Raw genomic sequence first — 122,921 nt, 5'->3', positions numbered from 1 at the left:
ACTATGTTTCTAAAGGGAACATTAGTATCATAGAAATGCCAATTCTCACCTAATTTCTAAAGTGATTTCAAATGGAATCCCTTTTGGATTTTCTTGGAACACAAAAAATGGTTCTAAAGTGTATATGGAATAATACATGTGTGAAAAGAGCCAATGAAAAGTATCCAAAAGAAAAATAATGAGATGAGGACTCTTAACCAGATATAGACAATGAATTATTCAGTAAACAGTTTGAGACAGTGGGCTCTGCATTTAGGAATAAAATGCTTATCCTTACCTCAAACTCAATAATAAATTCCAGATGGATTAAAGACATAAGTGCAAACAAATTAATCCAACACTGTGAAAGAGACTACAGAAAAAGTAGCTTTAGAATTTTGGAATATGAAAGGCTTTTCTAAACATGGCATAAATCCTAGATGCCATAAAATAAAGGTTGAAATATTTAAAACTACATAAAGTTAAAGACAAATGGTGAACTAGGGAAAACGGTCTGCAACATGTAAGACGAAGTATTAAAAATCTTAATGTAAAGAGCTCCAAGAAATCAGTAAGGAAAAGACAGAGTCCAATAGAAAAATGAATCAAGAGCATGAAAAGGTATTTCACAATGGCAGAGATAAAAGTAGACAGTAAATATGCATTTACCTTCACTAATAATGCATGGAGTAGAAATTCAGGCATTGGGAATGATTTTTTCACATGTGCAAATATTTATAGCACCTTCTTACCAAGGTTAAAGGGAAATAGACACTCTCATAATTGCTTGGAGATGTTGAATGTGAGTACAATCTCTTTATATGGCAACCTGGAAAAGAAAAAATCTATTTAAATGCATTGGTCTGGATCCAGCAAGTCCCCTTCCAGGACTTACCCCACAGAAATAAATGGATGGTGTACAAATATGCATTACAAGACCTTCATTGTAACATTGTTATAAGAGAAAAACATATCAATAGGGGAATGTCTAAATAAACTATGAAACATTATGTGACTGTTAAACAGAAGATGGATGGATGGATAGATGGAGGGATAGAAAAGATTCCTGAAATATATTCTAAGTAATAAAAGCAACTTCCTGGAAAACTTTTAGGTTTATATGTATTGAGAATTCTGGGCAAAACAATTTACATGGATCATCTCATTTAATCCTCAGAACACTGATTGTCTAGTACATCAAAACATTTATTACAAATATGTCTTCTTTTTTTTTTTTTTATGAGGAAGATCAGCCCTGAGCTAACATCCGTGCTAATCCTCCTCTTTTTTTTTTGCTGAGGAAGACCGGCTCTGAGTTAACATCTATTGCCAGTCCTCCTCCTTTTATTCCCCAAAGCCCCAGTAGATAGTTGTATGTCATAGTTGCACATCCTTCTAGTTGCTGTATGTGGGACATGACCTCAGCATGGCTGGAGAAGCGGTGCGTTGGTGCCTGCCGAGGATCCGAACCCGGGCCGCCAGTAGTGGAGCATACACACTTAACTGCTAAGCCACGGGCCCGGCCCACAAATATGTCTTCTTAATAAGAGCCTACCTTAAATGTACAATAAAGTATCAGCCAAGGCTTTTGTGGAATCATTTCCTGACTTTTATGCTTCAGTGACATTTCGATCCTTAATGAGTTGATATTCTTTTTAATTTTTGACTTTTACGGAATTTTTTAAACATATCAAAAGTATAGAAAAAAGTGAAATTAATCTTCATATGCCAGCAACTTAACCTCAGTAAGTATCAGCTCATTGCCAATCTTGTTTCAGCTATACCCCCTACTCCTGCCCTACTGGAGTGCTCTGAATCAGGTCCTAGATGTCACATCATTTCATCTACAAACATCTCGTGAATATCTCTGAAAGACAAGCCAGATTCCCCCTCATTATGTGACCTTGACCTCGAGATAATAATTCTATCAATTTTTTTTCTGTTTTTTCAAACCTATTCTGAGCATATAACTGCTGCTTAGTGGTCTATGTACATAGCACAGATTTTTTTATAAGCATTTCCCTATTAATATGTGTTTCAGTTGTCAGTTTTTCACTGTAACAACAGTGCTGCAATGAATATCTTTGTACAATACTTTTTCATCTTTTCTCTGCGTATGTTTGAAAATCTCTTTCAGATAGATGCCCAAAAATGAACTGGCTGGACATTTAGCAGATACCAAAAATTAAAAATTTTTGCATATGATACTTTTATGCTCTTCTATGCTTCATATGCTCTAAATCTGCCAGTGACTTTTCATCTTATGCAGACTAAAAGTTCAAGTCTTTATATTAACTTATAAGGACCAACGTGGTCTGGCCCCTCATGTCCCACCCTCACCACCATCATTGTCTCTTTAATCTTGTCTCCTCTGACTCAACTCCTCGCTCTCTCTGCTGCAGCAAAACCAGTCTCTTTTTCTCCAACACGTGAGGAACACTCCCACCCTATGCCCTGGCGCATTCCATCCCTTTGGCCTTGAATACTCTCCCTAAAATAGTTCCATGACTTCCTCCCTTGCTTCTTTCAATCTAATTCTCAGTACAAATTCTAATAGAAAAATTTGAAAGTAGAAAGTTGATTCTAAAGTGTATATGGAAAAATAAATAAGAATAACTAGGAAAATTTGAACAGGAGAATACTCTGTGCAAGTGAGTGCCCTACAAGATAATAAAATGATATAAACAAAAATAATTAAAACATAACGTTACTAGTGAATCAATATATAGACTCATCAATGGAACAGAATAGAGAGTCTAGTATAGGACTCAAATACGTGCAGGAATCTAGTGTTGGAAAAGGTGAGAAAAGGTTCAGATCAATTGGGAAAAGGTAGATTATTCAACAAATGATGTTGCCACAAGCAGAAATATTTCAAGAAAAAATCTGTTTGTGTCCCTACTCCATACTTTATACCAAAATAAATCTCAATGCTCACATGTTTATACTTGAAAGCTGATATCATAAAAATACTAAAGGAAAACAGAAAAATTTTGTTTATAAGATGGGACTGTATAAGACTCCATAGTATGACATTAAACTCAAAAACCACAAAAAATACAGATTGATTTGGCTTAAAAAAAATTGAAACTTTCTTCATGATTAAAAATTTAAAAGGAAAGACAAATGGCAAATTAGAAAACAAATATATACCTCACATCACAGACAAAAGAGGAATTTACTTAATTTATAAAAAGTTCTTCAAATGAATGGGAAAAAAATCAAAAAATATTCCAAGAATATAATAGTTTATAGAAAAAGGAACGTAAATAGTTTTTTAAACTTATAAAAAGATGTTCATAATAAGGAAAATGCAAGCTAAATCTATCTTGAGATACCATTTCATACTTACGACTGGCAAAAATCCAAAATTTTGACAACCTACAACAGCACAGCTGTGGGGACACGGGCACTCTCCTATCACTGTCTGTGGTACTGTGAAGTTCTCTATACCCAACCACACTGGACTTTGTTATATCCTCCCTCGAGAACTTCCGCCCAAAGTTTCCTCTGTGTAATACCCAGCGACTTCTATTTCATTCATCAGAGCAAAATTTAACATCACCTCCTGAAGGAAGGCTTCTCTGACCTTACCTCCCACCCCTAATTGTTCGCCTGCCAGAAGTGCTCATAATATCCTTTCGTAGCACCTCTCGTAATAATATTTACTCATCTAATATTTGTTTTCCCCACTTAAATTCAAAATTTACAGGGTCAGGGCCAGCCCAGGTAGCCTAGTGGTTAAGTTCAGCATGTTCTGCTTCAGCAGCCTGGGTTTGGTTCCCATGCACGGACCTATACCACTTGTCTGTCAGTGGCCGTGCTGTGGTGGGTGGCTCACATACAAAAAAAAGAGGAAGATTGGCAGCAGATATTAGCACAGGGTGAATTTTCCTTAGCAAAAAAAAAAAATAATAATTTACAAGGTCAGTAACCTTAGCTATCACTTCCTCCAATACTTGACACCTAGTAGGTACAATTGTGTACTAATTAAAGAATAAACTTTTAGTTGTGTATGCCATTTAATTAACCTTTCTTAGCCTGTTTCCTCAAGAAAATGCACATCTCTTTGGGATATCATGCATATTATGTGAATACAATAAAGTACATAACATAATGTTTGATACAGAGTAAACCCTGAAAAAAAGGAAGCTATTCTAGTGTTTAATTATAATTATCAGTACCAATGCAGCATTTTCCTGCTTGGCATGTGATAAATCAGCATTTGCCAAACTTTAGTCATCCTTATTTCCGCTTCACTACTGTTTCAATAGCTACGTTCTGTCTACACTCTTATTTGCTTAATATTTTTCTTTACAATGACTGACTTCTTAAAATTATATGTCTCCTGTAACCTCATACAAAATTAATATCCACAAAATTGTTAGTTTTTGTAATATATTTTCTGCAATAAATCATTATCTAATGAACAATGTTTCTGGTGATGAACTAAAATTATCATGAGAAGGTACTACTTGACTCAATCTTTGGAAAACACTGAGATAATCAGTTGATGTTTGTCATTTCCCTTCTTTGCATGTCTCAATTGCACCTATTAAAGTTATTTATCTCTGTGTTTATCTTCATCATTAACCAAGATCTCTAAGGGCAAAAACTGTGACTGTAAATTCTATTGCCAGTGATTACCAAGATACTTTCCCAGAACAGCAGCTCAATAAATGTTTGCTAAGTGAATTAAACAGCTTTTGAGTACCTCCCCTGATTAAGGAATGTGCTAAGCATGTTGGCAGAATTCAAAGAATAATCAGACAGAAATTCCCAATCAAGAAGATGATAAGCTATGGAAGAAATACTTTTATTTTTCTCTAAAAATATATATGCTGTACATTTTCTATGTATCCTATGCATATATAGTTAATTTTCATGAGTGTTAATAATAGTAAAGATAAATAACTTTCAGCTCAAAGTTACATTGAAGCTATAACTTAAATGACAAGGCTGTAAATTATTAATGTGTGTATTAATGTATGCGTTTGCTTGTATACAGGTTACATATAAGTTTTGTACAAAATTCAGAGTACTGAAGGTGTTGCAATGACAAGAGAGTAATCTCTGTTTCCATTTATCCAATTCTTCTACTCAGAAATGATCCCTGTTACCAGTTTCTCCACTCCACCACCACCTAGAGATATTCAGTGCACATGGAATTAAGATTCCAATTTAAGATTTAAGCAAATGCCGGAAAAAGGCATTTCAGGAAGAGAGAATTGCAAATGCAAAGCCAGTGAGGTGGGAAAATGTAATGATTGAAATTACAATAGAGTAGAAAATAGTGAAAATAAGTTGATAATATAGAGAGTTCCTGACAGTTCATAGAAATGAAAATACAAATTTCTTGAAAATGTGAGAATAATAAAATATGTTTTATTTCATTTATATTTAAAGAAAAGAACATGAAAGTTACAATGTGATATCATTTTTCAACTTTAAGTTGTAATGATCTCAAAATCTGATAACATTGTGTTGGCCACTGTGAAAGAAAATGGTGCTCTTATACATTGTTGATGGAAGTATAAATTGATATATCTATGGAAGGAAATTTGCCAATAGCCATTAAAACTTTAAACGCATTTACTCTTTTTTTGTGTGTGTGAGGAAGATCAGCCCTGAGCTAACATCCGGTGCCAATCCTCCTCTTTTTGCTGAGGAAGACTGGCCCTGGGCTAACATCTGTGCCCATCTTCCTCCACTTTATATGGGATGCCACCACAGCATGGCTTCACAAGTAGTACATCAGTGCACGCCCGGGATCCAAACCTGCCAACCCCGGGGTGCTACAGCAGAGCTTGTGCACTTAACCGCTATGCCACCAGGCCGGCCCCTGCATTTACTCTTTGATCCAGCAATTTCACTTCTAGGATGTTATCCTCCAGATACTCCTACATATGAGCAATAATATCCATACAAGGACATTTATTACAACATTGTTTAAAATCACAAAATCCTGGAGGCCTAAATACCTCCAAGAACAGACCAGTCAAATAAACTGAGGACATATTCAGGCCGGCCCCGTGGCTTGGTGGTTAAGTGAGCGCGCTCCGATGCTGGCGGCCCGGGTTCGGATCCCGGGCGCGCACCAAGGCACCACTTCTCTGTCCATCCTGAGGCCGAGTCCCACATACAGCAACTAGAAGGATGTGCAGCTATGGCATACAACTATCTACTGGAGCTTTGGGGGGAAAAAATAAATAAATAAAATCTAAAAAAAAAAAAAAAAAAAAACTGAGGACATATTCAGACAAGCAATACTATGCCATCTTTATAAAGATGAGTTTTCCAAAAGTTAGTATGAGATAACCCCTAAAATATAGTAGATGCAAAAGATAAGGTACAAGGAATGTGTATAGATTGTTCCTATTTGAGGGAAGAAAAAAGGATGGCTATGGTGTGTACATACACACACACGCACACACACATGAATCTGCCTATCTACATAAATGCACAAATGTTTAGGTGGGCTTATGATATTTGTGGAAATATATAAAAGAAACTGATAAAGTGATGATTGCCTCTGGGGGTAGAAATTGGGTATCTAGAGAAATGGAAGGGAAAAGCACTTTACATTTTATACACTTTTGTAGCTACTGAATTTTATAATCATTGAATCAGCAAATATTTATTTAGTACCTGCTAAGTGCTCGGCTCCTTCGTAGATGATGGAGACAAAGCACCTACCCTCATGGAATCTCCTTTGTACGTGTGCATGTCATAAAAATATTTAAAGCTCATAGGACAAATGTGATTAATATAATGTAGCAAAAATAAATATCATTTATTTTTTTATTTCATGTTTCTGTACATAAATACTAAAATAATTGTTTTAACTCTTGCTCTCTTTCGAATCTAAAACTGTTTTAGTTTTTACAGTAAAACACAAGCATTAAAAATTTATTGTTCTGGGCCTGGCCCCATGGCCGAGTGGTTAAAGTTCCATGCACTCCACTTCAGTGGCCTGGGTTCATGGGTTCAGATCCCAGCCACGGACCCACTCCACTCACCAGCCATACTATGGTGGTGTCCCACATATAAAGTAGAGGAAGATTGGCACAGAAGTTAGCTCAGGGCTAATCTTCCTCAGCAAAAAAATAAAAAAATAAAAAAAATTATTGTTCTTTTCACATCAATTTTAAGTGAAAGTAAAGCTATGTATTTAAAATTATTTTTACTGTAATTTTTTTTAAATTAGAAAGCCAAACCTTAACATTATATTAAAAAGTTAGGGATCAGATAAAGGATTCTAAAGTTTGAATACTAGATTTAGAAGTGGAGGAATGAAAGTCTCAGAGTTGGTGGATTAATTCAAAGATTATTGCAGTGGTTCTTTCAATAAGTTTTATGAACCAGAATGAACAAAGGTGACAGTATAGCTGAAGCAAGAGGAACAAAGACAGATAGCCCAGATAGAATGATCCAGACTTTGGGCTTAGAGATTTTAAGGGCAAGTTCTCAATCATGACTCTAAAGATTTGAGTGTTCTTGACTGGGAGGTAGAATGTGCCAGAAGGGGAGAGAGAATAAAATGTGCAGCTCAGTTTGGGATCTGTTCAGTCCCAGATGGTTTCAAGACTTGTAATTAGAAACAGCTGAGAATGAGGATCAAGGACCAGAGGGAACCAGACAGGTGAGGGGGTTGAAATTTAGTTTTTAGGTTTACGAACACAAAAGATACCCACGTGATGACCAAGATCAGGCCCACAGAAAGAAGATGCACCTTTTAGGATGAAACCTACAGAGGGGCCATGAAGATAGAAGGGGCAATAAATGGATTAAAGGGAAAACAAGGACTTGAGAGACAAAGCAATCAGGGAGATGAGTTTTATGAGGATGACGTAGTTCATGTGGTCGTTGTGCAGAGTAAAGAGGGAATAGATAAAGGAAAATCAGCCACTGGTTGTGACATACGAGGTATTTGCTTTAGAAAGGGAAGTTTTAGAAGTGTTCCGAGGCTAGAAGGCATTATGTTAGAAGTTAAATGATAAGCTACAAGGGAAGACAGAAAGAAAGTCGAGTAGAAACATAGGTTGTTATGAGGTCAAAATAGAAATGATCTAGAGATGTTTGTTTCATGTATTTCTTGCAGATCAGTTACCCAAGGCTGGTAACGTATCTTAACTTGAATGTGCTCTGTGGTGTGTCAAGAGACGTGCATTGCTGGGATAATATTCCATACACGATACACTAGTACTGTACTTAATGCGACTGTTCTCCCTGTTCAGTTGATTGAATTAAATTCCTTTTTATTTTATTGAGCTGTCTAATTGCTCCATTATAATTTCTATGTATTCCCCTAAAGACTAGTTTCCTTATGATAGAATACAATGAAATAGCCCACAGAGACAGGTAGAGTATAGGCATATTATCATCCTTTAGCTGAAGTAGAAATGTATTTGTTTTTGTGTTAAAATTAGATTGGATAGTGAGGTGAATTCTATTAAATTAAACCACAGAGAAGTCACAAGAATATGGATGGAGGGAATGTTTGTTAGATGACTTTCCAATTGTACACTGAAATCTGAGTAGGAGAGATGCATAGCAAAACTTCTTTGGAGAAGTACCATGAGGTGGCCTTACAGTGTCCTTGAACATTACAGTCCTTGGAAAGCTTGGGGCATTGGGTACCCACACAGTTGAGTTAATATAACGTAAAAAGAAGATACAATTTCATCTACTGCTAATTCAAGAATCATGTCTACGACAAGGAAGATGGCTGTGCTAGTCGTATCTGAAGATGACCTGAGATTGCTAAATTGTTCAGTTTTTTTTAACTTATAAACAAATCAGCAATCTTTACACGCAGGTGCAGGTTTTGCCAAATATCTTAAGACTATCCATAAAAAAAAGAAACTTACTCCCATGTTGCTGACTTGAATGTTAACTTTCTGTTTGAGAGACAGAGACTTAAGTTAATTTGGAGAAGATGACCAAAATCAAAAGCAAAAAACAAATCTCACTTTCCTTAATTAAAAGTGAAGTGAATCCAATGTCAAAACCAAAAACCATCAAGAGCAGCAGAAACTCCTCCGTCAGCAGGACCAGAGCCCTTGTGTGTTCTCTTTTCATTTCCAGGAGTGCGTGGTTCATTAAGAGCTTCCCAGAGAGAAGGGGACATTGCTGAGACCATTGCTGAGAGACGTAAGGAGCCAGCAGTTTCTGCAGGCTAATACAATGTGTCATTGACAAGAATACGCAGACCAGAAAGAGTCTTCTCCCGAAATTGAACACTCGTCAGTCAGTGTAGACATCTCATCTTAAATTAGGGGATCTCCAACAAAGCCAGCCAAAAAAAGAGAAAAAATGTTTACAAGCATGCTCTCTGTAGACAATGGCTTTTTGAGAAATTAGAACCTTTAGTCAGGGATGTGTTATTAATTTGATTAATTTTATTGTTGTTAATGACGGTGGTTATTCAATATAAACTATTCCTCTAAGGAAGTCTAGTCTTTCGGTTGTGGTGGTTGGCTTGTTAATGCTCCTTCTATTTATCATGAGATTGTTCCCAGTATTGGTTTGGGTTGTTATTGTTGTGATTTTTATCTTTGTGGTGTCCAAGTGTTCTGATTTCTGATCAAGTATCTTTGGTCAGTCTTCAATTTTGAAGTCATATTCGTGGTTCCATGGATTAACCAGACAATGCATTAAGTTTGGCCCGCTCAGAGGTAAACTTAGGACACTTGTTTTCTTTCCTTATAGTGAATAAATAATACTGAACTCCACAAAAGACAGTCCCTTATTCTTAAAATTTTGAGGAGTGTTAGACATAGGGACTCCATGCAACAAATACTTGAAAAGCAATCCACATAAATCTAAAGATTCAGAAATGGTCCTCACCTGAATAAATCTTTATTCAAAAAGGATACTTTTAAAAAAGAAATCCTTGTCTAACTTTGTCAAAGTACATTGTCTTGAAAAGTTTCTTGTGTATATTTCCAAATATTCTCTAGTCATTTAACCAGTTATTTCATTTCTAAACATAAATGGAATTGCACTATGTATAGGGTTCTGAAACTTAACCTTGCTCACTAAATAAATCTTGCCCAGCATTCTGTATGTATCCACAGAGATCTACTTAATTGCCTTTAATGGCTGCATAGTACTTATATTATGATATATATTATGACACATTCCACATTAAATTTAGCAAGTTCCCTCCTGATGAACCCTTGGTTGTTTCTGTGTTTTTGTAACTGTAAATATTCTTGTCTTGAATATCCCTCCATATTCCATTTATGAACTTTACAAGTGTTTGTAGAATATTTCTAGATGTGGAATTAGTGAGGCAAAAGGAAAATGCCAAAGTTTTAGAATTTAATTTAAAAAATGTGTTGATATGTCATTCTTGCAAATTTTCTGATATTTAAGAGTGTATTCTCAAGGAGCTATTAAATATACTTATTGAAATCAGTAAAATCTCATTTACAATCATTAGGTAATAATATCTCATTTGAATAAAAATTAAACATGAGTTTTGTGAATGTGATAAAAACATTTTATTGTATATACAGATGATGAAATTACATCTCAATTTAATAGCAGGGTAACTATTAAATTTGATAGTAGGGCAACTAAATATTATATGCCTCCTGATGTGATATAATACATAGTACAACTTATAAAATGTACTTGCCAAAAATTCTTACCCTGTAGCAAATGAAATCTTTCCATCTCACTTTCACAGTACAGAAAATACAGGTGATAAAGTTAAATGATATCATGATGAAATAACTGGACAAATCTAGAAGATAGAACTTTACAGCAACTCCACCAGTCTCTTCAATATGTCAATGTGATTTTAAAACAAAGGGGGGCTACTCTTCTAGATTAAAATATACCTAAGAGACATAACAACAAAATGGCAAAGCTTGTCATTTATTGTATTTTGGTTTAAGCAAACATGTTGTGCCAGAAAACAAAGACGTGCTCAAAAACCAACAGTGACATGTCGCAGAGACAAACGTCAACTTGAAAATACTCCTTCTTGTGAACTTTGGGATAATTTGAGCATCCAAATGAATAATGACAGAAATATATTAGAAAAAGTGAATCAAATAAATTCACTAGTCCAACTGGCAGAAAAAAAAATTGAAAGAGGAATAAGTAAGGGAAAGTTCTTTTTTGAAGAAAAATTCCAACTAATATATATTTTTTTAAATCACCATGTTATAACCACCACCATAATAATTGATTCTGACAAGGATCGTTAATGACCTAAAACCGTTGAGTGAAAGATGATTGGGGAACATGATATTCACATAGTATCAAACCATCATCCAAAAGATATCTTATTAATTACAAAGATAAAAGAGTACTTTTCAATGGTAAATCTGAAAGACACCATTTTAACCAATTAGTCAAATTTAACCACCTCAAGAATGGAACAAACTGACAGTAAGTTTCCTGATGTGACACACTGAGAAGGACACATCCCCTTTGTGGTATTCCTGCCAGAAATGTTTTGCCTAAATCTAATTACGAAGAAAGCATCAGACAAATTCAAACTGAGAGACATTCTGCAAAACAACTTCTGTTTAAAAAGATTAATGTCATAAAAGACCTAAAAAAAGGTAACTATTCTTGATTAAAGAGACTTGGCAACTAAATGTAATGTGTATGCCTTGATTAAATTTTGGGTTGGAGAAAACAACAATAAAATACTTAGCTATATTAGGACAAATGAGAATATTTAAATATGACAGTATATTTGATAAATGTATTGTGTCACTGTTCATATTTCCTGAATGTGAAATTTATAGTATATTTATATGAGAAAATGTGCTGGTCTTTGGGAAGAGCCCATTGAAGTATTTAGGAGAGTCAAGATGCCTGCAACTAACACTCATGTGGTTCACGCCTCCCCCTTGCCCCTGCCATGTGGTGTTATATATGTGTGAGTATGTACTTTATATGTCAGTATATGCGTTTTTGTGTGTGTGTGTGTGGAAAGAAAGCGAGCATGCATATGTAGCAAAATGTTAACAATTAGTGAATCTATGTGAAAGGTAGAGATGTATTAGTTTGCTAGGGCTTCCATAACAAAATGCTACAGACTGGGCGGCTTAAACAACAGAGATTTATTTTCTCACAGTTCTGGAGGCTGGAAGTCCAAGATCAAGGTGTCAGCAGGGTTGGTTTCTGGTGAGACCTCTCTCCTTGTCTTGCAGATGTCTGCTTTCTTGCTGTCTCTTCACACGGTCATCCATGTGCCCCTGGTGTCTCTTTGTCTAAATCTCTTCTTCTCATAAAGACACCAGTCAGATTGGATTAGGGCCCACTCTAACGGCCTCCTTTAACATAATTGCTAATTTAACGCCCTATCTCCAAATACAGTCATATTCTGAGGTACAGAGCAAGGGAGGGGTGGTGGTGTTAAGGTTTCAACATATGAATTTTGTGGGGACACAATTCAGCCTGTAGAAATGGCTATTCATTGGACTGTTCTTGCAACTTTTCTGTGGGTTTGAACATTTTCGAAATAAAAAGTTTGGAGAAAAAATTAACGACCTGGCTGTTTCTTACAACTTCTCTAAAATCAAATTATTTTGAGAATCAGAAATAGTACGATATGTGCTTGTGGCTAAATTACTTAGACAAGCTTTGTAAGATACTATAGGAAGGATTTTTTTTTTTTTTTTAAGAAAAAGAATCAACAGAAGTTGGACTGTGTTAGTCAATTTCTATCTGTCAGCCTAGTCTCAGAAAGGAAAATAACTCATACCAAAAATCCCCCTACACCCCTGGCCCCTAAATAAAAATATCCTGGAAAGTAAAACATAGATTTTCAAAATGAAAAACTCTCCCATTACATTTTCCAAAAATTCATTTTTTTATTAATTTATTATATTTAATGTCTCACTGTCAAAGAATAGTCTTAATGTGACACAGGTCAACATGGTACTGCTAATGGCTACAATCACAGTCTTCAGATTTTTAAAATATTTCTGATTTTTTCCTATTATAATTTAGCTATATAGTAAATGAATATAATTGCATTCCCCTTTCATTTCTAATTCCTCTTGATATTTTTCAGTCCTAAAAGCTTTTTCCATCTCAAGCTGTGATTTGTCAGATTTTATAACCTCTGAGTATTGTCAATGGTGCCTGTGTGTGGATGGAACCATCTAGGGAAAATGCAGGTTGTGTAGAGAAAGGAATTGGTGATGCAGGAAGTGCTGTTCAGTCCTCCGAGTGAGTCTTGAACCAGTGCCCCAGCACAAGAGGGCTATCTTTTTGAAAATGACATAAAACAGAGGTCTTAATTTTAGTATGAGACTCTTTCATAAAAAACATGCAGAAACTACCTCAGTTTCAGATTTCATGAGCAGTCTTAAAAATTTTTTTAACATATTTACAAAAGTTTTAATACTTCAGAAGAGGACAGGAGTTTTACTGAGTTGCAAAGATATCTTTATGACCTGATTGCTTTTTGAAAAGGAGAGTAATTTTTTCTGAGTGTAAGTTTAGACGTTACTAATTTTCATTTAAAAATTTTCAGAAATAAAAGTATAAATAAAGTGAAAATCACACATAGTTTCACCATCCGGTTGCCAGAATTGTTATTATGTAGTCAATGTATTATTCTAAAGTCTAGTAAGTAAAGAAAAAGAATAAAACATTTATCCTGCCTTTTTTTCTTGGTATTAATCATAATTCAGGATAACTAAAAAATTAATTCTTGACATATTTGTTGTTAGCTTTTCTTATTCCTTGATTAATATATTTATTTATTTATTTTAATTTTTTTTAATTAATTTATTTTCCCCCAAAGCCCCAGTAGATAGTTGTATGTCATAGCTGCACATCCTTCTAGTTGCTGTATGTGGGATGTGCCTCAGCGTGGCCGGACAAGCGGTGCCTAGGTGCGCAGCCGGGATCCGAACCCCCGACCGCCAGCAGGGGAGCGCACGCATTTAACCGCTAAGCCACGGGGCGGGCCCTGATTAATATATTTAAAGTTATTTATTTCCCCCAGACACTGCTTTAGCTGTGTTCCACAAATATTAACATGGGGTGTTTTTATTGTTGCTTAATTCTGAATGCTTCAAAATTATTCTCACTTTTGCTCCGGAGTTTTTTAATAGCATGTTGCTAATTTTTCAGACATAATATTTTAAATCAATATCAATCCTGTTAATGATTTTAAATGTATTGCATTATCAGCAGAGCATAATCTGTCTGATATTGATCTTCAGAATGAGTCAAGGTTTTCTTTGTGTCTTAGCTCACGGACAAATTTTGTTTCAATATTCCACGTATGCTTGAAAAATCAATGTGCTTTTTTTATGTATGATGAGTATAAAATTCTTTCTATGTCTAATATTTCAAGCATTATGTTCAAGGGTTCCTTTTCAAATTTAGGTTCACCTTGAAAATCATATCTATTTATCCCCAAAACCTAACAAGTATTTTGGGTTATATATTTTAATAAAAGCAGATTCAGACAAATTTAGAAAAAAGCAGCCCACCTTTAGTACATATCTATTGATATAGTCACCATCCAGGATAGAATCAACACCCATAACTAGTTTAATCTATACTTCCTGATTCCCACCTTCTCTATTCTAGCTCATTGGTTTCTGGAGCTGGTTAGATTCCCAATTTATCACTTTCCCTAATCTCTAAAGAAACGTAATGAATTCTAATCAATTTTAGCTGAAGTAAGGGGAGGCGGGAAGCCTCTCCCTTTTAGTTCAAATAATTTTATTTTAGCTAATAAACACACAAAATGTAGACACACAACAGAATGGAAATAATTGAATAACTAGATTTCTGAAGTAAAGTGAAGTTTTAAATCCTATCATCCTATTCATCCATTTAGTCTTACTTATGAACTAATAATTCAATAATGTTTACTTGTGATTATCTGTTGGGTGATTTTGTATTTGTGATGGTGGGGACAGAGATGGGAGAGAAGGTGCATAAGTAATTATCCTGTGAGGTAGAACTATTTCCTCTAAGGTTTGTTCAAGCAGCACCTGTAACATGACACGGAACATACTCTGGGTAACTGTGTACTAATGAATAGTGTAGTTGACAGGAAGACTATAATCCCTGACAATTATCTTCCAGGCTTACCAGAGTGCAGATAATTATGATGTCCTTCCTTCTGGGGAGAATAAAAAGCCTACCTCTTTCCTCTGCCACTGATCTTTATAGGACTGACTTTCTCATTGCATCTTGAAAGCACTTCGCACTATGAGGTCTGCCTGCCATAATAAGAGAGTTTTCTCATGGTGTTCCCCATGAAGAACCCAACAACATTCTAAGCAATGGCAGCCACACTGGAATAAGCATAAGGCCCATACTAGGGAGGCTTTTAAGCCTCATTTGATATATGGGTTCCCATCTAGTCTGTTTATAGATTTGTCATCATGCCATGCCACTACTGCCATTTTTAATGGGACCCGTACCCTGCACCCTCAATTTAACTCTAGAGGATGCAGTGTTGGCCCTCTGTTTGTGTCCCCAGTGGGGGGACCCAGTGATGTTTACTGAGTCATTGAATGATATATTTACTTCTTGGATCCGTGTTATTCTTAGGGCTAGGAATCACCCACCTGCACCCTTTCTTTTCATTGGAATGATCTTTGTTTTGCAGGACAAGTCAGCTTTACTGTTCAGAGAAAAATCACGGCATTTTCTTGCTCCAATCACAATGACCAACTATGATGCTTTCAAGGTCAGAATCACTTGTCCTCTAGATTGGGGTCAGCAAAAACATATTTCATCTTTGGGGAAAAACAACCAAATCAATTTTTCCACTGAAAAGGGGTTTTAGAGTGTGAAAGCACTCTCCACCCAGATCATGCACGTACACAATTGTTCAATAATAGGAAAATAGGTGACATGGGGTAATCATCGGACTGTGAAAATCACTAGTCAGAGTTCTGTAGGAGACCAGATGGCCAGAGAAGAGGCATTTGGGGACAGGCTAGTGGCTGCTTGGGAATACTGTTCTCATTTTAAATTTAAACAGACACCACAGTCTAACCTCTCTCTTAAAGAAAAGCATGTTGTTGAAGTGTGGAGTTGTATCTCTGCGTGAATTACGGACAGTCAACAATATGTACTTAAAGTTGCATTATTACAAAATGAGTGTGTCATTCAGGAACTCATACAGTATCTTTTTGTACTGCTGGTCCTGTACCAGAAACATTTTCTTTTATTGTCACTTGCTTTTTAAACTTTGGCCGTGTAAAGAAAATCTGCTTCTAAGTTGTACATATTTGTTTTCCAATTAAAAAAATTACAATTAAAAATGAGAAAAACACAGCATTATCTCTAAAATTTGGAACATGTACTCTGTTTGTCAGCATTCTAGAGGGTATATATGACTGTATCAGTTAGCTATTGATGTGTAATAAACCATTTTGAAACTTTATGGCCTAACCCAGCAATCATTTATTTAGCTCATGATTCTTTGGATCATCAGTTTCGGCTGGACTGATCAGGACACTTTTTCTACCATTCTTGTGGGGCTCACTCGTGTTTGTGGTCAGTTGCTGATTCTGTGGTCAGTCAGTGACTAGATTATGGAAAGGAGATGAAAGAAGCAGTCATTGTACAGGGAGGAAACCAGGGAAACACTTCTCAGGCAGGTGGTCGAGGTTAACATCATCAGCAATGTCAAGTTGATAACATGTACCCCAGACATGGTATGATCAGAATAGTACTTCATCTTTGTGACATTCCTCCCCAAACCTATAACCCCAGTCTAATCATGAGAAAAACACCAAACCAAGACTGAGGGACTTTCTACAAAATACCTAGCCAGTACTCCTCAAAACCATCAAGGTCATCAAAAACAAGGAAAGTCTGAGAAATTGTCACAGACCAGAGGAGGCCAAGGCGACATGACAGCTAAGTGTAACGTGGTATCCTGATAAGATCCTGGAAGAAAAAAAGGACATTAGGAAAAAACTAGTTGTCTTAGTTGGTTTGGGCTGCTTTAACAAATTACCACACACAGGGTGTATTACCGTACCAGGGTGGCTTAAACAACGGTTATTTCTCACAGTTCGGAGGCTGGGAGTCTGAGACCAGGGTACCAGCATGGTTGGGTTCTTGGTGAAAGCGCTCTGCTTGGTTTACAGATAGCACCTTCTTTCTATGTTTTCACATGGTGGAGAGAGAGATTATCTCTTTTGTGTCTGTTATAAGGGCACTAATCCCATTCATGGGGACTTTATCTTCACAACCAAATTACCTCCCAAAGGCCTCACCTCCAAAAACCATCACACTGGGGATTAGTGCTTCAACATGTGAATATGAGGGTGAGGGGAGCACAAAGATTCAGTCCATAGCACTAGTGAAATACAGTAAACTGTGGAGTTTAGTTAATAGTATCAATGTTGGTATTTAATTGTGACAAATGTACCATCATAATGAGATATTAGCAAAATCGAAACTGAGTGCAGGGTATGGGAGGTCTCTCTGTACTATCTTTCCAACTTTTCTGTAAATCTAAAACTATTCTAAAATAAAAGTTTATTTAAATTTAAAAAATGATCTCAGTTTACAAGTAAAAAAAGAATATATGCACTTCAAGTTCTGATACAGTTCATTTTCTGAAGATGTGAAAAGATGTGATTATCAAAGGAAAATACAGCGCCTTGAGCTTTACTTATAAGCCTATCTTAAACTAATAAAAGTGAGATATAAGTGAAATCTAAGCCTATCTTAAACTAATAAAAGTCATAGAAACATTAGAGAATATGACCTATTTAGGAAAACAGATCTGAGTTGAAAATCCTGCTACATATTCCAGTAATTATGACTTTTCCAAGAGGTTACAAAACAATAAAGAGTTATAAATCGATCTCTATCTATCAAAATTATGTGACTTGGTGGGATCCTGGGTGGCAGAGGGATTAGGACGAGAGGGAGTTATTTTTCATTGTAAATCATTTTGTGTATTTCAAATTTTGTATCGTAGGCACACATGTATTACCTTTTCTTAAAAAATTAATTAACAGTTGGCTCTGTTTGAAAATAACAAATATAGCTAAAACCCTGCATGGAGGTGAAAATCTGCCTCTCTCAGCCAAAGATGACAAGATTGAGGCTGATAAGCTATACTGTCGGTGGCCAGGTAAATTAAGCCAGAGAGAGGAATGCCTTTTTATGCCTGGCAAAATTTCTAAATTGACACTACCTCAAAATTGGACTCATGCCAACTAATACAGCCAGAGTTTAAAAAAATAAAAAACAAGCAGAAAATTCTACAGTCTGGAAACTATACCATGAAAATTAAAGATTAGCAGAATAAAAAATAATTTAATGGCATTAGCACGGTCCTTTAGCAATTAAGTACAACTTTTAAAATGTAGTTTTATATTTGCAAGACAGAACTTATCCAAAAATATCACCCCAATGATGGTGGTCTTTCAACAGAAGATTAATGTACATTCAGGCTTCGTGTGCTTTATAATCATAGAGTTTGGCAGTTTTCATTAGCTTTTAAGGTAACAAGGAAAGTTATGAATTGGAAGATTTTCCGAATTACTCTAGGTATGATCTTATTTACGTAAAGATTTTCCAAGGCCTTGCAGAAAATCTCCTAAAGCATAAAGCTTCAGTTCTATTCTTGAGCACTTGCTAACCACATGGCTACTTTATCTCCATAGTTTGTCAAGTTCTTATGATGATGGTAATAAGGAAAATTCTAATCTCTCGTGACTGTTAGCCCACGAGAAAACTAGGAGAATCTTGTAGAAAACTGACCCCAAAAAGCTAAAAAGTTTCTAAAGGCTCATAGGATTTTAGAACAGAAATAGATTTTAGGGATCAATTTAGTCAAATCCTTTATTTCACAGATGAAAAATCTAAGGATCATAGAAGTTAGATGACCAGTTCATGGTCACCCAGCAAATACTTGGTGAACAGAACTAAAATTCAAGTTTCTTCCCAGGTTGCATTGCAAGGAATGCATATATACCTATTGTTAAATACACGTATTTCATTCACTGATATTCCTAGTACAGACCTTGATATAAAAATGCTGGGATAGAGAAGAGGTATGCAGGAAGCAAATCGATTAGATACACATGAAGTTAAAGGAGAAATATTGAGTCCTAAGAGAAAGGAACAGGAATTAAGCAAAAGAGAGAGAAGATATCTATCTAACATCTCATAAAACAAGCCTCCACTCCTTGATTCCATGAAAATTCTCTCCCACTAGTACATTCTAAATATGGGTCTTCATTTCCAATGAAGTATCCCTATCTGAACATTCACCATGGACTACATCGTATTTGAGATGTTTCCTGATTGAAGATAGTTTTATCCATGCCTCCCAGTTGCAACAACACTGGACAGGGAAGTCAATGTGGAAATCAGGGAAAGAGGTGTGAAGCTAGAGCTGAGAGCATCAATAACCAATTCTAGGGATGATGGCAATAAGGAAATCTCTAACAAATAAAAACCTAGGCAATTCCAAACAAGGTACTCAGCATTTTAATAATTGCTAAAAGGCTGGTTTAAGAACATCGGTTGACCAACTCCCACTTTTCCTGGTGCACTGCCCTACCTGGAATCACATTTTTATTTATTAACTTTAGCTTAAATAGCTATCTGTAACTGTTAATAATATTTGTAAACCACTTGTCTCCAGTGCAGTCTAGCCACAATCATCCTTAATTATATGGCTTCTATTTTCATCCATTATGCAGAGTTATCTTTGAACTTTGTATTCAAAAATGCAAATCATGCATTCTACTAATTCTACTAATTAGAATACACATATGAATGCTGGTTTCTGAATAGAAGATGCTTACAAAGGACCTCTGTCATATTTATTTGAGGTTTTTTTTCTTAAGGAAAAAGATCTCTCCAGATATTCTTGTGGCTCTCTTTTGTTGCTTCAACAAGCGTAAGAGAAATGCAACCAACAATCTCTCAGTAATTCCCTACTCTAGCATCCTGCAGTGGATACTTGACATTTTGAGATAGGGGTTTTGATGTTACAATTTTTATACTTCCATTTTGACTCAGACTGAAAAACAAGCATTAAATGTTTCTCTCAGGTGAAAAAGCTTTATTTTTTTCCTGCTTATAATAACAAAACAGAAATCTTACAGTTAGAAATGGAGACTTGATTTTATCTTTTGTGTTTTATATGTGTCCTGAAATGCTACTGAAAACACAGTTATGAAGAAAGAAGATGAGAGATTTCGAAGAGTTTTTGGAAAGAGGGTAACAATGGTTGAGAGCTTGAGTCTAGTGCCGTGTAAAATAAGGCGTTATAAATAACCCTGTCTTCAATGAGTTTACCAGATAGTTGGAAAAAAAATCCACACACATAAGATATTAAAAGACAGGGGCCGGCCTGGTGGTGCAAGCAGTTAAGTACGTGCACTCCGCTGCAGCGGCCCGGGGTTCGCCGGTTCGGATCCCGGGTGCACACACACGCACCACTTGTCAGGCCATGCTGTGGCAATGTCCCATATAAAGTGGAGGAAGATGGGCACGGATGTTAGCCCAGGGCCAGTCTTCCTCAGCAAAAAGAGGAGGATTGGCAGATGTTAGCTCAGGGCCGACCTTCCTCACCAAAAAAAAAAAAAAAAAAAAGATATTAAAAGACAATTCATAATTGAGAGCTAAGTTGTGTTGCAGGGGCCAAAAATGCTACCAGTTCAAAGCATTGAGGTTGGAGCAGAAAAGAATGCTTCCTGGTGGAGCATCGTTCACACCTTCCTCTTTCTACTTTCCTATTTCATAAGTATATATGTCCAGGAAAATTACTCATTTGTTCTCTCGCCAAGAACACATGAGAGTACTGCAAATAAAAAAATTCTCTAAGGGTAAAAATGTATAAGAAATTTCATTTGGAATGAATTATTATAATTTTGTTAGATCTGATGAGGGTATTATTATAGTGTTTTAAATTTTTCCTTATCTGTTAAGATACATATAAAAATATTTATCAGATGATATGATATGTCTGAAATTTGTTTTAAAATACTCAAAAACAGATTTTTGGTGCAATGAATGAAATAAAAGAGCAGAATGTTGACCATGAATGAAACTAGATAATAAGTAATAGAAAGATTACTATTCTCTCTACTTTTCTGTATGTTTTAATTTAATAAAAACATAACCTAGAGTAAATATTATACTGAACTGCAAGATTAAAGTTAGCAACAAAAATAGAATGTTCTGTCATTCTTATTTCTTTGGCATCTCTAGAGTTTAGGTGTGGAAGGAAACCAGTGGCCTGTGACAATTCTCTATTTTTCTACATATTGTTTATGTATATGTATGTATATAGCAACAATGTAAAATATAAAAACATGAGAGGAATTGTGGAGATTGCTAGTTGATGACCAAAATCCATTTTCTTTTTTTTCTATTGTCATAGAGACACTGCCTTGCTGTTAGGTATGGTCATGTAACTAATTACTTATCAATGGAATGAGGGAGAAACTAATTTGGCCCTTGTGGGACTGAGTTTTCAAGCTCATTTCCCATGCCCACTGGCTACCACAGAGAAGCGATTGCAACCCCGCCTTAGCCATGTAGATAATAACAGAGGAGATGGCAGAACAACAGAATGGAATAATCTTGTCTCCCTGAATGACCACATGGAGCAGAGCTGACACGGTAATCTGGACAGCTCACAGTGAGACTATAGAAAAGAGAAATAAAGTTTCATATTTTATTTAAGCCAGTGTGGGTGGGGGGATATTCTTTTTTATTGTCACTGTTTTCTATATCTATCCCTATATAAAAATGTGTACTTAAACACATTTCTACAAAAAAAATCACTGCAATCCATAATGTACTAGAAGCTAAAATTATTTTTATGTATACATACCTGCATATGTGAGTACTCGTACAGAGAAATTAAAAATATTTAAATTCCATAAATTACATAGGTATATGTATGCATCCATTTTCACACCCACTTCCAAAGACATTTTAATGTTTAGCAATTTAAAAATTTTTCTTTGTGATAATATTTTGGTGGCATCATTTTGATGTTCATTGAATGTAATCAACTTTCCGTCTTTCAGACATGTAACTGAGCTTAGGAACTGAGTTACACATACTTTGTTTTAATAAATCTCATTTGAATTTCTGAAGAAAGATATAAGCTTTTTTGAGTAAAAACTTTTTAATTTTGTGAAACCTAGAGAAATATATACAAAGTTTATTCTTAGTACATAATCAAACTTAACTGACAAATGTTTGACATGTTTTTTGCTACAGTGAGTAGTCACGTAAAAAGAATGATTTTAGAAGGAGGAAAAAAACCTTCAATTAAAACACATAATTTCAATTACAGATTCTAACAAGCCTTTCAACAATTATTTTGAAAATCCTTTTAAATTTCCACATATAGAAAGATTTTTTGGGGGGGGCGCCGGCCTCGTGGCTTAACAGTTAAGTGCGCATGCTCTGCTACTGGCGCCCGGGTTCGGATCCCGGGCGGGCACCGACGCACTGCTTCTCCGGCCATGCTGAGGCCGCGTCCCACATACAGCAACTAGAAGGATGTGCAACTATGACATACAACTATCTACTGGGGCTTTGGGGAAAAAAAAGGAGGATGATTGGCAATAGATGTTAGCTCAGAGCTGGTCTTCCTCAGCAAAAAAAAAAAAAGAGGAGGATTAGCATGGATGTTAGCTCAGGGCTGATCTTCCTCACAAAAAAAAAAAAAAGATTTTTTAATTTGGTTCTATTTTGATCTTAGCATGAAAAAGTTAATTGTACCACATTGGATTTAAGTGATAAATCTATCTTGAATGGATGATACAATTTTAAGTTGAGAAGACAGTTTTACTGAACAAAACTGTATATTTAGCTAAAATTTTGAATGCTTGAATCTCTTTTCCTTGTGATTTTGGAATAAAATAATGTGAGAAGGCAGAAGTAAATATTTTGTGGTTATTAGAAGAATAATGTCCAACCACAAATGTCCATTGGTAGGGCTCTGTTAAGAAATTATGATATGTCCATAAAAATATAGAAGAGGCAGCTGCACAATGAATGAGGATGCTCTCAAGGGACTAATAGGGAGGAACTTCAAGACATATCATTAAGTGAAAAAAGCACGTTACAGAACAGAGAGTATATAATATGCTATATTTGCATTAAAAAAGAATGGGAAGGATAATGTTTCTGGTTTTTGAACTATGTGAATAAATTATTGTATAGTTTTGTAAACAAATTAAAAAATAAGAAATTGTGCTAAAATATATCTATAGGAAGAAACATTTAAAAAATAGGACACATTTTAGAAATAGTTACTCAGTTCAGTTTATTTTATCAACAGGTAATCTTTTGAATAAAAAATGAATAATATTGAACCTTTAAAGGAATAAAAGATGGAGGGAGACAAGAAGAAACCTAATTTCATAGTATGCTCGTAAACTTTTTTAAAAGAATACTTCAGAAACTGCCTATTTTTGAGAGTACTCACTTTCACTGTTACATCAATGTCACATCTATCCACTTACAGGTTTTTGCATTATTGTTTATCACAGATGAATTTGCCTTCCAGCCATTTATTAACCTTGTCACAATTTCTGTTTCTCTATTTGCTTATAATCTAGCAGGGTTTGAAAGGGAACAAGTTTCAGATTTCTCTATGACACAATGGCTTACCATTTAATATCCTAAAAATATTAGGATATTTTTCAAGTCAAAGCAATTTTCCTTCCTGTCCTTCCTGGAGGAGACCAAACAAGAGCCTTAAAACTATACCACCTTTCTGTTGTTTTGTCACATCTTTCTAGAGAGAATTGTTCATTCATTTGGAGTATCCTTCTGAATTCTCAGATTATTAGACATGACCATATTCAACCTAGAATCCAAGACACTTGAGAAAAGAGTCTCTTTTTATCTTTACAAAAATATCCTATCCATTTTCATTCAGCCTAACTCAGGCAAGGAAATAGCAGTGCTGTTATAGCACATATTTTGAGGCTATTTTAACACTTTCTGTGACCACAGATTTTCTGCCATGAAGTTTTTGTAATTTTTTTTCTCACAAACAAATTTGATTACCTAGATGACACTCACTTGATATTTGTCAAGTATGTTACTTTGGCTTTGTTCCTAGATATTAACATGTTTCTAATTTGCCTAAATAAAAATAATTACTTACTTCTAACCAGTCCAAGTAAATTAGAAAAGTCAAATTTTTTTCAACAATATACACTTGACTCAGTTAAGCTGATTGATTTATATTGAAGATTTTTAAACTAGTTGAGTAATACATCTTCAAAAAATTTTTTCAGCAAACCTCAAGAGTGAGGATTATTCTATCCAGCCCAGTCTTCAGCATCAAAACTAAAATTTAAAAAGTTTTACAGTTTTTAATTAATCACTAACTGTATTGATTTTTACCTAAATGTCTCCCATTTGAACTATTATAAGAACTTTGCAACTGGTTTTTATGCGTCCATCCTTTCTCTTTTCAATTCATTCTTATCAAATTCATCTTCCTGAAATTCCACTTCCATCATGTCATTATCTGATTCTCAACTTTTCAATTAACCTTCATAGTAATTTTAATGACAGTTACTTTAAAAGATTGGGCTGGTAAAACGTCAATGTATCAGCAAGCAGGGATTTGTTAAATAAAGTGAAGAATTAATGGCTCTTTTGGAACTAATGCCTAGCTTCTATTCTTTTCCTCAACAGCCAACTGAGTTGAGTTTGTTGGTCAATTTCCTCGCAATGATTTTAAAACATGTCTTCAAATTCTTTGACACTCCTTCCTTCAAAAGGTGGAGCCTGGGGCCGGCCTGGGGGCATAGCGGTTAAGTTCCCGCACTCCACTTCCGTAACACGTTCAGATCCTGGGCACAGATGGACGCGCTGTTTGTCAAGCCAGGCTTTGGCAGCGTCCATATCAAGTAGAGGAAGATAGGCATGAGTGTTAGCCCAGGGCCAATCTTCCTCAAGCAAAAGAAAAGAAGAGAGAGAGAGGAAAATTGGCAACGGATGTTAGTTCAGGGCTAATCTTCCTCACACACACACACAAAAAAACCTTCCCTCATGTTTATTTCATATTTGCACAAGAATCATGGTTATATGCTCTTTTAAATTTTATCTTTTGATGCCTATATTTCTTGGAATGAGCATGCATAGTTTTATAAAAATAATAACACTATTTTAAAAAAGAAAGTATTGCATAAAAATTTGAAATGTTTGAAATATTCTTATTATAGTTTCTTTTTTCTAAAAATAAGTTATCACTGTAAAACCTAGGTGTAAGTCCGTGCCGGGATCCAAACCTGCAAACCCAGGCTACCAAAGCAGAGTGTGCTGAACTTAACCACTATGCCATGGGGCTGGCCCTGGGAGATATTTTTTAACCTATTAATTTATGAAGGAGCCAATAAGATATTACAACCAATTCAAATGAGAATTCAAAGTACCACACATATATGTCAAATAAGGAATGTTGTAATGAATTTACAAATAAATGCGATCACTAGCAGTATTGGTCAATTTCCGCACAGTAGTAATCAACTGCATTTCACCAGACACAGTTTGTATTTCTATGGACAAGATTAATTTACATTACTATCATTCTTTTTTTTATGGCATTGCCCTTTTTAAGAGAAATGAGGCGCTTCCTTGTAGGATATCCCCAAATCTGCATTTGTTTAATTGTTTCCTCGGGATTAGATTCTCAATAAACACTTTGATAAGATTATTTCCTAGGTGGTGTTGAGACTAACGTCATTTTGTTGGGCAAGTACTCAGTATCGAATTTGGCACTATTACAGGCAATGTTCAGTGACTAAACTTTCACACTTGTGTAATCATGTCTTTGTGATACTACTTCTAAACTTGAAGGTGCATAAATATCAACTGGGCAGCTTATAGAAACTGCAGATTATCATAAATTGCAAATAATTGTAAACATTTTAATTTAATAAGTCCTAGATAGAGCCTAAGACTCTACATTTTTTATTATCACCAAGAGTTTTCAGTTAGTGCTAGCCAGAAGAGCACATTTGGGAAATCACTAATTTAGAGATAACTGCCTCAGCTAGGCTTATGCAGCAGAGCCTACATGCATTTTACGTTTTATCACCTGTTTCCAACCTATTGACCATAACACTCCCATTTCCCTAAACCACAACCAACAATGTGTTTTGTTAATTTTTGCATTTTTTTCTAATTTACTACTTATTATTACCTTTGAAGTAATACTTTCAAATGTTAATTGATTTTTTCTGATTAAAAATTAATGCATGTACACAGATTTATAAAATATTTTATTTTTACTTTTAAAAAAAGAAGATGAGTTGGAATGATCTCACTAGAACATTAAAATACGATTTTATTCTTTCATAGCTTTCCTCTCAAAAGAAAGATTTTAAAACTTCTGATGGGATCCATTACTTAGAAAGGACTTATCAAACACTTACAGAGTGCTTACTGGGTACTAGGTACCACGCTAAGTGTTTTACAAATATTGACTCATTTGATCACCCTAACCTTATAAGGCAGATACTGTCATCACCCTCATATTCTAGACAGTGAAACTGAGGTACAGAGTAGTTAAATAACTCTTGAAGACTTGCAAATTATAAGCAGTGGAGTCAGGATTCAAATTTATTGGGGGGCAGGGAGGCAGAATGTCCTTTTGCCGTGTATTAAAATGTTTCACACTTGTCTATGTGCGTCTTATGATATGAATGAGTTGGTGCTACCCCTCACCCACACTATTTCCCTGAGTTTATTAGAATGGGTGTTCCCACTCCCTCTTAAGGTGCATGGAGGTGTTTTAAACTCTCTAGAAAGGTGAGAATGGAACAGATTAGAGACTCCCAGGGAAGGGATACATTCTCCGATTTCTGTAAGAAACCAGTGTGGTTCGAACACTGAGGATTGAAGGGAGCCAAGAACAGCTTTGGCATCACAAGCGTTTTACGCCATTATGAGGCTCTGACACTGAAACTCTTACTCTCAAGTTTGTGTGACCCATGCGCAGCAAGCCAAACACTGACACATCAGTGCTTGGAGATGGAGAAAGGCCCCATTTGAGTTGGCCAAGATGAGAAGGTGGGAGGATGGGTTTGCTTAAATCCACCTTAACCAGAGCAAAATGCAGGGGGGTTGTATAGAGCTAAGAGGCTTGGCAGGAGGAGCTTTGGAGAAACAAAGGGGTCACTCCTGATAGGCACCTGGGCAATCTGCAACATCTGGTGATCCCAACCTCCCCAAGGCATTCTCTTTCTTCTGCAAAACAAACTCACAAATCCTTGAGACCTGAGTCACCCCTTAAGTTAAACAAGAAAACAGAGAATTGACAAGATTCATCTATGTCTATGCTGGGAACAAGGTCAAAAGGCAATCATGTTCCTATGGACTATCCACAGTAACCCTTGGGTACCTGGCTTCAGCTCCAGCCTGGGTAGAAAAGCATTCTCTCGGAGGTGCAGCAACTGGGGAAATGGAGGATGCCCAGAAGAGGCGGGGAGAGAGATCGACAATGCCCAGAGAACATGGATTTGTGAGTTATACTTGAGCCCAAAGGAAACACTCCATGGGAATTTTCTGTTCAGTTAAAAAGATTAGGCATATAGATCTTTTTCTCCCTAAATTAAGTAATCCTCATTAGGTTCTGATGAGACATCACATTCATTGTTCAACCTATTGTATTGATACACAGAGTGTTAGCAATAGTATTTCATATCATGTCTTTAAAAATTTTAGTATTCAGATGTGTCTGATTTAAAAAAAAATTTTTAAACCATCTAGTTACATGATGGAGAACTTGCAAAAACACTTGGAGAACAATCTGCACAGGCTTAGGTTGCAGTGAGCAGGTTGAGAAGGCTGAGTAAGATGAGCTGATAAAATGTGGCTATAAATGCTAATGGCCCTCATTTTACCCAAAGGCTGGTGGGCTCTAGAGTCACGGTGGCTGTGTGTTTTTCACCACACAGTGAGTCCCAGAGATGTTGAAATGGTGCTATCCAAACATTTGTCTAACAAATGGAGTTGGGGCAAAGGCGATTGATGAAAATTCTAAAGATAGTGTAGGAACAAGTAGCAAAGCTGGTCTAGGAGCAGATAATTTTATCAGCAGTTCTCAAATTCAGCATAACAGTACGTGGATTAGTCTTGATCAACTGTGAGAGAGATACTTTGCTACTAACAATACAGTACTAAAATTGTAAATTATGTTATACATAAATTAGAGCAGTTATCCTTGTAGTACCTTGCTGTCTTGAATTTCTTAAGTGGGAAATAAAAGAGTTTCAGCTAGTACACATGCATGCGAAAAGGATAATCTTCTGGTTTGCATACTGTGATTTTAAGGATTTGGGGCCTTTCAATCTTCAATCTCACATGCTCCCTAACACACTCCTACCTCTCTAAAACCTCCTATATATTGATATTTTATTTTGTCTTTGGCTTAAGATTATACACTTAAAAGTCTCAAATGTACTGAATCAGGGAGGAGCTATAAAATTTCCACAAAATGAGTTGAAGTTTAACGGGTTATGAGCTAACAGAAAATTTAATTAAGGAGCAAAATATCGCCAGGAGAAGGTAAGCCTTGGCAAGGTATGACACTGGGTAATTAGAGAGCAGCAGGATTGCTCTTGGGACTTGGGGAGTGACAGGAGTTGGAAGAATACTGATGAATGAAGGATATCAAAACAGCCTACTTGACATCCAGACTCATGGAGAGGAACACAACACTAGAATGAATTCTCATCGTGGCTTTGAAATATGGCTCTGGAAAGCTTCATAACTTTCAGTTTTCTGTTTCTTGGTTGACAAAATAAGGTTTTTAAAGAAAAAATACATAATATTAAATGTTTTTAAGACAGACATCTCCTTCACTGCTGGCCAATATATGGATTCATAAAATTAATATCATGCTATGATGCTAATTTTCCAGGAGGATATACCATTTTTTACCGTTGCTACTCATTATTAAGGGTTCAATCTCCACAAAGTTTTATGTTAATTTATATGTTTGTTTCTGGTAGAGATGCAAACGATTTTTGTCTAGTAAGATAGCCTAAAGATTATGGTTTATTGCTCTGTGAGACATTTTACAAAAATCTAGCCTACCAATCTTATTCTAATATTTCTTTTTTTCTAAATGCCTAAAAGTGCCGTTTCCCAAATGGTTTTGGAACTAACTTAGTGATCTTACTGATTCCCTCATTAATGAGTTAAATACATTTTTGACAAATGTCCAATTTATATTTTTATGAAAGCCATCTTTTTAACTTTTAACAATAGGTTTATTGATATTTTAATATTAGGTTTATTGTAGTGTTTAATAAATAAATATCAAAAAGAAAAGAATACTAACCTAAAGCAGCATCATCTCTTCTAAACAAAGAAAAAAACCAAACTAGCATACTGCTGTCTCTTTTGAAAATATTTTCACACTCATGAATTTTGCATGTTTTTCTATCCTTGAGTTGAAGATATCCACATGTCCATAGGGCCCAAAGCAGTGAATAATCTAAACTTGCGTGAATTACTAGTTTTGTTTCACCTCAATCTTTTTTTTTTTTTTTAATTTATTTTTCCCCCCAAAGCCCCAGTAGATAGTTGTATGTCATAGCTGCACATCCTTCTAGTTGCTGTATGTAGGACGCGGCTTCAGCATGGCCGGAGAAGTGGTGCGTCAGTGCGCGCCCAGGATCCGAACCCGGGCCGCCAGCAGCGGAGCGCGCGCACTTAACCGCTAAGCCACAGGGCCGGCCCTCACCTCAATCTTTTTGAAGATTTATCCATCAGTTTTCCTCAATCTTGAAGAAATATTTTTCATAAGACATCATTATTCTTTTATAAGACTTGTTTTCGTAGCATATAAGGTAAAAATAACATCCCTTTATATCCTTGGGTATAAAAATTGCAGTGTGAACTGTTCTATCAAGAAGTTGCAAATATTTTCTCCACCAAAGTCTGTCTTATAAAATACCAATATAAGTTCTTGAATCCTTTAAAAATAAAATATCATTCAAAGAATTTTGTGCACCTCTGTATACTTTATGTTTGCTCTAAGAGCTATATATGAATGTACAGAGAATAAAAAAATATAGACCTCAAATTGTATTCATCTGTTTGGGCTGCCATAACAAATACCACACAGTTTTGGAGACAAGGTCCAAGATCAAGGTACTGGCAAAATCAGTTTGTGGTGAGAGCACTCTGGCCTGTAGACAGTTGTTTCCTCGGCATGTTCTCACATGGCCTTCATTCAATACATGCACAAAAGAGAGAGCTCTCTGACGTCTCTTCTTGTAGGCACACTAATTCTGTCAGATCAAGGCCTCACTCTTATGACCTCATTTATTCTTAATTACCTCCTTAGAGGCCCCATCTCCAAATACAGCCACAATGGGATGGGGTTTGGGGCTTCAACATATGAATTTTGAGGGATACAAAACTTCAATCCATAACACAAATAGTTAAATAGGTTTCCAAATACCTGAAGTTCATTTTGGGGGTTTATTGGTAATGGAAAAGAAAACCCTAAAAACTCATTTTGAAACATCAGTAAGGTTTTATTAATTATAGGAAGTACTAGGCTAAGGCAAGAGTATATATATTTACATCATTTGCTCTTCCTCAACATCAAAATTAATGCTATCACATTTATATCAATGTTTAGCAAATGATGGTGCATTTTTCTGCATATGTAAGTTTTAAAGTGAACAGAATATCATACTTCATAAATACAGGGAGACTGATCTGGAATTTCCAGACTACTTTATTAGGAGGTAAAAAGAAATAGCTCAAGCATATTGTGTTTTCTCAACACATTGAATATTTTTCTTAAAACTGCATTTCCTCTGATCACTCCCTTGGTACAAATACGCACCTGTCTTTCTTTACCCAACAAAACAGGTATTTTCTTTCCCTTGGCTTTATGGTGGAGCAAAGCTTTGTTAAACAAAATCAAACCTAGGTAGTATTTATACTTGCAGTGAAACAGCATTGAAACTAGAACAATAAACACAAAGCAATGTGTATGACATTTTGTTTCCTCTTTATGATGAAACAAATCTTTTTCTGTTCCTTCTTTCAGTGTTGGTATAAACAAATGTACATAATGTACATATGTGACTTGAAAATACAAATATATAATATAAAAATCTAAATGATGGGACCGGCCCAGTGGCACAGTGGTTAGGTGTACGTGTTCCACTTCTGTGACCCGGGGTTTGCAGGTTTGGATCCCGGGTGCGCACTGATGCACCACTTGTCAAGCCATGCTGTGACGGCGTCCCATATAAAGTAGAGGAGGATGGGCACAGATGTTAGCCCAGGGCCAATCTTCCTCAGCAAAAAAAGAGGAAGATTGGCATCGGATGTTAGCTCAGGACAAATCTTCCTCACCAAAAACAAACAAACAAACAAACAAAAAAATCTAAATGATCCACCTATTTCCTCCTATTTTTAAAAGTTCAATACATGAACAAAAACAAAACAAATGAGCAATCAAAAAAAGATTGACTACCTGGAAAAGATAATTTATGTTATAAAAGAATTATTTTACTTTTCAAAAGTATTACCTGCTTTAACAAAAAGATTAACCAATGTTTTTCTTTACATTACAATCCACTTAAAATTAAAACAAAGCATTGAAATAATAAAGATTTTAAAGTAAATATACTAAAAAATCAACCTAACACATATTTAAATGAAATAAAATCAGCTGTGGGAGTTAACAGTAAGCACCTGTTATTAGGTAGACTTGAACTTTAGAGCATAGATAATTCAGTGCATAAATGAGATATGAAAGATAAAGACAAAAATATCTTTGAGACCCAGAAAACTAATTTACCTGAATGGATCTCAAAATCAGGAGCTCAGCAGAATCCCTGCATTAAAAAATATGTTCCCTTCATACAAATCACATATATGTATCATAAAAAGGGCTACATTTTTTGTGTGTGTGTGTGAGGAAGACCAGCTCTGAGCTAACATCCAATGCCAATCCTCCTCTTTTTTGCTGAAGGAGACTGGCCCTGGGCTGACATCCGTGCGCATCTCCCTCTACTTTATATGGGATGCCACCACAGCATGGCCTCCCAAGCGGTGCGTCAGTGTGCGCCCAGGATCCAAACCAGGGAACCCCAGGCCGCCGCAGCGGAGCGCGTGCACTTAATCGCTTGCGCCACCAGGCCGGCCCCAAAAAGGGCTAAAATTTTTAGTCTTCACTTTAGCTTTTTTTTTAAATTAAGATTTTATTTTTTACAGCAGTTTTAGGTTGACAGCAAAACTGAGGGGAAGGTAAGAGATTTCTCATATACTCCTTGTCCCCACACATACCTAGCTTCCCCTATTATCAACATCCGCCACCAGTGTGGTACATTTGTTACAACTGATGAACCTACATTGATACATCATTATTACCCAAAGTCTATAGTTTACATTATGGTTCACTCTTGGTGTTATATATTCTATGGGTTTGGATAAATGTTTAATGACATATGTCCATCATTATGGTATCATACAGAGTATTTTCGCTGCTTTAAAATTCTTCTGTTCTCTGCCTATTCATCTCCCTCCTCCAATTTTTTACTGTGATCTTTTTATTGTCTCTACAGTTTTGCCTTTTCCAAATTGTCATATAGTCAGAATCACACAGTATGTAGCCTTTTCAGATTGGCTTTTTTCACTTAGTAATATGCATTTAAGGTTCCTCCACGTCTTTTCATGACTTAATAGCTCATTTCTTTTTTGCACTGAATAATATTCCCTTGTTTGGATGTACCACAGTTTAAAGTGAAAGTATCCATTCACTTTAAAGCACATCTTGTTGCTTCCAAGTTTTGGCAATTATGACCAAAGCTGCTAGAAACATTCATGTGCAGATTTTTGTGTGGATATATGTTTTCAACTCCTTTGGGTAAATACCAAGTAGCACAATTGCTGGATCATAGGGTAAGAGTATATTTAGTTTTGTAAGAAACCACCAAATGGTCTTCAAAATGACTGTACGACTTTACATTGCACCCACAAGGAATGAGAGTTCATGTTGCTCCACATCTTCAACATTTGGTGTTGCCGGTGTTCCAGATTTTGGCCAATCTAATAGGTGTATTACGGTATCTCATTTTTGTTTTAATTTTCATTTCCCTGATGACAGATGATGTGGAGCATCTTTTTCATGTGCTTATTTGCCATCTGTATATCTTCTTTAGTGATGTGTCTGTTAAGGTCTTTGGCCTATTTTTTAATCTGGTTGTTTATTTTCTCACTGTTGAATTTTAAGCATTTTTTTGTATATTTTGGATAACAGTCCTTTATCGATGTGTCTTTTGCAAATATTTTCTCCCATTCTGGGGCTTGTCTTCTCGTTCTCTTGACACTGTCTTTCTCAGAGCAGTTTTTGATTATAATAAAATCCAGCATATCAATGATTTCTGTCATGGGTTATACTATAGGGGAACAGAATTTGCCACCCCAAAATGTGTCTCTTTGGCTTGATTATTTTTAAGAACAAAAGACTCAGGAAGAATCTTTGATCTTTCCCCTAAGTGCCTAAAAGAATTTAAGATAGAAGACCTGTTCCAGGAAGCAGCTATTACCATAGATAACTGCAGTATAATATGAACCAGGTATGGTAGACAAGGAGGAACCTAACAAGGCCTTGATCAAAGCCGTCTCCACGTCCCATTGTCTTTGCAAGGCATGGCAAACATTTGTTTATCGAACATTTGCTTTTCCATCTCTGTGTGAATTGTCTTCCTTCCCTTTGAAGTCCCAAACCACTACCCTCAACATACTCTTTTGTCTTCAGCTGCAGATGATATTTAAATTGGTGGCTTTGGCCATTTTGGTGAGTTACTCAGTTTTCCTGGTTTTCTCCCATATATACATATTATTAAACTTGTTTGATTTTTCTCCTGTTATTCGGTCTCAGGTCAATTTAATTCTTAAACCAACCAGAAGGACCCCGAAAGATAGAGGAAAGTTTCTTCCTCCTTTACAGTGCCTTTGGTATGTATTTAAAAAGTCATTGCCATACCCAAGGTTATCTAAGTTTTCTCCAATGTTATCTTCTACAATTTTTCTAGTTTTGAGTTTTAGATTTAGGTCTGTAATCCATTTTGAGTTACTTTTTGTGAAGAGTGTAGGGTCTGTGTCTAGATTCATTTTCTTACATGTGGATGTCTAGTTGTTCCAACAATGTTGGTTGAAAAGTCAGCCTTTGCTCCATTGTGTTGCCTTTGCTCCTTTGTCAAATATCAATTGTCTATATTTATGAGGGTCTATTTCTGGGCTCTCTATTCTGTTCCATTGATCTATTTGTCTACCTTTTCACAAATACCACACTGTCTTTATTATAGATTTATAATAAGTATTGAAGTTGGATAGTGTCAGTCCTCCAACTTTGTTCTTCTCCTTCAATGTTGTGTGGAGTCTTCTAGGACTTTCAGCTGTCCATATAAACTTTAGAATCAGTTTGTCAATACATACAAAATAACTTGCTGGGATTTTGTTTGGGATTGCATTAAATCTACAGATCAAGTTGGGAAGAACTGACATCTTCACAATAATGATTCTTCCTATCCATGAACATGGAATATCTGTCCATTTATTTAGTTTTTCTTTGATTTTGTGAATCAGAGTTTCATAGTTTTCCTCATATAGACCTTGTACATATTTTGTTAGATTTATACCTAAGTATTTCATTTTTGGGGGTGCTAATGTAAATGGTACTGTGTTTTTAATTTCAAATTCCACTTGTTCATTCCTGGCATATAGGAAAGCAGTTGACTTTTATATATTAACTTTGTATCCTGCAAACTTGCTATAACCACACATTTACCTGCATATATTTAATAGCAAACTTGTATATGTATATGAAAATGTGATATATTAGACATAGCAGAACCAAAGGCTTGAATTTTTAGTGAATTCTAGGTTAGGACTTATTTATATTGTGGAATGTATTTTATTATTGAAAATAGAGGGTGTTATTAGCTCGTTTGTATCATGACAAAAAGCTGATCAAATAAAAAATGTCTTTTGTTCTTTATTAGTATTATTTAACTAATTTGTTTCTGATTGGATTTTCAACCAAACAGTAGAATTTCAGAATAGCTATGGTGTATAAGTGAGAGGAAAGTGTGGGGAATATCATATTTGAAACAGTGTCAGGAGATTTGGGTTATAGTCCCATGTTGGCAACTATCTGTGTGCCCATGGACAAATCCCTTTATCCTTCTGTGTTTGGTGGAGTGAGGATGTACAAAAATAGACAAAGTGCTTTGTTGTAGGTGCCATATGACACTGTGCTAATGATTATAATAAAGCTCACCATCACCAGAATTACAAATACTCCGTCTATATCTGAACATAGAAAGGCAGAATTTACTTGTGCACAGGAGAATAAAGGAATCTTTGTGAAGGGGTCAGAATTTGAACTTAATCTTTAAAAATGTGAATTTTGAAAACTCATTTGCAATTTTAAGTATTCAATAGGATAGTATGTCGTGATTGTTTGAGAACAAGACTTTTTGTGTCAGTTGAGGTGAAAATGTAGAATTGTGTAGCTAGTTGTCTAACTAAATTTTTCATCACAGAAAAATCTTTCCAATTTCGTGGTCCAGACTTTTCTATAATTAATAAACAAAGGTAATTGGAGTCACTTGCTGTCCTTTGGTAATCCAATTAATTCTTTTTCTATCAAATATCCATTTTCTATCTGGTACTTAGCCTAAGAGGCTTAAGGATATAGATATTGGTGTGTTTATTTCAAATTTGACATTTTGATTAAATCCAAATAATTTTTAGTTGTTACATAAAGTAGAGGCAAGCTATTTGACTGCAAACGTTTCTCCAGTATTTTTTTAAAGGTTTCTTCACTTTTATTTATTTATTTATTTATTTATTTATTTATTTATTTATTTTGGTGAGGAAGATTAGCCCTGAGCTAACCTCCTCTGCCAATCCTCCTCTTTTTCCTGAGGAAGACTGGCCCTGAGCTAACATCTGTGCCCATCTTCCTCTATTTTATATGTGGGACCCCGCCACAGCATGGCTTGATAACCAGTGCGTAGGTCTGTCCCCAGGATCCGAGCCAAAGCGGAGTGCGTGAACTTAACGACTATGCCACCGGGCCGGCCCCCTCCAGTATTTTTTTTTTGTGATTTAAAGATTAATCTCATTGGTTTCTATAGATTCTTAGTTCTCTAAAAATAATAATGATAAACACATGTAGCCCTGTTTTAAAAAATTTTATACATGTTGACTTTACTCCTAAATAACCTGTGATGTAGGTACTCTTATCATCTTCATTTTAGGGATAAGAAGACTGAATAGTTGAGACACTTGCCCCAGATCAGCCAGCCAGTAAGTGGCAGAGCCAGGATTTAAAACCATAGTCTGGGAACAAAGCCTTTACAGTTTTACAGCTTCTCTAATGAAATGGCTATTGGGCCTCCATTTGAAAAGGCCAATGTTAAATTTTTAGAAATGCCGTATCATTTACAAATTTTTTAATTCAAAAGTAATTATTCTAAGCACCTGAAACGTAATTTAACATGAATACTCCTAGAATCTATGGAAACTATTTTAGGTTTTAAGTGTGTATATTTTCCATATTGCATACCTTGATCTGTTTCATTATATACTGGCCTTGTCTCTTTTACCTAGACATGGGCATGCAATAATTATGATATGAAAAATTAAAGGCTGAATTCTTTGCTCCCATAAGTATGTTTGTAAATAAATTGTCTGTTTTAGAAAAAAACTTCACATCCGTGTAGCAAGTTTAATTCTCAGATCCTCACACAATATCCATTGTATCCTAAACCCAAACAAAATAAAATAAGACAGGTGTTACTGTTTGTAGTTTACAGATGAGAAAGTTGAAGCACAAAAATTGAGTGTATTGCCCAAGGTCACACAGCTAGTTAGAGGGAAAGGCTGGTCAGGAGCTCAGTTTGCTGAATCCCAGCTTCAGACTCTTCATTATTCTCCTCTGAAGAAACTCTTGTGCTTGTTGAACGTGTTCTGTTGTTTCTTTTCTTTTTTTTTTAGGCACATTTTTATAAGAATCCTTGACAATAGCCTTGATTTGGCTATTTTTAGGAGTTGTGGGACTAATTTAAACTATGTTCTTACTAGTTTATACACTTATTTGTATGTATTTGGGACATTCTTTAGTGGGGAGGAGTAAGAGACACAGAGCTGTGTGCTACATTTGAATTTCCTCCTGGGGGGTGAATAATAATTACGTGGTTGCCAAATTAGTTCAACTAGTTTGAATGTTAAGCAGGCAGACAAGGGCAGAGAGGTGTTCCCCCAACTCTGACAGGAAACTAATGACAAATACCTTTAACCAAGGGAAAAATAGCTCTGGAGCCTGTAAAGAGGTCTTTAGTTCAGAATAATTATCATTAGTAAGTGATTAGAGTAGAGCTTTTTAAAGCAGGCTGATGGACTATTTGCATCTGAATCACCTAGGGGCATTTGTTAAACTCCCGGGCTCCACCTCCAATCTATTGAATCAGAGTCTCTGGGCTGGGACTATGAATTTATAACATCATCTGCCTTCAAGAGGAACCAATGAAATAAAAATAAGTAAGACAGTAGAACATTTAGTAGTTTTCAAATGCCTAAAATTTTCAGTTTTAAAAATACCATGGATGGAGAGGGAGCAACAATTCCCGTTTCTTCAGTATGGGCCGCACATGGTGACTTTCTCAAGAAAGTAGAGTAGGGAAAAAGGTAGCTTTACAGTGAAGTGAAGAAACCCGACAAACACCGCCTCAGCCATCAAGGTCAATGTAAACTGTGCTGTGTCATGGTACGTTACCCACTCCTGAGATGAAGTGATGAGGATGGCACTTTACCTCAGTGATCTTCCTTCCCAAAACATATGACCCCAGCCCAACTTTGAGAAATACAGCAGACAAATTCCGATAGAGGAGGATCCTACAAAATACAAGACCAGTACTCCAAAAAATGATCCCAATGCAAAGTCATCAAAAACAAGGAAAGTCTGAGGAACTTGTCACAACCAAGGGGGACCTAAGGAGAACCTAAGGATTGAATAGAATATGGTATACTGGCTCGGTTCCTGGAACAGAGAAAGGACATTAGGTAAAAACTAAGGAATTCTAAGTAAATTATGTCAATATTGGTTCATTAATTGTAACAAATGCACCCATACTAATGTAAGATGTTAATAATAAGGGTAATTGTGTGTGGAGGATATGGGAGCTCTCTACTATTTCTCAATTTTTGTAAATCTAAAACTGTTCTAAAAATTAGTCTATTTTAAAAATATGCTCTGGTCTGCTCATGGTAATTGGGGACAATTACAGCAAATGATAGAGCAAGAACAAGAGTTATCCGGCACGAGTTTGTGCCATGGCTGGGCAGTTGTTGAAGGTAGGCTCTACCTGAATCAGGAGCAATCAGAGCTTGCAGACTGATGTTCAAGATAGAAAGATCCCGTAGTCGGTCAAACACAGAGAGCTCTGTTTCCCCAAGACAAAGAGCTTTAGGCAAACTAAATGTTACTTTAGGAGAAAAAAAAATTTTGAGAACTCCTTTAAGTCAGTGTTTCTTGAACAGATTTTGAGAAAGAACCGTGGATGTTCATTGAGGGCTTACTGTGTACCACCCCCTATTCTAAACATTTCACATGTGTTAACTCATTTCATACTCTCAATAGCCCCATGAGGTAGACATTGGATTAACCTCATTTTACAAATGAGAAAAAGGAGGCTGGGAGAGGTTAAGTGATTTACAGGGCTCTGCAGAAGCCAGAGCAATATCTGACTCCAACTCTAGCCTCTTGACTCCTGTACTGTAGTGCTACCAAGTAGGTTTGCCCAGTGACAGTACAGTCTCCAACTTGGGCTGAGAAAGAGTGTCTTATGTCATTGGAGGTTCATTTCCTCTTTTTAACTCCTCTCTTGTCTCATATTTCACATCCAAGCTACTAGGAAATCTTGTGATTCTACCTTCAAAGTATATAATCTGACCCCTTCTCACCACCAACTTCCTCCACCACCACACTGGTCCAGCCTCCATCAAAGCTGCCTGATTATCGTAATTCAATGAGTTTTGATAAATGTAGACAGTCTTGTAACAAGAATTACCCCTCAAACTTTCCTCATGCCCCTTTTCAGTTAATCCTCCTATCACTATCACCAGTCTCTAGCAACCTCTGATCTGCTTTCTATCACCATAGATTTGCTTTCTCTAGAATCCATTTTATTTAAATGGAATCATGGAAATACATACAGTATGTACTCTTTTGTGTAAGGCTTCTTTCACTTAGTAAATGCTTTTGAGATTCATTCGTGTTGTTATATGTATTAGTAACTTAAATTCTTTTTGATTGCTCAGAAATATTCCATTCCATTGCATAAATATACCACATTCATTCACCAGTTGATGGACATTTGGGTTGTTTCTAGTTGTAGGGAATTTTGAATAAAGCTGCTCTGAACATTCCATTGCAAGTTTTTGTGTGAACATATGTCTTCATTTCAGTTGGTTAAATACCTAGGAGTGAGTTTGCTGAGTCTTATACGAGTGCATGGTAAACATTTTAAGAAACTGCCTAGTTTTCAAAGTGGTTTGCATCATTTTGCATTCTCATTGGCAAATTTGTTGACTTCCAGTTGCTTCACACCCTTCACAATGCTTGGTATTGTCAGTCCTTTTAAATTTAGTCATTGTAGTGGATGTGTAGTGGTAATCTCATTATGATTTTAATGTGCGTTTTCCCAATAACTAACAATGTTGCATATGTTTTTATGTATTTATTTTCCATTCATATGTATTCATTGGTGAATTGTCTATTCAGATCTTTTGCCCAGTTTTTAATTAGGGTGATTGTTATTTTATCATCGAGTTGTAAAAGTTTTTCTGTATTCTGGATACAAATCTTTTATCAGATATATGTTTAGCATATATTTTCTCCTAGTCTATGGCTTGTCTTTTTGGATTTTATGCCTTTTGAATTTTGGTGAAATGCAACTTTCAGTCTTTTTAATGGTTTGTACTTCTGGCATCTCATCGAAGAAATTTTTGTTAAGAGGTAAATCCTCCCCAAATTGATCCATAGATTCACTAAAATCTGTATCAACATCCCAATAGGCTCCTTTGTAGAAGTCTAGAAGCTGTTCCTAAAATATACATGCAAATGCAAAGGACGCAGAATAGCCAAAGCAATTTTGAGTAAGAACAAAATTGAAGGCCTTAGATTACCAGAAGTCAAGATTTACTATAAAACTAGAGTAATCAAGACAGCGTCGAATTTGTGTAAGAATAACATAAAAATCAATGGAATAGAATAGACTCCAGAAATGGACAACCACATACACACACACATAAATGTACTCATACATTCAATAGATTTTTGACAGAAGTACCCAGTTAAAGGGAAAAAATCTTTTCAATGAATGGTGCTGAGCAATTAGATATCCATAGACTAAAAGGATAGAAACTCAATTCTAGCTAATAACACACAGGGAAATGACCTTAAAATGAATCTTAGACCCAAATGTAAAAATAAAACTATAAAACTTGTAGAAGAAAACATAGGGAAAAAAAAAAACTTTGCGTTCATAAGTTAGACCAAAGCAGGAGTTGACAAACTATGGCCAGTAAGCAAAATGTGGCCCTCTGCCTTTTTCCATAAATAAAGTTTGTTGAAACACAATCACGTTCGTTTATTTACACATAGCTTATAGCTTTCATACTACAGGGACTTAGTTGAATAGTTACAACAGAAATGGTTTGGACCATAAAGTTTAAAATATTTAGAATCTGGCCCTTTACAGAAAAATTTACTGACCCCTGGGGCCAAAATATTTTAAATGGAAGCACAAAGGTCGTTAACACTCAAAGAGACCACCTGAGTACCTATAATATCTAACATGGTCCTCGGTGTCCATCCACCACTCATCCCTCTGTCCCCGTTCTACTCCTCCCCCCACCCCAGCCCTTCCCATCGCTGGGCTCCAGGCATGCCTAGGGATTGATCCACCCCAGCAGGCAGCTCTTGCTTTAGGGCCCTTGATCTGGATGTTCCTAGCCTGACATACTCTTTCTGTGGATACCCACTCAGCCCTTACCTACCTCAAGTCTGAGGTCAAATGTCCCTTTGTAATGAGGCCTATATTTACCACCCTTTACCTTGTAACTCATGCTTGCCCACTCCCCCATGATCTATTTTAAGCCAGTTCTACTTTTTTCTTTTTTCCCTGCATAGCACATATCATCTTTCAACATTCATTTCAATTACTTGTTTAAAAGTCATTTCCCAACTCCCACCCTTCTGGAAGGTAAGCTCCGCAATTGCAGGGATTGTTATCTGAGAAAGCACTAAAGGGAACTTTTCTTGTCAAGTCTGCTTCTTATATATTATAACATATTTAGCCTTTATTATCTAGTCCACATTGTCTGCTCTGATAGAAAAGTATTATCTCTATGTATAATTATTTGGCTTAATAGTAACTACCACCGACTACATGCTTACTAAGGGGTCAGGTGCAAAGACCCACATTATCTTATTATTCAAGCCTCACACTAACCCAGAGTCATAAATTATTATTACAATATTACAGAAAATAGAATTAGGGCTTGGATGCTTGGTAATTTGCTCAGGGTCACATAATTCATTCAATTGCAGACAAAAGATTCAAACTGGAGCCCCAGCCATGTCCTTGACAATGACAAGTTCAGTTCAGTGTTTCACATTCCAGGTGCACGAATGTCTAGACCACAATCCATAGCCACTGCTGGCAGCAGAGGACAGCCACCTGGATTTCAGGCAGAGTCTGATAAGAGCAACATAATTCTTTCTAAAACACGCACTAATTGACTCTTATTTGAGATTCTCTAATTTCTTAACATCGATACCTAATAATATTATTAATTTAATGGATATACTAAAATAATTATTAATACATTATTTAGCAGTTGGTGTATTAATTTTAATGAGCACACTAAGTTAATTATTAATATGTTAACATTTTAATTATTAATTGGTATATTAATTGTATAAGTCCAAAAATCTCTTTTCCAAAACCCTTGAGGCCTGTTGTGGTTCAGCATATAGACTGGTTTTTAAGAACATAAGACAGCAAATACACCATATATCAGTTCTTCTAAGGGAGATTGGGGGCAGTATTTTATAACTATAAACATTTCTGTAGGGAAATGTATAAATGTCCACATTTACCGGGATAAATAAAGAGATTGTAGGAAGCTTCACCTAAGTTTTGCCACCAAATGAATTCAGAGAAGTTATAGTCTCAGCTTCTTGGCCTGCCAGCTTCCTCAGGCAAATTATTAAACCATTCTGTGCTTCAATTTCTCTATCTATACAAGTGGATGGTAATATGGTACCCATATCCTAGCATGGTGAAGATATTTGACTTATTATGTGTATAGACGTAAAAAATTTAGAATTTAGCCACTATGCATAGTAAGTGCTCAAAAAAGTGTTATGTGGTAGGAAACAGGAATAATCTGGCTTTTTTTAAGTAAAAAGTCATAGTATTCAGTTCTCTGTCAGAGTTACAAAATAATTTAACTCTTCGCAACCTAGAGCTCTTGTCTTACTTATCTTAATTTATAATTTATGGCCTATTAAGAACACCTAAAAGAGTGATTTTGGGATCAGTTTTTCTTTTAAAGCAATTTCCTTTCTTCATTTTGACTCACAAATAAACCACTCAATATGCTGTAGAACTAAGAAGGCTGTTTCTCATTATGTAATCCCTGTCTGTATTAACATAATCTATTATTTATTCTCAGACCAAATTATGATCGTATTTGATGTTTCAGCTACGTTAGAGACTTCTGGCCAGGACCAGAATAAACTGATAAAAAGTGGTTTCAGCATTTTAATGATTCATACCATCCTGGATGCAGCATAAACTTTCCCATCCTGAAATGAACAAACTAAAATCAATGTAAATTATGTCAAAACCTTCTGGAAGTGATAGGAGAGGTCTTGAAGCAATGTTAGTCAAGCTGAGGGTACAAGGAGTGCAGCCTTCCGTGCACTCTGGCCTTGCTTAACCTGTTTACCTCTGCTAGCCGCATCGCTGGCCATCTCCCCTGGCTCTCAACGTTCCAATTTTAATGAAAATGTCTGCATAACCCAGGACCTTTGAAAATGTTCTCTCTGCCTGGAATAGTTGGGTCTTCCATTCACCGTCGCCATCGCCCCACCTCCACACCTACCTCCTACACTTCTTTTCTCAGCCCAATCATAAGTTCCATCAGCAAAGTCTCCCCTAACACCTCAAGTCTGGTTTGTACGCCTCCCTTAGCACACTGCACAGACCTCGGTCATACCGTTTATTAAACATTGGGCATGACATGTTATAATGGGCTGTTTACTTGTCTATTTTGCCTAGACTGTAAGAGAAACCATATCTATCTTGTTCCATATTTTATTCCCAGTGCTTAATACAGTACTTGGTACATGGTAGTAATTATCTGTTAAGTAAATAAACCTCTTAATTGTTCTTTTATGTGAGAAAAGGTATAATGCAACTACCTTATAGAATTATGATAATAAAATAAGATTCTGAGTATGAATATTTTTATGTATCACAATGCTTAGCAGGTAATAGACATTCAATAAATGTTAGTTGAATATGAAATCTGCTTCTTCTCCAAGTCACAATGTAGCAGCTTTTTAATTTTGTTGTAGATTCAGTTCGAGCTATGTTTATTACGTATGCTAACATTCCTTTAGCTCTTTACATGGTCAGTCCCTTTTTTTTTTTGGTTGTTAAATGGATTGGAAAATATGCTGAAAAATTAAATGCTCTTTTTAGTAGGGTTAGCTAACTCTGACCGATCTTTTAATTTTTGACTATCTCAAACTGTTTTTTGCAAATACAATCTGTTTAGTAAAACCTCAAAACTCATTTTGTGAGGCACATTTTCCACTGTATTCTAAGTAAACATATTTTACAGAAAATTGAAGCCATACATTTCTGATTTGTTTACAGTTAGAATACAATTAATATTCTGCTTCAAGAAGTGTCTTAATTGTTAATTATTATTATTATGCGTAGGTACAAAATGTCCCTTCTCTTATGAATGTATGCTAAAACTACTGAAAAGGTGAAAGTTTGATGAAGAAAAGGATATATACATAGTCTCCATGTATTTCCCCACAGATTACTTATGAATGACAAAGGAAAAACCAGCTTTCCAGTCTAGAAACATAGCAGACACCATCTTAACCAACCGCTCAAAGATAGTCTTGCCTTGGAACAAGTCAACACCATGTGCTTTTTGATATAATGCATGGTAAAGGCCACAGAATCACTATGGCTATATTTCCACTAAAAATGCACAACTTGAATCTAATCATACGGAAACAATACACAAACACAATCTGAAAGACATTCTACAAAATAACTGGCCTGTACTCTTCAAAAATGTCAAGGTCAAGAAACACGAAGAAAGGCTAAGAAACTTTTCTATATTAAAAGAGACTTAAAGGTCATGACAATTGTCATGTAATATAATGCAAGATCTTGGACTGGATTCTCAACCTAGGGGAGAGAGAAGGTAGTAGCCTTGAAGTATATTACTGGGGAACAGACAAAATTTGAAATAGGGACTATGGATCCGATAACAGTTTTATCAAAGTTAAATTTGATAATCGAATTGTGTTAATGTAAGTAAATATCCTTGTTCTTAGAAATACCCATTGAAATATTCAGGGATAAAAGGATATGATATTTCTAACTTATTTTCAAATGGTAAGGGAAAAATGACAGAGAAGGAAAGCGAGCGAGAGAGACCGACACACAAAGAGACAGAGAGAGAAGGATAGAGCAAAGATGACAAGATATAAAGGTATACGGGACTTCCTTGTTCTAGTCTTGCAACTTTTCTGTGAGTTTAGAACTATATCAAAGTAAAACATTACCCAAAAAATGTCCTCCTCTGAAATAAACTTCATGTGGTTTGGTGTTAGACACCAAATATAAAAACGGTTGAGTGGTCAATTATTCATTGGTTACTTTGAAAAAGTTAAAGCCTCTATCAGTTGCTGAGTAATTGAAACATCCCAATTTAGTGGCCTAAAACAACAACAATTTATGATTTTTTTATGATCCTGAGAATGAACTGAGTTGGACCAGGCAGTTTTTCTGCTCCACGATGCATAGACTGAAGGCATTCATTCTGCTGAATTCAGCTGGAAGCTCAACTGTGGCTGGACTCGCATGATGGACTCTCATCCCTCAGGGCTTCTCTTCAATTAGTAGTTCAGCCTGAGCTCTATAATTCTTTATAATTAGAAACTGGCTCTAAGAGGGAAAACAAAAGCTGCCAGTTCCCTCAAAGCCTGGGCTCAGAAGTCCTAGAGTGTCTCTTCCGTGGTATTCTATTGTTAGAAGAAAGTCACTGTACAGCCCACATTCAAGCGGAGAGAAAATAGAATCCACTCTTTTTTTTTATTTTTAGTTATTTCTTTTATTTTTATTTTTTTGTATGTGTGAGGGAGATCAGCCCTGAGCTAACATCCGTGCGAATCCTCCTCTTTCTGCTGAGGAAGACCCGCTCTGAGCTAACATCTATTGCCAATCCTCCTCCTCCTTTTCTTTCCCCCAAAGCCCCAGTAGATAGTTGTATGTCATAGTTGCACATCCTTCTAGTTGCTGTATGTGGGACGCGGCCTCAGCATGGCCGGAGAAGAGGTGCATTGGTACGTGCCCAGGATCCGAACCAGGGCTGCCAGTAGCGGAGCGCGCGCACTTAACCACTAAGCCACGGGGCCGGCCCAGAATCTACTCTTGATGTGAGGCGTGGTTTTTCCTTAAAGGAGCGGGGAGAATTGCTAGTAGCCGTATTGGAAGGCTATCTACCGTAGAGCCAAAATAAACTCATTTAGATAACTTTGAATGTACTTGTCTATAAGTATAATTTAGAAATATTAGCATATGAAATAAATGTCAAAAGAATTTTAACTTGAATGGAAGTTAACCTAATTTGTTGTGTACATTAATTCAGAACCATCGTTTATAACTGTGGATTAGAAGCAGTCTGTTATAAATTATTTTTTTCATTATAAAAGTGTCAAATAGAGAGTTTTAGCTTGAGCCTCTCTTAGGATTTAAACTAATTTGATTCTTATTAGCCACTAGGAAACCATTTGTACAATGGACTTTTGAATAAAGGAGAAAAAGGAGTGTTTCTATGGGCTAGGGGTGGGAGGGTAGGGGAGGATGGTTTGGATCATATGGTCTCAGTCTCAGATATTGCCCCATTGCCCTGACCCCATAGATTTGTCTCAAAGAATTCATTCAATTTTCATTCATTTATTCAATTTTCCCTCAGAATCAACCTATTAGAATTATCCATATATAGTCATGCGTCACTTAACGATGGGGATATGTTCTGAGAAATGCATCATTAGGTGATTTCGTTGTTGTGCAAACATCACAGAGTGTACTTACACAAACCTAGATGGTATAGCCTACTACACATCTAGGCTCTATGGTACTAATCTTATGGGACCAGCATCGTACATGTGGTCCATAGTTCCCTAAAATGTTATGTGGCACATGACTGTAATGTGTGCCTCTCATTTCTCTCATCCTAGTCACTGCTACAACTGATGAACAATGTCTCGCTAAATCTTAATCATCCTGTTGCAAGACCTGTTGAAACCTGTAATTTTTATAACATTCTGCTTTCTCAACTCAGAATCATTGTATGCAAGCTGTCTGAGAGCACATGTCAAAGATCTCTGAGTTCCATGCAAAAAGAGTACTGCAATTTTGTGTCATTTAAATTTTCTATCAATGACAAATATTGCAGAATGCTCATTAATGCCAAAGATGTGAATGACATTTCTTTTTTCATCCTAGGAGTCCTAATTTCTTTCTTGTTTTAATATCTCTTTATTATTGAAAACTTAAAACACACACAGAAAAAGGAAAAAATAGTATAGCATTTCCTATGTACCTATCACCCAGCATCAACGATCATCAAGATATGACAAATCAAATTTTATCTCTACCCCTTCACTCCACTTTTACCTAGACACCTGTTGGATTTTTTAAAACAGCAAATTTCAGACATCATAATTTTATCTATAAAAACATCAATATGTATTATGAAGAGATAAAGACTTCTAAAACATCATAACTACAATATTATTTTTGTACTTGGAACAATTAATAATATTTTCCTAATATCATCTGATATCTAGTCGGTGCTCAAGTTTCTCTGAACGTTTCAGAAATATCTCTATGGAGTTGGTTTGTATCAGTTCTCTCTCCTGCCCCCTCCCGCGCCAATGATTTGGCTGACTATTCCTTGTAGTGTCTTTTAAGATGTCCCTCTGGACTTGAGGTTTTTTTCAGAGAAGAATTTGGGAGCAATTAATTAGACTGAAAATGTTGGGAATTACTGCATGTAGTAGGAACTGTGTAGTGGTGACAAGGGTACCAGAAGAAGAAAATGCAAAACAACGTACAGCTGTTTCTTGTGACAATCAATAAGAATGATAGGGGCCGGCCTGGTGGCGCAAGCGGGTGAGTGCACGCGCTCCACTGCCGCGGCCAGGGTTCGCTGGTTCGGATCCCAGGCGCGGACCGACCTACGCACTGCTTGGCAAGCCATGCTGTGGCGGTGTCCCATATAAGGTGGAGGAAGGTGGGCACAGACGTTAGCCCAGGCAAGTCTTCCTCAGCAAAAAAAGAGGAGGATTGGCAGATGTTAGCACGGGGCTGGTCTCCTCACTAAATAAATAAATAAATAAATAAATAAATAAGAATGATAATCTAGAATTAATCAGTCATTGAAAAAGCCTTCTATTAACCTCTACCACATTATCATGGTGGTCTTCAACCTCAAAAAGTTTAATGGTTAAAGTGAGATCTTGCAATTTTTCTTGTGATTTTTTTTTTTTTTTGCTTGAGGAAGATTAGCCCTGAGCTAACATCTGTGCCAACTTTCCTCTATTTTGTATGTGGGATGCCACCACAATATGGCTGACTAGTGCTGTATGTCCACACCCAGGATCCAAACCTGTGAACCCCGGGGCCGCTGAAGTGGAGCACACTGAACTTAAGCACTATGCCATGGACCTGGCCCCTATATTTTTATTATTGATTCTATAATTTTCATATTTCCACTATCTCCACATAGCCATCTGCTCTATCCTACTTTCAACTACAATCCTTCAGCTGTAACTTGATGCCTAGCAAACAACAACTCGAAAGATTTGTGGCGAATCACTCAGGAAATTATATTAGGTCACTTATAATTGGCTAGACTTTTAAAATTTTTATATATTTCTTTATACCACATTTGAATCAGATGTTCTGTTTCTGATTAATCAAAGTAAGAATTTTTATTTTTAAAATATATCAGGGGCCGGCCCCATGGCGTAGCAGTTAAGTGCGTGCACTCTGCTGCTGGGGGCCTGGGTTCAGATCCCAGGCGCACACTGATGCACCGCTTGTCAGGCCATGCTGTGGCGGCGTCCCACATAAAGTAGAGGAAGATGGGCACAGATGTTAGCCCAGGGCCAGTCTTCTTCAGCAAAAAAGAGGAGGATTGACATGGATGTTAGCTCAGGGCTGATCTTCCTCTCACCACACACACAGACACACAAAATAAAATAAAATATATTAGACACATTTCAAATGTACATTTTTACCTTGGAGATTCTGGAGTGTTTATTGGATGTGTCTTCTCTTTTGAAAATGGAAGTGTCCCTTAATATGATTTATAGAAGATAGCAAATTCTCATATCTACTACATTCCATCTGTTTTGATATCTTTATTTGAGTGAAGTATATGAGGAAAATCCAGCCCCACACAGATATGTAGTTGAAAAAAAGAGGAGAATTTTAATAGATATTTTAGATAATTATGGATATTCTTTGAAACTATACCAAAACTCTAATGGTGTAGTGTTTTAAAGGTTATCTGTGTCATAGAATCTGAAATCATGGGAATAAACTTTTCATGCTTTGTTATATTAAACTCATTGGTCTGTCTTACACTTTGAATGGATATTTTTCTCATGCATAATTTTGTAACGTCATGCACTGGCTCTTGGAAAATATTAGTTCACTGAGTTATGCAGATCTTCCAAATTTTGACACATTTCATTAGACAATATAAAAAAATCACATTTATGAATAGCACCGTTAATCTCATCAGAAAATCTCGAAGTTTGGGTAAACTGTCAAGTTCACAGTGGTAGATACAAGTTTTCCAAAACACTAATTTTCTTCTGAAACCTCAAATTTATCATTGACAAAAAATAGTCAGTTGTTTTCCTTTAGGCAACAATTTCACTTCATTCATATTAGAGAAAACGTCCACCATATACCCAATTCTGAATAACATAGCTTGTCTTGCAGTCGTTTTTTCAAACAAATTTTTGTTCTGTAGAAAAACCAGTTAATTCAGCTCTCCATGGATGTTTTTCTTCAAGACAACCACTGTACTTAGGTATGCAACATTCCATATCATCAGACAGAGATTAAAATAATGTGCATATGAGGGTTGAGATTTAATAAAACTGATTATTTTTGCTTCTTAATCAAGACATGTTATGATAAAACTGACTCTGTTTTCTTTGATGCATGACAGAGAAGAATATAAGGAATACTAGAACAGTTTGGTGCAACTGCCTTGATTTGTTCTAAAGTGCAAACTGTGTATTCATTATTGTTTTTGCAGCATAAGTGTAAATGTTGACACCATGATAAAGGCAAATAACACATTAGGGATCCCCAGACACACACTCTGAGAACCAGTGACCTAGAGAAATATTCACAAGTTAGGCACACGTCTCATGCCAGGGTTTTCACTGTAGTATTTTTAATAATAATAATAAGTTGTGAACAATTTAAATATCTTTCAATAGGGAATGATTAAATAAAATACAGTGTATTCAGATTAAGGAACACTATGCAGCCATTAAAAAGAATAATATGCAGCCAGTAAAAAGAATGGGAAGACCTATACATACAGAGAAGATTCCCTAGCATATAGTGCTACTAGGAAAACATGGTCACATGGTATTGGCTTGTGTGTACGAGGAAAACCAGGAGATTTTTTTTCATTCTGGAAGACAAGTGAACAAAGTGTTCAAAGAAGAGGAAAGGACTAACTGTTTCAGAGTTTAGAGGACAATATAAAATCTCAAGAAATATTTTGGTTTAATTCACAAAGAGTAGCAGAACTGCTAAGAACATTCTAGAATTTTTAAAAACTATTGAATTTTAAAGGATTTAAGACGATGTATTAGACACTATATTCAAAATGTCAAAACTAATTATCATAATGTGAAGGTATATAACAAAGCTTATGCCAATGGAATGTGAGAAAAATGCTTGAGATTGAACAAGTTAATTCTCACAGTATTTGGTAATTAATGACCAGCTTCAGTTGAGATAAAAGAGTTAAAAATTTTGTTTCATTCTATTCAATTTGAACTACTTCTTAGCAAATTTTTTTAATTGCCATTAATCAACAACAACAATAACAAAAAGTGGGCTTTCTCTTGCTCTTGTTTTTATGAATATGAACGAATTGGCTCCTATTGACTCATGGCTGGTCAATGATCTGTCTTGTTTCATTCATTCAACAGTATGCAACTGAGTTACATATTATATACTAACTCAACATTAGACACTGTATACTGTAAAAAAAAAAAAACAGAAAAAAAAGTCTATGCCTGTTTAGAAATAACATTCCAGTCAAAGAAGATTAACGGTAAACACAAACACAAACAGATATGTCACGTCAGATAACGACCAGGAAGGGAAGAAAATAATGTTGGCAGGAGTGAGGTTGCAACTTTGGATTGAGTGATTAAGAAAAAGGGAAATGAGGAGGTAAAGCTTGGGCAGGGAACAGAACGAAGAGCATTCCAGGCAGAGAGGATGGCAAGTGCAACAGCACAGGCAAGAAGGCTGGTTGGCTGGAGCAGAGTGAGTGAGGAGAAGGGTGATGGATCACGATGTTGCAACAGTCAGGAAGTCATGCAGGACCTGGTACCCCATGCAAGGAACCTTAGATTTTGCTTTAAATGTGTTAGGATTCCCTAAGAAAGTGTTGAACCAAGGAGAGACATAATTTAAATTAGGTCTTAAAATAAAAATTCTGACCCCTCTACGGGGAAGAGACTATGAGGGGCCGGGGTGAAAACAGAGAAAAATAATCAGTTATTCCAGTTAATGATGGTATCTTGAATCAACGTGGCAGCCACGGATACGGTGAGAATAGGTCAGAGTCTGGATTTTTCAGAGATGAATTTGATGTGGAATATGACAGAAAAAGAAGGAGTTGGTGCCTCCAACGGTTTTGATCTGCGTAACTGGTGATGTTTACTGAGACAAGGAACACTTAGGTGGGAAGTAGGTTTGAGGGTAAAGAATTAAGACTTTCTTTTTTGGATATTTAGTTTGAGATGCCTTTTATACATCCAAGTGGATATATTCAGTAGGCTTCTGGATATACAAAATTGCAGCTCAATAGAGAGGTCAAGGTGGGAGATATGTTTTTGTAACTCATCAGCATATAGATATTATTTAAAGCTTTGTGATTGGATGAGAACAACTAGAGGATGAATCAATAGAAAAGAATTCTGAAAGCTGAGATTTGGTATTGCGGAGGAGGGGAAAGGGTGCAAAATTTGGAGAGGGGGAAAATAAATAAAATCCAACAAATGAAGCAAGAGAGTTAGCCAGTTAGTTGGCTAAGAAAAACAAAAACAGGAAAGCTTGATATCCTGGACACCACATGAAGAATTTTAAAGAGAGAATGACCAACCATTGCAAATTCTCCTGAGAAGTTGAGTACCCTATGGACTTAGAATTGATCAACTAATTTGGCAAATTAGATTTCAATGATGACTTTGACAAGAATAGTTTTAGTAGAGTGGTGAACAGGAAAGAATGATTAAAGTGGGTTCTATAGAAAACAGGGGTAGAAGTGGAGAGGAGAGTATGCTAAATTCTTTCGAAGAGATTGCTCTAAAAGCAGTGAAAAAAATGGTAGCTGAAACAAGGGAACTTCACTCAGCTCTTATTACTAACTTTCCATCTCCAGGTCAAGTTATTACTTTCTAAGTCTGGTCCCCACAATTTCAACTCTGATGAAATTCCACTCATTCCATGAACGTGCTACAGAACCTAGTCTACTGCCACAGTAAAAGAGAATTGCTTCCTTTTCTGCATTGTTGACAGAATGCACAGCCATTAGCTTTATTTATTTATTTATATAATTTTTTATTTATTTATTTTTCCCCAAAGCCCCAGTAGATAGTTGTATGTCACAGCTGCACATCCTTCTAGTTGCTGTATGTGGGACACGGCCTCAGCACTGCCGGAGAAGCGGTGCGTCGGTGCGCGCCCGGGATCCGAACCCCCGGCTGCCAGTAGCGGAGCTCGAGCATTTAACAGCTAAGCCACGAGGCCGGCCCTCACAACTGCTCTTATATTGTAGCTTTTGAAAAATTGTAAGCGTATTTATGGACCATGTCATTTAATTTCTAAGCCCTGTTTCGGACCACAAATTTGTATATTAACTAATTCTATTTGTTTAGATTAACTTTCTTGTTATCTCTTAAACTATGAACTACTTGCAGGAAAAAAACATTTTTCTTGCCTTTTCATTCTTTTATTCTCAACACAATACAATTTCTGGTATCTACTAAGTACTCAACAAAACTTGATAAATGATCATTGAAGTACATTAAAATTAAGAACTTCTGGGGCTGGCCTGGTGGCGTGGCAGTTAAGTCCGTGTGCTGTGCTTTGGTGGCCCCGGGTTGACAGGTTCAGATCCCAGGCGCAGACCTACACACTGCTTATCAAGCCATGCTGTAGTGGCCTCCCCATATAAAGTAGAGGAAGATGGGGGCATGGATGTTAGGCCAGGGCCAATCTTCTTCAGCAAAAAGAGGAGGATTGGTGGCAGATTGTAGCTCAGGGCTAATCTTACTCAAAAAAAAGAACTTCTAGGGGCCGGCCCGGTGGCGCAAGCGGTTAGGTGCGCGCGCTCCGCTGCGGCGACCCAGGGTTCGCTGGTTCGGATCCCGGGCGCGCACCGACGCACTGCTTGGCAAGCCATGCTGTGGCGGCATCCCATATAAAGTGGAGGAAGATGGGCACAGATGTTAGCCCAGGGCCGTCTTCCTCAGCAAAAAAAGAGGAGGATTGGCGGGTGTTAGCACAGGGCTGATCTCCTCACAAAAAAAAAAAAAAAAAAAAGAACTTCTATTCATCAAAATGCTATTAAGAGAGTGAAAATCAAAGCCACTAAGCAGGAGAAGATATTAAGATATTTGCCATAAATACACATACACACACACGCCTGATAAAGGACTCCTATCTATCACTTAAGAAAACTCTTTAGAGGAATTTTCTCTCTTACTTTGGAAAACTGAAAATATCTTTTAAAGCTCATCATATACATATCCAAAGAATGAGCAATTCTACTTCTAATTATATTTATAAGAAATGAGCACATTTTTCTCCAAAAGATATAAGAAGAATCTTCATAGCAGTACTATTCATAATAGCCCAAAACTGGAAATTTCCTGGGTGCCATCAACAGTGAAACTGGTGTTAGAAGTCCGTAGAGTGTTTACCTTTTGGGGGAGGGTGGGTAATATCTGAAAGGGCAAGTGGGATGTGAGTGCTTTTATGATTTATACATTTTTCTGTATCTAATGTTCCAATAACAGATTTGCATTAAAAAAAGAATTTAATGAATGAATGAATTCTTACTCTAAGGATACCTGTTACTTCTTGTCAATACATGTCCTAGAATTGACCTTTCCAAAGTTCATTCATTCAACAGATAGTTAGTTCCTGCCTACCTACTATGTGCTAGACACTACACTAGGCACAGGGAATATGGAGGTAAACAAAAAGATTTAGTTTCTCTCTCTTCATGCAGTTTACAGTGTAGTTTATTTGCTTTGAGCAAAAGAATATTACTGTCTCCATTTCTATACAAGCCTGGACCAGAATTCATTGATGAAACCCTCCGTGACTAATTTTTTTTTTTATTCCTTTCAAGTATTTCCTTGATCAGGGAGCCCCTATATCCAGATAAAATTTTATATGTAAGAATTTCCTCCTAGTCTCTAGTGGTTAAGGATGTCAAATGTACTGGTTTCTAAGATAAGATATTTAAATTTGACTGTATTTCAGCTAAGTGAAAGGATAGCATTTTATTGAGACCACATTTCTTTGGAGCTTTTTCCTTAATGAATGAGTGATTTACAAAAATGCATGCTCTACATTTTCTTCCTTTAAGACTTACATGAGACATTATCAGTTCCCCATATTTCTTTTGGAAGGACACAAAAGGGCCATCATTATCTACTCCCCTATCTTTAAATGTGAGAAGCGTGTGGCCAATTAAATCTAGGGCTTCCTCTTCATTGTTCTGTATGAATAATTAACCTTTCTAAGTGCTGACTTCAGGAAGGTTTTGAATCCCTTTCTTCTAAGGGAAAAATAAAATGAAAAGCAGAACCGATGCTTCTTTAGAGTTTTCTTTTTAATCACTTTGAAAGATAGTTAATAAAATACAAGTGTGAAAATCTAAAATGTTGATTCTGAAAATTATTATTGTTTATTCTTTGGTGATAATGATTTTATTATTAATGTGGGCTTCTCTAAAGTAATAACGTTCTCTAATGGAATCATTTAGAACAATATGGTCACCAATCTACTTTCATTAGTCACATGGGAACATTATAAATCAATTTATATGATCTTTGCAATTGAAACTTGCTGGATGCCAGCTGGGTTAATTTCTGTTAATTATCATCCTTTTAAACATCATTCTTTCTGTAAGTAAGATATGCACTTTAGGACGTTTTTTATAGTTGAAATTGTCCTATTCATCCTCCTACAGGTCTCCTACAAGGTTTTTGCCCCTCTAAGTTGATTTATAATGTAACCTTGAAACAAGGGGAAGCATTAGTTGACTGCTGTTTTAATAAATGGCTTGTCAGCTGTTTTACAACTATGGTTATTTCTTTGACTAGAGACATTTCTAGATAGCAGGCCTTTGAATTCTTAATTATTTTAAAGATTTGGCTGGACTTTCTTGATCATATCTATCTTCTGTGCAAATAAATACTTGACCACTAGAGAAAAAATAGCTTTGATCTGTTTTGATTTTGATTTTACATATTTTGATTTTGTTATAGACTTACCATTGAGGATGGTTGAAAATGTAACGAAATCATTTTATATTTAACCTTTTAAAATACTATTTATCTGTTTTGTTTACTTACTTTGACACACAGAGTTAAGTTATCTTAACTGAATTCTGCAAAACTTAGCCTCTCCAGCCAAATTTAATTAGGCTCACTTTTCACAGTGATTTTTTTCCCCAACATGCGTAATTGCCATTTCAAAATAATTCTCATCTTAAACTGAATTTATCATATAGTCTCTCCTTGCTTCTCTTCCTGCATTCCCAGTTTCCATCTCCCTTTAAGGCCTCACAATCCATCCACTCTACCAACCTGAAAACCTGAAGAACGTTCTAGATGTTTCCTCCTCCTCCCATGCATCACCATGACCTGAAAATTTTTCCTAAATATTTCCGTACTCTTCTCTCTCCTCTATACCCCTACAATTGCTGCCTTTCTCGAGCTTTCAATATTTCTTACTTCCAAACTGACCTGTTTTTCTCCAGACTTTTCTTCTCCCCTACTTCCCATATATTCACATCCATAGGTCACAATATAGTGTTTGATATAGCATGCAAGTCTGAATTTATTGGTCTTCTGATTAAAACTGATTGCGTTTTAAAGAATGTATTCACCAAAATGGTTACTTCTAGCTGGTGACATTTTCAGTGTGTTTATCTTTTATTTATGCTTTATAATTTGCCACATTTCTTGAAAACGAGCTCAGTTCTTATAACAAAAACAATAAGCAATTAAAACAAAACCTAGAACTCTACCTTCAATGGCTTTAGGTTCTATATTTGAGAAATTAAAGCTTCTAAGCATAGGATGAAAGTCCCTTTAGTACAAGGCCCCCTACCAACCTGTCCAGTCTATTCTCTTTCAATTCTTGCCTGACATTTTATCCTTGCCTAGACAATGCTGTTTCATGCCTCCATGCCTTTGCTCCTATGGTTTCCTCTGACTGGAATTCCACAAAGAGCCCCGTATAGTCTGCTTGGACCGCTAAAACAAAATACCACAGATTGAATGGCTTAAACAACGGAAATTTATCTTCTCATATTCTGGAGGCTACAAGTCCAAGATCAAGGTGTTGGCAGGTTTTGGTTTCTTCTGAGGTCTCCTTGGCTTGTAGATGGCTGCCTTCTCACTGTGTCCTCACACAGCCTTTCTTCTGGGGGCACGTATCCTTGGCATCGCTTTTATGTCCAAATTTCCTCTTATGAAGACACCAGTCAGATTGGGTTAGGGCCCATCCTACCCACCTCATTTTAACTTAATCATCTTTTAAAGGTTCTATCTCATATTCTGAGGTTCTGGGGGTTTGGGCTTCAACATATGAATTTTGGCAGGGACACATTCAGTCCATAACATGCCATTTTATGCTCACACAGCATTTTTTGTTTTCAAACCATTTTGCAAACGTCAACGTAGATCTTTATTATCTAAACCAAAGCTAAAATAACAACGTATAATTCCCTTGAAAGCCAAGGCCATGGGTTTAGAAATGTCCTCAAGTCATTAGTAATAGTAATAATAATGCAATAAAACAATAATTTATCTCTCTCTTATCTTTTACTATATCATCTTAAAATTGATCCATTTAATTGGAGTAGAGCTTCAGAACTAAAAAGGATCTTAGAATTATATTCTAGGACTAGAACTCTGAGTTTGCGTCTTTCTATCTTGTCATTCAAGATGTCACTAGTTGTAGTACTCAGCATACTTCATGTTTCTCAGTTCCCACTTGTAAGGGATGTACCTAGTGGCCGAAAGTACCACCCAGTCTAGATGTTCTCAAAGAGACAAAGTATTTTCCCAACACCAGAAAACACCTGTTGGACCTGAAGCGCATCTACAGACCATGCAGAAGGACCATCATGTGGTGTTCACTAATGCAGATCAGGACAAGGGAGGCATTCATTGAGTCCCACTCTCACTTACTATCTCAGGAAGAAACTAAAAATGAAGAAATTCGTAAAAATTCTTAAAAATGATGAATACTCTTTGTAAATTATTTTTACTCTGTCCAAAAACATCTGGCAATAAAAGAGCACTAACATTTGTAAGGAAAACTTTATCTGGGGAAAACCAGTCCTGGAGGGATGCCATCAGTCTTTTTGATGACAGAATCCTAGGACACTGCTGTAGCTCTGCCTGGGGATTTAGGGGGAGCCGTCTACTGAGAGCAAGATCCCCGAATTGCCTTGTTCATTTAATTACAGGAAATGTCCGTGGATGCTGGTGTAAGGGAGAGAAGCTGAACTGGGCTTTGTAAATATCAGCCGTACTCATTTTAAAGCTGTCCTCAGAAAACCTTCAAATACATAGGTCACAGAGTTTTTTGTTTCTTTGTGTTTTTTAATTTTAGCAAAAAAAAAATTGAAACTATGATACACTCACTTTATTTATTTATTTATTTATTTATTTATTTTTCCCCCAAAGCCCCAGTAGATAGCTGTATGTCATAGTTGCACATCCTTCTAGTTGCTGTATGTGGGATGCGGCCTCAGCATGGCTGGAGAAGCGGTGTGTAGGTGTGTGCCCGGGATCTGAACCCCGGGCCGCCAGCAGTGGAGCGTGCACACTTAACCGCTAAGCCACGGGGCCCGCCTGACACACTCACTTTAAATATTTTCATCTTCAACATACTTTTCAAAAGTTAATATATATGAGCATTAAGGAAACATAAATACGATAATTTATATCAACCACTTAGAATGTGATCTAAGATTGTAAGAACTCAAGGAGAAAGGCCATGGTCTTGACACAGTATACTCGCTAGAAGTAATATTAATAATACAAAGAACACCTCAATAAAATAATTAAAAAGCTGAAAAAAAAAAGTTATTATGTTAAACCCTTTGATTTTAGAATGACATACAAGAGCTAACTGATATAAGGAAGCAAACAGAAGTGAGAGCAATTGAAATAACCTACTTATTTTTGACATATGTTCTAATTAGAAGACAGCATTCATAATCATTTTGTTATTCAAATTTATTTCAGATAACTTATTAAAAAGTGACTACACTGAGATTCTGTTCCAGGGAACTTGAAGAGGAACTTGGAGAGACATGCATGTTACTGCAGAAAAAGATGGTGACTCTGTATCATCTGACTGGACATGTGAATTCAGGCTCTCATGTGAGTCATTTTTTTAACCATGAATGTTGATGAGATTACTGAGAATAAAAATAAAATAATATAATAGAGGGAAAAAAATACAAAGAATAAAAATATCTAACATTCATTTCTCAGGCAATTTAGCTTAGGATTTTTTTTCTCTAGCTTTATCTAATTTTAGAACATTTTTATCACCCCAAAAAGGAACCATTAGTGGTCACTGCCTACTTTCTCCAAGCCATAGCCTCTGGCAACCACTAATCTGCTTTCACCTTCTGTCGGTTTATCTATTCTGGACATTTCACTTGAATGGAATCTTACAATATGGGGACTTTTGTGTCTGGCTCCTTTAATTTAGTATGTCTTCAAGGTTCATCCATGTTGTAACATGTATTAGTACTTCATTCCGTTTTATGGCTGATAAATATTCCACTGTAAGGGTGTGCCAAATTTTCTTTACACGTGCATCAGTTGGAAGGCATCTGGGTTGTTTCCACTGTTTGGCTATCAGGAATCATGCTGTTATGAGCATTTGTATACAAATTCTTGTGTGAACAGATTTTTACATGTTTTTTTGGTATAAACTTAGGAGTGAAATTGCTGGATCATATCACTACACTTGATGTTTTCAGAAACTGCTAAGCTGTTTTCCTAAGGGGCTGCACCATTTTACACTCCTACCAGAAGTGAACGAAGGTTCAAATTTTTCCACTTTCTAGTCAACACTTGTTTTTTGATTATAGCCATCCTAGTGAGTGTGAAGTGGTATGATAGTGGTTTTAATTTGCATTTCCCTAGTGACTAATGATGTTGACTGTCTTTTCGCGTGCTTATGGACTATTTATATATCTTCTTTGGAGAAATGTCTATTCAAGCTCTACGCTCATTTTTTAATTAGATAATTTGTCTTTTGATTGTTGTGTGTCAGTGACGTTAAGTTTAGCACATCTATCACTTTTCTATTTTTTCTATTGCTTGGAAATCCTTTTAGTTACATCTAGTCAAGCATTTATTCAAACATCCATTAATCATTTATTGTGTTCTACGCCTGTGCTGGAATATAAAGTCCAGTAAGACATGTCAGCTATCCTGTGGATTATTGCAACAGTTACCTGTTTTTCTACTCCCCAGTCCAGCTTTTACCCTGCATCCCAAATGATTTTTCGAAAATGTGAATTTGATCAGGTCAATTACTTGCTTAATCCCTCAATACTTCCTTTATTGACTATGAGACAAAGTTCTAACTCTTTAAGGTGGTTTATAATGCCTTCAGAATTTGTCCCTCACCAGTCTCTATAAGGTTCTCTCTTGTGTTCATCCTATACACCTATATGGGATAACTTGTAGGAGTCTTCTAGTTAAATACCCCACCTAGACATAGGTGTTTTTCTACTCCCCAGTCCAGCTTTTACCCTGCATCCCAAATGATTTTTCAAAAATGTGAATTTGATCAGGTCAATTACTTGCTTAATCCCTCAATACTTCCTTTATTGACTATGAGACAAAGTTCTAACTCTTTAAGGTGGTTTATAATGCCTTCAGAATTTGTCCCTCACCAGTCTCTATAAGGTTCTCTCTTGTGTTCATCCTATACACCTATATGGGATAACTTGTAGGAGTCTTCTAGTTAAATACCCCACCTAGACATACTGAGGTTAGTAAGCTAAGGGAATAAGTGGGTTCTCAGCCAGAAACCTGAACCAGGTCTCAGGCGCAAATGAAAAGAATCACTGGAGCTTTTTCCCTTAATTCTGGATCCCAACGGAAACAGGCAGATCTCTCTTAAGCCTGTCACCTGAGAAAACAAGCTGTATCATGTCACCCTCTGGCCTTTAATGGGATCTTTAAATGTCCATGCCTCACCTCATTTTTACTGCTAAGTAATAAAGGAAGAGCTCTGTGCTCATGCTTGGGTCAGCATCAAAGAGGAGCATGGCCCTTGAAGGGCAGTGGTGGTGGCAGCAATTAATGGGATTCCTCCCAGGCAAAGGTGGCCAGCCCTGGATGACATAACCAGTGGGTCAAGAGAATCCATTCTGCCCAAGTGGTGATTCTCCCCCCACTAATGTTGAGAGAGACTGAGTGCTGCTGAACTTTCCTTAGATAGCCCACCAAATAGACCAGTCTCTGTTGGTTTAGGAAGAAGTAACTCACTACCTCACTGTTACGACTCTTACTGAAAATAGATCGAGTCCACACATTTGAAAATATATTAAAGAATTCCTTTTGAACTTAGGCATAAATTAACTATATGGCAAAATCTATCTATCTGTATATATACACATGTACACACACAACATTCACACACAAATATAATGCAGAGACTATACAGTTCAAATAACAAATCAACAAGTCTGAAGTGGAGTGTGTTATTTATTGCTGCATAATAAACTAACCCCAAAATTCAAGTGGCTTAAAACAACCATTTTATTTTGTAAACTTTACTGAGGTATAATTGACAAACAAAACTGTAAGGTATTTAAACTGCACTTCATGATGATTTGAAACACGTACACATTGTGAAAAGATTCTTCCCATCTAGTTAATTAGCACATCCATCACCTCACATATTTCTATATGTATTGTGAGAACATTTAAGTTCCATTCTCTTAGCAAATTTCAATTATACAATACAGTGTTATCAACTATAGTCACCACGTAAAAAACATTTCATTTTGTTCCTCCTTTTTTGGGTCAGAAATTTGAGAAGGGACCACCCAGGCAGTTTGTCTTCAATTCATTTGTTTCTCATGGGGTGACTGGGGATGGATGATCCTTCCAAAATAGCTCCTTCACTCACGTCTGGCACCTCACTACTCCTTGGCCTCAGTCTCTCCACGTGTCTTATCCTACAGGGCCTCGGCATGTGGCTTGGATCTTTTGCCTAGGATGGTAGTCTTAGGGTAGTTATAATTCTTAAATGGCAGTTGGTTTCTAAGAGAGCAAGACAGTAGCTGCCAGACCTCTTAAAAGCTAGGCCTGGAATTGGCATAGCTATTACAGCATCATTTACACCATATTCTATGGACCAAAGCATTCACAGACCAGCTGAGACTTATGAGAGAGGGAAAAAGACTCCAACTCTCAATGGGAGGAACAGCAAAGAATTTGCAGCCATCTTTAATCTGCCATAAACGTAAGCTCTATGAGGCATGTATACTTGATAAACACAAAGATTTCCATCACCCCCCACAAAAATATCAGTACCACGCTGAGTCCTCAGCAGTTTGCAAATGCATGGGCTGCCTTAGATAAAGATGAGGTGCTATTACACACACTGTGTATAACTTTAACAACTTCACATATTTAATGGTCACAATAATCAAAATTCTCTGAAGTTTTATTATTTCTTTGATTTGTACATGTGTATTTTATGATCCACATTTTGAGTTGCAGGAAGCATGTACTACGCTTTTTATGACACATACCTGCGATCTTAAGAGTATTGAAAATAGTTTATTAATGCCCAGGGTATCATTCTAGCCTACCTAATACCTTTGATTTACTAAAGCCACAAAAGTTGTGTTGGCTTTTTTTATGGATATGACTTTAGCCACATGGTAAAGCGTAGCTTTGTACAGGTGTTTTCACATGTCTGGTCCACTGACATCTAAGAAATTCAACCTGGGGTCACAGAGAAAAGAGACAAAAGACCTAATAAAAACCACATGTTAACCGTTAATGTTCATTTACCAAATCCCACTTAAAATCTTGTACTCTCAAAGCTAATTTCATCCAATTGCCTTTTAATTATAGTCTCTTGCTCAGACTTGCAAATATAATGGCTTTTTAATATAACTTGCACTGTTCTGTGTCCAATGTAGGATGTAATCATGCAATTTATTCAGTCAGAGCTAGTGCATTAGGTAATTAAAACATAAGCTCACATGGATTTCTGCACATGCACATTTGGCAGGAAAGTAATAAGAATTTGACAAATCTGCTTTTGGATAGAATTCTTTTTTGGATAGAATGGGATAGAAATCCTATGTCCACCAAAGTATTTGTAGCTAAGGTGAAATACAGAAATCATATATGACTGGGAGACCTGTGCACATATCACAGAGAATAAGATAGAAACTAATTTAAAGAACATAAGTGGTTTAACACATTTTTAGCTATCTAATCACAGTCTTGGTAGATATAATTCTCAATGCAGGTTAGTTCTTCACTATCCAAGATATTAGGAGGTAAACAGACCCTCAGTCACCTGTCCCTTTTAGAGGAAGACAGAAAAAAAGATAGTGGGATTTAAGATAATTTTCACTATTAATAAACATGATCAAACAATGTAACAATTTAAAAAAATCTCTTAAGAGTGGCAATTACTTTTGAGGAGTTGATGTAAGCATAGGTGATAAAGACATACTTCTGTGTTTTTTCTTTCAATCAGCATGCACTACTTTAGTAAAGTTCTTCACCGTTATTTCACAGTAAACAGGAGATTTTATGTAAAAACAAGTAATGCTTTATTAGCTGTTTTCCAATTATATATAATTCTTATAACTTTATATATTAGTTTTTTGTTTTTTATTTTTCCTCCAAAGCCCCAGTAGATAGTTGTATGTCACAGTTGCACATCCTTCTAGTTGCTGTACGTGGGACGCAGCCTCAGCATGGCCAGAGAAGCGGTGTGTTGATGTGCGCCCGGGATCCGAACCCGGGCCGCCAGCAGTGGAGCGCACGCACTTAACCGCTAAGCCACGGGGCCGGCCCTATATGTTAGTTTTTAAAAAGCATATTGTTATATTTTTACACATTTATTCACTCCATAATTTATTGCATCAACTAACTTTGCCTTATGGGTTAGAGATACCAAGAAAGTGATGGGCTCTGCCTTAAGATTTTTAGTTTTTTTTGTAGAAAGTATTTCTCTAGTGTTATCTTCTATTAATGTTTGGCCATTAAAAACAAAAAAAGATATGGACCATGAACCGAATACCAGCATGAAAACAAAAAAAATATTTATTCATTTATCAGGATTTTGGGTTTGCACAATGCTGGTATCTGGAAACATAAAAATCTAAGATTGATTTTCTTTTTCAATTTTCTCTGGATTTGCATTCACACATCCTGTGCTCATCCTTCTTACTTAAAAATACAAATGTGGCAAGTGTATGTACACTTCTTTTCCAAAACATTAACAAAGATTTCAGATGACATATCTTCATTAGCTAATCTCCTTGTCTCTTCTTTTTTCCTATTATGTCCACATGCCTTCTTCCTCCGACATTCTTAGCAATTTTCAAGTTTCTCTTTGGGAAAAGAAAACAGCTAGGAGGCTGACCAAGCAGCATCCTATTCCCAAGACAGAACTGAAATAAGACTTGGAATCCAAGTACACAAGCACTTTCTCAGCTTGATGTTCCCTGTGCATTTAAGCTTTAGGGTTGCAAATACTGAGATTTTGGGACCAAAAAGAGTGACCAGCTCCAGACTGAGTTTCAGCTCCAGAAATAGTAATCTAGGGGCCGGTCCGCTGGCATAGTGGTTAAGTTTGTGCGTTCTGCTTCAGCGGCCCAGGGTTCGCTGGTTCGAATCCTGGGCGTGGATCTACTCACCGCTCATCAAGCCATTCTGAGGTGGTGTCCCACATAGAAGAGCTACAACTCTACCACTATGATACATAACTACATACTGGGAACTTTGGGGAGAAAAAGGAAAAGAGAGGAAGATTGGCAACAGATGTTAGCACAGGGGCAATCTTCCTCAAAAATAAAATAAATAAATAAAAATAAAAAATAAATTTCAAAGAAAACAAATAGTAATCTACAAAAGTAGTCCAGCCTCCACACGGGGGAAGTCAATCTTGATCTCTCTTGATGCTGAGTCCCGGATCTCAAGAGCTTGCAGCCTAAACCCTGCCATTGACTTTATCTAGTCTTAACAACTCTCTATCTAATGCCAGGTTTTGCTCAGTCTTCAGAGGTGCTATGTCCTAATTCAACTCTGAAGTAGAAATCCGTAGAGGACCAAATCAAACATACTGCAGTCAAAGCAAAAACTAGACAAACATATGCTACATCTCCTTGATCAAATACCAAATTCCCATCCTAAATTCTATCCTCATGTGTTTGACTTATAGAAATTCCAAACTTATGGATTATGTGTCCAATGTTCCTTTTAATTTAGACACACAGGGCCTACATTCCTATAGAAATGATGGTATAAATGCCATACCAAATATATTATAAATAAAAAATTAAGTTTTCATAACAGTCCATAGTAATAAATAGCTCATTCTTAAGTCAAAATGTAAGCCCTTGATTTTTTTCTTATTGTTTTTAAATCATACATGTTTTTACATTTTGGCATTTCTAAAATCAAGATTAATCTTAAAGTTCACTTGTTTGTATGGTGTGTTGATTTTTTTCCTGAAAGCTGTTAAGTTTATGGTATATACTACCATTACCTCCAGTGGTGTCTTAAATCTTAAAATCTAAGAAATATGTTATTCTAACTATATCTGACTATTTATTATAATTGACTCTGGGGAAAAAACATTCCAAGTTTGATAGCTGCTTATTTTCTGCCCATTATAACGTGATTCCAATGAGGGATTCAGTTTATAATCATAAAAATAAGTTAATCCTTATATTAGAGCTATAGTTTTATTTTTACCAGCCATATCTACATGATCAATTTTCCCCCTTATCCAGAATATTTAACCAATTTCTCTGAATTTTCTTCCACTGCATATAAATACATCAGATTCTGTCCCATCTATTAAAAACAACAAACTTTCTCCTACTCTATGGCTTCCCTCTAGCTGTGATCCTTTCCTTCCCTTTACAGCCAAGCTTCCTTTCATGATATTTGCACATTTTCTATTGACTAGAGGTATCATACTTTATGCAACTTGTTCCCTCTTAATGGACATTTATGAATTTATTACTCTTAAAACTATGCTTCAGTTAACACCCTTGAGCAAATATCTTTGTACGTTAGTGCAAATTTCTATAGAATTGAGTTCTAGAAGTAAAATTATTAGATCCAAAAGAATGCATGTTATGGGTTGAATTGTGCACCCAAAAATTCGTGTTGAAATCCTAACCCCCAGTACCTCAGAATGTGACCTTATTTAGAGATGGAGTCTTTACAAAGGTAATCAAGTTAAAAACGAGGTCATTAGGGTGGGTTCTAATCCAGTATGACTGGGGTCCTTTTAAAAGGAAATCTGGATGCAGACATGCACAGAGGGAAGATAATATGAAGATATGAAGAGAACACCATGTAAACACAAAGACAGTCATCTACAAGCCAAGAAGAGAGGCCTGGAACAGGTCCTTTCTTCACAACCCTCAATTCTGCCAACACTTCGTTTTTGAACTTCTAGCCAAGAATTATGAAACTACAAATTTCTGTTGTTTAAGCCACCTAATTGGTGGTACTGTTACAGCAGCCCTAGATAACTGATACAGCATACTTGCAAAATACCCCCAAAATGGCTGTCACAATTTATGCCTTAACCAACCGTGTAGAAAGGTAACTTTTCCCCCACACCTCGCCAATACTGAACTATCAATCTTTGCAATGTTTTGCAAATTTCGAAAACAAATAAATATTCTTTTTTTTGTATAATTTTATTTATTTTTCCCCCAAAGCCCCAGTAGATAGTTGTATGTCATAGTTGCACATCCTTCCAGTTGCTGTATTTGGGATGCGGTGTCAGCATGGCCGGAGAACTGGCACGTCAGTGCGCGCCTGGTACCCGAACCCGGGCTGCCAGCAGTGGAGTGCGCACACTCAACCACTAAGCCACGGGGCCGGCCCTCGAAAACAAATAAATGGTATCTCTTCTTCATGCATACCTCTTTGCGTTTTTTTTTTTTTGTTTTTTTTTTTGTGAGGAAGATCAGCCCTGAGCTAACATCCAATGCCAATCCTCTTTTTGCTGAGGAAGATTGGCCCTGGGCTAACATAACATCCGTGCCCATCTTCCTCTACTTTATATGGGATGCCGCCAAAGCATGGCTTAACAAGTTGTGCGTTGGTGCGCGCCCGGGATCCAAACCTGCGAACCCAGGGCCGCCACAGCAGAATGCACGCAGTTAAACGCTGAGCCACTGAGCCAGCCCCCTTCTTTGATTTTTTTAATCCAGATTTAGCACACTTCTGGAGTTTTATTTTAAATATTTTATTTTATTTTAAAATATCTAAAATGGATTCAAATGGATTGACACTATCAAACAACCACTCACATCTAGCCATATGATTGTAATATAGTTTGATACAATGACAAAAAAAGAAATGATTAAAAATTATATTTAACTTTAAAAATGTTTAACTACTCATCCACTTATTGACAATCTACTGCAAAATTTTCATTCTCTAGGATTATCGCATGTAGCATGAAGTATATTCCTAAAAGGGAAAAGCTAAACAATTGGAAACTACAAACTTAAAAACCAAAGTTAATTTTAGATTTATAGTATGTGAAATTAAGTCCCATATCCAATACTCCAATTTGCAATGTATTAAGGATTATGCTTTTGAAGTAAGTTCATTACTGACCTTCCTGTTGGAAGCACACTATCATTCTATACACAATGTTCTGAAATGGCATCACAAACTATAGGAGCATCTTAGTAACACCAAAAAATATGCCTTGTAGGGTTGCGATATCGATTTAAAAATTCTTTCCTGAAATAATAATCAGTGAGGCATATTTGTCCCCAGTCACTCTTTTGTCAATACGCTTACCCTGTTTGAGGATTATTCTCCATCTTCCTTTCGTTGATTCCCTTTGGTCTTTGCATGAGTTGAGATGTGAGCTTTCATATTATTTGACTGAATAAACCTCTTGTGACAGCCTTCAACGGGACACACAAAACGTTTCTCCCCAGTGTGGATGCGTACGTGTGTACGCAGATTGAAGTCCAGGGAAAATCGTTTTCCACACCCTTCGAAAGTGCACTGAAATGGCTTCTCTCCAGTATGAACCAGAAAATGTCTTTTTAGCTTTGTGCTCTCATTGAACGCTTTCCCACATTCTGCACATACGTGATTTCGGGGCCCATGAACGAGCAGATGCTTCCTCAGGGAAGCTCTATTCTTCAACTTTTTTGTGCATCCACTCTGAGGACAAACAAATTTTTCTGGAGCATCATATTCTTGATTTTTTCCCACCTTCTTTCTAGCAGATTCTGAGACCTGTTTGGGATCTGGTAAGTTAATGCTGGATATTCCTCCAGGAGGAAGCCTCTTGCCTGTCATGTACTCAGAATACTCAAGAAGTGAATTCTCTCCAACAATCTGTTGAGGAAGTTCTTGTTTTGCCCCTTTTTTCATGTATTCTAAGGAACATTCAAGAAGTGAGCTTGCTGTAAGAACCTGTTGAGAAAGCTCTTGTTCTGATCCTTCTTTCAGGCAGTCAAAGGACTTAAGAAGTGAGTCTTCCTCCAGGATGGGTTCAGAAAACTCACCTCTTATTATGCATTCTATATAACAGTCACAGAAGGAATCCTCTCCAGCAACCTGATGGCTAGTCTCACAGTACACGCCTTCATCTTGTAAGGCCCACATCATGTCAAGAGGTTCCTGCTGGGCTGGGCTTGCCTGGGCTAGCCATGACTTATCCCCACTGACAGCTCTTCTACCCAGACCTTTCCGGTCATGTGTCTTTGCTCTTTTCTTCAGTTGCTGGTCCATGTTATCCTGCCTGCTTCCTCCTTGAAGGCTGCACCAGGATATATCAACCACTTCCAAGTAGTAGTGACCTGGGTAAGTTGTCTTGAGCAAGCACCTGATTTGAGATAGTAACCATTAGGTAAAATATTTTCCAACATTCGAGCCATTGTCAGGAAACGACCTCAAAAAATGGCCTAGAACTCAGTTTTCAATAATGGAATGGCTAAATTTATATCTTCTCTGACAAACCCCTCAAAAGAGTAAGAGAATGAGCTGTGACTTAAAACATGGGTCATAACCAGATCTTACGTGGGTATCCTCCCAAGTTATCGGACCTCTTTAATTAATCACCTAACATGTATTGGGTGCTCACTAAGTGCTAGCCCTGCTCTAGGCTACTCATGAGTTGAGATGCATCAGTAAGTAGAAATACAAAAAAATCCTGTGCCTCATGGAGGATACCTTCTTGTGAGCATACAAAATAAATAAGTAATGTATGTCATATGTTACAAGGCAAAGTGCTATAGAATAAGCAGAGGCTGGTAGAAAGGAGGAGTTTGAAAGTTTGCAATTTTAAATAGGGTGATCGGGCAAACCTTTACTGAGGTAGTGGCAGTTGAGTAAAAACTTAAAGTACGTGAGGGAGCAAGATATGCCTATTTTCTTATGTAACACTGATGTGCAACTCAAATTAAATAATGCATATAATTTAGCATAGCATAGTTCATGGCACAGAGCAAATGCTGAGCACTTATGTGAGCTAGTGTTATTTTATTACCTTTATATTCATTCTATAAGTGTATGTTGGATCCTGCTATGTGCCAGCTACCATTCTAGGCCAAGGGCGGCAAACTTTTTCTGTAAAGAGCCAGATTTAAGGTTTGTGGGCCCTATGGCCTATGTCGCAATGATTCAACTGTGCCAGTATAGCATGGAAACAGCCACAGACAATAAATAAAGGGTGAGCATGGCTGTGTTCCAATAAAACAAGCAGGGGCCAGATTTGGCCTATGGGCTGTAATTTGCTCACCTCTGTTCTAGAAGATGGGGATCCTGAGAGTAAGACACATGAAATCCATGCCTTCCCATCTCTTGTGTGTGCAAATCAAAAAAAAGGCACAGGGATGTTTGGCCCTAAGTAGTTTTTGATCTTTTTCTTAAAAATCTAAAAGCAACATTATAAAAGTTATAGCATGAATATGTTATATTTTTTCTAAGAGCTTTTTGCTTAATGTTACAATTGTGTACCTTATAAAAGATCCCTTAATTTTATTGTCCCCGTGTCCTGCTGCAGGAACAAAAATTAAATGCTTTTTTAAAAAGGGCAAATGTGAAAGCAGTGAAAATTAACAGCTTGAAAATATTTTAAAATAGCCACATTTAAAAATACCACCTCAAAAGATTCATGCCATTTACTTCTGGTTAAAAAAACTACATAAAAACAAAACATGCTTTTCAATTGCTAAAGGAAGAGTTTTAAATATCTTCTTAAACATTTACACATACAACACATATTAGATTTAAATAAGCATATATAAATAATATATATTTTATATAAATAAACTATACATTTAAAACAAATTATAAATAAATTATATATTTATTTACATATAATATACATAAATGTTTTATATATACTGTATATAAATTGCTAAGGGAAGAGTTTTGAATTTCTTCTTAAATATGTGTATACATATATTATATATATAAATAAATATATAATCTTCCTATAGAATATACATACGTGTTTAAGAAGAAATTTAAAACTCTTCCTTTAGCAATTGAAAAGCACGTTTTGTTTATTCTATGTATTTTTTTGCCAAAAGTAAATGGCATGGTTCTTTTGAGGTGGTATTTTTAAATGTGGCTATTTAAAAATATTTTCAAGCTGTTTACATATATATACTGTTATATACATAATATATATATAAAATGTTAATATGTATAATGTTAAATGGTACACGTGTTATTATTTATTCTGTCCTTTAAAAAAGTGAAATAAACAAGGGAGGCTATGTCCAGGAATATTTGCCTAACAAAATCTTGTTGCCATAGCTAAAAACAATTTTCAATCAGTTTGTTTAATGAATATAGCACCTTTGGAGCTACATCACTAGCAATTGGTCTAAAGTTTGAGTAGGAGAGTTGAGTAAGTTAAAGTTAGTGTGGGACAAAACCCCCTCTCCCAGTTAGTCCATTTAAAATAACTGCAATTTGATTTGATTCTAGCTTTTCTCTCCAAACTTATCTCTTGCCATCTCCAGCTCTCCTATTTCATTCCAGCCATAATAAACTCTCCCTCCAATAAAGTGCCATGCTCTTCCTTTTTGATAAAATATTACCCGCCCTCACTCCCCCTTCCCTTATGAGCATGTGCTCCAGAGCTTGTGTGTACACACATAGGCTCATTGCCCATCCCCACTTTAGATCTCTGCTTAAACATCACTTCCTCAGGCAAGCTTCCATTGATTCTTAGGCTCAGTTAGTTAGGTGCCCAAGCTAAATGCTCCCCATGTTCCCTATGTGATCGGAGCCTTAATGATAATTTAAGATCTGTCTTACCTACTAGGCAGTAAGCTTGACGAGGGCAAGGTCCTCTTCTGTTTTATTCACGTGTCCCAGCACTTAGTACATTTATCTAATGAAAGAAATTAATGAATATGCATTGGTCACACTGGCAATATCTGATTTAGCAACTCTATCAAATCAATTTACTAGAAAATTACTTGGGGCTTTAGACTTAACGTATTAGTTTCAAAAGTTGGCTATCATGATGATGCCAAGGTGTTATCTGGCAAGACATCTCCCATGAGATCAGGGTTGAGAGACAGAGGCATTTTCTTTATGAATTTACCAAGGTCCAAGTACAGCTCTTATCTTTCTAAGCTAGATTCTTATTTGTCAGATCTGAGCATTATGCCATTTCTCACACAATATATAAGCTGCGAGAATGATGTATAAAATTGAAATGGTAATTTATTAATTCATTATGGGAAAACTCCTGTTTACATGACAAGTACATTCCCTGTTGGTGGAAAAAGGTACTGGGTAAACACGGCATTAAGACAAAATCTGGATGTTAAATTAATACTTAATGACACGACATTAACCTAATTCTATATTTCTCAAACTAGGATAGAAGTACTTCCAAAGGTGCATCATGTACTCATTCAATCATTCGACAAGTATCTACTACCATTGTTCCAGGTACTGACCCTAGATCTGTGAAAAAGATACAAAGTCCCTGGTTTTCATGGAGCTTTTATCTGTGAAATATATAAACGAATAAACAAAATGTTTATAAAATGGTAAATAAGCAAAATAGTTTCCAGTTGTGATAAATGGTATGAAATGAAACCAATTAGAGTAAGAAAGAGGAAATTGGAGGAGGCCATCTTTAGAAAAAATGTCTGGAAATGCAGCCGGGGAGCTGGTATTAGACTGAGACCTGAAAGAGAAAAATATCAGCCAGCAGAAAGAGGTAGAAGACTGCTCCTTCCAGGTGGCAGCAGGAAGTACAGAGATTAGCAAACTGGAGGACAAAGGAAGACATGCATATTACAGAATATGGCCGGCAGAGACGGTAGGGGTCTGAGACATGGTTGAAGAGAGTACAGAATCTTGTGGGTCAGGGGAGCCATTTGCATTTCATTCCCAAACCAATGGGAACCATTACAGGGTTTCTTTTAAACAAGGAAATAGCATGCTCTACTTAGGTTAAAAGATTACTTGGGCTGATGTGTGAACAGATTGAGAGAGGCAAAAGAAAGCAGAAAAATCCCTTAGGCTATTTAGTAATCCAGGAAAAGAATGCTGGTCATTTGGGGCAGGTGGTGGCAGCGGAGATGAAATGGGGGAAGAGAGAGAAAATGGAGATAGAACCTTTCAAACTTGCTGGTGGATTGGATACAGGGAACCAGGAATCAAGAATGAGTGGTTCTAGGTTTTTTTGCTGGAGTAATTGGGTGGATGGTAGTGCCATTTACACAGATAAATGGAGGAGGGAAGAAAAGGAAGACAGGTCCACTCTCTTGACGATAAATAAACATTTTAATATAAAATAGACCTGGCTGTAAGTTGTAATGAAATATGATATTTATATGAATGTTTGAAACTAAATAAAAAATGCAACTTCAAGCTAATTTCAACTCAGCTCTGCTTTCTTGAAAGTATTTTACTTTCCTCCTTTATTGCATTTAAAAGTTTGAGGCCTTTTGGTTGTGAACACATGTAGTGTATACAGAAGTTGAAATATAATGACGCGCACCTGAAATTTACATAATGCTATAAACCAATGTTACCGCAATTAAAAAGAAAAAAAAAGTTTGAGGCCAGTCGCCCAAGACAGCTGTAGGTCAACGCATTCTAAACATAAGCCTACTGGCCAAGGTCCACTCCCCACCTGGTTCTAGAATAATAAAACTCTTCCCGTTCATAGTTTTCAAAACCTTTTGACTGGAATCCACGGTTAAAAACGCATTCTAAGTAGTGAACTCAAAACACACCCCTTCTCTCAGATCTGGAAAAAGCGAAGTTCCATGTAACAAGACTTACCCATGCTACTGCGATGCACTCTCATATTTCCTATTCCATTTCCTTTCAAAGGGAAAACGAAGAAGAAACTGCTCTAGGCCCCCAACAGCAGTTGAAATCAACCTGGCTTTACGCTCAGCCAGTTAGACCCACCCTTCTTTTGATGGACACATTCTAATCAGGCTACACCTACATTTCAACTCTGTCTTGATTAGGTTAGAATTTCCAAGGAAAGGCTCTACCAAACCTCTAAAGGTTGAGGGATCAGCTCGCGGTGGGAGTGGCGCTGGGCGTGGCTTTACTCCTGGCCCGGGGTTGGGGTTGGCCGCCTGGACCCGGCCAGCGCGCGGTCACCTTCAGCTCAGAGCCGGCGATGCAGAGGCGACTCCTCCCCCAGCGGCGCAGTCCCCGGCTTCCGCCACGTGGGCAAACCTCTTTGAATCCCAATCGCCTGGGTTTAGCCTGTAGTAGGCGCTCAGTAAATGTCTGTTGAACAAATAAAGGTAGGTATAATCCTATTTCAGTAGTTATATATCCATGAAATGAAAATCAAGCCGTGGAGGCAGTTTCTACTCCCTGGAAATAGAGGTTTACCCAAACGCACGCCACACCTTTCCCTGCCCTCTCTCCTACTCTGCCCCAACCTCCACTCCCCATCCCTCCCAACCCTCAGTCACAGAAAAACTCTTATTACCGCCTTTTCTCTTTTAGACATTAATGAGACTGTTCATATCTCTAAGGGTAACATAACTCCCTTTGAAAGTAGCGGTCAATCAACACTCACCATTGGCTACGGTCTAGTGAAGTTTAATAGTTCGTATAAGTACACAGACCATTAAAACAAAAACCAAATCAATGTTTAAAAACCTCTTAAATTTTGACTTGAATCTTGCCTGCAGTTCACATATATATCTGGGAGCAGTTCTCCATTCTATTTTGTTTTTTGTGGTTTTTTTGGTCTGTTTTAAACGGCAGTTGTTACATTGAAAAGTAAAAGATTATTTCCAATGGGGGAAATATTTAAGCTATTTTTTTTTAATGTATTATTCCCTGATCTCCCGCAGTAGGCATACCAGGTCCCCATCCATTTGAAATCCAAGTTAGAGAAAGCTTCCTTAGCTCCTTACCTTAGAACATATCATTTGCAGGTGAGTTTCTGAAGGCAGAAATTGTAAGGAATGATCTCTCCTGCTCTCTGTGGTGCAGTGCTGTGGTCTCCAGAAACTGCACAGATAAGTTCTCAGGGCGGGTTGACACCAGCCTTGTTTTACTGATAAAAATGTTAATGTTTTGGCTTTCAACAGGAAACACGACTTCAATGAGCCAAAGAATCCTAAGCAGAGCATTCCTTCTGAGCCTTTACATGGCATTGTCATTGGTCATTGAAAGTCCCTTTTCCCACTGGAGGTGTCTCTCTCTCTCTATATATATATCATCATCATTTATATATAAATGATACATATAAATAAAGATATATATCATTTATATATTATTTGTATTATATATATTATATATTTTTATATATAGAATGATATATATAGAGAGAGAGACACCCACACACCCACAGAGCTGAAGCTAAAGATCCTTTCTTTCATCTAATTCACCAGACCACACCCTTTTGTTGTCATTCCCTTAAACTCTGAGACGGTGCATACAATCAACTAGATTGCTTTATATTCCCCTTCCCCACTACTGATTCAATCAGGTCACTTGGTTTGTGTTAGTGTGACTCTGTCTGGAAACCGGAGACAACATATTTAGAAAATCTAAACTTACAGCTCATACTCCACTTCTTACATAAATTATTTTTGCTTGCATTTTGTTTTAGTTTTCCTTTCCACGGCCCTGAAGAAGTAAACCAAAAGGACGGAACTCATCTGTTGTCATATGAACCCAGCTCAAGGGAAATTGATTTTCTCTAAAAAACGAGATAGGGAACCAATTAAACTGTGAAACAGAGGCTGGCCTGGTGGCGCAAGCGGTTAAGTGCGCGTGCTCCACTGCGGCGACCCGGAGTTCGCTGGTTTGGAACCCCGGGCGCCCACCGAGGCACCACTTGTCAGGCCATGCTGTGGCGGCGGCCCGTATAAAGTGGAGGAAGATGGGCCCGGAGGTTAGCCCAGGGCCAGTCTTCCTCAGCAAAAAAGAAAGAGGAGGATTGGCAGATGTTAGCACAGGGCTGATCTTCCACACACAAAAAAACAAACGACTGTGAAACAAAAGCTGCTGCCTTTTGAAATTGACACAAAGAGGGTGGTGCGTGGAAATGAGTAATTTTTTGGATTGCTGGAATTTTAGTCATAGTAATTCTTCTATGAATAACATCATGACTGGTTTTTTAAAGTTGTGTTTTGACAATTTATTTCTGTTACGAACCATATTTTCCTTAAAAAGCTTAGATTTTGAAAACTGTAAATAAGTTTTAATTCACTCTACACATATTCGAGTTTCTCCCCCAGACAGGCGACCGTTCTAGGCCTTGAGGATATAGATCCTGCCCTCCTGGAGTTTGCAGGCTAAAGTGGCAGGGCCAGAACTAAGGTGAGGCAAGTAACTCGCTGGTTTCCAGCCACAAAATTTAAGGGGTGCCAAAATTTCAGTAATTAAGGTTAATAATATTTTAACCCAATATTTTTAAAAATAAAAATTAGTGCAAAAAATTCATGATGAACGAAATAAAAATTTCAGTAAAGATTGCTAACTAAAGAATCATGCTTTTTAAACGTCAAAATGCAGCTATTATTAAGACAAAGAAGGGGGTAGGTATTTGGTGTTATGAGAGCCCATAATAGGAGACTGAGAGGGAATCCGGAAGTTCAGGGAAGGTTTCCCTGGAGCTGCTTCGATGAGAAGGCAGCGTCGGCTTGGAGGGCAGAATCTCCCTACAGGGAGGATTTGAACAACTGAAAGAAAGAAGAGATCAAGAGAGACTGTGCCACGCCAGACTCCCGGGCCTTGTAGGTCATGGTAAGTTGATCTTCCTCCCAAGAGCATTGAGAATGGAATATCACAAGAAAGCACGCATCATATATAAATGGGTATTAACCTTAAACTTGTAAACCGTAGTTTCGTTGTTGAAGCTTTGGTCTGTCTCTATTTGATTCAGCTCATATTAACTGAATGCTTTACATGCATTGTCTCATTCTATCTTGAAATCAAATTTATAAAATAATTGTTATTATCATTTTATATTTTGAAATGATAACTCGGAGACACAAAGAAAATTTACACACTGGTCAGTAGCTAAACTCAGATTTGAACTCGAACGTGCTTAATTCTTTGAGATGTAGCATTTTACATTATACTATGGTATTTTACAAACTCCATGGTTACAGCTTTCATAAAAAATCTCACGTTATTTCCTGTAATTTATAATGCCTTCCTACATATTTATTTGATCTTGATAGCAACCTTATGACTTGTTATTACCCATTTTATGGATAAGGAAATGGGAAGTCAGTAATGACAAATACCTTATTCAAAGCCACACAGGTATTAGTTTATGGGCCAGAATTTAGACCCCAACACAAAATTTAAAGGTAAAGTTAATTTTTCCAAGTTCAGTCAATTGTTTAAAGAGCTTCTAAAATGTGTTTTTAGAGTTTCCCTGCAAAAAAAGCCAATCAATCATATATAAGGTTCTCCTTGGAATTTGATATGTTGGTAGAGTATATTTTTCAAGAGGGCATACTAAGGCACATGTTAACACTGCATTTTTTTTGAACTGAGATATAATTGACATATAACAATTATATTAGTTTCAGGTGTACAACATAATGATTCGATATATGTATATAATGTGAAATGATCACCACAAGAAGTCTAGTTAACATCCATCACCACACATAGTTATAATTTTTTGGTGTGTGATGAGAACTCTTAAGATTTACTCTTTTAGCAACTTTCAAATATACAATACAGTATTGTTAACTAGAGTCACCATGCTGTACATTGCATCTCCAGAACTTATTTATTTTATAACGAAGTTTGTACCTTTTGACCCCCTTCATCCAGAGGTGGGGGGTAGGGGGTGGGTGAAATGAGTGAAGGTCTACTCTGCATTTTTTTTAATGTAAATGGAAGCTGTTTTGTACTTCATACTGAGAAGAATGAGATTTGTCACTATACTGTCATATATTTTCAACAGTCTTTGTACTCTTTAGATGAGAACTATAACCACATAAGTATCGTCATATTTCATTTTCTTTGTGAGAATTCAGCACTGGGCCCAAGTGTGGGACCTAAAGGCTATTTTTTAGACCACGGATCTCCTTGGACTTTGGCAATGATTTGTGAATGTTTTTATTAGGCAGTTTCACGAGATCCTTTCTTCCTCTTAAGAATGGACTATATCAGGAAGATAAACAAACACGTAGATAAGGAGAACAGATTAGTGGTTACCAGAGGGGAAGGGGGTGAGGTGAGGTCGAAAGAGGTAAAGGGGCACATATGTATGGTGATGGATTAAAAACTAGACTATTGGTGGTGAACACAGTGCAGTCCGTACAGAAGCTGAAATAGAATAATGTACACCTGAAATTTACACAATGTTATAAGCCTATATGGCCTCAATAAAATAACAAAAAAAATAAAGAAAAGAATGGACTATCCACATAACCTCCTATTCAAGAACCTACTAAAATGGGTTCACCTGGAGAAAATTATTAGCACTTGATCTAACTTACTTTAGATCATCTCTCATATTTTCTCATAAAAATTTTTGAGTCAATCTCAGATTGCCTGGTCTTTTTTTAAACTTTTTATTTCGAGATACTTTTGGATTTAAGAAGAGTTGCAAAGACACAGAGAGTTCTCATATATCCCTTCACTCAGCTTTCTCTAATGTTAACATCTTACATAACGCAAGCACATGTAGCAAAATTAGGAAATCAACATTGATACAATACTATTAACCAAATTCTAGATTTTATTTGGACTTCATCAGTTTTTCAACTAGTCTCCTTTTTTAAAAAAAATCTTTTCTAGAATCCAGTCCAGATGCCATTTTGCATTTAGGACGTAGTTAATGCACAGACATGAGCTCCACAGTCTAATCCCAGTTCTAGCCCAGAAAATGTAATTTATGCCTTGGAATACCCTCTCTAACACCACCCCTCCCATAAAATTCATCCCCATCCGGATTCCACATTTATACCTCTTTCAAGACTCAAATCAAGAATCACCACCTCTCAAGAAACTCTTCTTTTAGAAACTCAATGCCATCTCGCCCTATATGGGATTACCTTGGCTTTTAGGAATATATTCTATATCCCATAATCAGCCATTTAACATTACCTTTAGAGGTCTTTTGTATTTATAATGTGGTAAGTGGAAAACCAATAAAATGCACATCCGTACAGGAGAAAATTGTTGTGGCACATTGGATCCTCCAGGCTTTTTAAGGTCTATAAACTCTAAATAGGAAAACTGTGAAACAATTTGGTTACTGTTTTGTATTATTTTTGAAGTGTTGAGAATAAATGATGAATATCAGCATGTAAGTTATACTGGTTCTGCCTTATTTGGGCAAAGAAAAATGTATAAAATAAAGAGTTGTGGGGTATACAGTCTTGTACAGTCATTTTTTTTTTTAATTTTAAGATCTAAATTCATGTTCAAACTATAAATTGGAACCAATTAGTGAGTAGTGACCATTTATCATGGTCAAAAAACTTTGAAAAATGCAGCTCTAAATAATTTGTTTACATGTGTGGTTAGAAATGGATCAAAATGGGTAAATATGTAAACATCAATGATTTGGAACTTAAATATTTTATCTTTTCTTTTTGAGCTAAAAAATCCCCAAAGTGCTTTAAGATAAGTTAGTTTAGAGGATTACTTTATATAAATAAAGAGTGCGGGTCCTCAGTTCTCCAATTATACTTTATTATCCTATCCCCAAGAAAGTGAAGCAAAAATGAACTATATAAGAATTATTTTTCTAGCTACACATTCATCTTTTTAACTTGCAACATTTAATATTTTGAATAAAGTTTGTTAAAATGGTGGAAAGGCATAGAATGTAATGGAGCCCAGAAACAGACCCCTATACATGGGGTAACCTGACTGACCTGTGTCCCCCAAAATTCGTATGTTGAAATCTTATCCCCAATGTGATGGTAGTGGGAGGCTGGGCCTTTGGGAGGTGATTAGGCCATGAAAGTAGAGCCCTCATGAATGGGATTAGTGCCTTTATAAGAAGAGGCCAGTGAGCCCGCTCATTCTCTTCCCACCACCGTGAGGACACAAGAGAAGTTGGCAGTCTGCAGCTCAGAAGAGGGCTCTCACCAGAGCCAACCATGCTGACAGCATTGTCTTGGTCTAGTCTCCAGAACTATGAGAAATAAATTTCTTATAAGGTGATAAGCCACCTAGCTCCTGATATTTTGTTATAGCAACCTGAACTGACTAAGACCCTGACTCATGATGAAGGTGGCAGTGGGAAAAGGCTAGTGTTTCCAAAAACAGTGTGAGACAATTGGCTATTCGTTGGGGAAAAAAGAACCTTGACCCCTAACTCACACTTCACGCAGAAATAAGTTCCAGATTGTACCTATAATTATGGATTATAGATATAATTGTGAAAGGTAAATAAAACTTTGAGAAGGAAATGAAAGAACATCTTAAATTTGGGGCTGAGAAAGATTTCTTAATCAATACACAAAAAGTATTGACTATAAAGAAAAAAAGATAAATTGGATGAGATTGAAATTATGAGCTTTAAGAAGCACCACTGAGGGCCGACCCCATGGCTTAGCGGTTAAGTGCTTGCACTCCGCTGCTGGTGGCCCAGGTTCGGATCCCGGGCGTACACCGACGCACCGCTTCTCTGGCCGTGCTGAGGCGGCGTCCCACATACAGCAACTAGAAGGATGTGCAGCTGTGACATACAACTATCTACTGGGGCTTTGGGGGGAAAAATAAATAAACAAAATTATAAAAAAAAAAAAAAAAGCACCACTGAAAGAATGAAAAAGTATAACCCAGTGATCTTTTAAAAAGTTAAATGAGATGCCACTTTCTCCAATGGTTTCCCATCTCCCTTGGAAGAAAAAATCCAAATTACTTTATTTATTATTATTATTATTTTTATTATTTTTTTTTCCTGAGGAAGAGTTGCCCTGAGCTAACATCTGTTGCCAATCTTCCTTTTGTTGCTGGGGAAGAATTGCCCTGAGTTAACACCTGTTGCCAGTCTGCCTCTATTTTGTATGTGAGCCGCCATCACAGCATGGCCACTGACAAGTGATATGGGTCTGAGCCCAGGAACTGAATCCAGGCCACCGAAGTGAAGTGTGCTGAACTTAACCACTAACTTAACCACGGGGTCTGGCCCCAAATTACTTTCTATCTTAGAAGGCACCCTGTGGTCTGGCCTCTACCTCCCCCTTCTGCCTTAACTGTACTCCTTTGCCTCTCAAGCCAAACCATCCTCCTTGTTCTTCCATGACTTTGCTAGGCTCATTGACAGGATTTTTGCACTTGTCTCTCTTCTGTTTGAAATGTTCTGCTCCAGATTATCATAAACCTGGTTCTTTGCTTCATTCTGATCTCTGCCTGGCTTGAGCTAGGAAATATTTTTACATTTTAAAATGATTGAACGAGAAAAGAATTACATTTCCTGACATTGAAGATTGTGCAAAATTAAAAGTTCAGTAACCATAAATAAAATGTTGTTGGAACAGATCCATGCCCATTCGCTTACCTATTGGATATAGCTGCTTTTTGCATTACAATGACAAAGTTGAGTAATTGGGACACAAAGCCTAAAATATTGATTATCGGGCCCTTTACAGAAAAAGTTTACTGACCCCTGAACTATTCCGTTTTAGCTGACTAGGGCTGGTTCATTTGCAACATTCTGCTGCTGTTTATGTGTATCCTCAGGACTGAGCCAATTACTCCTATTTACCTCAGTCACTACAAATGGCAAAACCCTCCCAGGTCGTTCTTCTACACTGGACTCTCATCCCCACGTGCCTCTGTACGTCTCCTTCAGTGGGCCAATCTCCCACCCTTCCTGAATCCCTGAAATCCTCCTCTATGTTCTCAGACACTCATGACCATTATCAGCAAAATATTTTGTATCCTCAACCTCTTCATCTTCTAGCCCTATCAAACCCAGGGACCTGGCTTCTGAAGCCCTCTCAGTTTGAGGTTGTTTTCTCTTCATACCTGTCACCCCACACCATGGGGTGAGTGTTCTCCTTTCTTCTCATTGCTCCCTCTGGACCTTTCTCTCTTCCTATGCCTCACACCAACCAGCTCTTTTGAAGCTTAAGATATCAGACATAGTAACTACCATTACTCTTTGACGCATTCATCTTAGTGATTTCAGTATCCACGTGGATGATTCTTCCTCACCTCAGCCACCTCATGGTCCATAATCATTAGCGTAACTATATCTGATTCATATTCTCAATTAAAAGTATCTCACTCTTTGGCATCACTTACAGTCTTCCTGATCACTTTCAGTTCTTCTGATCCGATAATCTGTCATCCAGTGACTCTCCATCTTTTCATTGCCCCTTAATTTCTCTTGTCCTTTCTTCCTATCTGGTCAACCTTGGATTACATGGCCCATTATGCTGTTAATTCCCTATGTATGCAGATCATAATCCTTTATCCCAAACCCCTGAGGTCTGATGCATGTCCAAATGCAGTTTTTTTTTTTTAAATCTTGGAAAGATAGTACAGTTCCCACATCATATTATATAATATCATCTGCAGTGAAACTGATGATTATTCTCAAATAAGTGGGATCAATACAGGCTCTAAATAGCTTTGTGTCTATTCAGGTTGAATTTTGCTGCCCAATGAGTTGTGAACAACCTTACGAAAGAAAACCAACAACATTTCCTTTTCCATGCTCTTTTGGATTATGCAATTGCAGAAAGGGAGTGTGGACCTGGACCTTAAACTTTCTTGCTCCCTTCTCAGGACATTTTCTCCCCCAGTAAAGCTGCCACTCTGGTTAAATGCAACTCGGCCTACCCTGAGCCTGCATCCAGGCAGCTGAACAAAATGCACAACATGCTAATGGGTCTCCAATGAAATCATAATTGCTAACATCGAGCGGACACTTGGTTATGTCAAGCAATATAATGATTCTCACCAAGGGTAGTATCGCCCCCTAGAGGTCATCAAAGATTTTTGTGGAGATGTTTTGGTCTCCTAATCTGGTATACTCACGCCTGAATACTTACATACGGAAGTACATGTTATTTTATTATGAATTACTTTCCTTTTATTTCTTCATATTATGGTGAGGATATTATACTGATTTTAGAAAATATGTGTGTAGGTAGGTTAAATTAATTATTACTTTATTTTTACAATTGTAGCAAAGGTGTTAAAAATATGTATTATAAAAGGGGTCATTGGATCTGATAGGATTGAGAATAACTGCCCCAGTCAATTTACTTTCTCATGATTATTTATTTATTTAATAGACTTTATGTTTTAGATCAGTTTTAGGTCCACAGCAAAACTGAGAGAAGGTACTGAGATTTCCCGTATACCCCCTGCCCCCACTCATGCGTAGCCATCCTCATTATCAACATCCCCCACCAGAGTGGTTCACTTGTTACAATTGATGAACCTACATTAACACATCATTATCACCCAAGGTCTGTAGTTTACATTAGGGTTCACGCTTGATGTTGTACATTCTACGGGTTTGAACAAATGTATGATGACATGTATCCACTGTTACAGTACCATATAGTGTAGTTTCTCTGTCCTAAAAATCCTTTATGCTCTACCTATTCATCCCTTCCTCCCCCATCTCATGATTCTTTCACACTGTCCTCTCTTTCCTCATTCTTCTGTAATCTTTTCCTCGGTACTATCAGCTAAGAATCTTATTGCACTGAGAAATAAAAACAATTGGGATGGGGGCCGGGCCCGTGGCTTAGTGGTTGGGTGCACGTGCTCTGCTACTGGTGGCCTGGGTTCAGATCCCAGGTGCGCACCGACGCACCGCTTGTCTGGCCATGCTGAGGCGGCGTACCACATACAGCAACTAGAAGGATGTGCAACTATGACATACAACTATCTACTGGGGCTTTGGAGAGAAAAAGGGGAAAAAGGAAGGATGATTGGCAATAGATGTTAGCTCAGGGTCAGTCTTCCTCAGCAAAAAGAGGAGGATTGGCATAGATGTTAGCTCAGGGCTGATCTTCCTCACAAAAAAAAAAAAATTGGAAGAGAACCCACATTTATTGTGCCTCCTCATCTTCAATGCCATTAATGCCATTGTGCGGGGGGGTCAATCCTTGGGCTTTTTTTTTTTCTTCTCTCCACTTACTCCCTAACTGATCTCATCTAGTTTCATGGCCTTTAATACTATCTATTGATATGATGCCTCATGTTTCATATTTCAAGGCTTAGGTCAAATACTAACTTCTCATTGGAATATTTACAGATTCTCTTAGCAGAAATTAATAACCCTTTCTTCGAAGTAATTGTTTCTATCACTTTATGCTTCTAGTTTCTCATTTTTTCTATTTAACTTTTTAGTTTATCTGTAAGCTCGAGACAGGATCCATATCATATTCATCTGTACATACTCACATTTCATTTTATCAAAAAACACATTTTTCTCAAATAACAAGAGCTCAATAAGTGCTTATCAAAGAGAGTTTTTCCTCCCTTCCAGGAATTCATGATAGGCTTAAATATTCTATGTAGAATTTGCTCCTGGATCATGGAAATCTATACCTACACTCTGCCCTTTATCCTTGACAAGTCAGTCCTCAGAGAGGGAATCTACATCAATCTTTTCTTGTAAAGAGCTAAAAATGTAGACAAGAGAAGAGATAATTGAACACCAACTAGATTTGCAAATTGGCCTTTTCAGACACACTCAGTGAGACCCATGGTAAACTGCACACATAACTACTACTTGGAGGGACACAGTAAATACATGAATAAATCATGGAAATTAGGTCGTTAGAATGCTCTTCTTTCTGATCTTTCCGTAGTTGGCTTCTTCTCATTTATATCTCAGCTCTATTGGGATCACCATAGAAAGGTTTTTCCTAATCATCCTTCCTGAAGTAGTACTTTTCTTTTTTTTTTTTTTTTTAATTTTTATTTATTTATTTTTCCCCCAAAGCCCCAGTAGAGAGTTGTATGTCATAGTTGCACATCCTTCTAGTTGCTGTATGTGGGACGCGGCCTCAGCATGGCCAGAGAAGCGGTGCGGCGGTGCGCGCCCGGGATCCGAACCCGGGCCGCCAGCAGCGGAGCACGCACACTTAACCGCTAAGCCACGGGGCCGGCCCTGAAGTAGTACTTTTCAATCACGCTCTATCCTATTGTGTTGTTTTATTTTAATCGTCTGCTTATGGCTCTCTGAAATTATTTATATTTTTAGGTTTTCATTGTCTATCGCCTGCCCCTGTGGAATGTGAGCTCCGTAACTGCAGGAAATTTGCTCGTCTGTGTTCAGTGGTTATCAGTAGACATTGCACAGGACAGTGCCTGGCACATAGAATGTGTTCAGTAAATATTCGTTGAGTGAATGAATAAATACATCTGAGGACACTGGAAAGCCTCTTTTGCCCTGAACCCCATCTTCAAAGATTTAAATTATAAATTTATATTAATATAACTTGGTGATGAGGAGATAAGGAGAAAGATGAGTATTAATGACTGATGGGCTACTGACAGCGTTTGAAAGACCTGGACAGAAGTCTTTTGGATTTTGAGATGGCAAGTGCTTTCGAAAATATTGACCAAGCTAAGATGAAAATATTGTACTAGGGACTTTGAAGTAGGTATTCAACAAACATTCTCTGACGGACTTATTTGGCCATTTATGTGGCAGAAATGATACATAAGTAACTATGTATAATTTATCCTCTAGAGCCCGATTTTGGAACCAAAAACCCTATAAAGGAGTACAATAGAACATTTTAAACCAATGTGTGATCTCAGATCAGTAGCACTGATATCACCTGGGAGTTTGTTAGGAATGAAAATTTTTAGGCCTCACTCCAAATCTGCTGACACAGAATCTAAACTTTAACAAAATACTCAGATCATTCATATGTACATTTACGTTTGAGGACCAGTGCGGTAGAAAACATATCTAAGAATGCTTAAGTTGGACCCAGTGAAGAAGTAACTAACAGCTGTTTCTAGAAATAGATGTGGAGGGTGGGTATAGGGAAAAGATTGAAGCTGAGAGTGAGAGGTGTCTGAACAGCGAGTTAAAGGGAACAAGTTATCCAAACAAGGTGTGGTGTTCATTGTCACCTCATGGTCAAAATAAGCAACTTGGATGAACACACACGTCATTGAGTCTAGTGACTAGTCTAAGATAGCGCAGGTGTTTGGCATTACATAGAGAATGGAGGACAAATCTATTTTCTCACTTGATTATAATGAAACACATTTTTTTTCTTTTGAGAGTTTTAACTCAGTGCTTAATGATGTTTCATGAATTTCCTCAAGGCTTTTCAGTACCTTTGGGGGAGAGAGTGAGTCAGAAGGTGAGAGGTTTAGTTCTATGCGGTAGGTCAACTTTAGTCACAAAGAAGACAGAAGGAAGGAAAAAGCTTGGAGAAATGGAGAAAAAAGTTTGCTTGTGTGGTGGCTGTATGGAATAAGGGTTTTTGAAACAGATTCCTATATATATTTATATATAAGAAGGGATTTACTTTTCCCTTGGTGAGGAAGGGCATAAATTGTTTTACAGATGTTATTTGGGAAAGAAGAAAAGAACTGACATTGTGTTCAAATAGACCTTTGGAGTGGGCAGGGAACTCATATCCTGAAATAAAAATTCAAGAAGAAATAGATCTATGCTTATTGGCTTAGATCTGGGGAGTTATGGTGATTTACTAACGCACTATACTGCCATGACATCTTTATGAAGTCACTTTAAGCTTTCCTATATTTTTAATTAGAAGTCATTTAGCCAATGCCTCTGTTCCTTGGCAGCAGTGGGCTCAAATGGCTATGGAATAAAAAATGAATAATGAGTGTTGCCCTCCCCTCTAAACATCCTAGATTGAGTAAGGAGAGATAATCACTTTCTGCATGTCAAAGATTTTTCTGAAGCAGAGTTTGGAGAAATGGAGTTTCACACTCCATCTCCCAATATTCCTTCTGTTTTAACTCAGGTCCCAATATGGTGCTTTGTACTTGGTAAAGCATTTCTTTATGTTCAGCCCCCTTAATGATTGTAGTCCATGAATCCTGATGGCTTTGAATCTAAAGATGGAGAATCACAAGTCAGAAGAGCAACGTTCAAGAGTCCATTTCTGTTGGAGACTTTTCACTCAAATCCGCTGCTGTCTTAATCTGTGTGCACTTTGGGTGGGAGTGAGGAGAGACTTGGAGAGTCGAGGGGACTTTTTGTGGATATAACCTTGGTGCATCCTCTCCCTATAATCTCAACTAACCTTTACCTCTGACTTGTGGTATGTATTAATAGAAAGATTTAGTTTAGGTTAGTTCATTTAGTATTGGATGTTCTTTTTGTTAGTTTGAATAATCCTATAATGAACACAAGTAAATTGAAAGGCAAATTATATTAGTTTCCACTTATTAGATGCAATCCAGTGCAGTGAATATAACATGGGTTTTAGGCATCTGTAGTTTCAAAAGATTGTTTATGCATAAATGAGTTAATATATATTCTTTTTCCTTTTTTTTTAATAAATGGGAGCATATGCAATTTGTGGGTACTTTTAGCCTATCCTTCACATTTGCATACCTTCTCTCTTGTTTCAACTGCAAGGACTAACCAGCCACTCAATTCTGAAGCAGTGTCAGGCATAGAAGCTTTATTTAGTGTGATTTTGAGCTCCTCCAGAGCAGTCTGGGTGAGAACCCTGAGTCTGAAATTATGATAAATGAGAGCAAAAAGCCACTTGCCGCCTCTTTTCTGATGTCTTAAAATTATTTATTAAAAATTATTATGAATTTATTTTCTCAAAGGGATAATACAAGTACATGATACAGACAGTAAGAGGAAACAAGAAGAACCAGAAAAGGGAGGCTTTTTCCTGCTCCTGACCTCTAGCTACCCAGTTCCCATCCCAAGGACTAATATCACATGTGTCTGCGGATTTGTAGTCCCTCACTGTCCAGATATTTCTTGCTTTGGCTTCCAAGAAGGCAACTTATCCTAACAGAGCAATGAGCTGCATTAAATGGTTATTTCTAACAGTCAGTATTTAATCCAGAGGCGGTGTTCGTGGCTTCCCAGGTATAAACCTGAGAGATGATTCTTGCCATCTGGTTTTTCAGGACTAAATGATACTCCAGAGATGATTGAGTGCACTGGTTGCCTCCATAAAGAATTAATTCCGCCTGTATCGATGCAGCAATATTCACTTCTAAAATTCCTCTGTCTCTTACTGAGACAGGCATTCTGAAACAGAATTAGGAAAAGTGGCATTCATGAACTTGGTAACTCCATTTTCTCTCCCTGTATACGGCTCCCTAAGGCTACTAATAAAAAATCGTAGGTTCTAGAAACATTTCTCACTCTTCACAGTGACCCCTAAATTTGTTTTTAGCTGTATCCTCTAAGTTTCTGATTCCAAATTAGGTTGGGTACATGTAGAGAAACTAGAAGAATTTTGTGAAGCTACGTGGTAAATGTGATTTAAGTGATCAGAGTTTTAATTGTTGACATTTATATAAAAATTAACATTGGTATATTGCGTATTTAAACACAAAATTCATATGGATTTTTAAGATAAAATAGAAACCTTCAAAGAAAAATTAAGCCTGTGGTGACATATTTTTCTCTACTACTAGAGAAAATCCTTGAAGAAGTTTGACAAGCTTTATAAATAGATAAATCTCTGGAAGTTGAAAGATGAACTAAACTTGATATACACAAAATGAAGAGCAAAGAGTAGGTGTTAAAATTGGAATGTGGGAGGTGAGCCGTTCTTCAATGGCGCAGTCAAATGAATAGGATTTAGTGATGTAACTGTCCATGATTGAAATAAGAAAACATTGATAGAATTGCAACTAAGTATATGTCCTATGTCAATAGGACTTTTTTTATAGACATGATGCAATGAAAATATTTTTCCTACACTCCTAAAAGTAAGATAATTACATTCTACTGACAAATATTGATTTTAAAAATCATTATTACCTTTAATTAAACAGCATTTTAATAGATGCTAAAAGAACGTAAGTCCTATTAACTACGGACAACCAACTTGTTCTTTCTTTTCAGAAAAACTAGAGTGGTAATTAAAGAACAATTATTAAAAGATGGTAGGGGCCGGCCTGGTGGCGCAGTGGTTAAGTGCGTGCGCTCCACTTGGGCGGCCCAGGGTTCGCAGGTTCGGATCCCAGGCACACACCAGAACACCGCTTGTCGAGCCACGCTGTGGCGGCATCCCATATAAAGTAGAGGAAGATGGGCATGGATGTTAGCCCAGAGCAAGTCTTCCTCAGCAAAAAAAGAGGAAGATTGGCATTGGATGTTAGCTAAGGGCTGGTCTTCCTCACTAAAACAAAACAAAACAAAAATAAATAAAAGATGGTAGGAAAAAATGTCAAAAAGCAGTTTTTTCCCCAACATTCGTTTACCTAAGATCCCACGACTTTGTTTTGGCATCATATAAATTCATTTTACTGCTCTGAGCTTGCCACCTCCAATTCTATTATGAGATTTTTTTTTTTGTAATTTTCTTTAAAACATTTTAGCATAGTCTTTGTAGCTTGATTTATATACTATTGGATCATGTGACTAAATATATTTGTTTATAATTAGTGTCGATTGTGATATATATGTAAGTGTAAATTAACATTAATCTACAGATGCAGCTGGTGAGCTTTTGAATTGCCTCAATGAACAATCTACGCTTGAGCAATGGACACAGCAAGTTTTCAAATATTGATATTTAAATCTAAACCGGAGAGATTGTTAATTAGCACATGGAATATGGGGAAAACTTTTTTCATTGGAGAAATGAGCAATGTTTAAGATGTGTAGTAGGCAAGAAAGATTTTGCAAGCTCTATTGCCCTTGAATAAAGCAGGTACTTATACCTCCAAAGAGCTGCATCCTAATCTTCTCAGTGTAGCCCCTTAGGTCTAGGGCTCCCTTTGATCCTATGTCCCCACCCTCACAGATAATGACTGTGTAACCTGATATAACAAGAATGTTTGCTGATCCTATCAGCAAAATATTGTGTCTGTTTTGGAGTGAACATTTTGTACAATGTGCTTGTCACAGCATCCGTGGACTGAGAGTGGCAAGAGGTTATATGGCTGTTTTTCTGCCTACTTGGTATTGGATATTTGTAGGATTGATAGAATGAAGTCTGGGACTTGCTTTCCTGTAATACACCACTTGGAACCTAGGTATTAACGGGCAAGATGGATAGAACCAACTGGAATCCAGTGATTTTCATCAGGTGCTGACAGTTGTCCAAAGAACTAATACTTTTTACATCACTATTGAACATTTCAGCTTTAAATACCCAACCAAAGTTGGAGAGGATCTACCAGTCTATCTTGGGGAATGTTCCATGTGTATTTGAAAAGAATGTGTGTTTTGTTGTTGGATGGAGTCTTCTACAATGGCCGAATAGGACAAGTTGGTAGATGCTGCTCTTCAAGTCTTCTTTATCCTCACTGATTTTCTGTCTGCTCTATCAATTACTGAGATGAATGTTGAAGTCTCCAATAGCAACTGTGCATTTGTCTATTTCTCCCTTCATTTCTATCAGTTTTTGCTTTGTTTATTTTGAAGCACTATAATTAGTCGGCACACATTTAGGGTTGTTACCTTGTCTTGATGAATTGACCCTTTTATAATTATGTAATGTCTCTTTTTATCCCTGGTAATATTACTTTCTCTGAAGTCTACTTTGTATGATATTAATACTGTGACTCTACTTTATGATTAATGTTTACATGAAATATCCAGTTTTTCCTCTTGTAAAAGCCCTATAAACCTTTAGGTTCTCTGTGAAAAATGAACATCTCTAATGGTAGAAAATGAGAAGTGTTTGGGAGGAATTTCATTCCCAGATGCTCTACTGTGACTAAATTGCACAACACCTAATAAGTAATAGATGACTTAACAGAACTGTTGTCAGAACTATTTCAGAACCCAATGCTGAGATGTATTTTGCAAGTCTGAATGTGAGCCCCCTCTCTTCTAAATATACTGACTCTGAATATTAAAGCCTTATGAAAAACAATAGCTTTAAAATGTGTCTCTTAAAAATAGTCTGTTCATTTTGGGTCTTTTAAAAATGAATCTTATTATAAAAGATAGCTATGATATAGAAAGTATTTTTTTACACAAACCTACAAAACCTAATATTGATCCTCTTTGCTAAAACTATTGAATGGGTTTTGATATTATTTTATGTGTTCCATAATGTGTCTGTCCAGTCTAGTGAAATATTGTGTCTCAATTTGTTCAGGGATAATGGTACAATAAAATGTAGGCTTAAGCATGAAAACCTTGTCAATACAATTTACTATGTTTTTTTTGTAAGTTTACAGTGCTGCAAAAAATCATGACATTATAAAGCTGTACCCGTAAAGCACCAAGAACATAACTCTCCTCCTTTCTATGCTCAGCAAGTTATTAAAGAAAAAAATATTAACATTAATTATGGAAAAAAATGATGTTTTATTTTTAGAATAGTTGGCATCTCCTTGTTAATTAAAACATCTTTGCTTTCATTTTTGATGAAAGAAACAGTTTTATTTTGTTTTACATGCCAAACTAAAACAAATATAATCATTGTCTTTTTCTTTCAAGTCCTTAAAGAGATTACTATCATTCTCCATTTGGCAAATCTAGACTTAAAAGTAAACAGCTGTTGATTTATTTCTTCTTCTCTGAGGAATTTTGATCTCAGTACTTAGAACTTTTCAATCTGTTAGTAGAAGGCAATACAAGGAGATTAAAAAACATAAAATGCAAAAATACATTGTTAAATGTGTTTAACGTGAGATTCTTGAGGTGGAGATTCTAGGCCTTGGAAAGGGGACGATGCGTATCTTTGACCTCTTTATTTCAAGCAGAAAATCACTAAGAAACAAAAGCAAACAAAAAATCAATTGCTTTATGGGTGTGTCAGGAGCTTAGCTCTGCTAAGGGAAGCTACAGTGGGCAAGTTCAGCTACCAGGTCATAGAACGGCAAAGACAAAACTATTGGGCTTAGATGCTGGTAGTGGACTAGAGATCCATAATGCCAATGAGGCATTGCAGGTCAAGTCTTTTGCAAGGCAGTGGAGGATCAGCAGGCCCAAAGGGCAGGGAGGAATTGAGAGCTGCACCGGAAGAAGTTGTCTCAGGCATTCCAAGATAGAATAAAACAATACAGAACGATATACCTGGAAGTGAAAGGCATTGCCTTAGCACAAAAGGTAAGCACATTGTTCCTGAATTTAGAGGTGAGATTATTGCATAAGAAGAACATTACACTTTGTATCACAGTCTTAATTGAGAAGAGAAATTGAAAATGCCAAGCAAATAGCCACAAAAAGGATTTTACATTAAATCTCAGTATAACCCACAAAGTATTGGGTATGAAGTGTTTAAGCACCAATATCCTGGGTTACTATTGCTAGAAGAATGTGTGCTGTACATCCTGGTGTTACACACAACGTGCTGCACAAAAAAGGGATTCATTTTCAGTTCCAATTAACAGTGGAAAGTGACAATGAGTTGTAAAATCCCTCATGCACCATTTCAAGTTTCCAAAGATATTCATCTCTATGGGAAGAATTCAGACAACTAGCATTCATTTTGAAGATACAGAAAATTGCAATAATCTACAACCAATGGCAGACACAACGTTGAAGAATGTATTGGACGAAAGATTTCTGCGGAAGCCAATGGATCAAACCTCTGTACACAAAGTTTATATTGTAAGCGAGTATTATAGTGGCAAAATGGTAGCTCTTAAACTGCCCAAGTGTATTGCTGCTAATTTGCTTGTTACAATATGCATGTCTCCCCAGTCTTACCCCTAGAAGATTTTGCCTGCTAACAACAAAATAGCCTAGTCAGTACCGTATCCCACTGACCTCAGTAATTGGCTTAAGGGGTGAGCTAATTGGTATTTCTCTTCAAGACGCAGATTAGGTATCATTTCCTCCAAGTTTTTAATGATTCCTCTACTTCTCACATGATTATGTGTATATAGCATCCTGTGCATATTTCCTTTATACCATTTATTACACAGTAACACAATTATGTGTTTATATATTGATCTTCAGCTTATCATTAGACTTGTGAGAACATTAAAAAAAAGATTATACCTTATTTGTCTATTATCTCTAGTCCTTAATACAAGCCTGACACTAAACAGTCATTCAATAAATATTTGTTAAATGAATACCTTTTCTCTTCAATACTTTTCTAGGAAATTGTTGCTCCTATTTAGTTTGAATTCTTTTTATTCTAATTCTTCAACTAAAATACTACTTCAGCAATAATGAACTTCTCTATTCAAAATACAAATCCTATTTAAATTCAACATCTCTTTAAGTATTATTATTTTTGTTGCGTGTGCGGATGATCAGCCCTGAGCTAACATCCATGCGAATCTTCCTCTCTTTGCCGAGGAAGACCCTCCGGGAGCCAACATCCATTGCCAATCCTCCTCCTTTTCCCTCCCTCCTTCTCCCCAAAGCCCCAGTAGACAGCCTCATGCCACAGCTGCATATCCTTCTAGCTGCTGCATGTGGGACGCGGCCTCAGCATGGCCGGACAAGCTGTGCGTCGGTGTGCGCCCGGAATCCGAACCCGGGCCGCCAGTAGCGGAGTGCGCACCCAACCGCTAAGCCACAGGGCCAGCCCCCATCTTTATTATTGCTTTTACAGCATTTTTTTCTCTTTTTGTCTAATTTTATAGGTGAATGTTTTAGTTCAGATATTCATGTTTATGAGTATTATTACAAACGATAAATGGATTCATACTTTGATGCTGGAAAAAATTAATAGAAATGGTAATATAAAAGCACAAGTACGATTTAAATTCCAGAAAAAGACTCCATAAACATTTCTTCCTTCAGAATTGTTATTACATAAATTAAACTAGTAATTCATAATAAATTAGGGAACAAAGTCTCATTTAGTGAACTGAAGCAGCAAAGCACTTCTGATGCTGGATAATTGTAAGACTCATCTTGAGAAAGTAGGAATAATGTAAAGAGAATATATTACATTTACTATTTTTTCGCTTTAAATTTTAGTTCAGTGATTTAAACTATGGAATGAGGAATTATTCAGAGTAGGAAATATCTTAAAAAGAGATATAATGAACATATTACTCCATTATGAGGGCAGCCTATTATATATTCTTTGCAGTAAAATTTAAAGAGATATGGGGTCAAATGTTTTTTAGTTCTAGAATTTCATACAAAGATAAATATATTTTGGACTTTTTTTTTCCATTTTACATATTTCTGGATTTGATTTGCTATATATTTTTGTTATTGTTTTGTGGTTTTGGGGGGAATTTTAATCTCAATTTATGAGTGGCATTGATCAGTAATTTTTTTAAACTATTCTTTTCTGGCTTTGGTGTAGATTATATCACCTTTGTGATGGTTGGTTTTATGCATCAATTTGGTTAGCCTGTAGTCTCCAATTATTTAATCAAACTAGCTGTTCCTGTGAAAGTATTTTATAGATGTGATTAAAGTTCGTAATCAGTTGACTTTAACTAAGGGAGATTAGCCTAAAATATTTATTGAATGATTATCCTAGATTATTATTATTTTTTTAATTTTATTTATTTATTTTTTCCCCCAAAGCCCCAGTAGATAGTTGTACGTCATAGCTGCACATCCTTCTAGTTGCTGTATGTGGGACGCGGCCTCAGCATGGCCGGAGAAGCAGTGCGTTGGTGCGTGCCCGGATCCGAACCCCGGGGTTGCCAGCAGCAGAGCGCATGCACTTAACCGCTAAGCCATGGGGCCGGCCCTATCCTAGATTATCTTGAGTGAGCCTGATTTGATCAATAGAAAGGTCTTAAGAGCAGAATTGAGCCTTCCCTCGGAAAGTATAAATTCGATCTGTGGGTAGCAATTTCAGCTCATGCCTATGAGTTCCAGCTTACTATTTTGGAGGTCCTGCCCTATGGATTTCAGACATACCTCGCCAGCACCCACAATAACCTAAGTCAATTCTTTGCAATAAATCTCTTAATATATATTCCTACTGGCTCTGTTTCTCTGGCTGAACCCTGACTGACACAAAAGTCTCCAGGATTTGCAAATCTTATATATGATAAGAAATTGATATCCAGAATATATAAAAAACTCCCACAACTCAGAAAAAAAAGCAAAACAGCCCAATTAAAATATAGGCAAAGGACTTGACTAGATATTCCTCCAAAGAAGATGTACAAATGGCTAACAAGCACATGAAAAGATGCTCAACATCTCTAATCATTAGGGAAATGCAAATCAAAACCACAATGAGATACCATTTCACACTCAGTAGGATGTCTACTATAAAAAAAAAAAGGAAAAGTCCAACCCAGTATTGTAGTGGTTAAGTTCACACTCTCTGCTTCCACTGCCCAGGGTTCACAGGTTCGGATCCCAGGCACAGACCTACACACCACTCATCAAGCCATGCTGTAGAGGCATCCCACATACAAAACAGAGGAAGATTGGCACAGATGTTAGCTCAGGGACAATCTTCCTGATCAAAAAATATATATATATAAACAGAAAATGACAAGTGTTGGCAAGGATGTGGAGAAATTGGAACATTCGTGCACTGTAAGTAGATAGGTAAAATGGTGCAGCTACTGTGGAAAACAGTATGGTGATTCCTCAAAAGATTAAACATAGAATCACCATGTGATCCAGCAATTCCACTTCTTGGTATATCCTCAAAAAGAGCAGCTCAAGTGTCCACATGGTGAATAGATAAGCAAAATGTGGAATATTTTTCACATATGTGGAATATTATTCACCTTTAAAAAGGAAGGAAATTTGGACACCTACCACAACATGGATGCACCTTGAAGACGTTATGCTAAGTGAAATAAACCAGACACAAAAGGACAAATATGCATGATTCCACTCTATGAGTTTCCTAGCATAGTCAAATTCACAGAGACAGAAAGTAGAATGGGAGTTGCCAAGGGCCAGGAGAAGGGAGGAATGGTGAGTTAGTGTTTAATGACTATAGAGTTTCACCTTGGGGAAGATGAAAAAGTTCTAGAGATGGTTGGTGGTGACAGATTGCATGACAATGTGAATATACTTAATTCTACAGGAATGCACACTTAAAAATGGTTAAAATGGTAAATTTTATTTACCATAATGGTACCATTATGTATATTTTACCACAATTTAAAAAAGACTCTTTAGGCTTGATTTTTTTCCTTGTGATAAAATTTTCAAAAATTTAATATTGTAAATGGTTATAATTTCTTAATGGTTATAGGACTACTCAGGCTTTCTATTTCTTTTGGTTGTAGACCTCCTCTTCTGTTATTCATCTTAGAGTTTTTAAAAAGAATTTATTTTATAAGTCTTCTCAAGGCATCAATGTTGCCTCTATTGTTCCTGTCAATTACATCTTTGCTTTCATTTTATTGATTTCTGACTTTAATGTCATTGTCTTTCTTTAGATTTTTCTCTTAGTCTTCACTTCTTAATTGGGACACTTAAGTCATTTATTTTCAGTCTTTCCCTCTTTTCTAATCTGTGTGTTTGGGCCAATATGTTTGCTTTTATTTATTTATTTATTTTTATTTTATTTATTTATTTTTTTAAGATTTTATTTATTTATTTTTCCCCCCAAAGCCACCGTAGATAGTTGTATGTCATAACTGCACATCCTTCTAGTTGCTGTATGTGGGACACGGCCTCAGCATGGCCGGAGAAGTGGTGCGTCGGTGCGCACCCGGGATCCGAACCCGGGCCGCCAGCAGCGGAGCGCACGCACTTAACCGCTAAGCCACGGGGCCGGCCCTAAGTTTGCTTTTAGACTCTGCTTCAGTTGCATCTCACAAGTTTAGATATGTGTTATTATTTTTTTTTTTGAGGAAGATTAGCTCTGAGCTAAGATCTGTTGCCAATCCTCCTCTTTTCTGCTGAGGAAGATTGGCCCTGGGCTTACATCTGTGCGCATCTTCCTCTGCTTTATACGGGATGCCGCCACTGCATGGCTTGATAAGTGGTGTGTTGGTCCGCATCTGGGATCTGAACCTGTGAACCCCAGGCTGCTGCAGTGGAGGGCATGCAAACTTAACGGCTATGCCACCAGGGCAGCCCCTAGATATGTATTATTTTCAATGTGATATGAGACCAAACATAATTTTCTGCTTTCACAGGTCAATATATTTGTACTTTTTTCTCCAGGAAGTTCTTGCCCCAAGAAGACCAATAAATAATCTGCAAACCAATAAATAACTTCACTGTTTGCTTAAGGAAATTCTTTCAAACCAATTTGTCTGGGTAAGAAAAAAATTGTTTTCCAGGAAAAATTAGGCTCATTAAGACAAGCAGCTTGATTCTCATCAGAACAGTTTGTTCATCAATACTCACTTAAGGATCTTCATCTTGAGATGAATACTGCTCAGCCATAAAAAAGATGAAATCTTGCCATTTGCAACAACATGGATGGACCTTGAGGGTTTTACGCTAAGCGAAATAAGTCAGAAGGAGAAAGTCAAATACCGTATGGTATCACTCATAAATAGAAGATAAAAACAACAACAAACAAACACAAAGAGACAGAGATTGGATCGGTGGTTACCAGAGGGGAAGGAGAGACAGGGGAGGGCAAAAGGGGTTATTAGGCACGTGTGTGTGGTGATGGATTGTAATTAGTCTTTGGGTGGTGAACATGATGTAATCTACACAGAAATCGAGTTATAATGATGTAGACCTGAAATTTGAAAGAAAAAATTTTTTTTGGAATGTGAGCTAGTACACAGGCACGTTTCACGAAGGTTGCCTACATACTTGAGAAGAATGTGTATTTTCAAATTGTCGGGTATAGGATTCTATATATTTTCATCAGATCCATTTTATTGTATTATTCAAATTTTCCACATTTTTATTAATTATGTGTCTGACTTTTCAATTATTGAGAGGCATGCGTTAAAATTTTTTGCTATGAAAAAAGAAAATAATACAAAAAACTGACAAAATAAATTTGTAAAACAGTTTTTGGGGTGATGTACATCAGCTTCTGAACATAGTTCTTGGGAGTGTTGATATCTATAATCATAATGAGTACACCATATGCTAGGCACGGTACTAGACAATTTACATACATCATTTTATTAATTCTCACAATAACATTGCAAGGGTGAGTTTCTCCTTCTGCGAATGAAAAATTGAAGTTCAAAGTTTAACTGCTCGAAGTTCTCCAGTTAGAAAACGGTAATTCTGGGAATGATCCCAGGTCTCCCTGATTGGCTGAAGCTGATGTTCTTTTTATTACATTGATTTGCTCTTCTGTTTCTTCTTATTACCACCCACTATCCACTGTGCTCACTGGGGCCTCCCGCCCCAGGGATTCCCTGTGCACTTTGCCATGGCTAAGGATAATTACATTCTCCTATTAATGGTGGATTTGAAAGGTTCTGTCGCACTTGCCTTGACATCATACCCCACACCACCCACACATTCCCCAACTCTTGAAATCGTATCCCCCGGGTCCCTTGCTCTCACTTCAGAGCAAGTAATTTGTGCTGACGCAGAATGTCAGCAATATTTTATTGTCACAAGGAGAAATTGAGGGCCGATTAGTGATGGTTTCTTTGAGGGATATTTTGAGGATCTTTTAGTCCTTAAATTTTAGATCTGGAGCTTTAGAAGTTAAACATGTTTTCTTCTTAAAGAGTTGAATTCAACTGTAAAATTTTTAATTTTTAAGACTGCTAATATAGTCAATATTGTGAAAGGATAAAATATTTTGGTTGCAAGCATTTTAATTACTTATACAGAGAAAGTATTTCTGAAGAGACAAATGGAGCCATATATATAATCAATTTAATATGAATGAAAATGGCTTTCTATCTCAGTGTGGCTATACCATTATATAAGATTGCCTTAAGCTGATATTGCTTTCTGGTTTGCTATTGCAATAGCTTCTTAACAGCTCTTTTGGCTTTCTCCATTGTCCCCTTCCTATAGTACTTTCTTGAGCATAAAAGCCACAGTCCAATTGTAAAATTTTAAATATGACTTTATTATGCCTCTGCTTAAAATCCTACAGTTATATCCCACTGTTAGAATATGACCAGTAGCTTTTGCCCTGGCTATAAAGGCCGTGAATAATCTCATTTCTGTCTACCTCTTCGACATGGTCTCAAGCATTGTCCAAGGGTCCTAGACTTTCAATGTATATGTGTGTGTGTATTCATATATATATATACCCATATAATATATGCTATATATATATTAACTATATATATACAGGTGTTGTCACAGATGAGACATTTGAGTTGTAGGTCTTTTCTAGACCTTTTCTTTGACATTTGAGTTGTACTTGCTGTAAAAAAGTTATTTAACAAGTATTATTTCATCATGTTAACAATCCTGCGAGGTAAAAAGTATTTTCAGTTTTGCCTATTTTATAACTAGAAAAACGAGACCTTACAGGTTAAGTGATTTGCTTAAGGTCGCCAGTTAGTATATAACAAATTTGGAACTCAAACCAAGTTTTATTAGCTCTCTACTCTTCAGAGCAAACAGTGACAAATATTCATCGACCAATTTCTAGTTATTAATTTCATAGGTTTTACCCAAATCAGTAAGATATGTTCCTTGTCCTCAAGATACCTAGAATCTAGAAGAGGAGACACAACTAATTCTATGATGCAACATAGAATAAAATTAAGGTTACAATCTGGGGAAAAGGAAAAGACTATAGAAATATAGTTGAGGGCTAATTTTGATACAAATAATGGGGGCAGCTTAAAGGAAGTTTGTTTTTATTTAACTTGTGCACCATATGGTTCTATAAATGATGTGAGGTAAAATACATGAGTAGAGGAAATACATCAAGATGACATAAATTAAACTTGGAATAAACAGATAATGAAAAATACAAGTTGGAAACATAAAACAAAGCCAGAAATAATATGAAAACATGTATGTGTAATAATGACCATATCTTCCATGAGTGAGTCACAAATTGGCTTTAAACTTCCTAGTAGCAAACTTGTAAAGGCAAAATTGATCAGTTATGTTCTTCTTAGTGACCAAAGAATCCCTGTTGCTCATGAGAAGTGTCACTCCCTTTGGAACCAAGAGTTAGAAGAAATTACTCCTGGAAGTTTACCATGAAGAGGAAATTGTGATATGATATGTCCCACATCCTGGAAAACACCTTCATACTTAGTGAAAGAGTCATCAAAAGATGAATGACAGAGTCATTTCTTTAAGAATAGTATAGGCTGATGGTGACATGTCAAAGCCTGGATGGTGACATGTCACAGATAATTCTGCGGAAGGCTAGAAAATTCAGTTTAGGTTCCCAGTTCTAGCTGGGAACTGATCTAGCTTATCTACCAGTGGATTTTAAGAAAAGCGGGGAGAATATAAGGATTGCTTCATGAAAGTGGCGATCGAGTTAAGCCCGAACTATCAAAATGGAAATTTTATAAAAGCAAATTGAAAGAGTAATATGAGCGAAGGGGAAAAAAGATTATTTGACTGGGGAAAGGTAAGTAGTTCAATGTGGCAGGACCAGTGGTTCTCAGCACAGCCTACACATTAGAATCACCCAGAAGGCTCTACTCCTAGAAATTCTGATTTCATCAGTTGGGCTAGGTCCTGGGCATCATTTTTAAAAGCTCCCCAGGTGATCTTAAAGTGCAGCCAGAACTGGGACTATGGAGCGAGCTACACCTCGTTCCTCAAGTATGGATCATGGGCTGGTACCAGCTGCCTTGTCTGGCAGTGTAGGCTATGAGCCGTGAAAGGTAAGTTGGGTCAGGTGTGGAAGGTCTTGAATATTGTTCCTGGGAAATTAGCTCCTCAAGGCTCCTCAAGGGTAGGCATGGGCCATTTAGCCTAATATCACAGCCTAACAGTTTTGTTAGTTGCTTTAATTTTTTTGTGAGGAAGATTGTCCCTGAGCTAACATCCCTTGCCAATCTTCCTCTTTTTTGCTGAGGAAGTTGTCCCTGAGCTAACATTCATGCCTGTCTTCCTCTATTTTGTATATGGGACACCGCCGCAGCATGGCTTGATGAGTGGTGTGTAGGTCTGCACCCAGGATTTGAACCTGTGAACCCCCGGCCGCTGAAGTAGAGCACGCACAACGCCACCGGGCCAGCCCCCTGTTAATTGCTTTTATAAGTTAAAATGTTTGCCCCTTAGAGCTGGTATATTGCCTCAAAATTCTGCAACTTGGTCTTTCAGTAACAATCATTTTTTCCATTTTTTTAGGTATGGCAAATTGTCCTTTTAAAATGTACACTTTCTCCTCTCTTGTCGCCTTCACAGGAACTAACTGTGTTATACCCTCTGCTACTTATGGATTCTTGCTTTTTGTCTCTTCCCCTCCAGCCATGCAAAGCCTTTGTGGTATTCTTTCAAGATTCTAGTCAGCAACTTCAGTGCACAGTTGATAAAATTACAAAATATTTCAGGTAAAACAATCACATGATTTTCTTGAGTTCTTTTAACCATATTTTGAAAAGATATATGATGTCTAACAATAAATCATCCAGACACAGCAGGCGCACTCTCGGCAATTTCAGTGAAATTTGTGTCTCCTGAGTTTACTAATGAAAATGAATGGGGTGACTTCTTTGTTCCCACAAACTCTCCAAAACCTTTGCTACTTCTCAATAGACAGCAGCTGTAATTGAATAGAACACTTAGATTGATGTTAAGATTAAAGGTTATGAGCTATGAATACAGCTGAAAACTTAGATCCATAAAGTCTGTGAAAGGCAGGCTATTGAAATGGAATTTTGTGGGCTTTTTTGTTTGTTGCTTTTGTTTATTGTGTGTCCAAGGCTAATTATCCTAATTAGATCAGAAGGCACGAACGGAAATTAATGAAAAAGCCATTCAGGACAAAAACAATGAAGCATTAGGAATTGCTTTGTTAGTTGATAACGAAGAGGAAGGAATTGAAGAGTGGTTTCATCCTTCACCAAGCCCTGTGAATATATTGTGTGGAAATTGAATTCTTCTGAGCAGAGCTCATAGTCAATGCTCATACCATTACATTATCTTGATCATTGAATTTGAGGACTAAAGATGACTCAAAGTAAGCTCATGAAAAAAATAAAATATGTTATATGAAGGGTCAGAAAATCCATAAAATAGAATCAAAATCATCTCTGAGTCGAAATTGTTGAATTGTCGAAAATTTCTATGAGTTGTCAGTAGTCCTATAAAAGTAAGAAACTGTTTGCTGAAGCACCTCCAAAAGCATTAATAAAATATCTGGCTGCATAACAAGTGCATGTATATTTTGAGAATTATTCTGTTATGGACGAAGAAGGATCTTCACACCATTGTCACACAATGACATTTTAGTCCAGTAAATGGCACAGCAAAAAGAAGAGTTGAAGAGAGATAAATTACAGATCAGATTCACTGGCTTCTTTTTGGGGGAATTCATTTATTTATTCAGTAAATGTTTAGTACTTCCTATGTCCCAGCACTATGTTGGACAACTAGTTGGACAGCAAAATATTAGGATGAGGTTAACACAAGAAGTCATGAGAATCCAGAGAATGCTTACCCAGTTCTTGGATTAAGGAAGTCTTTTGGAAGAAAGTTAAGTGAAAACTTAGAATAGGATCGAATGGTTGAGTAGGCATTAGTGGAGTGAAATGAGTTAGCCAAAGAGAGTAGCATATTTAAAAGTATAAAGGAAAGAAAAAGAATGACAAATTCAGGTATAGTTTAAGTTCCTAGTGAGAGGAAATTGTGTCAAAAGAGGCAATCTGTATAATAAGCAGAAATGTGCTTAGGAAGGACTTTGTTAGCCACTTTAAAGAGTACTGGCTTCATCCTGAAGCAGAAAGCAGACAAGTGTTAAGCTTTCAAAAGTGCATGACATGTTCTGAGGTTACTTTTGAAATGCTACATTGATTGCAGTGCAGAAAACAACTTGGAGATACAAGGAATCTGCTCTTTAACTTGAACGTGACTTCTAAAATTACTATAGGATATCCAATTAGATTTAAACATTTAATCTGTCAGAGTGCAATATGCTACTAGCCATATAAATTTGTTTTTTTTACAATGTTTTGAAGAAACTAATTGGTGTGTGTGGCAGACAATACGTTACCTTAAAAATTGCAAGTTAGCAATGGACTGGACTAAGAGAAGGAAAATCCATATATTTTTGGAATATTACTCATATGCTAATATATGATATGGTCATGAATTTAGTGTGATTTTTACTGAAAATTACAAGTCAACAATAATAAATATTTATTGAGTGGCCACTATGTGTCAGGCACTGTTCTAAGCACTTGCCATACATCAACAAATACCCCTGCCCTCGTGGAAATGATATTCCATGGGGAGGATTTATTTCCAATAAATAAAAATGATAAATATCATCAGTAAGTAAATTATATGATAATCAGGTGATAAGTGCTATGGAAGAGGGAAAAAATAGAACATGGGAAGGAAAATCAGGAGTTTAGGATGAGTTGCAATTTTAAATAGAATAGTCATGTTGAGTTTCATTGAGATGGTGGTATTTGGGCAAAAATTTGAAGGAAGTGAAGGAAGTGGCCAAGTGGCTGCTGGGGAAAGGTGTTGTAGGCAGTGAGAAAAGTCAGAGCAAGGTCTCCAATGGGAGAATGTGCTGACCATTGAGAGGCAAAGTAGTAGAAGATTAAGCCAGATAGATAACAGGGGACGGAGAGGTTGTCAGGCCTTGTGTGGACTTGGGCTTTTATTCTGAGTGAGACAGAATATCTGATTTAGGTCTTCACTGGATTACTCTGGCTGCTATGTTGAGAACAGGCTGTAGGGGAATAAAGAGGGAAGCAGTAATAGAGGTAGACATAATGGTGATAGAAGTAAATGAGGACAGATGTGGAATACATTTTGAATTCTGGTTAAACAGGAGTCCCTGATGGATTGGATGTGGGGAGTGAGAGAAATAGAGAAATCAAGGATGACTCCAAGGAATTTTATTCTGAGCAACTGAGAGGAATGGGCTTGTCATCACCTGAAATGGGGAAGGCTACAGATGGAGCAGGCTTTGGGAAGAAAATCAGAAACTGTTTTGGTCCCTACGTTTGAGATTTCTTTTATACATCCTAACAGAAATGTCAAGTAGACAGCTGACTGCATAAAACTCTGGACAAAAAATTATATCTGAAGATATGCATTTGTGAGTTGTTTGGCATATAGATGATATCAAAAGCCATGAATCTAAATCAATTATGCATTTACACATTTTAGATTGGAGTTATTAGGCTGCCATTCTAATTGGTCAAATGATCTTAAATGTTAAAATTACATAAAGTGCCAAATATATAGGGATTTTTCTTAATACCAAATATTAATACTCTGACTTTGCTTTTCTTAAATCTTTTAATCTAGTTCTTAATCTTCCTCATGTGGAAAGGTACTTTACTGAGAAAGATCTATTATCCCAGTGAGAGGAAATTATCTAGAATACAGGTTATAGAAACTTGAACCTGATAGGATCCTAAGATATGGAAATATCTTTTCTATTTAATTCTAAAGATTTTTTAACTTGCTGCATTCTTTCATGTACGGGACCAAATTTTTTATCGCTATTTAAAATGATAACATATTTACCAGAGTAGAAAATGCCAGAGAAAGTCAGGAGTTCTCTTCTGGATATGACTGATTCAAGATGTCTCTGAGATATTTCAAGAAAGTAGTTGGATTTCAAGAAGTCTGGATCTTTGAAAAGTGTTTTAGGGCTAGATTAAAAATTTGATTATCATCACCAGCAGGTAGAAGGTATTTAATACTATGGGATTGAATGAATTTATCCAAGGAGGGACTAGGAAGAAAGGAGGGCACACATTTCACAATCTCTACAAAGTCAGGATATTCCATGACTCATAAAAAGAAACCACGTTTATGTTTCTGTGAACTGTACCTCAGAAGAACCGGTTGGCTTGGTTGTCATGATTAATTCATCTTTTCATTCGAATTGCAACTGATTTAATTATGTCATAATTTATATTGAATGACTTGATTTCAATATGACCCAGTTGTGGTTTTCTCGTCATGACTCAGAAGGGCCTAAAACTTGCTGATTTGGTCTGAAAAGTCATTTCGATTTGCTCAGATTTAAAAAAGAACTTGAGATACTGATGTAGGCTTACAGAAATATCAACCCTCTCTATCTAACACACAAACCAGAAAGCCATACTTGCTTGATAGTATATATCTACTTTTTACAATAAAAGTCGTAACTTAGAGGTGAAGGAAACCTCAGAAGATCATTTTGTGTCGTTTACCGCTTGGTGGTTTGATGTTGTTAGTACCTCTTTTGGGGCTGGAGATGAGGAAAGCATGAGAGGAGGTAAATGAAAAGCTTGTATTTTGTTGTTATTGTGATACAGCTTCATTGTTTTTTTGATTGCAAAATACCTGTTATAAGGTTTTTCATTACAGAAATAAAAAAGAAAAAAAAAACTTTTTATTAACCCCACCCTTTACCTATCACCACCTGTACTAGTCATTTTTTGTTGTAGCAGAAACTCCCCATGGCTTTCTTGTACACATCCCATGGCAGCTGCTGAGCAGCTGAGGGTCTGCTGGGCTCTGTGTGTTTTCTCATTTCAAGATTCAGACTGAAGAAGTCCCTGTCGTGACTGAGGGAGAGAGAGAGAGAGAGATACATAGGGAGCATTGAGCCTGCAACTGCATTTAGAGCAAATAGGAACAATTATTCAATTTACAACATCCTTGTTAACTGTCTGGTAATAGAGTCCCTCAGACTTTTTCCAAAACATGTCAAAATATTTAATATGTCTTCAAAAAATAGAATCACACTATTTTTTTTTCCTGTATGCTTTTGCCATTTAACAATACATCTTGGGGATATTTACAAATTGAAACATTCATCTCTTCTGTTTTTCTGTGTTTCCTGAAAAATTCAAATTTTGTTCTGTAAAAATATATTGATTTTATTACACTTTAATGTTAGCCTTGACATATTTACTATTCCACATATTTTGAGGGTCAGAGTGAAGGGGAACAAATTCTACTTCAGATGATCAAAACTGCTGGCTCATTCTTTGTCTCTGTCTCTGAGACACACACATACACACATACACACTCATGCATACACACACCCATACACACAAACACACATACACACACACAACACACAGACATACACACACACACGGACATACACATGCACGCACATATACGCACTATCACGTCCCCCAGAGTATAGCTCAGATTGTCTAAACCTTTGTTCTCACCTATCATAGTCTAAGATTAAAATATCAGCCAGGTAACTTGCTCTCTTCTCAAGTATCTTTTCTGGCCTGCGTCTGTAGTGACTTATTGCAGAGGCAAGTTTCATGCCTAAGTTCTTTTGAGGTGACATTGACAACAGCCATCAAAAATCACTCCAGATAGCGTGACCATATAATTTATCAACCAAACTGGGACATTTTTTAGAGTAAAAGGCTAGGGGGAAAGGGATGCAATATTAGTTACTAACGCTTAAACTTGGCTGTTCTGAACAAAGCAAGTTATTCATGCACTCCACTTCTAGAGGATGTTTTTAGACGGCAGTCTATTTTTTTGTCCCAAATTTCTTTCTTCCTTTCCTCTCTACTATTTTGTTACCTATAAGAAATAATTTAAAAAGAAGTGTTTTCTTTATTTTGTTAAATGGCCCTCAAAATAGATATATGATTGGAATCATGAAGACCTAGAAGTCAACTCTTGCATATTCCATTTCTGCAGTATTGATCTACTCTGACCTATTCCAGGCCATATCTTTTAGTTCAGTTTAGTAGTTATACCTCATTACACACTTGAATAGCTATTTAATCTTGCACAAACACCCATATGGTAAGGTTTGAAACCTGGCACAAGAGATAAAGGCAGGTAATTACTATCCACACTTAACATTTTATCTTCTTGCCATTTAAAAGCTTTTTATAGAAGTACTGATAATCTAGGTGATTAAATGGCTAGGTTCTTGATTCTTCTGGTGTATTTTTATGGCCTAGACTCAACAAAAATTTAGATTTTAAAAACTTATAGTTGTAATCTTATATAAAATCTGAAGATAGTTTATCATTCCTGCAAAAAATGAACTCCTATGAAGTGAAAAATATGAAGTAACATTGTAGACTGAGTACTTTATTGTATTAAATATAGACTCTGCTTATAAAATGGATGTGCTAAGATAAAACATGAACTATTACAAAAACAGCTAAGGATGCCACAATAATGCCTCCTTACTCACTTCCTCTAATAAAATTATTATACTAAAGTATGTTTAAAATATCCTCTTAATAATTACTTTGGAATACTCTTTAATGCATATCAGAAGTTCAACATAGGAAGGGAAACTGTGTTAAATATGGAGGTAAGGTATCATGTCACAATCCTGATTCTGCCATTGATTAGCTCTATGATCTCGAAAATAAAAATATAAAAATAATCACCTTCCTGAACATCTCCTGCTTGCCTCTTTGTATATGCTATTATTTCTCCAAATGGTAACATCAAGTAGAAGTTAATTATAATGGAGGGGGCTTTGGTTACTGCCAAGCCAGCCCCCCTAACATACACTTTCCCCTCTCCTATCTCAGTCCTAGAGATGCTCCAGAAACCAGGGGATGGGAGATGAATATGTCAAACTTTTATAACGGTTATGGAAACCCTGTGGGTGAAAGAAGATGTTTTGGCTCTTGGTAAATGGCAGCTCCAAATGGAAGAGGAACTGGCATCAAAGACAAGAGTGGAGGGAGGTTTCAAGGATCACTGTCTGCCCTGTTGCTACTGCAGGGCTGAGTACGTATTACTATAGAATTGAAAAGAAAAAGAATAAATTTTTTTTTTTTTTTGTGAGGAAGATCAGCCCTGAGCTAACATCCATGCCAATCCTCCTCTTTTTGCTGAGGAAGACCGGCTCTGAGCTAACATCTCTTGCCAATCCTCCTCCTTTTTTTCCCCCCAAACCCCAGTAGATAGTTGTATGTCATAGTTGCACATCCTTCTAGTTGCTGTATGTGGGACGCGGCCTCAGCATGGCCTGAGAAGCAGTGCGTCAGTGCGCCCGGGATCCAAACCGGGGCCGCCAGTAGCAGAGCGCGCGCACCCAACCGCTAAGCCACGGGGCCGGCCCTCACATGAGTTTTTGAGACGAAAAAATGTTATGTTTGAGATAGGACGTTTTGGGCAATTGCCCATGTCTCCTAAGGGTATGCATTTACTGTTCTTCACATTGGGATTACTGCAGTGGAAAAGTGTGTGACACGATGAGTAAATGAACTCCAATGGCAGCATATTACATATCCTGAGGTCGCACCAAAATATTTATTTCCTACTCCAAAATCTTTATTTTGTGATATGTGTTAAAGAAATACTTTGTTCAAATTCTTTCTCCAAATTGAAATGTCCTTCCCACATTTCCACGGACCTGGATAGTCTTTAAGCAGGCTGTGGAGACGTAGTGACAATACCAACATCTTCTAAGCTCCAACCTGCATTTTTTTCTTGGAACCCAGATGATAGTTTTCCTTTCCTTCTCTAAATGGCACTTAATCACTTTTTATCTTAAATCACATTTTGGTTTTGTTTCTCTTTTGTGTGACTGATCATGCTTCATTGCCCACTAGAGAATTTGGCTCATGCAGTGTGAAGGCAGGCAGATCCCACAGTTTTGTCTGTCTGTTTTCATTTCTGTTTCCTCCCCAGCACCTAGCTAGGCATATGAGGTGCACAAAGGAGTGAAATGTAAAGTGGTCTATTTTCAGCCTTCCAATAAGTGTCATTTATGGTGGCGGATAGTCCTAATATATACCTTCAAATATATGAGGATGTGATGAAATTTTCCTGTCAGAATGACCTGTGTAAGGTGTTCATGCTTTATATCAACACTGATGTCTTCATTCATCAGAACTTAAAATTTATGTATGTAGCTTTAATAAATACCAGCATCAAAACAAATGGAAGAGGATGTTTTTATCTATCACTAGCGAGAAGCAGAGAGGAACATATTTACGTGGTATATCCAGGATATCCTTACTATTTGTGTTATTCCTGTAAGGAAAAGGCCATGGGGTTATCTGGTGTTACTTCTTCCTCTATTGATGGCAGGTAGGTTTCATCCACCATGCTAGAAGCTGCTTTGCACATTCAATGCATCGTCTCCTAGACCTGATGAAGGCAGCTCGATCTTTCTTCTTTTCTTTACAAACTTGTTTACTTTTCTTGTATTTTGCATGTCTCCTTTTTTTCTGCCTTTAGTGTTTCCTGGTGCAACTCAATGCAAGTTTCCTTGTCTCTTGTGGCATAGTCTGGGATGTGTTCATCAGTATTAGCAGTGGGATTACCGATCTTGGTAGTCTTCTCATACTTAGAGTGTATGATGGTCCAAAAATGTCCTTTGATGAGAGTTCCATGTCTCAAACACACCATAGATTTAGAAGATATTTTTGACAGTCACCCTCCTCTAGGATACTTTATGCTCTCCTTGACATTGCCTTCTATTGACTTCAATGATTTATTCAGCAGCTTCAGTTTTGTAGGTTCTCAGCACTTTAGACTCCTTGTTTTAAGAAAAACAACAGTATCTTTGCCATTGAAATAGGAGCTACTGTGTCCCAATCAAAATTTCTCCAGCATAAGTAATTTCACTTGGGTTTATTCCCACATTACTGCAGGAGTTCTCCCTATCATTACTGTTTGGGATCATCCCAACCAAAATTTGGATCTAACTTTGGCAATTAATTGAATCCTAGGCACTGAATCCTGCAATTCAGGGAGGTAATTCTATCTCTTGAGTCGGAATTCTGTTCAGATCTTTTCAACGCCATTATCAGACTTATCTGCTTTCCCACCTTCCCTGTGGTTGGCCTTTTTCCTACTGAAAACTTCATTTTCCTGGATCACGCTTTTTGGGGGTAATTTACATCTTCTATTAATTTTCCCAAGGCTAATTCATCTTGAGACTTCTGGGTTTTTCATCTGCCAGATCCATTTATGCATGTTCTTTTGCAGACTTTGTGAATTTATCTAAATTTCAGCCCTCCTGTCATCCTTCTTTCTATCACAAACATCCAATGAGAGTAGACATATTCATCTGCTCTTACATCAACGCCAGGAAATTTTGCTGTAACTTGCTTAGCACTCTCAAAATAATTTTTCATTTCTGTGTCACACCTCAAAACTTTCACGAGCTCCTTCCACTAGTAAATGGAAACTACATACTCTTTCGTATCCCTCTTTACCTCTTTCTTGGTTATAATTTCTACTGGATTAATAAACAATGTCAGGAAGGACATGCAACAGAATAGGAGGATTTATGTCCTTTCATCTTCCATTTCCAAGGGCATTTAGCCACTCATTTTACAGCAACCTTCTAGCAATTCTTTTGCTTCTCTGATTCTTTCATTTGTCTTTTTTGACTTTTCCAAACCCACACCACTGAACCTGACAGAGGGTTAACATTTATTGCTTCCATTTTACTTAGCTGACTCCTGTCAAGCATCCATAATCAGGATAAGCCCTCTGAAGAAAGTGAAAATATCTGCCCCTTCTTACCCCGTCCTAGGGGAATCTTTACTTCCTAGTGGCCTCATTCTTAGGGTTGCCAGATTTAGCAAATAAAAATGTAGGATGCCCAGTTAAATTTGAATTTCAGATAAATGACAGTTTTTTAGTATGTTTCAAATATTATAGGATTATCTGAAATTCAAATTTAACTGGGAATCCTATATTTAATCTGTCAGGCCTGTGCTTTCATTTTTCCATCTCTGTGACGTGAGTTCCAACATGGCAGGCAACACAATGATGTTCCTGGATTATGATTAGGACTGACCTGTGCAATTTCTGTTGAGATAATCTAAGGGTAATTTAGCATTGAAGACTCTCTGATTGTGTATTAGTTTCCTAGGGCTGCTGTAACAAAGTACCACAAACTGGGTGGCTTAGAACAACAGAAATTTACTATCTCATAGTTCTAGAAGTTAGAAGTCCAAGATCAGGGTGACTGCAGGGCCATGCTCCCTCTGATAGTTTTAGAGAAGGATCTGTTCCAGGACTCTCACCTAGCTTCTGGTGGTTTCTTGGCTTGAGGTAGCATAACTCCTGTCTTCACATGGAGGTCTCCCTGTTTGCATGTCTGTCTCTTCACATGGCATTCTTTTTTTCAAGGGCACCAGTTATATTGGCTTAGGGGCCCACTCTCCTCCACTATAACCTCATCTTAACTAATTACATCTGCAATGATCCCATTTCCCAAAAATGTCACATTCTGAGGTCCTGGGCATTAGGACTTCAACATATCTTTTTGAGGTACATAATTCAACCCATAACAAATTAAGAGAGACTTTTGAAAACTCAATTTCAATATTATTTACACTGAGACTAGACAGCCCCAGAGACCTAAACATGTCCATGTAAATTAAAAATTTAAGCAAATAGGAACATTTTTTTTTTATAGAATAAAAATATGTTCTTGAAACTTGGAACACCTTAGTTAGTCAACAATAGGATGTTGCAGCTATACAAAAAGTATAGCGCAGAGATGTTTCAGTGATATGGAAAATATTCATATTATGTTAAATGAGTAAAGGTTACATGATCATATTAATTTATTCAATTAAAATATTTTCTTGCTTCTCAGATGTATGCTGAGGGTTCAACCACCCGGTCTCACGTATGAGCTTACAGTTCATAAGGAAAGAAATAAACTGATAATTATTCAAATTATTTTGTTACAACTGTAACCATAATTGATGTGGTAAAGAAAAATAGGCATGATAAAAACATATGTACTTGGGAGGATTAGAGGTCAAAGTATCTCTGATTTTTTATATGAAAATAAAACTAGAGCTATTTCCCTTTTGAAAAAATACATTACAGCATGAATTTATTTGGATATAAAAGATATGGCTTCTTGCTTCACAGGCTTTGGGTACAATATATTCGTTTAAAAAAATCCCAATTAAGTACTCAAGCATCCCTTGCTTTCGACGGCTTCTCATGGCACTTAGCATAAAATCTAAACTCCTTGCTATGGTTTGTAAGTTCTCCTTTCCTAGTTCTCATGTCTATCATCACCCTAATCTCCTATAGTCCTTCCACTCTCTAATAGCTTGTTCTGCTCTAGCCTGGTTTTCTTTCTGTTTCTTGAATATGCCAAGCTTGTTCTGCCCTCAGAGCCTTTGCACTTGCTGTTTCTTCTATGTAGAAGGCTGTTCACCCAAATCTTGGACAGGGCAACCTTCTGCTCATCATTTGAGTGGGCATTCCTGACAACCAAGATAACTCTCTATGCCAAACCCACTCCTATCGTATTGCATTTTTATTTGTTTTGAAGCAATTTCAGTTTGTGCAGTCATCCAGTTTTAAAAATTGGCTTACCTACTGTCTTTCCTCAACAGAATGGTAGCTCCATGACAGCTAGCATTGGGAAATGTAATTAGATGGGGGAGCATATTTTCCAAAATCTGTACCTATTTAACAAATTTAAGATATTATACTGACATCATGTTTAATGAAAGGTTGTAAGAGGAAGCAGGGTGAAAATAAGAACAGAAATTGGTCAAGAAGATAGAAGAGTGGTCCCTCACCAACAATGACCCAGGCTTTATCAGACTTATGCCCCCTCAGGTTAGAACCTGGTCATGCTCTGTCTCAATTTTTTTTTTTTTTTTGCTGAGGAAGATTGGCCCTGAGCTAACATCTGCACCCATATTTATTTTGTATGTGAGACACCACCACAGCATGGCTTGATGAGCAATGTGTAGGTCTGCACCTAGGACCCAAACCTTCGAACCCTGGCCCGCCAAAGCGCATGAACTTAACCACTACGCCACCGGGCTGGCCCAGCTCTATCTCAATTTTGCTAAGTGAATGAGTGAGAGAATGAGAAAAGGAAGGAAGGAGGGAAGGAAGGAATGGAAAGAGGGAGTGAGGGAGGGAGGAAGGAAGAAAGGAAGGAAGGAAGGAAGGAAGGAAGAAAGGAAGGAAGGAAGGAAGGAAATACTTATATTCTCTAGGGGCAATAAGATCAGTACGTTCTTCTCAAAATCATCCCTACCCCATTCCTAATCATTCTAGAACTCTTTATGCTTCCTCTGTCTAAATGAGCTAGTCCTGCTTCTAATACTGTTAGGATCTACAGAGAGAACTGACAACATCCTTCTATACTAAACAAGCCACTGTTCTGCTGTAAGAACTAATCCTAAAAATAATATTTCTGTTTAGGAGTCAAGACAGCATACATTTCATTGTTTTGGCCTAATTCATAAACTCTTTGCTCAAGAGACTCTTTGTCAATCAAACAAAGACAAGAGAAATTTTACAGGGGGTAGAAGAGGGTTTTGTGAACACGTGTTTACAATCTCACAAATGCTCTGTGCACACATCTTCAGAATCCGTCTGATTTCCCTCCCTTTTCCTTACTCACTGAAACCTAAATATTTAACATGTGAGATTCTGTTCAGAGAGAAATGGCTCAGTGCCAGCACTGGGTTAGTCCTTTGCCTGCGGACACGAACAATTACCAACTATGGAGAGTTATGTATATCCAATGTTGTCAGTATCAGCTAAAATAATCAATGGGCTTTTTGTTTTATTCTCATACTTAAACCAGCATCTGTTCTACCCTTATAATAAAAATGAATGGGTTTTTCAAACTCTATTTTATTGTCTATTTGGCTTTGTGTTTGAAGATCAATATTGTTGCTCACTTGATTGCATTTCTTCCTTACCAGTCACTTTTCCCCAAAGGGTCTTTTTAATTTGCTGAAATTAACTGCAATCAGGGCTTCTTGTTCTTGTCTATAAAGCCCACATTTAAATTAAAAATGAGTTTCTCTCCAAAAATAGTTCACTGCTTCTGGCTATGTTCTACTCACTATCAAAACACACACACACACACACACACACACACACACAGAAAAAAACCTAGGCAAACAAACAAACCAAAAAATTAAAATGAGAAAAGTAGATCATAGTATATTTATAAACATAAATGTCATAAGCCTATGAAGATTTTACACTAAAATGTGTGAAAGTTGGGTAAATGAAGATTTACATGGGCCTAATGTAATTGCATTCTGACATCACTGTATGAGGAATCTCTATTGTATTTGTTCATATGAGCTTGTCATACTTTTTTTAACTTAAAAAAAAGGTAACAGGAAGGAAATATTTAGTATTTATAGTCTTTCAATTTTGGTTTACACCTCATTTAGATAGATATAATGATTTTCTTCCTATTTAAGTTCAACAGTAGGAAGCTTCACTAAGAAACTTTTATTTACTTATTTTTTAAATTAATTTATTTTTTTTATTGCAGTAACATTGGTTTATAAGAAACTCTATTTTAGAAAGTTATGATTTCTAAATTTAAAATATTCTTTACATCTTTGTAGCATAGACTCTTCCCTCTGCTGCTAATTACGTTTTTCAGTCTGATCAGTGCCTAACCAATTATGTTCTAAACATATTTAAAAGTTTACATTGGAAACATTTAGCCTTTTCAACATTTAAATTATCTGAAAATATTTATTTGACAATATGCCTTGCCTGTGGCTACCCATTATTCATTTCCAAACGCTAATGTGAAACTTGCACATATTTCTTTTTTGTTTAAATTTAATTCTAGGAGAAAATGTGTAAATTTTCTCTGCATTTCATCATACACGTTGACCTTTGTTTATAAATCAGAGACAAGAAATGTCAGCTTCAAAAGATAATCTTTTATGAGTAAGTGAAAACAGAAATTAGAAGAGAAAACCACAGGTAGGCTTAACTAGGTGATTCACTACCATAAACAATATAATGAGAATAAATTGTATTTATTACTATTTTGTGCCTTTTTCTTCCCTTTTCTTTTCGATCTTAATCATAAGAAAAAATTGCAATTGTTCCAGTTTTAGTAAACCTTTTTAAAGCTTTTGTTAAAAGCATGGTGTCAACCATTTTTTAGAAAAAGGCTGTGAACACGATGTAGTCTCTACAGAAGTTTAAATATAATGATGTACACCTGAAATTTACATAATGTAATAAATCAATGTTACCTCAATTAAAAAAAAAGAAAAGAAAAAAACAAAAACAATTAATTAGAATACTGATGGGACTGATACTCATAGAATCAGGTGACATACAACTCATCCAGAATTTATTCTAGAAATGCCTTTTATTGTTGACAATTATTTAGCCAATATTGTAGAGTAACTTTGGGGGTGATAACCACTTCCTGGCTAATCATTTATATTTATTATCATCACGAGATGATAACCCTCATCCTTAATTTGCCATTCATTTTGATGACTCTTATTTCTATACATGTAGTTAACAAAATTATACCAAAATGCCAAGATCTCTATACAAGTGTAAGGCAGTTTTATTCCAATAGTTGTTGTTAATGCTTATTGAGCACATACTATGAATTAGGCACTATATAATTTCATTTACTTATCCTAACCACTCCGTGTGATAGAGATTCCCGTGGTGCATTTGATGCCCACAGAGAGGTTAAATTAACTTTGACCTAGGTCATATATAGAGAGAAAGATGTTCAAATTGAAAATCAGATAGTCAATGGGCTTAAACACTAGGCTATACCTGCTTTAAGTCATGGCTAAATGAAACATGCTTCTACTATTTCCTTAGCCTAATATCACAGTGCCTTGCTAATGGTAGTTGTTACATAAATATTTGCAGACTGTATAATGAGGATGAAAAAATATTCAAAGAGGAAAAGCCACTAGGATTGGCTTTGTATCCAAGTTTGAATCCATCACTTACTTGTCAGCTGTATAACATTGCAAATGTGAACTAACCCGTTGGAGCTTTGGTTTATTCATAGATAAATTGGTGTATCAATACTTATTAATGGCCAGATTTAATCACTCCCACTTCTGTATCTTCCATTTTCAAATTCTTGCAAATATTTATTTTTACATCTTTTTTTCCTAGATGATAATGAGTTCTTGCAGGATATAGACTATCTTATTTATCTGTATGATTTATAACCTAGGCAGTGTTTTTGACATGTGACAGGCATTTCGTAAAAATACTACTTGAGTTAAGAGTTTAATTAATTTTGTTTACCTAAATTCAACTATTTTTAATCTGCATCTGTCTTATCTCAATGATTGCTCTAAATGTGTTTTCCTTTTCACCAACCTATGAGGCAAAGCTGTACAATAAATTGGGTTAAAGATCGTATTTGATATACCTGGCACAACATTGTCTGTGCTATTAAAATTCTTATGTTTCTAGTCTGCAGATCGAAAGGCATAGCCCATTACCCAAGATAAATCTTCTATATAAAAGATGTGAAAGAATCACAGGAAATTCTATGAAAGCTTTCAGTAATCTTTTTCCTTGTCACTTCTCTCTTCACCTCATTATAACCGATAGATATCCATTTCCATGCCTTTAAGTTGTGCCACCTCAGATGTTGTCAATATCTAATGGCTGTTACCAAAGAGATAATAAGAGGTAAGAGAACCAACATTAGATGGTTGAATTTTGATGAAAAGCTGACTGTTGTTGCTAAGCAAAAAACCCAACAGGCAAGTCATTCTTTCAACCATAATGCCAGGCGTTAACACCTGTTTTATGTTGAAGTTTTAAAGCAATGTTTCAACCAGGAACCGGTACATCAATGAGCCTGAAGACATGTCATATTTTAAAAATGGCTACCCCTGTTGGTTGCCATCCTCCTTTACCTGGAAATTCTGAGTTTACTTAGAAGAACATCCTCGTCATAACCCTGTTTGGTTCAGAGTTTACGATAAAAAAAGAAGGAGAGGGAGAACGAAGAGGAGGAGGAGGAAGAGAAAGGAGGGAAGGAAGGAGGGAAAGAAGGAAGAAAGGAGGGAAGGTAGGAAGCAAAGAAAGAAAAAAGGAAGGAAAGACCTTTCATTATAGTCTCATTTTATAACATTTAAACTTAACGTGTGTCTGTAGGGTGGTGGGTTTGGGCACTTAAAACCACTTGAATGCCTCCCTACTTCTTTATCCTCTCCACCCCATCACTGTGCTAGTTCAGTCTCTTGTCTTTTTGGAAAATTCTTCTGGATTGCATCTTGTCTCCAATATTTCTTCCCTCTAATCTATGTTCCTCATTACTGCCAAAGTTATTTTTCTAAAGACATATCTCTGTAAGGCTCGATGTGATTGTGGGTTGTTATTGCCCTGATTTCATCTCCCACCACTCTCCACTTTGCTCACTTTGTTCTAGCCATAGAGGCTGCTCTTTGAACACACGAAGCAAGTCCCGACCTCAGAGCCTTAGCACTCACTATTCCCTCTCCAGAGAAAAGTCTGCCCCTCAGATAAACATGGGACTTGCTATCTTAATTTTTTTAGGGCTCTTTGCAAAGTTACTTCATTGGAGAGGCCTTCTGTGACTATCTCATACATTGAGGGTTGTAAACTATGGCCCACAGGCCAATTTCCCACACCCTGTTTTTGAATGGCCCTTGAGCTAAGAATGGCGTCTATAATTTTAAATGGTTGGAAAAAAATCAAAAGCAGAATAATAGTTTGTGACACACAAACATTATATGAAATTCAAATTTTACTGTCCATAAATAAATTTTTATTGGAACATAATGACAATCATTTATTTACGCAGTCTGTGGCTGCTTTTGCACTACAATGGCAGGGTAGTTGTGACATAGATCATATGGTCTGCAAAGCCTAAAATATTTACTATCTGGCCCTTTACAGAAAATGCTTGTCGACCTCTGCCCTATATAATATCACATCTCCCACGCCTACCCATCTCTCTCTAACTTCTTTTTTCTGCTTTGCTTTTCTTCATAGTGCATATTACCACACTATGAAGCAAACGTTTTTATTCAAATATAGTACACACAAAAATGAAAAGATTACATGGTTACAAGACCAAGAAATAGAATATCACAACCCCCAGAAGACTTGCAGAAACTCCCACTCATTATGCTCCCACAGTGTGACAGCTGTTTTGACTTCTAACACTATAGATTAATTTTGTCTCCATATGATCTTTATATAAATAAGATCAGACCATATATAATTTTAATTCTGGCATCTTTCACTCTTCATTACATTTGTGAGATTTATCTATACATTTTCGTGTAGTAGTAGTTCATTCAATTTAATTGCTTATATTATTCTATTGTATCAATAAACCCTGTTTTTAAAAATCCATATTACTAGTGATGGACATTTTTATTGTATCCAGGTTTGGACTATTACACATAGTGCTACTCTGAACATTCTTGTGCATGTCTTTTAGTGCACATATGTATGTACTTTTGTTGAATGTATGCTTAGGGTTAGAAGTGTTAAATCACAGTGTATGCAAATCAGCTTCGGTAAATACTGCCAACCAATTTTCCAAGGTGATTGTACCAATTTGCACTCTCACTAGAAATGTATGAGTGTCTCAGTTGCCCCACATGCTTGCCAACACTTCATATTTTCTATGTTTTAAGCTTCAGTCATTCTGTCTGATTCTTCCCGCTTCAATGTGAGAGTAAGAGCAGGAACTTTGTCTATTTGGCTGATTACAATATCCACAAGTGCTTGAAACTGCAATTATTCAACTCCTGTTGAATGAATGAATGCTTGAGTGGTAAGGCTGTAGGAAAAAGGACAAGCTTCATTCCAGGGTCTAAGGTCCTTTACCTGCTGACCCTAACTTACCCTACTCTGAATTGCCATAGCATTTATCTACATCTTTGCAATAATATTTAAATATTTATATCATGATTTATATATTTTTAATGTACATTTCTTATTCCTCCTGTTAGAATCAGGGTTTCACAACCTTGACACTATTGACATTTTGGGCTGGATAATTCTTGGTTGTGAAGGGCTGTCTTGTCCATTGCAAAATGTTTAGCAGCATCCCTGTCCTCTACCCACTAGATGCCAGTAGCACTGCCTCCCCAACCCCACCCTACCTGCTTCAGTAGTGACAACCAAAAATGTCTCGAGGCACTGCCAAAGATACCCAGGGAGGCAAGTGCATTGCCAATTAGAACCACTGTGCTAGAAAATGAGATACATAAAGATAAATGTTGTATCAGCTTTCGCTCCTTCCAAGTTTAGCACAGAGTTTTACCCTCAGTAAATACTTCAACTATTAAAGCTTTATTCAATTGTCTCCTTCCTGCATATCATAGTCACCTGGAAAGCTTTCAAGAAATATAGGTTCCTAGAACCAACGCTTACCTTACTGAATCCAAGCCTCTGAGATAGCTTCACGGAATCTGTAAATGTAAAAGTCTTCCAGGTCTTTCCAAAGAGCAGCTTAGTCTGAACATGACTACTTCACCTGTGTCACATTTATTAATTGACAAATAATTCAAACTGAATGTTAGATCATCTGCACATCTACATGTAGACACAAAGTTTTTCCTCTTTAATAAATGCAGATATGTGTCATCCTATTAATTCATTACCTGAAAAACATATTTATTCATGAATATTGTGTTGACCTATGCAATCTATAGTACTTACATTTAAGAGTTCTTAGTCCTAATAAGGTCTTTACTTTGTTTTGAAACATTTCTGCCATTGCAACTATTTTTTATGCTTCCAGCTTTCTGGGAGTAAAGCAGTGAGAGAAGAATTTTGTTAATTATACCATCTTTACATTGTTATATTCACCTTTTGGGGTAAAAATTGTAATAGTAATCAGCGCAGATGGCAATGAAAAAGAAATAGTGACTTCTTGAGAAATAAAAGAAGGAAGCAATTTATATGTGCCTCTCTCTCGACTTTGAATTGTAAAAATTAACAATATAAAGCACAAAAGAGATTGCATTCTGCAACTACATTTTTTCAAGTGATATATACATTGGACTGGTGAAATTACATTTTTATGCAATAGAAAGGCAATTTTTATATTTAACTTTTAGTTTTTATTGATTCTGGGATAGTTTAGTGTCAGGCTTCTGTATATATCCTTAGATTTACCAAGTAAAAAGAAATATATTTTGACTTACTGTCACAAACTACAATATTGATAGTATAATGCAAATTTTCTTTTATGAAAATTCTGGAGCATCTGAAAACAGTTACCTGAAAGGTGAAGGAAGATAGCTGCTCATTTTCCCTTTTTCTATCACCCCCAAATTTCCTTTGTTTGGTTCCCCTCTTTAGGGGTCATTGCCACACCCAGAATGGTTATAAAATTATGGGTCTCCTTTATTGTGCACAATTGATTGTGCACAATTCAACTGGAGTTGAATTTTAAGCCTATTATTGAAACATTTCAACTTTAAAAAAATCTTCTGTGCTGTATGCTGCTAGTTCCCTACCCAACATACATTCTCTTCTTCTTTCTTACAACTAGAATTTGATATTTTGCAAAGTGGTAATGAGTCGAGCTTAAAATAAACAAACCCCAAATCCTACATATCCCTTGCAGCTATAAATGGCCATGTGACATAATTTTGACAAGGATATGAAAGCAAAAGTCATCGAATAGGATTTCTAGGAGAGCTCTTAAAAGAGTTACAGTCATGCGTCGCTTAATGACGGGGAGACATTCTGAGAAAGGCATCATTAGGTGATTCTGTCCTTGCGCGAATATCACAGAGTGTACTTACACAAACCTAGATGGTACAGCCTACTACACACCTAGGCCTTATGGTACTCATCTTATGGGACCACCGTCATATATGCGGTCTGTCATTGACTGAAACATCGTTATGCGGTGCATGACTGCACATTTACTGGTGTGTGTTTTTTGCCCTTTGCCCTTCCTCTTCTTCGTACCCAGAGCTTGACAGTAAGCAGCCATCTTTCAACAATGAGGTGAAAAATCATGAGAACAAAAGGCATGTGATAATTCCAACTCAACAGGAAGAGAGAAGAATGTCGGTTCCTGAAAGCATGATGCGTTTGAACTAGCCTGCCTTGTTATATGAGCAAATAAAACTATTACTTAAGCCACTTTAAATTGTACTTTATGTTACATTCCACTGAACCAATTCCTAGCTGATAAATCATCCTTGTACCATAATCTTATGACAGGTCTTCTTGCCTCACCTGGTCTTTTGGAAACCTCCTTTCTCCTTATTCTTGAACTTCAAGCAATTTTTGTATTCATGTTATCCTTACCAGCATCATTGCCAGAGTTGCCAATTCCACTGACTGCCTTGCCTATGTAATCTCTACAAGTTTCCATTTTGGTCTTCCATTATGTTCTATATCTGTTTCAGAAAGCTGTTTATATTTCAGAATGTTTCCATTATTTGCTCGTGCTTAATCCTACATAAGTATGGGGATCCTTCACTGTCTGCTTATATTTAAGAGCACAGCCCTAAATTATATGTATATCTATCTATCTGTATATATATTTCCTAAATATATGGAAAATATAGGCACATCTTTCACACAACTTGGGCTTCACTCTAGTTTAAACTAGGCTAGGCATCTTTGGAAATCCCCTAAATCAATATTTTTATGTCTTTTTTCTTGGTTTTCTCAAATTCTCCAGAAGTAACCTTCCTATTTCCTGCATGGAAGATATTTTAGGAGCCACAGGAGAAAGGTTGAGTAGCCTCAATATTCATTTTGTAAACTTTTACTTCCTTTTTTTCCAAAATGTCGTCCCTCTTCTTGGTGCCTCCCATTGCAGAGATCCCGTTTCCCCTGTTCCAGAGAATATACTCCAATCTTCTCCCAGGGTGGAGAGAAGAGAGTTGCCTGGCTGGCTGGCTGATGTGAGAGTGAGGACTGTGGGAGGAGAGCATCCACCGACTTCTTAAATGGCATTTCATTATATGACCACCAATTTCTGGCGCTTTGTGAATTTTCTGATATAAATCATGTTGCTTCTTTGCTTGCCCCATTGCCAACCTTGATTTGAGCTTTCACTGGTCTCGTAGTCTGTAATCACTCATTCATTTGCTTCCTATGTCCAATATTTTGTTGCTATTGTCTCCTCTCTTGATATTTTTGCCCTTATGGGTTTATGCCTTAAAATAAAACAAAACAAGACAAGACCCTTTATGTAGTTTTTGTGCACACTTGAGAAGAAGCGGAGGTTAATACATACTTCCGATCTCTCATCTTTAACCAAGAAATTATACCTTCATTCCAAATGTTTATTATTAATATAACAGAAATGTTCATTGTACTAAATGCAGAAATATTTAAAAACTGATAGTTAACATTAGTTTATTTCTTTTGAGCCTATTTTCCCTACACATATATTCAATGCCAATTTAAATATATTTAATATTTAAATTTATGATGTATAACATATTACATAAATATAAAATATATGAGATAACATATATAGAAACGTGTTTATTACATATATATTTAAGTAAATTATCACAGATTTTGTAGCCTGCTTTTTTTATTTCCCTTTATATCATGAGCATTGACTCATAAAATAAAATATTAATTGGAACATGATTTTTAATGGCTATATGACATTTGATCTTGTAAATGAATTTATTTAAAATATTTCTTTATTATTGGACACTAAGATTGTTTTTTGGAATTTAGTTTGTTTTCAATGGGCATCCTGCTCCACCTCTGTTCCTCTCCACAAGGGGTACACTTACTTTCATCAAACTCCCACAATGAAAAGGAGTTCTTTGCTGTTTGTTGACAGAGGAGTATTGCTAAATAAGCTCTGGAAGATCCTTCAAAAATACTCAAGAAATCCTTCTTGAGGAGCAGAGCAACTTTTGCTGAAAACTCTCACTGTGTGGGGTTGTTCCTGCTGTTGCTGGTGATACATTACATGCCTCTGCTTGTGTATGTGTGTGTGTGTGTGTGTGTGTGTGTGTGTGTGTGAGTGCGTGTATAGTATGGCTGGGGAGAGGGCAATAAAAATTCCTTCTTTTTTTAAATCCACGTGTGCCACCCAGCCAGCATGATCTTTTATACTCTCCACGGGAGAGTGTGGCCAAGCTAACTCTTATATAAATACCAGTTTATGGGACATTCCAATAGCATACAAATTGAGAATTATTCTCCCGGAAAAGCTATTGGGTTTGAGACTGGACTGTCCATGAATGTAAACCATTTACGTGCATGCTGACTTATTTACTTTGTTTCACTGGTTTTGATTGGATTCTAAATGTACAATACGGACACCTAATTTTCTGAGAATCATGATTTCTTGTTTCAAAACGTGTGTGGTATGAAGAGGTTTATTTCCAATAAGACTCCATACTCCATTTCCATGACTGCAAACACCAAATACACTACATTGTGCAGTGGTAAGCACTTGAGAACTTCTCAGTCTCAAGACCAGTTTTGCGGCTTAGTCATTGTTTAAACCACGGACCAAAGGTCAAATCGTTTAACAAGAATGAAGCTGTTGATCTTTTCTAAGCCTCACTTTCCTTGGGCAAAACATAAATTATCTCTCTCCTTTCTGCCTCAGAGGATTGAGAACAAGGTCAAATGAGATAACGTCAAGTTATCCATTAAATATTTAGGGAAGGTTGCAGAAGTCCAGAGACCCGAAAACAGGAGTTATCTCCTCATTTCTCTAGCTTAAATGCCAATTCCTTTGTAAAAAACTTTTCTCCTCTGTGCTTCCACAGTGTTTTCCTCAGGCACACACAAGATTATCTGATGATACGTTTGTCTTTTCCTCTAGAATCTAGTCGGTGAGCTCCCTGAGGGTGGGGATTTTGTGTCCTAAGTCCCCAGCATCTAGCAGAATGTCTGACATGCCATAGGTCTCAGCTAGTGATTGTAAATTGAATTGAGGTGTGCTTTGAAAGGGCTTTATAAATATAAGGGACTTTGTAATAGAGTCTTCTGTGTAGTGCTTTCCATTGTACAAAGTTCTTTCACATATGTTATTTATTCTCTCTTATTTGATCTTCCAGGACCCCTGTGAAGGTAGATATTAATATCTTCATTTTGCAGAGAGGACTTAGAGTGAGCTAGGTTTTGGGGTAAGAAATGAAAAAAACTAAGTATCTCTTGCAGTTTATGTGAACTTATGAAAAAGAGTCCCTCGGTTATTAAGTGTAGGATGGTGCCTCTCAGACTGTCAGTTTGACAAACCGAGGTACGTTCAGGGCTCATTTCTTCAGCCCCATTGAAAGTTTAATAATCTTCCACTATCTACTCATCTTTAAACATCCGAGTGAACTAATCAGAGATATGAATTAAATAATTTAGTGCTGTTCTTTTAGAAAATTGAAAGCCCTATTCTCTCATTATAATAACATGTTTTAATGTTTAGTTCCTGTTTATAACTTGCTCCCTTTACACTGGTGGTTTCAACTTAATTTTGTGTCTCTTTTATCCATAATCTCTTTACTTGTAAATGATCTTTTATCTTTCTTGGAAACAGCTGACAATACTGTTTTTCAGTTC

At 36.7% G+C, this 122,921-nt stretch overlaps 1 protein-coding gene across 6 annotated transcripts; it reads right to left on the bottom strand.

The window, feature by feature from the left end:
- Nucleotides 1-5,573: 5,573 nt before the first annotated feature.
- Nucleotides 5,574-73,643, bottom strand: ZFP42 (ZFP42 zinc finger protein). 6 transcript variants are annotated; one of them, XR_009216019.1, is made up of 4 exons: nt 72,458-72,617; nt 70,466-70,541; nt 66,194-68,018; nt 5,574-5,611 (listed from the first exon to the last, which is right to left on the bottom strand). XR_009216019.1 is itself a non-coding variant. In XM_058525031.1 (4 exons), the coding sequence occupies exon 3, from the start codon at nt 67,922-67,924 to the stop codon at nt 66,989-66,991; it is 936 nt and encodes a 311-aa protein (XP_058381014.1). In that variant the 5' UTR covers nt 67,925-68,018; nt 70,466-70,541; nt 72,458-72,617; the 3' UTR covers nt 60,611-61,897; nt 66,977-66,988. The 6 variants fall into 6 exon arrangements, 5 of the variants coding, with proteins under 5 accessions (XP_058381014.1, XP_058381011.1, XP_058381012.1 ...); XM_058525031.1 differs by lacking the exon at nt 5,574-5,611 and adding an exon at nt 60,611-61,897 and having other exon boundaries at nt 66,977-68,018; XM_058525028.1 differs by lacking the exons at nt 5,574-5,611; nt 72,458-72,617 and adding exons at nt 72,684-72,922; nt 73,564-73,643 and having other exon boundaries at nt 62,996-68,018.
- Between the last annotated feature and the right edge of the window lie 49,278 nt (nt 73,644-122,921).

The sequence above is a fragment of the Diceros bicornis genome, chromosome 29 (genome assembly GCF_020826845.1).
Source record: "Diceros bicornis minor isolate mBicDic1 chromosome 29, mDicBic1.mat.cur, whole genome shotgun sequence".
NCBI classification, from domain to species: Eukaryota; Metazoa; Chordata; class Mammalia; order Perissodactyla; family Rhinocerotidae; genus Diceros; species Diceros bicornis.
The sequence above is the reverse complement of the archived record's forward strand: the minus strand, read 5'-3'. Positions and strand labels throughout refer to the sequence as shown.

Bases quoted from the DNA above. Each gene is read 5' to 3' on its own strand.
- ZFP42 (XM_058525028.1), bottom strand. From the start codon at position 67,924: ATGGACCAGCAACTGAAGAAAAGAGCAAAGACACATGACCGGAAAGGT.